This window comes from Gallinula chloropus (genome assembly GCF_964237585.1).
Source record: "Gallinula chloropus genome assembly, chromosome: 5".
Lineage (NCBI taxonomy): Eukaryota > Metazoa > Chordata > Aves > Gruiformes > Rallidae > Gallinula > Gallinula chloropus.
The window spans coordinates 30,814,942-30,933,692 of NC_140090.1; the positions used below are offsets into that span (position 1 = coordinate 30,814,942).

Sequence of the window (118,751 nt, forward strand, 5' to 3'; positions counted from 1 at the left end):
TGGAGCGTTTTGTGCGTGGGAGATGGAGAAAGTGGGAACCTTCTTGACCTTCTTACTTCTACTGGAACATGATCTGTGGAAAGAGGGCTTCATCTGTTTTAATTCAGTATCTTCACAATCAATTGGTGGGTGCACAGGCTTTTGGTGTCAGGTTCTAGGTCATGTCTAACTTTGGACATAATATAATAAAATTACCTCTCCCTGACCTCCTTGTTTCGTTGCCTCCTACCACTGTGCTCATACTCAGGATTTTTGGGGAGTGAGAGAGTTATTTTAACACATTCTCATCTACCAGTTTTATGCCTTTCTCCCATTGCCTTTTTCTCCCATCTAGAGCAGCACAGAAACACTTGTATTTAAAAAACTTCCCCACCATCCTCGGTTTCCCATGTTTCGGGATGAATTTCCTCTTTGTTTCATTGTGCTGGAGGTTGATTCCTTGCATGATGCTGTTAAGGTTTGCTTGAGGAGGGGGACATACTGTGGTGAGCCCCACTGCTCCCTTCGCTCTTGTCCTTGCAGGAAGCACCTGCCACAGGTTCGGTTCCTTGACCTGCATCTCCACACAGACCAGCACAACCACAGAGCTGTGCTGAGAGCCCTGTCTGCACCAGCAAATTGTTAGTACAAATTACTGTCCTCTCTGTTGCGTTCTTTTGAATCCAGATGAGTCTGAGGACCTGTTGTGCACCCCAGAAATGACTCTTTGGGTGGAACTTGAAGGGGAGCACAAGAGAGGGTCAGGAAGTTCTTCATTTCCAGGTTTTCTGTTATGCTTGTGGACCTGTTACAGGACACAGCTCATCGTGAAAGCTGGTGACACCTCTGTGAGGGTGTATTTAAGAAAGGGCAAAATGCTGTACATCTGAGAGCTGAGGAAAAAAAGGAGAGAAAGTCCTCTGAACCCCAAGGTCAGAGGAGGAGAGGGACAGGTTGCTTCAGGTGCTGGAGCAGGTACTCCGCGCAGCCAATGGAGGACCCCAGGCTGGAGCACAGGTGGAGGTTTCCTGAAGGAACTGCTGTCCAAGGAGAGAAGCCACACAGGAGCAGTCTTGTGCTGAAGGATTGCAGCTGGTGGAGAGGACACATGGTGGTGCAGCGGGAAATGTGAGGAGAATGGAGCAATGGAAAGAAGCTGTTTCAGACTTTCCTTGCACTGCTTTGAGCGGGGAGAATTAGAGGACTTGGGGGTGAAGCTGGGCCTGGGGAAAGAGATGCATGGGGGGAAGGTGCTGTTTTAATTGTATTTGTTTCTCACTATCTTAATTGGCAATAAATTAATTTTCCTCATGGTGAATGAAGTACTTGAATTTTGTATCTGGGCTTAAGTCAACAGTGGGAAATATTCACTGATTTCTCTTTGGTCACTGGAAGCCATTATTGACTTACATTTTTTTAAGTAGGACATGAAATGGATCAAACTTTAATTCTTAAGAAATTATTCTGCATAGAAAGGAGTGCAATCTGCTTTAATCAGGAGTTACATTTTTGGAAGTATTTTGGTTACGTCTTTCAAGTTCCATTTACTTTTTCACCTTTTCTCAACTGCAGAGTCAATTCAGGAACAGATCTGATCGGTTGCAATTGTGCTGGAGAAGAACACCAGCCATAGTTTCACAGGTCTGACCACGGGACAGTCATTCTGAGGAAAGTATGCTGTAGGGGTAGACTGTACTTCATCTGTTTAGGTAGTATGGTTCTTAACAGACAGGATGCAGCATCTTCGCAAGATTGTATCAGGCTGTGCTTCAGAAGGGGGCAGAGCCTGGGGAGAGTGGCATCTTTGGTGAAATTAACTTAATCTTGGGATAAGAAATAAGCAGGTCTTGGGAATGAGATTTGTATTCCTGAGCTTTTCAGAGATTATTTTTCAAAATGAGAAGGGTTCTTCCTTAGAAGGTAAGTTTTGTATGTGGCTTCTTACACCACCTACCAAAAATACCAGGGGCTCTGGCCTTAGGTTTATCAGTTTCAATGGTATTTTTTAAAAATAAATGAAAGTCAAAGTTTTCATAGTGAAACATGTTTTCATTCAGCCAGATCAGTCAGTCTATGGAAAAAGTGTCTCTATTCCTTTTATTTCAGACTTGTGATCTTCTTTGCAAAATGATCTGAGAGATCACTAGTGACACTGGGTAATAACTGCAAAGTGGAGCAGGTCACTGTGGACAGGAGGTAACAAAAGATACCGTAAAGTCAGCCAGCTTAATTATTGTTAGTAAGGTAAGAACTTTGAGACCTTAACCACTGTGTGCTGGGAGACAGCAGTGCTTCCTGCTTTGCCAGGACATGGGTGATCTTTCTGTTCATTACTTGGTGTCCTGCTGCTGACGTATCAGCAGGATGATACAATGAGAAGGGTCCACAACACAGGTTTTGCTGACACCCGGAAACAGAGACATCAGCTGGCATAGCTTATTTTTTTTCCATGTGTAACTGTCTTGAGATATTTGAAGAGTAATAAAACTGATTATTTTTTTCTCTATAGTACTGTCTAGCAGCAACAGGTAGTGTTTATTTGGAGGGGTTTCTTGGGCCCGGGATCAGGTAGTGCTAATAATAGTAGGGGTTGTAAATGCTGCCATTGGGCCCTTCTCAGCTCTCCAGTTGCCATAACAATGTGTTCAGGGGAGTTGTGTCCATACATTCCAGTGGCCACACTGTCTCTGGGATGTCAAGTATTGGAGCTTTATTTACTAATCTAGCCATAAAGGACTCTTTTTGCCTCTACTTAGATGCTTTCCATGAGGGCTAGTACAACTGTCTGTCTAGATAAAAACTAGCTTCCCAGAGATGGAATTATTTAAGGCTGCTGAGAAGGCAATGCTGGCTTAAGGTGGAGAGTGAGTACTGACATTTTGTGGAAGTGGGGGAGAACAATTTTTGCTGTTGTCATTGTTGAATCCTAGCACTCACCCAAGGCTGACACCTGAAGCAGAACTACTTCTGCACTAGTCAGCAGGTGTTTATCTGCCCATAGAGCAAGGAGTGAACGGGTGTTACTGGCTACTTGACCAGCAGTTACTCAGATTCCTTCTTGCTGTTCTGCAATGGATGGATGTCCTCTGGCTCCATGGGAAGTGAAATTTCCCAACCAAATATTTTTATCTTCATCTTGGTGATAATGAGCTGTGTCAGAAATTTCTAGAAGAGTATCAATGGAAAATACTGAAGAAAGATCTAACAAAGAAAATGTGCACCAAAAGTAACTGCCCACAGGACGTGTTCTTAAATGTTGGAGCATGAACCAAACCGGCATTGTGGACCTGAGCATGCTCTATCACAAATCTCCAAAACCCTCTCAGCAGCACCCACACAAGCTTGGCAAGGAGTCTCTCTGGTTAAGCCCCACACTGAGTTAAAAATTAATCTGCAGTGTTATTTTACCACATCCCAGTTTAACTGGGCTGCTTGAGAAAGCAATGTAAAGGCACTGATACAGTAAAAAATTGAAACTCTGTTTTTAAAAGTAGAAGTTGGAAAGATCTGTATTCAGATTCATAGTTCCCCTTGTGTGTTAGAAACGAGACAGAGGGGAAATACTGTTTCCTTGGCAATTGCTACTTTGTCACAGCACAGACTGCTGCTGGGAACTTGGGGGCATATATACTGGGGGGGTTTTTTGAGTGCTAATTTACTTTTTGTTATGATAAGGAAATATGTCTATGTTCTCCACCATTTTCACCTGTGTTTTCTCCCATGGAATCCCTTTCAGAAGACGTATTGAGTCTTTTTAAGATTCAAAGATACTTTCATGTTTGTATATCCATCAAAAATAGAACTAGGAACAAAACTGAATAAAAGCTCTTGTCCCTCTTCCAGTTCAGGTGATAAGTTGTGTGATGTAATTGCTATGATATTTAAATTATATTGATTGATTACAGCTGTAATAAATGCTGTAATCTTTGTAAAATTTCTGGTTTTGGGTATTTGGGAGGTTGATACTATTGAAGGGGTAATCAGCACCACAGCACTGTGTTCTGAATGTTGCCAGCGTAAGCTGATTACAGTTTTCAGTGAAACATGAAACAGACTAGACATTTCTGGCAAGGTTTTGATTAGTCTCAAGGGTTAATTTTGTCACATTGAACTTTAAGGTAAGTAATCAAAGGATGAACTCATACTTTTCTGCTGTGCTAATTTTCTTGAGAAATTTTGAGATCTACTTATACTTGCAGCAGGTTTATCCTAGAGAAATGTCAATCTGTTACCTGAGTGGTATTTCAGAGGCATAATGATCCTGTAAAAGATGATCCTATGGAAAGGAAGGTAGCTTGAAAGAGAAAAGTGGAGATTTTCCTGGTCTATGCATATGTGTAAGGTACTTGTGGAGAAGTTTTACGCATGAGGAATGTAGGACTGGAATTTTCCCGTGCTTAGATGGGACTCTGCCCATGACCTTAGCTAAGTGAGACTGGATCACTTGACCTGTGGAGACACCCTCTGGTGTAAGTGACTCCATTCAGTCAAGCTGTGATGTCAAGAGGTTATATAAAATAATCTGTGTGTAGCGTGCTACCAAGATCAACAGAGTAACTAGCTTTTGATTATTCCACATCTTTGTCCTCCTGTTAATGCAGAAGTCATTTCTTGCAAGGAATGGGCTGTATAATGCAAGGTATCTTCATGTAGCTATTAGGGGGTTCCATTTTACTTGACTTAATGTTGTGCTTGAGCGCTTAATGCAGTTCTAACTTGCTGCTGTCTGAGGAGAAAAAACTTACCCTGAGAGATGCTGAAGTCCCTTACCTAAGCATCCTGAAAGAAAAAATGAGGTGATGAACTTCAAGTGTCTGGAATGTAAACACTGACATGAGATTCTGCAAGAAATTGGGGACCTAATTGCTCACAAGCGTAAAGCATTTGTAATGTGGGTGCTTAAAGCAGAAAAAGCACCAAAGTGATCTGACCTGTTCTCCTCTGGTTTGAATTTAGCTTCTGGTGTAATAGGTGAGATAGATCATTTTCGTTCTATGGTACTTGTCCTTTACCAGAAAAATATTCTATTTACTAAGTTTTCAGAGGGTCCTGAGCATGCCTAGATACAGGGCAGCTACTGCTGCAAATCTGCCTCACACTGGTAATGCTCTAGCCGTGTGTTTGCCCCTGTGATGACAGAACCTAGTTTTACGCTGGTGCCCAGAAATAATAATGCAGGAGAACAAAAACTAGTGTTAATTGATACATCCTTCTGGAAAGTTTCACTTCTAAAGACAACTTCCTGAATTGCTTTAAAGCATGCTCATAGGGAACGTGAGGGAGGCTTTGTCGCTGCTTTTGTTCGCAGGATGATGAAGGTATACACAACAGTGTGTGCTACAAAGAAGATAATTTAACAGTTCCCCTGTTCCTTTTGAAAAGGGGACTTCCAATAAAGAAGAAAAAACAAACACATAACCAACCTGCAGTGATTTAGAGTGGAGAAAAAAATGTCTTTCTTTCCAAATACATTGTTAGTCTGTATAAAGGGCATGTCCACAAAGTAGCACTGGGATCAAACATTTAGAATGCTGATTTAGACTATCCACAGTGCTGTTACTCTATTTATGTTGAAGAGTCTAAGCCTTCAGCATTGAGACAACAAGATAACCATGAAATGATGGGGATAAAGAATCATAGGATGCTCTTTGGGAATCTAGGGAGGGTAACATGCCTTGCACTGCATCCTGAAATAATCTGGGGCTGGTAACTTTCAGTTCATGTGACTAAATGGGCCAGCGGTCTGATTCATTTACAGATTCACAGATTCACAGACTTGTAGGTCTTGGGAGAGACCTCCAGAGATCATAGAGTCCAACTCCCTGCCAAAGCAGGGTCTCTAGGACAGGTAGCACAGGTCAGCATTCAGACAGGGCTTGAATATCTCCAGAGAAGGAGACTCCACACTCCCCTGGGCATCCTGTCCCAGGGCTCTGTCACCATCACCGTGAAGAAGTTCTTCCACATAATGGTGGGGAACTTTCTGTGCTCCAACTTGAGGCCACTGCCCCTTGTCCTGTCTCCACAGACCACTGAGAAGAGGCTGGCCATTTCCCTTTGTCTCCCACACATAGCAAGAAAAATCCAGAGCAGTGAGTGGAAAAATGTTCACGTTTCTAACCAAGCTTTAGTTTGAGAATTTTCACCAGCTGTTACTGGAGACAAATACGCTTGCACGTCACAGCTCTGCTCAATTCGTGAAGCAGGCCAAGCCATGCACTCCTTTCCCCCATGCAGGTACAGAAGAGGATGGCTGTAGGTGTCTGATAGTGCAGAGGTCTCACTTCTACCCCTCTCTTAAGCAAGGCAGCTGTAGCTATTCACAGGGAAAACAAAACTGAATTGAAGGTGCCTTCCTGTGCAGGTCTCAAAAGAAGCTCAGGTGTTAATCCTGTCCACGTCAGCAGAGGAAGCCTCGGGCACGGGGCCATGTTTTTATTTAAGACCTAGTTTCTCAGAGGTAACTAAAGCCAAGGAAGAATTGTTCAGGGCTCTGACATGTTTGCCAGTTGCACATGTTTGCAGGGTAGGACTGGCAGACAAACTTGCCCAGAAGGTCCATCGGGTCAATGACATGATGTTAAGTCGCTGCTAGCCTCCCCTGTAGACTGTCTGACCTCATGTCAGAGCATCTATTACAGCTCTTGCAGAAATGTGGCAGTTTGGCAAAGCCCAGCACAAGAACCTGAATTAGAGCAACCCCAAACATTTCCAAGAAATCCTGCCACATGGAATATGATGGAAAATTATGTTGGCTATATAGAAATCACTGCTCTGGTCTTATGCAGGTGGCAGTTTTAGAAGAGAATGACAAGAGGAAGAGTAGGTGTTTTATAAAAATAATCCATCACCTACCTTTGTTGATCTGGTAAAAGCAATTTTATCAGTGCTGTGATGGGTAGAAATGGCAGCTCCAGCTGTGGGGCCATAGCCTGGCACAACGTTCACCCCACCTGGAGGGAAATCCACCTAAAACAGAGATTAGATACAGCTCTGTAGAGAAATTTTTGAGCACCCTGGAGCTGATCTGCATGAGAGTGCAGTTCAGTTCCCCAGAAGCTTGTATTAGTTGCACTATATTCCTTGTAATGAAGAACTGAGAGTTGCAGATAAGGAGCTTATACCAGATGCATCACTGTTCTCCAGACTCCCCAGCAACATGGTTGCGTGTTACCAGCTTGTGTCAGAAATGAGCGTTAATGTTCACTTAAACTACTACAATTAAAAGTACTGCTCTTTTTTAGTTCTTTTTAAAATTTTCTTTTTCACTTTCTATCTTTATATTTACTTGACTTGGTGTTTTAATATATTGTATGAAGAAAACAGGCAGGGGTGGGGGTTTTGTTTGGGGTTTTCTTTTTCACACATTGTGAGGCATCCAAACCCATTTCTGCTGGCTTTTATTAAATTTTTGTTTGGTGTGAGGTGCAGTGATAACTGACTTAATTATAAGGTCTGTAAGACCACACTCCTTCCTTGGAAGATCTATGCCCTGCTGAAAATTTGTTGTCATCTACAGGGTCAAGCAAGAGAGACAGGCTGGTGTTTGGAAAACAATAGCTACAGAGCTTTTGAGTGTTGGCAGGGGATGAAACTATCATCCCCACATCCAGCGGATGAGAGAACAAAGAAGGAAATAGAAGATGATGTGAGCCCTGTTTTTCTTCTGGTTTCAAAAGATTTCTAGGAGAATTAGTGAGCAGCACTGCAAGAGAAAGCAGAGGTAGGAGCGCAGTGATGGCAGCTACTTGAACTCCTCTAAATTATCCAGCTATTTCTGTAGCATTTGGAGTGAAAAGGTACTTTTCCAATGCTCCTTCAGGGTTTTTGGGAGGAATATGCTTTATCCCAGACTGCCTGTTCTCTAGGTGGCTTTCGGGAGGAGCCATGGCCTCTTAAGCCAACAGTTTATGAAAGGAGTTGGGTGTTGGACAAGCGCTCTCTGCTCAAGTTAGTAACTGTTTTAAATGTTGCCATTTCTTTGTGCAGCAGGTTGTTCTGCAGGCATCCAGAGAGAGCAAATTTAGGAAGTAGATAGGCTTCTGGAGGCTGCAGAAAGCTTGAAGTGTGTGTGTGTGAGTGTGTGTGTGTGTGTGTGTGTGTGTGTGTGTGTGTGTGTGTGTGTGTGTGAATAACACAGCACACACACATACAGATGTAATTATGTATATAACTGTTTTATCAGATCCAGTCATTTATTGATAATAATTTGTTATAAACAACTGCTGGCACAAAGCCATTTTCAGTCATCCTATGAAAAGCAAATAGCTTGTTTTCATGTGACAGCTGGATGAGACAAGAACTGTACAAACTGTTTATATTATGCACAGCTGCTTTACAAAGGCACTTGTTTAAAAATACCTGGTTTATGAAGTGTTAGCTGTGTACTGAAAGAACTTTAAATGCTTAGCTTGACTGTTCCCTTGTGTTGCTGTGCTGAGCAGCCAGTCATTGAAATCTACAGTATAAATTACTCACACATTCAGCAACTCAATTTCCTTTTCTTACCTTTGAGTAGAGAATACAGAATCCGCACTGTTTTCAATCTGACAGACATTATAGAAGAACTAGAGGGGTTTGTGCTAATTAAATATTTCTAAGTAAGAAATGTTAATAAAATTAGCAATGGCTGTGGTCAATGACAGTCTTACTTTTGCTTTAGTGAATGTACCCTCAGACCCTAGGAAAGGGCTCAGACCCTAGGGAAAGGTCTGAATGTTTTGTGAGTCATTAGTGACTCTGCTTTCTCCAGGCAGCATCAAAAAGGCATTTTCAGGTTGTGTCAGCTGGTACCCAGGTGTTGCTTTGTTCTGCAAACAGGTTGAGAGAGGGGGATTGCGGTGGGGTGGCCCTTGCAGTCATGGAGAGGAGATGAGGTGGCAAATGTAAGACATCAGAAAAAGTAGCAATGAAAGGAGGAGAGGCAATACGACCCTCCCAGCCAGACTTGTACTGCTTGAGGTTTAGAAGAGGCGGATTCTTTCAAAATGAAACTTTGTACTGAGTTTAATAGGGGCTGGATATTTCTGGAGCGTGGAGGAATCCTCTTCAGCTGATGGGCATGTGATGTATGTCAAGGACAAGGCTTTGCTATCAAAGACAGGACAGCAGACATTAGTGCAAAGTAGTCATTGGGAAGTGTCACAGACAACTGAGATCTGCAATTCCTGACTGGACTACAGAGTTACAGCTTTCCCCTCAACAGGGGAGAAGAAACTCCCTCTCCACTACTGAGCACTAGTATAAAAACTGGTGGTGTTTCTGCATATTGTTTTGGCCAGCAGCTATGTGTAGCTGCAGATCCATTTGACCTTGCCTCTCTTGTTAGGAATTTTGCACCGTTCTGTTGGATGCTTTTCGCTCCCTCTGTGTTTTGAGAGAATTTCTCTGCCACAGCCAGTCTGCCTGGGCCCCGCAGGGCACTGCACAAACACTGTGTCAGTAGAGCAGAGGTAGGTGGGCTTTAGCACATGTTTGTGCCTGTCACCTCCCACCTCTAAAACAGTTCCCAAATGCCACTGAAACAGATGTCAGCTATCCTTGCTTGCTTGCTTTTTGCTTTTTTTAAACATCTTTTTTTCCCTTTTTTTTTGCAATGGGCACAGTGGTCTCCCTCCATAGAAACCTTTATGGCTGGAATCATCCAGCTTACACTGTTCTCCTGTGAAAGCTGATGACTTCAGAAATTTGTGCCTATGTTTCATGGGTAAGAATGTAAAATAAGATGCTGCCTTTTCTTGTCCTGTGGGCATGTTTGCTTCATAATTCTTAGGGTGCCAGTGCTTAGCTATGACCACACAGCTAACTTCAAGGATTTCCTTTTTCTATCAAAAATGAAGGGCTGGAATTTCCTTATCTTCCTGATATTTCCTTACAAGATGTGCTCTCTGCTCCTTCAGGATGGCAAAGGTACCAACTGCATTAATCCTTTTTGATACTAGAGGGAGCTCATGGCTTGAGCAGAGTAAAACATTACCTTGGACAATTCTTGAGGAAACACAGATGGGAAGTAAAGTGGCATTGATGAGTATAATGCACCTTTTTCCATCACTGGCAAAACTAGAAGGGCTGAATTTATCTGCTAAGGAAATTACACATGGCTTTCAGAGAAACTCAGCTAATGAAATGCTGCAGCTGCAATTTTTTCTATATCTGAGCACCTCTCTGTCATGTCTGGGTTTATCTTCACAACTTCTCAGAGGAAATAAGCCCTCTCATACCCCATTAATACTGGGGAGACTGTAGCAGAAGCAACACTCCTGGTAGTGCAGCTTTCAGGCTGTACCTGCCATAGCAACTTCAGTCAAGCACCAGTTGTGTGCATGGGCAGGAGAGCGCCCTGTATGTGTTCTCTTGCGACTTCCCAATGTGCTGCATTCCTGTGCTTGGCCAGCTCCTTGAGACACAAAGTCAGACCTGTCACAATAACTTCACAACCTCCCTGGCAAGACTTCAGTTGGGTGAGGCTGCTGGGTGGACAAAGCGAAGAGACATGCCGCTTAAGCCTCCCTCTGTGGTGCCCTCTCCCCAGTTCTGGCTCAGCCAGTGGCACTTGTGGAGCTGGAGAGAGGCCACAGGGCTGAGCTGTGAATGCCCACTGTCTCAGGGTACAGGGGAGCTGACAGCAGGCATCTCATGTGTTCCCATGAGACAGCATTCAGCAAACAACTGTTCAGTGGGTTTGAGGCAGTGAAAGGCACAGCACATACATCTTGGACTTGCTAAGGTCTTTGAGACAATGAAGGCTGTGCCAGCCTGGTGGACCTAAGGCAGCTCAGAAGCACTGAACAGCCAGCAGTAAAGAAGGCTGTTTCTCACTGGCCAGGGGGTGAGAAACACCTCACCAGGTGTCCACTGGGAAAGGAAGCTGGCAGGATTGGTACCCTGCAAGAGCCCTGCTGTGGGAAAGAAGTGTAAAAGCAGCATAAACAGCATGGCAGTATTGCTGTGTGCAGGGCTTGAGTGATCAGAGAGGGTGTGCACATGCAAATAGATGTATGCAAATGCACTCTCTGTCTGTCTACATAAATGTACAAAGTAAATGTAGGAAGAAATATCCCAGGGGGAATTTTCTGAAGACTTGAAACCCCAAGGTATCAGCCTGAAGTGTGTTGGCCAGCCCTGACAACCTCATTTTTCTGTGCTAGGGCTCTGTCCTGGCAGAGGGCAGTTGAGAGCAGGCCAGCCACCAGAAACTAGGCTCCTTGGAGGCCAAAATGCAGCCACAGTTGAAATGGGCTGGTCAAATATCTTAGCGAAGATAATTCCACATAATCGGAGCAAATTTGATTTACATTACAGTGATTTAATCACTTTGAGTTCTTGACATGTGGACCTCTAATCCTAGTGAGCACTACCTGTATCCTGTTTAATTGTATTTCAACAAATCAGTGTTCCTTCGGAAGCGGCTCAGCTGTCACTGTGATGCGCAGTGAGGGCGCTGGAAGCGTAAGGGCAGCAGTAAACGGGCAGCCGTGTTCCTTCGGTGCCCGAGGCAAAGCAAAGCTGGCTGCTCTGCTGAGCTTTGCCCTAAGGGCTCCGTGTTTGTGCAGGGAGCCGGGAGAGGGCAGCGATGCTCGGCCGTGTTTGTGGTGCTCTGCCCGGGAAGGGCAGCGATGCTCGGCCGTGTTTCTGGTGCTCTGCCCGGAGGAGGGCAGCGATGCACGGGTACAGACCCGGCAGCGGGTGCTGGTGGCCCCCAGAAGCTCAGACTTTCTGTAGCCATCTCCTGCACGTGGGACTGAACCATTCCTCTCAGCTTACTGTAAATGTGAAGTGTTTAATGCAAGATGAACAAGAGTGATACCACTGCATGGAAATATGAGGCTTCTTTGACCCTTTCCAGTTCAGGGGTGAGAAGTGTACTGGGGCATCACTTTTCCATGTCAGCAAGGAGGGAGCAGTGTCCTGAGGGGCTTTTGCCTGCTCTCAGGCCAGCATGGATGTAACTGGAAGCCTTTAGCCTGCTCTTCACTGTAATGGCCATGGTGGGAAAGATACAAAGTATCACCTAGAAGGGCCATAAAGACAGGTCGATATTAGCTATGACACAGAATAATCATTCAAATGCAAGTTACAGTAGGGGGATTTCAGTGGAACATTACATGTTCCCTGTTACTGGGAAGCTGGTGAAATGGTGGACTGCAGCAAAACAGGCCAAGAAACCCAGGTGACACCAGGACAAGGAGAAAGAGGGGCCTGAAGCAGAGGCGGGCAGGGAGAATTCATAGGCAGGGAGAACAGAGCAAAGAGATGTCAGGAAATGACAGTACTGAATGTTCAGTTGCATCTGTTATGGGTTCCTGTACCCCCCTTTAACACAGGGAGGCAGAACACAGTGCTGGTGATCCCAGTCCTTGGATTATCTGAATACAGAAACCACATCAGACCGGTCAAGAGATGAGTTAATGAACTACTTAATTTATCAGCCCCTATCAGTGTAGAGTTTGAGTGTTCTCAAATGTATCCTCATAGCAGCATTCCCCTTTCAGAACAGGAAGATGGAGATGTAGAGACAGAAGCAGTTTGCCTTAGTGCACACCAGAAGCCCACATCATGCCTGAGGAGTAAAGGCAGAAAGTCACCACGTTAATCTGGTCTTCCTGCCTTCAAACCTTTCCAAATGGGGTTGCATGGAGAGGCAAGAATGTCACATAGTTGCTGCTGTCCCCCCCGTTCCTGTGGGGCCTTGGTCTACATCGCTGCTAAGTGGGTGAGTACTCTTCCCCTTTACCCCTTTTGTGGGCCAGGAGAATGGCCAATAGGAAAGAAAACCAGAGGGCAAGTGCAATAAGTGCCAGTTGAAGGCATTAGAGGGAAAGGCTTTTGATAATGTGGCAAGGCAAGGCCTGTTTTGTAGAGAAAGAAGAGCTGAAAGGATACAAAGACAAAGCAGGGAAGTTACATTGAACTAAACCAGGATGTGCTTGCAGAGATTTATAGCCGCTTCCTGTCCCATCTTTCAATGTCTTCTGCTTGCAGTCGTTTGCCAACAGGCACAAATGATTTTTCTGGAAAAGCATCATTTACTCCTCCTTACTCCTGTTTCATTCTCCTCTGGGCTTCAAGGCACAGGTACAGTTGAAAAGATGGCTCACGTCTACATTAATGAGCTCAAACCCAGTTCAGGGCACAACGCAAAACTGTACGGCCAGTGCAGAGCTGATCATTGTTTTAGTGGGATTCGGGTCAGAGCTCGGCTGGATTGTTTAATTAAAGTGTGACAGGGTGACAGCAGTGACTGAAGTAGAGCAACCTGGAAGGAATCCACTTCCACTCATTGTCTGTTAGCCTCAAATGCTAGCAGAATTAATAAAAAAAAAGGGGGGTGGGGGGGTGGGGGGAGAAAATATCCCTGTACAAAACCATAGATATTAAAGATATTAAAGAGCAGATCTCAGTAGAACTGATTTGGGGAAGTCCAGTGCAGTCATTCCCTGTTCCCTGCAGGAACTATATCTCAAGTAGAATTAACTAACCAAAGACTTGGTGATGAGGTGATGGGTCTTAGACTGAGGCTTTTGTTCCAAGACTTCACTTGCTGTGTTCCCACCTGTTTTATACTAGATGCCTCACCTTTAACTGTACTACTGTGGCTGAAGTTCGAAGAAATAGACCCACCAGCATCTCATTGCCCATCCTGTTTCTATCACTGCTGTGAGCTCTCATAATTTCTACCACAGGGACACCTAATTTCAGCCTGCCAGGTACAAGGTACTCGCTGAGTTTTCTTTCATGTGGGATCTCAAGACACCCCTTTCTCACACTGCAATTGCTTTTCCTGTGGTACCCATATCTTTTAAGCCATAGACAACCTTTTTTTTTAACCTCTCCATCTCCCCTTGCTTTGACTATCAAGAAGATCTCAATTCTCCCTTCTGAGTTGCTGTTTTGGTTTTGTTCAAGTATCCTCTTTCTGTGCAGCAAAGCTGACTTTTATCTGTTAGTGGCAAAGAAGGATGACATTTAAAGACACTTATAAAGCAAAACCCACACTAATCAGAGGCTAGATCCTGTGCTTCTAGTAACCCATTGCTTTATGTATCACTGTATTAACTCCCTCATTTAGATGGCAATATCCATCATAGGCAAAGGCAGTTCCCCTGTATGTGTTTAATGACTAGTCTTCTAAAATAGTAAATGGAGAAAATCTGAACAGAAATGGTCATTAACATGAAAAATGCTGGAAATAGGCCTGATTTTCTGTTTCAGGGGTGTGATCTTCCAGACATTTCAAAAAGGGGGAGAAATACCCCTGATCTCAGAACATCTCAGAACATCGCAGGGAAAGTCTGGAGAAAGCACTGTATCCACTTCCTAGCTCTACCATAGCAAGAATGACCTCAGGTATTGTTATTTAATTTTCCTGTGACTTAGCACTCTCTGTGTAAAGAGTGATTGCTCTCTTCTTGACTTGTAAGGTTTTTCTGAGATGTTTCCACCCTACAGAGATGAGTCAGAGAAGCACTCGCAAAAAGTTTCTTTTGTTATAAGAGGTGCAGTTGCTGGTGAAATGTTGAAAGAAAAAGGCCAGAAGTGTGAAAATTTTAAAACTATGAAGCCCTTGGGAAACACGTGTGAGATCCTTCACAGAGTCTCTTTCTTCAAACTAGAGTCTTGTGGTTTAAGCAGTAAGGAGTTTCCATCCATCTTTCTTTCTCTGCTCATGATGAACCTTTAGCACCAGGACATTTGCCTAAGTGGAGAAGTCTGCGTGCCTGTTGAGGTAAGTTTGTCATTCCATACCTCAGCTGAATAAAACAGTCTCTTGTAGCAAACGAGGCAGCACTGACATTTGGTGGCTCACCAGTGAGGTTCCTGAGACTGCTGACACACACGTGTACACAAGCGTGCGGGCACTACTCTGTAGGGGTATGTCAGTTGAAGGTGAGGTAGAATAGCAGTGTCCAGGGGTTGGCTTCAGTAGAAGACCTGCACAGACTTGAGATGTAGTTTCCTTTTATTGTTCTTTAATTTCCTCATTGGCTAAAAATCAGTCTAGCAGTCCCCAACCTTGTATCCCCAACACCTAGCACACCAGAGTTGGAAAGGCTGTATGGTTTGTTATTTGTGTGTGTGTGTGTATCATTAGAGTTCACTGTCTGTATGCTGTCTTTTGCAGAGGCCTCCTGAGACCTTTTGTCCACATTTCACTGTTTAAGTGACCAGCATGTGTCTGACCCTGTAATTTTGCAAACTGCATCAGAAGTTGGCCCCTTACAACAGGTGTTTGAAATTGAGAACTGTCTAGGAACCCTCAGAAGAATTTTAGCTGCATGCTCCTGAAAGTGGCTCTGAAGGATCTTGGGATAGAGGTTCATGCTGGCTTTTGCCTCGGTTCATCTCCTTCACCAGAAAAGCACCTACAGCTAGAAGGCAGGAGATGTTGGCCCATGCTAGATCCCAGCCTGCCTTCTCCCACGGTGTGGGGAGGGGAGGCTGGTCCAGTCTTGCCTTCCCAGTAGCATGTCACAGCTTCCAGAGAGTGGACAGCTGCCCCAGGTTTTGCTGCGTGAACTTAATCTGCACTGCCGTCCCTCATTACTGCCACTCAGTGCCGTCGTGTCCAGCCATGAAGGGTCACAAGATGACATGAGAGAGGTCGCGCAGGGGGTGTATGAAAGGGCCTGCCAAGCGCTGGGAAATACGGAAAGGCTAAAAAGAGAACAGCTACCCAAACGATGCTCCCAGCGGCTCGGTGGGGATGGGGCTGGAAGCGGCTGGGTTCACACTAAGTTTTCCCGAAGGTCACTCTGCAATATGGTAACTCCCAGCTCGGCTGTCAGTGCCCATAAAGGCAGCTCTGCTCACAGCGCGGGGGTGGGGAAGGGAAGGAGGTTTGTTTAGAAGCATTAGCGTGCCCCTCCCCCGGCCCCATTAGTGGCCCTTATTAAACCAACACAGACAAAGAGCAAAGATGCCCTCGTTAATGGAGAGTCTCCGATAATTACTCTGCTCTGCCGCTTCTTTTGGGGCCTGAATGGCCTTTGAATAATGTTTCTCTTGCTGTGGTTGCAGACAATACCCTCGCAGACTGCTTTAAGCGGTGCCAATCCCATTAGCGGAAGAATAGCAGAGGCTCTGGTTGTGCGGGTGTGTGTGCGCTCACGGGAGGACCGCGGGAGCGCAGCGGGAGCGGGGCCACGCTGCCCGCTGCTGCGCTCCCCTCTCTCTCTCGCCCTCCACGGCCCGAGAAAGCAAAGCCGGGAAGCGCTGGGCGAAACTCCATCTCAGAAACCATCTCCCTACTTAAGCAACGCCCGAGCCAGGGGGCTTGGGAGGGCCGTGTTGCCACTCGCCGCACAAGCGCGGAGACGGGCACACACGGTCTGCTCGCCAACAGGGAAAGGAAGAGCAGAAGTCCCGCTGGATGGAGGAAGAGGAGTGCCTCGTCCAGCCCTTCCTTGCGTTTGTTCCCCAGGCACAGTTCCCCTCTCGTACCCTCACAAGACACCAAAGGGGCCGGAAGCCCAAGAGTCCCCAAATCAGAATTGGGCTGTGTTGCTGCTTTTACTGTACAGAGGAAAAAGAAACCTGACAGTCATCCCTCTGCATCCGCTTGATTATAGGGCATGAAAATGGCTAAACTGCCCAGTTTTGGGAGGGTTTACTTTGTGCTGCTCACCCCAAGCAGGAAGCTAATTAGTGTGTTCAATAGGTAGATATCAACCAAACTCCAAGGAGCTGGAATAACTCTACCTGAGCCTTTCTCTTTGATCTCCCCCTCTGCGTGATAAGTGAAAATAACGTATAGCTGGGCTGGCTGCAGTGTTTAATTTAATCATCTGATGATATTTATTTTCACAAATGTGAACTCAGTGAACAATTATCAGAAAGGTTTCATCTTGTGCCGAACGTGCTAGTTAACGGCCTTTCTGCCAGGCAATCGCTTCTGTGTTGGGAGTCAGTAATTAAAATGTGTGAAAAAAAAAGCCCCTTCTTCAGAGGCAGTGGGGAAAGACAGAGGGTCTAACGCTCAGCTGGTGTGAACTGGCAAGTCTGTCAGTGGCCACGGTAAATGGGCATCGCTCCTTCCACATTATGCCAATGGAGAGTGGGCCCAAAGGGTTCTTGACAGTTTCCCAGTTTAAGAGAAAGATGTTTGGATTCTTATCAACAGGAATATGTGGTACAGTTGTCTGGCCTTTGGAAGATGATTTTGCAGCGCTCCAGGGAGATGTTCAGATCTAAAGAGGAGCACTCAGTCCTTGCTGCATGCTCTCCCACAAGGAAAGCAGCCAAGTTAAGTTTCTAGTGTTAACAGAGCCATTCTCTCCCTCTTTCAGTGTTAACTCTGACATTTGAGACATTCAGAGTAGAAGGATGATGACTTCCTTCGCATGGACATACAGGGGACAATTTATTTACTCATGCAGGTAACCACTAGCTGGCTTTATGCACTCTGTTCAGTTTTGGACCATATGTTGGTGGTTGAACAAGGGGGGCAAAGCTGGAAATCAAGCTGCATGGAAGGTTCTGTTGGATAGCCACCACCGTGTCTTTAACCAGCATATCTTGATTGAAACAGCTCATGATTTCACGGTGGAGAATGGTGATACACTTAAACAATGAAAATTGCAAAATCTAGAACTTGAGTTCTTAACATACAGTAATAAACCCAGACATTTTTCAGAGTTCCTATTTCTTCAGAATTATAGCACGTTATCCTGTAGATTTGAAAGTTAATGTTGGGCATTTATTGTTTTCCACTGTTGTGCAGACTGCAGAAAGAGAAATCTCTTCCAGAATAGTGGAATAAAATGTAGTCACCTGTTCTCAGATTCACTTGTTTTAAGCTGTAGTAGCAGACTGTGCAACCATACAAATGTCATTTAGAAGGAGGAAGGAATCTCCTCCTCCTGTCAATAAAATGGTGATGACTGCTTATAAAGTGATTCTTGGGCAGAAAGGAAAATTTGTAACTTGAACCCTAACTGTTCTCTAGCAGCCAGTGTAAGAAAGGTGCATGTTAACTGCATTTTGCCTAGGAAATAGGAAGTGTTACCCCTCCCAGTACCTTTGCAAAGGGTTTCCAGCACAGAAGAACAGAATTAGGAATATCCAGAGCTGTGAAAAATGCTCTTTAGGGGACCAAGAAGGACAAAATTAAGAGACTGATATCAGTCTCTTTCATTATGTGTTCCCCCTCTTTCTTGGGGGAACACAGTGTTTCCTACAGACCCCTGCAGCACACTAGGCAATGTTGCAAAGATGTTGGGGGGCCCTTGGTGCTGGCTGGCTCCAGGGAAGTGTTTGGCAGGGCATGGAGCCCTGGCTGGAGGTTCCTTTCCTATTCCCTGCACTGCAAAGTGCTGGGGATTGCACAGTGAAAAGCCCAGATGTGTTTGGCAAATGCAGTCCCAAGGAGTCCCATGGGATGTGCTTGGGCGGTAGGAAATGGGGGGGCAGGGGTAGTGCCTGGCTGCACCGAATGCCTCCCACTTGGCTGCTGAGACAGCTGGGATTGGTTTGGGTTCATGGCACATGGCTACTGTCCTTCCAGATTTATGGCTGCCAAGTGTCTCTGGGTTTGTGGTTTTTAGCAGAAGGGGGATTGTTCTTAAGCAAGGCCTCTCTGCTGACCTTCCCTAAAAAGAAATGGCATCTATGCCCTTCTGCAGCCTAGGATCGCTTTTCCACCACAGGTGGAAAATGGTATGTGGGATGCTTTCTGGGAAAACTGTCCAAGTATGAGTGTAGTGTTAAACACAGGCCATTTCCCTTCAACACAACAGCGATACCAGAACCAGGGGAGGGATGGATTTTTATACTTCTCTCTGAACTGCCTGCCTGCTTTCCTTCCCTGACACTCATGTCCCCACAGGTAACGGACCAGCGTGCCCTGTGCCTCCCATAAGAACATGCTGGGCCTGGAAGGGGAGCTTGTAGTTCATGGTCAGCAGAGATGGCAAGTTCTGAAGTATCGTCAGACCCAAGATACCTAGAGAGCATCTTCCCCTTGGAGGATCCTGAGATAAATGTCACAGCACCATTTGAGAAAGGGCTGGATGGCAATAAATAACATGGCAAGTGATGATACCGCCTCATCCTTTCAGGAATTGTGGCGCATACAGTTGAGTTAGAACAAAACCCATCAATCTTGTGACTGTTAGCCAGTGAAGAAGCCATTCATCTTTAGGAGTAGGACTTGAAATGTATGGTGCTCTAGTAAAGTATTATTTGTAAAGACCAAGATTAATTTATTCCAGTCAGATAAACTGGCATATTGTTGTGCCAAAGGCTCTCATTCATTCTTGCTGTCGCTGAAATGAGATAACTGATATGAACACAACGTTTGTTAATTGTGCCACTCGTGTTTTGCAGTGCATACAGAATTGTTGGGGTGTGAGGAAGAGAGGAAAAGCTACTGATGGAAGCTAACCTAACACCTGCCTTTGTTTGTGGATTGTGAATCCTCTTTATGGACTTGGTTCAGCACCACATTTTTGTGCAGTTACATTTCAGCACTACCCTCATCCCCGCTGCTCAGCTCCGCTGGCTCCCTTGGGACCCGCAGCCGGTGAAACAGCTCAGCCCTCCTGATTTTAAATGTGTACACAGCGCTACTCGGACTCAGCCTGTGCACCCTGGACACCAAAATCCAGGTACACCCCCTAAATCAGCACACGGGCATTACCTGCTGTGAGGTTATTTATAGAAGAGGTGTATTTTTGGGTGGGGTGCCATGCTCCGTACCAGTGAAATAAGAGATGTGTAATTGTCGTGTAACTTCTTGTTTTCTTTTGGTAACAGGTTGTGCCAGACATCTTTTAGCTGCCCTGTGGCTGTGTGAAGTCACAGGCCCTGCTGGTCCCTGCAGCCTTCGTGCGCTCGCACTTGGGATCGGTAGTAGTTCGCCTTTCCCATCCCTCCTGAAGCCACGTAGCAGCTCCTGGAGAAGCTCGGGCGCCTTACGCTGCAAAGGGGGCATTTTACTTCTTGTGTTTATACAGGAACACCTGAAGTTTCCTCCGTGATTTTTCTGGAGGGGCAGGAAGAAGCTGGCGGGTTACGGGGACAGGCGGTGACCGCCGAGCCGCCCTCCCGCCGTTGCTGGCGCAAGGCCGGAGCGGTACCCGCGGCTGCCGGCGCCGCCCGGGCCCTTCTGCCACGGCCCTTCTGCCCGGGCCTCCCCGAGCGCCGGGGCTCCGGCCGGGCGGGCGGCGGCGGCAGGAACCTTGGTGCCGCGGAGCCGTTTCCCGCGGCGGCCGGGACGGCTTTGCGGCAGGACGCGGCCCCGCCGCCCGGCAGCAGCGCGGCGGCGAGGAGGGGCCGCGCCGCGCCGTGCCTGCGCGCCGGCGGCTCCGCTCCGCGCCGGGCCGGGCCGGGGCGAGCGCGGGGAGCCCCTCCTCCGCGGAGCACAGGCAGAGCGCGGCCCCGGGGTGGCAGGTAAATACTCCCTTTGGTCTGTGGTCGGTGCGGGGCTAGAAGGGTCTGCGAGGTTCCCCGACTCCCGCAAGGCGGGCAGCCGGGCCGAGCTGGGCTTCCCGCAGCCTCCGCCGTGCTGCCTGCCCTCCCGCCGAGCGCGGGCGCGGGGTGTGTGCCAGGACCCGGGCGCGGCTGTGTTTGCATTTATAGCACAAACACGTCTGGAGTCATGTGCCCATCTGGAAAGACACGTTCCCGTGCGCACAGAAAGGCCCAGTGGCTTAGTTTCCCCCCTCCCGTATCGCCTCTCACGGTCTCAGCAGGTATTTGGGCTGCTCCCCGCCGGTAGAATCAAACTCCAGGACGTGTAGGCACAGGGTGCAGGCATCGCTCTCTATTTTAATAGCCCGGGGGGTGATATAATGCTGTGGTCTTCTTACATTGCAGTAAAATTGCTTCTTTTACGGAGCAAGCACCCAAAGACAGGCAGCAGAGTTATACCTTCTGGGATGGAATAGGCCCGACAGGAGAGTAGCTGCTGTGAGGGAGTAGGTGCTGGCTGGGCTATCAGCAGAAGTCACTGGCACTGCAAGGTAAGAGAACGGAAGAAACTCAAGATTAGGTTTGTGTAAGGAATCATGAGTTGCTCCTGATCTGTTTTCTGCAGAAATGCACTTACGGCCCTGATACTGCAGAGATTTATGGACAAATCTAATTTCAGGCACTGCGTAATCCCACTGAATGGCTGCAAAAAAATCACAGTGTGTAGGAATAAGAAAGCATCGGAAGCTTAGGAGGACCAATGCCCATACACCTTAAGCAATAGTAGTTTTCATCTTGCCACTTTAAAGGCTTATTTATCCAAAATTAGCGAATTAAATTTGGGATTAAAAAAATCAGAACTCTAAAATGTGAAACGCAGCACTACTACCTGGTGTAATGAAGGATCTTCTCAGTCTGCAGTAGCCAGAAACAGCGTTCTTACAGAAACTTTACCAGACTGAAGTCATGTTACATGTCAACATTTAAATTTCATCAGCTGTTTTGAGGTTTCTACTGGGCTTCTGCTAAGATCTTCTGTAGTGAAGTGATGGTTCAGTTTAGGAAACAGCAAGTGCTTGTGCTGAGTAGTCACATGGCTCAGTAGCGTGGTTACAACCAGCCCGCAGGGTTGGCTGTTGTGGCATGGTTGCCAGGACCTGAGGGTTTGGGTTGCTGTGGTAGTTTGCCAAACTTCAGCATGACTTGGATTATTGCTTCCTTTCCTTTCTCCTGCCCTTCTTCCTCTGATAATTAGTGTGCCAAACCACTGTGTATGTTTGAAAGGCAAGAGGAGGGCTTAGCTTGAGGTTCAAAATGAGTTTGTTATTAAAAACTGTATTTCCATCAGTGTCAGCATTCGACCACTAATAGCTATGGGAAATCTGGGTCTCACTGTAGAAAGGCTTGTACTGTTCCAGCTGGGCTCCTTGGGTACCCTGAATAGAGAGAGGGGTTGGCTACAGTCATAGATCTACTCAGAAGTCATAGGCTACTCAGAAAGCTGTGTGCTGGGTGGATTTAAAAGTCAAATATGTTTTCTTCTGGCTATGCTGTGATCTTGGGGAAGAAATAACTCCCATGTTCTTGTGGGAGATGCTGTACTTTTACCCTCCTTTTGGCCTCTGGGGCAGTGGCAGCTGTCTTTCCCAGCTGTGGGGTGATACTGGGCTGTGCTGGAGCCTGATCATTGCTTCCTGCTTGGTGTTCCTCAAAGAAGCTACACTGCAGGACTGAGTTAGAATTAATGGTATAGTCTGGCATAGATGGTAAAGGATTCAGTTAGAATATTGCTATTTATACCAGCTAGTCCTTCATCTGGAAAGGTCTCAAAGTGTCTTCTGAGTCCTAGTTATAAGGAGATAAATGCCTTCATCTGGCAGACCCCCCTCTGTATGTCCTTCGTTGCTTAAATGGAGCCACCTTGGGGTGCAACAGGATGTTGCTGCACACAACAGCTGAAAGCTCAGCAGCCTGATTTGCAGCTGTCTCTGTAAATGAATCCTGGAGGAGCAACGTCCTTGAGAACAAAACATGTATTTTATTTCTGTTCAGAACTCATAGAGATAAACTGAAAAAGTCTTAATTTCTGATCTGCTTTATGAAAAAAAAAAAGTTATGCTTTTCAGGGCTGTCTTTTCCTTTCACAGTAGTTCTAGAAAGCCTGGAGCAGGAAGATACTTGTAACCCTTCTGTTTGCATTAACCAGAAATGTTTATGTGAAAAAGAAGCTTTCTCTCACTTGGTATATACAAAGTTCCTGTACGTCCTGGCAGGAGACAAACTGGTACATCAAGGCAGATAGGATTAGAAATGTTAGACAGAGTCATCTTCTTTGTTGTTTCTTGGATGTCCAGTTCAATTTTGTTTCCTTGTGCACTGGAGGAAGTTTGTATCGCCCCTCTCAGATACCCTGTTCCCCAGTTGTCTCTGTACTCTGCTGATCTCAGGAGGTAACAGGCTGTTTGTGGTGTCTGTCTGCCTGGCAGAACAGGCAGGAGTTTGTGTAGCCACAAATGTAAAAATGCAAGTTAAGCCACTTTAAGCAAACCTGTACACACAAAGCAACTGAACCCAAACAGAAATCGTTTGCCCTCCCTGGGGTGGCTGTTTGGGTCTGTTGAAGGCCACATATCTGTGCCTCAGGCCAAATCACAGCTCTGCCTCATTTGGGTTGTCCACGTGGATGTTGTGACTGGAGTGTGGGTGGGTTTGAGGTGTTTGCATCCAGGTGATCCACAGGGGCGGTACCTGACATCCTTCCCTGTGAGGTCAACCAGCAAACAGGTAGAGCACACAAGTGGGTGCTCTGGATTTGACTCTGATGTGAGCTATGAAGGTGCCCATGCGCCAATTGATGGCCTTGTCTGGCCTGGGCTGCGCGTCACCATCAGCAAACTCCCCTCCGGTCGTTCTGCTTTGCTTTTCTCTTCCTTTCCTTGCCAGGGCCCCTTCATCTTTTCCGGAGTCCCAGTCCAGCTACTGAGATTTCAAATGGTTACTCATCCACGGGAAGTGATACAGCCCCTTATTGCTTGGGGGTGCTCCCCAGCCAGGAGGGATGTGTGTCAGGTGGCTGCAAGGCAAAGGAAGCAGTGATAAAGATCTCGGGAGAGCTGTACAGCTGTCAGTCTCCAGCAAAGGAAAGCTCTCTGTGGTCTGTCTTCCTCCACTGCTGGGTCCTCTTCCCCCTCTGGACCCACTTTGTTCTGGTGCAGCAGGCTGTTGCGTACTTTTCAGCTTAGTGTTTCTTGCATTTTAATTACTGTTTCCGAAGCACAGTTAAAATTAAAGATAATGTATCCAGTAAGCACTGTTTATTATTCATTTCTCTGTGCTCATCTCTGGATGAGCTGTTCTGTAGCTGTGATGTGTTAGTTCCCCATGCAGGGAGGATGCCTGGGGAGCTTCCTTGTTAAAGTCACTGGGTCAGATCAGCAGCTGCAGAAAATCTGTGCTTTCACCCTGAGACTCATGTATCCTCGTTAAGGGTCTGCTTCCCCTCACAGAATATCGCATTCTGCTGCTTCCCTAGTTTTTCACCTCTTTCTTATTTTCATCTTTTCTATGTGTTTTTTTTTTTCTTTTGTTTTTTGCAGCGTGGAAGATTAGGCACCAAGTTAATTGCAGCTGTTGCTGCTCTTTGCTTCTCCCTGGGTCTAGCAGACAGGATGTGGGAGCTCTTCGTCACTGATAAATGTTGGCAGTCAATTTTATCCTTAAGGGCAGTGAGACTACAGCAAACAGATGGTTTTGCAACACGGAAATGGTTATGCTTACGTTCAGTTATTCACTCTAGTGCCTGGCCCTAAAGCCAAGTGTTCCTGACCAGAAACCCTCCTTCTCCAGGTTTTGGTAGCTTCTCCTCAATATATCTGTGGTTTTGTGAAGGAGTATCAGTGAGAAGGTATTTATCTGAAACACTTTAAAATTGGGATTGTCCAAAAAATTTAAGCAATTAATTTTCCAGTTGTGTGTTGGGGGCAGAGGCTGTTGAAGAAGGGCTTTAAAAATGTGATCTAAAGACAATTATCCAGGCCGTGCTGAACTGACCATTGGCTGTCATATGGCAGCCTCTTTGAAACGGTGATCCCCTGTTCCTTATGAAAAGTTTCCTGTAGTTTTATCTTATTTGTGAGGCAGTGTGAATTTCATCCAGACACTTAAATGATGAATCTAATGAACTTGTGTGCTGTGTTGCTCACTTGGTGTACACAGCAGTAGATCATCTGGGGTTTTGGAGTCATGTGGGGAGAGGACTTGCCTTGTGCCAAGGGAACAAAATACAGCCAGGATACTGGAAAATGTGATGTTTTGCAGTGGGACAGTGTCCCAGCTGACGCTTGCTCCCTCCTGTATGAAATTCTGCGTTACCAGTTGCCTCTCCAGATTGAGTATGAGGGGCAAGCGGGAGTGGCAGCTTCCAGTGGCTGCTCAGAGAACTGGCCACTCACTCTATGTGTGGGATTATGACTGCCTGGACTGTGGGTGTTGTAACCAGGGCTGCTCTCTGGTTACATGTGGATGGTGCACACACAGTACAGTGGATCTGAAGGTGTGCTGAGGCTTCAACCACAGCAGCTGTGACACTGTGCTTCCCGTTCAGCTAAGGGAAAAGGGGGCTTCTGGATGTTTTTTTTCAACTTTTCCTGCAAGCATTCTTGTGCCAGTGATGTGTAGAAGTGTAGAGGTGGTGGTAAGGTGTTTGTGACAGCCATCTGTGTGTCCTCATTCTCTCTTCTGTCTGCTCAGGTGCGCCCACCTGAAAAATACAGCTCCACTTCTTAACTAAGAGGTAGCACTGAAGTCTTCAGCTTTGTGGCTTTTTTCTCCTCAGGGATTCTGGACAGCACAGCCTGGTTTCTGGGAACCACCACTGACTTCAGTGAATCCCAGTTAGATTCTGGGCAATACTTGGCAGGTGTAACCCACAGAACTAGTCAGAAATCCTTGTAGCAATAAAAACCCATAGGCTTTGATTGTTCAGGGTGCCACTGGAAGACATTCAGGTCACAGGCTGAGGCTGCTCAGACTGACAGGCAGAAAAGCTCACTAGGTGCTAGCTGCCCCAGCTGCAAAGAGGCTGTACCTCCACCTTTTCTTCAGGTGACTGGTTGTTCAGACCAGGCTTGTGTCAGCCCATAAAGATCCATTTCACTCTCACCTCTTGTGTTGTGGCTGATTTGGAGAGACCCATGTGGTGGCATGGCCTTCTAGAAAGGATAAGAGACCAAGTTTTGCCTGATTCTCCCTATTCAGGAGGTGTGAGTCTGGGTCTGTCTCCTGCAAGATAGCTTTCTACCCTTCCCTCTTCCGTGCTTTTTAATTATTGCCATACGATGCCTGGGTATTTCTCCTGGCCTGTGGGGATTGAGGAAAGCACATCAGAAAGGTACACTGGATCTCTTCTAGTGTGCATTCCTTGGCATTTGTTATCCATGATTTTTCTCTGCTGGTAAACTGTGCTGTCACCTAGTGCAAGTCCTTGTGACTTGTCTAAGAGAAGTAATCTTGACTAAACTGAGCTTCTGTGTTTCACATGGCATGGCCAGCAAGCCTTGCTCTTTACCTCAGCCATATATGGCTGTGGTTAGTGTGAAATGGATCTGAGAGTAATGTGGCCACCACAGACTTGTGATAGTAAAGACTTTACTCATGTTGTAAGTGCACGTTCATTATCTGACTGCTGCGTGTTTGTGGATGAAAGCTCTCTCTGTGCTAGACAGACATACAGAACAGCGTGTTTTCCAGCTGTTGCAGTCCCTTTGTCCAGCAGTGTTTGCTAAGTACAATGCACCATGGTCCTTCACCTTTTTTTTTTTCAGTAGGACTAGTTCCCAGGGACCTGGACCCCTCTGAGTTTTGCCTGCAGCTTTGGCAGTCTTTTAATAGTTTGGGATGATGCTTCTCTCTTCCTCTCCTATCCCTTAGGCTGAATGTCTTTGGAAAATTTCAGGTGTTTACAAGAAATAATACAAAAGATGATGCATTTTACAGTAATTTAAAGAGTTCATCCTGTCCTATTATTTGTGAAGAAAGAGTTTTCCACTGGTGTACCTCTTGACGGAGATACTGATGGTGCTGCTTACTGCCATATCAAAGTTTGCTTCCATTTGACTCCAACTCTGTGCAGAAAGAAGTCTGAATTAAAATTTTGTTGAGTGCCACTGTCAGAAAATGCCGAACTGTGTTTGTGGAGGATATGTGATTGCAGAATCCCAGCACTAGTGGGAATTACTGGCACAACTCTTTCTTTGATCTGAGGAGGTTCTTGGTGGTGTAGGAAGGAATAAACCTGCCACCACTGAGGTCACTTTTCACATGTTTATTGAGCAGGACAAACAGACTAGTTTGGAAGGCATGAGTGCTGCAGTTTGTGTCTTGTGTGATGCAGGGACCTGTCATCATCTCGTGACCTTGTGATTCAGCATCTTACTGGATATGAGGTCAGTTTGTAGTCCAGCATCACCACCTTGGCTGCATGACACTGGCTCCAGTCTCACAAGATCTGGACAAACATGCAGCCACATGAAGCCTCCAGCATTTAAAACCGAACATATTAAATGTAAGTGTAATATTTCCCCCCTTGCTTTCCACCTTTCCTAATGATTTAAAGTAAAGAACGGAGCAACATTGCATCTGCTGCCACTGAAATGCTTCAGTGGGGTGTCACAAGCCCTTCTGGAGTGATTGCTGCTCCAGTCTTGTATTTTCAGCTGTATTCACCCCTGTGAAGTGGCAGCTTTGTATGGATGGGCCAGCCCGTAGCTTTCACTGTTGGATATGGTTAGTATGGTTATGTTGGTGCTGGTTTTGTTGAAGTGAATGCTTGTTACAGTTTTTGCAACATCATAATACCATTCTTGCTGTAGAGGCGTGCCATAGGAGCATATACAGTAAGTGTCCAGGTTGCCATCATGACCCTTAGCCTGTTCCTGGAGGTCCCAAGCTCTAAGTTGCCAGGGAGCAGAGTGCTCTTCTGGGGTTGCTGGCAGGAACAAGCCTTAAGAGTGAATTCCATGCTTGATTAAGCTGACAATGCAGATGTGCCCATGATGACTTTATTTGACACTGTGGTCAACTGGCACAGTTGCACAGTGTTGCAAAGAGCCTGCTGCTGTGCTGTTGTGATTTGAAACCACTCTGGATCTGTTTTGTTCAGCCCTCTGGTTGCGGTTCTGGCTACCTTCAGTGTCTTACTCTGCATTTACTTGTTGAATCTGACCGCGGTTTTGGCTCACTGTGAGGATAGCAAAGTGGATCCTTACAAAGAAATACAGGGAGAAAGATCTCAGTGTAAAGGCTTGAAGTTTCCAGAGTTATGTATGTGATTGTTTATTGCTTTTGGAGATTATTTACTTGGACTGTGCTTGCAGACATCATGGTCTGAACTGCTGGTCTGTTAGGAGGGAGGGTGAGCGGCTGCTTTCCAACACAACTGTGTTATGGCTGGCCACAGCTGAAGCAGGCATGGGAGGAAGCCAGAGGGTGATTGTGCAGGAGGTTGGTCTGTGCTGTGGGGTTGTGTGCCCCCTTATTGGGGGGCTGGTGACCTCCTTCCTCCTTCTGGCTTGGTATAGGAAAAGGGTGCCTGTTTAAACGACTTTGCTAATATACATTAGGCAAATAGACTGTTCTGGATTAAGAAAATAGCCTTAAATAGAAATATTATCTGTGTTTGAAGCTGTTTACACTTAGCAGGAAAAAAACATCTATTAAATCTTCATGGGTCCTGGTAGCACTTCAGCATCATTCATAAGCTAATGAGCTGCTAATTATCAGCCCTGCCCAGGCTAATTAGTTTTGTTAAGAGTGTATTAATCTAGCAGAGCTCTGGGAAGCTTTGTTTCTTCTAGGACTTGAACTGATGTGGTCAAAACTGGTATACAGATCTCTGACTTTGGGCTGTTCTGCATATACAAGCTCTAGGTACTGTGATTTCTCCTGCATCCATGAGAGCTGATCTCCCAGTAGCACAAATGTCCAGTCCCCAGGTCCCAAGAACTCGAATGCATTTGACCCATTTCCAAAATTTACATGTGCCTACTGTGCGTTTCCCTCCAGCATGGTGGCATTGTGGATAGAGCTTCAGAGGGAGAGGTTATCAGGCAGCAGGCTGAGTGTGACAGAAGTCAGCAGTGAGACACCCCGTCACTGCACTGCAGGGAATAGAAGCCCCTCTGTCTTCTTCCTCACAGGCATGAGCTCAGGTGGATCAGGACAGCTCTGCAGTAGGCAAAGCCTTAAAGCCCTTTGCTATTCTTATGTTTTGCCTGAGTCAGTCAGTTGTTTGGAAATGAAGATCTGCAGATTTGTGATGATACAGGATGTGTTTTATTTTGCTCTGTGTTGGCATTGTCTTTCTGGAGCTCAGGTTGCCACATGGCTTCACTTAATTTCCCAGTGATACTGTAGAGAAACTCTACATGGGGTGTTCTGCAGCAGTCTGAGAGTGTTGATTTATTAGGCAAATATCACAGTTCTGTTTATGCAGAAGAGCAGGCAAAGTAGTTGCTGTAAAACTCGTGTTGATCTCCTAAAATTGGGAGTGCAAGCCATCTGGGAGAAAAAGGCAGTCTGTTTGAGGCTGGTTGGCCTATTTTACTTACCCTTCATTTCTCAACTTTTTTCTTACAGCCCCATGGGAATCTGTACCAGGCATTCCCTAGGTGGCTGCATTTGTGATGTTAGTTAGTACTGCCTCCCAGGGCAGCTTTCTAAAGCTTGGCTAATAAACGGTATCACTTTGGTTCCCCTTTATCTGGTGCCCCATCCTGCTCCCTGTGGGTTCCAGTCCAAGTAGTGATAATACACAGACTTTGCACTTAGTGAACAACAGAAAGCCCAGAGGGGTTCTTCGCACACGACAGCGTTGGTGCCAAATGAAGGAGAAAGTCAAATCAAGGGGACTGTGGCTGTGAAAGGACTGATGCAATTAAAGATTCTTCCCTGGGAAAAGGCCCTTCCTGACGTGGTGTTTTGCTTTGCTTTACAGGTGCGCTGCGTCGCTGTGAGCTTATTCCACGGAGGGACTGTAGCCCACTCAATCAGTGAATGTTGAGTCTCCCATCTGAAGGCGGGTGGATTTGGTTCCTGTGGTTGGTGAATGCCTGAGCCCTACCACCTCTAAGATAATGGTGTGCCCAAGGCAGGTGTGAAGCAGCTCTTTCCCTTGATATTGATGTGGTATCTCCTTAGTGCGTCGCAACGCCTCGGGCCCACTGGCAGCGCAGGGTATGGAGGCTCTTGAAGTTGATGACATTAGCCCTGCCTTGGAAGTAACTGAAGACTTTTTCAATAGTTTTGATACTAAGCTTGAAAAGATTGTGCAGCCCTCAGAGGTGTACGGTGTACAGGAGGTCCCTGAACTGGTTGGGCACGAGGTATTTGATCAGATAACAGAAAGCAGGAATCTGAGGAACGTTGCCTCCTTAGCCAAAAGTAGCCTCATCTGGGATCACTGCAAAAATGGCCTCTTGGAAACCAAAGCTCAGACAGCATTCCCTGCCAAAGACCAGCGTGTGGTGCCAAGGGGAACAGCTGCTGGTAACCTTGCTTGGGCAGGGGAAGGGGAGACCACAGCTTTCAACATCTTCAGTATCTGCCAGCGGAGAAGAGACAGGCCTCGCTCGGTGAATGACATCCTGGTGCAGAATGAGGAAGCCTCCACATTCAAGCCAGGACACAACAGGTCACGGTCCGATATCAGCCATGTAAACTGGGGAGTGGTCTTCACAGGCACCTCCCTGCAGCAGCCACCTGTGCCCGGGCAGGACAATAGCTGCGCTCTGCTTTCCTACCTGGCATTAACCAAGGGAGAGGACATCCAAGGAAACACAGGTTTGTTCTGATGCTTCTTTGTTTCTGTTGCTAGGAAGACCTTCCTATTTGTTTTTAGTATTTATTTTGAAAGAGGAGTTGTGTGTATAAAAAAAACCTCCAACAACCAACACCCCCCTCCCCAAATACAGTTGTGAGGTAGCTCTTGAAATGATACCAATCAGCATGGCTCTGTTGTCTTTGATATAGCTCTGTCTGATTGCTTGCCCTAGGATCAGTTTTTAAGCCAATCTTGACTTCGTTTCTTTTCATGGTTTGAAAAACTAAGCTTGTTTTACTTTTTTGCTTCTATTTTTCTTGGTTTGACCAGGAAAAATAATTGCTATGTATTTCTGATAATTTCCTTACCTGATTTTCCCAAAATAAAAAACTTTGAATGCTAAAGTTACTGGGAGAATGGTGCTAAAGTTACTGTGAGAATGGTGCTAAAGTTACTGTGAGAATGGCAAATCCTGACAGTTTTCTTAAAAGTTAAAGGGTGGCCATTAGGAAGAGGACATACAAAGCTTTACTGTGAGCTCTGAGGTCTTTAAGAAATGCTGGCTATTCAGACCGTAAACAATTAACAAAAGCTCAAGCGTGGAGCCTGTGCTTGTCAATATTAAGGCATCCCTGCCAGCCTTGTATGGCCACGGGAAGCCTTGTCACATTGAGGCCGGCGTCCCCAGAGAGCCATACGAAGTGGTATTTTACCAAGTGGTAGTTTCCCCTCTTGCCTTCTCAAGCACTGCACTGGAAGAGGCTGTGCTCAGGGCTTTGGAAACACTGAACCAGTGTCTCCATCTCCATGATTTATTTCGTAGATGCCAGAAGTGGACTGGGCACTTACGGAAAAGCAAAGCAGTTAGTGCCACAAAGGTTTCGTGATCTAAATAATGGTGGGACTTTACAAAGGAATTTGAAAACCAGAGAGTTACAAAATTATGCATGTGTGTATGGTGGATGGCTCCACTTATGAATAGGTAGCCTGTTGAGGGTTAAAGCAAGCCTTTAGGGTTAGGCTTCCCAGATAAGTCAGCTGTTTTGGAGCATGAAAAGCAAGTGCCTGAATGGTGGTGTGTTTGGATGTGTGCATATATAGATACACCCAGTTTGTCAGTTTATCAGGATGTGTGCATCCATACGTGCACAAACCTGTGGGTTATTGTGTTGTATTGTGACATAGTTGCTGTATCCCAGAGAAGAGTGTTCCTGGTTTACAAAGGCAAGTACACCTGCTGTTATTTTTGTTTAGGGAGGTATGGTGCTTACTGCAGAGTGTGGTCTCTGCCTGTGCCCCTCCCAGGGAAGGGGTGCAGAACAGGAATGCACCCAGAAGCCTGGAGGTAGAGCTCTTGGTTTAAGCAGCTGTATCCTGGGCACCTCTTGGGTTTAATTTAGCAAGCTACACCTTTGTCACAGAAGCACCATTAAAATCTAGCCATTAAAGGTCAATACATGTCCCTGATAGTGTTTTAAGCTTGATCTTTTTGGTCCAGTTTCCCCACACAACCCTCAGAAAAAGAAAGGGGATCTGTTAGTTATGCTATTAAAAGTAAGAAATACTGAAGGCATTCAGTATTTAAAGACTTGTTCATGTACTTAATTGGTGAGAGTGATTTCAAGCTGCTTCTGGATCCCCAGGCATCAACAAGAAAGCTGCCAATCCAGCTGGTCCTTCCATGGCCAAACAGGTCTCCCTTGTCAATCCAGGGTTTAGGCAGCTGCAGGAATATACTGGGGGATTGCACCTCTGTCTGGGGGGGAAGCAAATTTCATTCCCCTCTTCCTTACACACAGACACTGTGACACAACTGTTCATAAAAGGAAGCAAAATGAAAAGTGGAAACAGTGATGTAAGTTTTTCTTCCCCTTCTGGGAAACAAAGAAATTTCATTAGGAATTGCAGTGCTGGGACACTGCTGCTTCCAAAGCCGTATGTGTTGCTTAGAGGTGACAGACCCCAGGGAGATGCAACAACCCTCTGGAAGCCCTAAAAGGATCTTGTGGTGTCCAGAGTCTTCAAACCAGTATCTAGAGCAGCCTGATAGAAAACCTTCCGTTACATAACCATGAGAGGAAGAGACAAGAAGCACACTCAGTGTACAGCTGGATTCCTTAAGCTAGGCTGTGTCCAGGGTTCAGTGCATCACAGTGTGCACCCAAGGTGTGCTGCTGCAGTGGTACCAGTGGAGTTCAGTGGTTCGCTTCCCAGCCCCTCCGCTGGCACTTGGAATGCAATGAAGGTTTTCTCCATTGAGAATGAGTGAACAAACTGTGTTAGAGTGTGAGGTGCCCTTTAATGGTTTAATTTCGTGTTAAAAGGGTTTGTAGCTATGAGGTATAACTGTGAAGGCCTTGCATCTTTAAAGGAGTCTTGTGAAGTAGGGCAACATGAGCACTCTTGAGAACAGCAGAAATTGACAGATTTTCCTGGAGAAAACTCTTGGGTTTATACTATCCACAGTAGTGCCAGGTATCTTACAGCCCATCTGTTCCTCGATTGTCATAGCAGGAAGAAGTCCCATTGCTGTGCTCAGTGCTGCCAGAAACGTGGGTCTCTTCAGAATGGCTTTTTACAGAAGAGACTCAGTAGTCAGGTTCTGGGATCTTGGGGGTGAACCATGCAAGGGAAGGAAATGGAATGGCTGAAGAACTCCCAGTATTTACCTGCAGCCCAGCAGCAGTCAGTACCTCCAAGGTGCTCAGCCCACACTTTTTCTACTGCTTTTTCCAAAGTTGCAAGGCATCTAACAGCACTTGCTGTGTGCCCTCCAAGAACCTTTCTGCATGGGATGTTTGAAAGCAGTGGTACTTTCTTTGAGGAAGAACAACTTCTGTGCTCTGAAAATGCACTCTCTTAACCTGTTCTGTTCAGCTGCTGCACAGGGTTTAGAAGGCAGCCATGGTGTTTCTTCCCTCTCTGTTTACAAGAGAGCCTACAAACAAGAGTTTGCTGCTACTATGAGCTGAGCTGAAAAGAGAAAAGCAAAAGCAACAAAGTAGATGTTGCAGGTTTGTGTATCAGGGACTGGTAATTACTCTCCACAGGAGCCTGAAAAATGTGTTTTCAGGTTGGGTCAAAGCTGCTGCAGTAGTTGAAGCAGTCACAGCGGCCACAGCCTATGGACACATCCCCTTCCAGGACTTTTAACACAGATTAAAGGAATGCATGCAGGATACTGTGAGCAGCCTCAGCCTCTGCGGTGAAGGACTTCCCGCTGGATCCTGCAGAGGTCTCCCAGCCCTCCCAGGCTGGCTGACTCGCCGCATGGATCAGCTCTTCACATTTTTTCCCCCTTATCTTCGTAGTGTATTTATTACTATGAGTTTATCTGTTCCCACTGCTTGGTTTGGGGTTTTGGGTTGGTTTTTTTTTTGATAATACAGACGAAACCGGATCCTTTCCATGTGCTGTGACAGAAAAGGATCGGTAAGGAGGCCATGCCTTTTGGGACAGTGTCTCCCTAGGCGTGCTGGCGAAACAGCCCGTGTACTGGAGGTGAGCACGGTTTGTGCTGTGGAGCTAGAAAAGATGGAAGGTGTAAGCAAATTCAAGCCTGGCTTTTGTGTTTCTGGGCACGTGGCCTGGCCAACAGAGGGAGAATGCTGCTTCTGTGGTATCCAGCAGAAGCCTGCTCACATCAGTAAAACGCAATGCGTGAGCAGTTATCTTTGAGAGTCATGTGGCCGTTTTCATTCCAACACAGGTGCTCCCGGGATTGTGGGTGCCATAGTATTTTTCGGGGGTGGCTCCTTTGTTTGCCCACCGTGCCTGTGAGCTTAGGGAACTCCAGAGCTGTCATTGCACTGGGCGCCCACTCACTGACAAACTGTCCTTACTGCTGAAGGCTGACTCTCTGTGCCCCTCTCCAGCAAGCAGCTCTGGAGGTACTCAGCCAGCCCTGTTGGTTTTGGCAGTATGCTTTGTCAGGAAGCTGAGCCTACGGGGTCTTTGCAGCACTATGGTATGGCAAAATAGACATAACCTGGGAGAGGTGACTAACTTAAAACTGGCCAGGAGGCCTGAATGCTGCTGTGTCTGATTGAGGCCAGGATTGCACCTCCTTTCAATGGACTGTTTTTAAAAAACAAACCCAAACTTTTTTCCCCATCTTTTTATCTGGCTGGGAGCCTAGCCGTCATTTGGGACACTGAAGTGATCTTGTACTCAGAGTTGGTGCAGGCTGTATTTCAAGAGAGGTTTGGGCCCCTCTTCATACAACTGTTGTACGCATTATGTATTTTTCTAGTGTGTTTTTGTGGAAGCGAGACATCTACATCTGTATTCATGAGCAACACATCACTGAGTCACAGGTCAGGGACTGAGGTAACCCTTGAGTTCTGAGGAGTTGTTTCACAGTGCTGCTTTTTCTTATTCTGGTGACCACACAGACTTTATGTTGGGATGTTTTCTTTGTTTGCCTGATATCCTCACCTTTGGCGGCAGCAGTAGTGGTGGCTGTTTCTAGCTCTGTGCCTGTGATGTTGGCTCGTGCAGCATTTAGTAGTACATTTCAGTGTGCTGAGCAGGTCTGTGGTGGAGGGTCACAAAGCAGCAGACAGGGATGCCATTGGTTGTTGCTGTCCTCTCAGGGAGGACCTGCAAAGACAGCTAGCTGGAAAGGGTGGGGGTTGTGTCAGTTAAGGGAGCTGCTGCAGAGGTGGCCAGAGATCCTGAGGTGTGTGAGACATTGGAGGTGTGACATGCAGCCTTCCTGCTTCCCCTCCCACAATGGCCAGGTGGCTCAGCTACCAGGGAGATTTCTGAAGCCTGATTGCCACTTGTGGTTTGGCAAATCACCCTGTAGCACTGTCTTGTCTGTTACACAGCCAGGGCAGACCAAGAGGCTGATTGTCACTGGGATAGCAGGATGTTATAAATCCGTGGCACTGTGCAGAAGATAATGGTGCTGTCATCCAAGAGGCAGATGTGTGGAAATGACACTTCTGCACCTTCCTCTCTGGAGAGCAGGAAGCCTCAAACCACTTGGAAGTAATCCCAGAGGTATCAAATCAGTTGGAGAACCAATGCCCTCCCCTGCCACCAGTTTATTTTCACCATTAAAAGGTAGTCAAGAAAAGGGTAGCTTTACCTCGGAGATTTGGGGCCTTTCAAGATTATTGATAGGAAGAATTTAAGATTTAAGGAGGCAAAAATGTTATTTAAAGTCAAATGTGAGTTGGATGCCCTCCACTGTGGAGTCCATAAGTGCCAGGAACTGTCTGTGTGCCTAGCAAGAGATAGCCCCTTCTCCTCTGAGATTGCCATTTAAATACATCACGTGGTAAGGACATGGAGGGTGAGTAGGCAAAGAGAGGTGAGGCACTTTGCCCAGGATCAAATGGGAGCATAATTTGGATCACCTCACTTCAACTCCTGTGCTGGATACTTCCCCTCTAAACCCCACCCCAGCTAATTCAAGGAGCACTGCCCTTGTTCCCTGCAGGCTCGCTCCTGGTTGTTCCTTGGTCTTGGGCACCCTCTGACCTGGAAGGACCAGATAAGGGGCTGGCAGAGACAGAGCAGCAGAGGGGTCTAGGCTGGGCAGCTGCCTCAGGTTGGGGGGAATGTGACCTACTCCTCTCCCTTGCTTGGGAGGCTCTGGGATGGTGCTGGGGGATGGAGAGGGGAGTGCAGTGAGAGGGCCTCACATAAAGGGGACAAGTTCACAATGTGGGTGGGTTACAGTAAGCAGCACTGATGAGTTTCCTTGTGAAGCTGTTCTGATTGGGAGGGTTATTCTGTATGGAGATTTTTGCTCTGGAGTTACAACAATCCATAAAGCTAATGAACAGAGTTTTTGTCTCCTGGGGCAGAGTTGATTGCTTCCAGTGATGAGGTGATGACTTTCATATCTGAAATTTCAGGTTACTTGCTATTATTCCCTTAGTGGTGTCAGCTAACTCTCCTAATGTGAACTGACCCTGTTTTCATAGCTTTACAGTCCCTTTATGCCCTTTCTTCCTTCTTTCTAAAATCGAGTGAATTTATAAAAGAAAAAAAAATCAGCAAAACCACTTTTGTCTGATATTCTCACTCCTTTTGCAAGGGCTGCTGTTTTATGCATCTCCTAGCTGGTGGTAGGTAACCATCTCTTTCAACTCATTATACTTCCCTCTCTCCCAGAGTTGAGTCCTGTTCTGGGTTGGTCTTGCGTGTTGACTGAATCCAGCCTCCTTCAGCACTGCCCCCTCTGCACAGGCACTGTGTCAGTATGCACCAGGTGCTGGTGGTCTGCTCAGCACACGCTTTACAAGCATTCGACTTCCTGCAGAGGAGCAGAAAAGGGTTGGATGGAGTGGCTGAGCAGCTGTGATCCTGCAGACTTCAGCAGAGTTTCTCGAATGTTTCTCTTACAATGCCACACCTGAAAGACAGAAAGAATCATTTGTTCAGGTTCTTTATCCATCTGCTTAAGCAGTTCATTCAGCAATGAGCTTTTTTTGGTGAACAGCTAAGCCCATCTCTCTAGCAATGCATAAATCTAAAATTAAGAGTTTGAAGGTTCAACATTTTCAAAGCAGGTTTTGCTCTCCCTAGGCCTAAGAAAGATGAAAAAGAGTGAATGTCCTTCTGGTGGGGAGAGATGCTGCTTCTTTATATAAATGTATGCAACCTGCTACCTAGTTACAGGTCTCATTGCTGTAGTGGTCCCTTGAAAAGAGATGTCGTTGGGAGAAGCCGCCAGACTTGGCTCCCAGACAGCCATCAGCTGGAAATTTGTGTTCAAATACCTGTTCCATTATTTCAGGACCAAGTAGAATCAGGTATGCTTACCTGAAAGAGCCATACCTGCAGAGCCAGATGGGGAAATAGGTGGGAAGGAACGACTCTATTTTCAAGTAGGAAGAAAGTAGATATTGTGGATCTGAGTTGCACCGTCTGAGGCACAGTTTGTCACTGATCCAGAAAACCCCACCAAGCAGGGGACTAGCCCAAACTAATTTGAGAGCATCTTACATCCCAAAGGTGTCTACCAAGTTCCATGGAAGCCAGAGAGGAGGGCTCCTGAGAACAACTGTGTAACTTTTATGCGCATCTCGTAGTAAGCATGAGAGAATCCAGAAGGGAACGCTGCCTGAAGAGAAAAACCCTTCAATAACTAGGCATCTCTGCTTCAGCTCTTTTCCAAGCTACTTGGTATTACTGTTGTAAGAAATGCTTTGGTGGTGGAAAACATGGCAAGTTTTCCTGCCGTACCAACAGGGACACAAGTAGAGTTCAGGAGCGCAGGTCTTTTGGACACGTTGAGACGACGTTTCGGCTCCCTGTCCTGTGGTGCTGGCTGCACCAACTGCCCTGAACTGTGGGAGTGTGTGAGTAAGTGTGTGCTCCTTTCTGGGAGGAGTAGGCTGTTCCCAAAGGAGAGGACAGATGCCGGTGAAGATATTGCACTGTCCCCAGCTGTTGTCCCTCCTCTGCCTCCTTCCCCCTCTTCTCTTGAAATTATAACTCTGAATGGCGCAGGCATGGGCCATTTACTGTGATTATTTCCCTTTTTTGCTCTTCCTCAATTTACTCTCCCTGTCTCTGTCGGGAGGAAAAAGAGATGCAGTTTCTGTTTGGAAGGCACATGGAGAGATGGTAGTAGCATTTGCTCTCTAAGTGGGAAGGTATTATCTGGCACACTGCACACGGGGGAGGTAAAGGAGCAGAGGGTTGTAAGGTGTGTGCCCGCATGTGTGTAGCGTATGGATTCAACCTGTGTCTGCCAATGTCTGTTGCCCTGACCTAAACAATGCAAGTAATTTGAATTTTAATCAAGTTGGCTGCTGGTTCTGTCCCAGTTAGAGCGAGAGCCAGTGGAGCCAATTCACGCAGCTTGAGGGAAGGAGTGGGGCGGAGGAGGGAGAGGCGGGTGCCGCTGTGAAAGGCAGGCAGAGATAGCCTTTCTCTAACTCAACAAAAGACAAGCAAACCTGCGTGCAGATGAAGGAAGGGTGGCTGGGGGAAGGTTATGAGTTGTCTTATTATGGAGAAGCTTGAGCTGTCATCTGTACTTGATGGAAGCGAGAGAGATTGCAGTTGGAGCTGCAGAAGCGCTGCCTCCCTGATTGGATTAATAGAAAGGGAAGATGACTCTAGAATGGCTGCCCATTATCCGCACTACAAAGGGATTAGCGTGGGTTTCAGAGAAATTAATGGCTTTTGAGTTAGCACAGAAATACTAATGAATGTCAGGGCCAGGGATGTACGGTGAGCAAAATTGGTTCTCTTTTAACAGGTGCGCGCACGCACACGTCTGTCCATTTGGGCTGTGAGAGTGTGCTTTGCCTCTGCCATTTTGAGTTTTAAATTTGCTTTCAGTTGTCATATTTAGCTGAAATACTCTCGAGTAGCTTATTTGTTGCAAAGGCATAGTTGTATTGATTTCTTTTCAGCCTTTCCAGACCTAGTGCCAAAGCAGCAATTTTTTAATTGTCGTTACGATTTTAGTCCCACACGTAGAGAATCTTTGTAGGTACGGTGTAATGTGCTTTGAGTGTGGTGTTAAATGCAGGCTCCCTTCTGAGTAAATGGGCAATGTGGGGAAGCTGCGGCTGCGCTGCTGCCTCCATTTTGTTAGTGTGAATTGGAGGTAGCATCCTTCACCATTTTTTTTAACCCTCATGAGGTTTGCATACTCACATTAAGTATATCAAGCAATTGATTCTCATGTACGTTCATTAAGTTTAACTGAAATCTGTCTGCTTAATCCTTATAAATCCTTCAAGCTGGTCTTCAGGAAGAGCTAGCCAAAGGTTGTACACTGTTGCTGTCCTTAATCCTCCTCCTGACCACACACAACAGTGTCACAACCAACTAGAGCAACGCTTTCAGCGTTCTCTGTAGACTCAAGGTTACAGCCCAAGATCTGCTTTCTAACCAGTTGGTATCAGGTGCCCTCTGGACAGTAACTGTGTCCCTCAAGTACTCATCATCCCTGACTCTCCTTGTGCCCCTGGGAGGATGGAGAGACTCACCCATGAGCTGGTGGTGGTGTGAGCAGCTTAGGCAGCAGCCCTGGCTGTCTTAGTCAGGAGGCCCAGTATACATGGGGTTGCAGTAACTTCTATACAGGCTCGCCTTTGGTTCTTTGTTTCCAAGCTTCATCAAGCCCAAATGCTTAGGTTCTCTTAGCTCTGTCTTGAAGACATCTTAGATATACTGAGAGGTGATCATCTCTAAAACTTGTTAGTGTGCCCTGTTAACATGAGTGGTAACTGGTTAAGCTGAGACACTGAAAATTTTTGTACCTCCAGCTGTCTACCCTATCACTCTTTCAAAGGTTTGAAAGAGGGCAGAAACCACAAGAAACCACAGAAACCACAGCACCTGTATCGCTGCTGTTTGTGATGCTGGGTATTAAGGTCAGTTGGTCCTGATTTTGTTTTGACCTGATGGTGCTGGGCAGCAGATGAGGAGCCGTTTCCAAGTGCCTGCCTTGCTCCTGCATCAGGAGTACCAGTCTTAGAGAGAAGGCATCTGGAAACCTCATTGGTTGTGTCTGTTACTCTGATGCTGTTTGTAGGCCAAGATCCATCACAGGTACCCTTACTGGAAAGGTGAAGTAGAAGACAAATGGGAGCAAGAATTTGCTCCTCAGGGCTGGGTTGTTTTGGGGTGCCAAGTTTTAAAGTTGGTGTTAGAGTGTAAACAGTGAATGCCACTGAACTTATGCAGGGACCAACAAAAATTGCACAGAGCCACGTGTCCAGCCCAAGGAGAAAATTTGACATTTGCCGATATTAATGGTGGCTCAAGTGATGCAGATACCATTGGAAGAAATTTTGCACAGAAACCTTTTTTAGAACTGAGAAATTCTGTAGATAATTCCTTTTAAATTCATGTAACTTTGGTGCCTGGACTGACTCGTGTACGGGCTGGTTTTCTCAGTGTGAAGAAAGTTCCCTTTGCCTTAGGCCGCAGCTTATGAAGGGGTCTGCCCCTGAAGTGCTGGGACACTTAGTTACCTGTGTTTGAGTCTGGGCAGGCTCTTACTTCATTTTTGTTTGTTTCTGTTGGTCCTGAGCCTGGTTCTCATAAATCAGCAAGCTCCTCTCTAGTAAGTGGTGCTGTGCAGAGTGTTCTGTTGTTGTTGGGCACAGCTGTGTCCTTGGTGAGTCCAGGTACAGTGCTCAGGTGCTGGTGGTGGGGTGGTTCTGGTGGGTTCTGGCAGGTTCCAGGAGCACAACTGTGCCTGTCAACCACAGGTGCAGACTCTCTGGCACAGTGCCTTTCAGAAGGAAAAAAGGACGGCCAGGTGGGGTGAGGAGCAGCCTAGGGTCAGAGGAGAAGGTGCTGCTAGGGTAGGGATTCATTCCCCTGTAGCCTCTAGGACGCCGTGGTGGAGCAGGAATCTCCCTGCAGCCTGTGTGGGACCCTGTTCTGGAGAAGGTGGAAGTTTCCTGAAGGAACTGTAGCTATGGTGTTCTCATGCAGGAGCAGGTTTATCATGAAGGACTGCAGCCCCTGGAGAGGACCTGTGCTGGAGCAGGGGAAAGGTGCAAGGAAGAAGGAGCAATAGAGATTAACTGACTGTGAACCCCCATTTTCCTTCCCCCTGTGCTGCTTGGGGCAGGGCAGGTAGAAGGGTTGTGGGTGAAAGCATGAAGTTAAGCCTGGGAAAGAGGTGGGCAGGCAGGAAAGGTGGTGGTGTAATTTGGATGTGTTTCTCACTGTTGAAATGTATTTTAATTGGCAATAGATTACTTGATAATATTGTACTTTTCTGGGAGACTTACAGGGTTGTTTTGCTCTGTCACTATTCTCCTGGATAATCTCAGGAAAATTGCTTTGTTTCTCTGTCTCTCTGCTCTTTGTCCCCTTTTTGTGAAGTGTTTTGGCACCTCTGAGTAAAAAAGTGCTGCATTCTTATTGGCTGAAGTGTTGAGTCAGCGCTTGGTTTGATAACTGTAACCTGTTGGGTAAAGGCTACTTCTGTGATCCCTTCTTCCAGATATCTCATGTATCTGGAGAGATGTATAAGCCAGAATGATGTAGCAATTAGGATTATTTAAAAGGAATTGATTGTAATGTTTTCATTTTGTTTCCTCCAGAGCACAAGCCAGTGTTCCCAAATATTCTGAAGAAGGGGTACTTAGAAACTCGAAGAGACAATGACAGCTACTGGCAAACCTGCTACGCCGAGCTCTCCCCGTACAAACTGTACCTGTATTGCTTGGACAGTAGTGGCAACCAGACCCTTCCCACCGTGTATCCACTCATGCATTTTCAAAGGGTCACTGTTACAGGATGCATTCAAACCAAGGTCGTGGACACTGTCCTGTCAGACAACTCACAGCTACAGCTGAAGGCGGAATCCTCGTGGGAGGCTTTGGACTGGGGGCAGAAACTCTGGGAAGCAGTGCGTGCTTCTGTGCCTGCTTTCGTGAGACAGCCAGAGAAACTGGAGAATGTGCCAAAGCCTGAAAGCAATGGTGACCTTTCTCAAACCAATGGATTGTTAGAGAAGCCCATGGAGCTCTTCCTATCCATGAATTTGACTGAAAACACTAAAGAGTACCAAAATATTCTCAAATCAGGGACTCTTTATAGGTTAACCATCCAGAATAACTGGAAGGCATTTACGTTTGTCTTGAACAGGTCTTATCTCATGGCATTCCAACCGGGTAGGCTTGATGAAGATCCTCTGCTGAGCTACAATGTCGATGTGTGCCTGTCAGTCCAGACAGATACTCAGGATGGCTGTGACTCTTGCTTTCAGGTAATTTTTCCTCAAGATGTCCTCCGCCTGCGTGCAGAGACCCGTCAGAGGGCCCAGGAGTGGATGGAAGCACTGAGAGCAGCAGCCAATGCTACTAGAAGTTTAACTCAGAACCCACAGGTCACACTTAGGAACAAACCTGGAGATAGGCCCTTTGGAAATGATCTTAGAAAGAGCAAGCGCCAGTCCGTGACCACCAGCTTCCTGAGCATCCTGACCACGCTGTCTCTAGAGAGAGGGCTCACTGTTCAGAGCTTCAAGTGTGCAGGTAAGCAGCCAGACTGCAGCATTTGCAGGAACAGAAAATCGCTTGGAAGACCATGTATACATGGTTTAGCAGCACACAGCCGTTCCTTGCTCCTCACTGTGGCTGTAAACACCTTGGTATTTTAGCCCTGCTTTGCTCTCTGTAGGATGTGGAGACAAGCCACTGGGATATTTAGGGATTCACCTGCATTTCAGAAGCTGGGCTGAAACATTAGATCCCACACATGTATCATACAGTACTACCTGGACCCTTTGCCATCTGTCTGGGACCCGTAGAGTTGGTCTTTGGGAGTCTGCTGGAACTTGTAGCTATTACCATGGTGCAAAGAAATGAATAATTGCAATTAGAAATAGGAGAAACTGGGGCAGTTTGTCTGGCTCCGAAAAATTTATGCTGAGGAGGCTTTGGAGACACAGCAGCAAGCTGAGGCTCTCCCTGGTACCTCGCTCCCCGCAGGCAGTTTGTGCTGTTCCCCGGTGAGGGCTGCTGTTTAACCTAAGGGGCCTGCTGTCGGTAATTACAGCTTGCAGGCGTTGAGAGCGGTTTTCCCCAGGGCTGCTGGGAGGGGTGAGCTTGGAAAAGGATGAGGAGGGGGGAGGAAGAAAAGTTTTGCTGTGAATTCTTCAGCCATTTAGTGCAAATTCCTGTAATTACCGTCTTTGTGTCCTGTCCCAATGGCACATAATACAGCAGAAGCCTTTCCTAATTGAGACCTTACAGGAGGTACAAATCCCTCCTTTGTTCGGCCTGACAAATTAGTGCCAGAAAGTGGCAAGGTCCGAGTGGGAATCAAAGGCAAGCAACACAAAGATGGAACTTAAGGCTACAGTAATAACCCTCTCTAGTCCTGCAGGGGTGGGAGGGAAGGAAAAGTAATGACCAATGAAAAATGAAGGGGTTTTTTGTTATAAATTCCCTTGACATGACAGCACCTCAGGGCTGCTTTATTTATTTAGGAAAAGTGATTAAATAGTAATACAACAGGGCAGACCATTGTCTCTGGAGCTACCCCCCTTCCTGCAGACCCCTGCTGCCTTGGCTAATTGATTGACAATGAACCTCTGATAAAGAAGGTTGTTGGGAGGACCTGATGGGGACAGGGTTTTTTTTAAATTTTATTTTATTTTCCCCTTGCTGTCTTTGTGTGGTTCCCTTCCCTGATTTTTCTTCTGTTTGAAATGCCCTCTGCATCCCCCTTTCCTTTTCTCCCTCAGTAAAAGCTTTTCAAGGGACTGCTCCCAGACAAACAGCTGACACTCACAAGCAGGTAGGGAAAGAATGTGAATGTCTGTGCCTCGCTATTGACGAGTTTATCTTGGAGTCTGACTCGCACTTTTCAACTCCTGATACAAGCCAAGGTGGTGGTGTCAGATACAGTCATGGGGCAAGGGGGACAAGCTGTTGATATACTGGAATCAGAAGGGCAGCTTGAAACGAGTTTTCATTTGCTTGATCAGCAGATACAAAAGCTTTTTCCCACATTTCTAACTTTTTGTCTTACTGCAGAAGGCAAAACGTGATTTCCCATAATTTCCAAAAAATGGGCCACTAATTAGCAGTGGAAGGCTGTATTTTTATAGACCCTTTTACCTTTGCTGCCATTATTTATATTTTTGACTTGGAACAGCAATACATTCTGAAGCATGGGGTTAACTAGAAATTGCTGGCACTGGGCTAGCAGCCTCCTCTGGCCTTTGCATGCTCATATAACCACAGGCTTGATCTTGCCCTGTTGCTGGGGTACAGCAATGTTCCCATGGGAAGCGTTTGGGGTTCTGAGCATGAGTGGCGTTTGGAGCGTTGATCTGCTCAGGTGAGACTTTGGAGGGGCCTGTCCCTTGTCTTCAGCTGGATATGAAGTGATGGTTGGTTGCAAGTCCGAACTGGAAAATAACAGATTTTATGATTTGTTCTTTAATATGTAGGAAAATAGAGACATGCATCATCTTAGGATCAGTTGGCAGGGATGTGGGGGTGGTGTTATTTTTTTAATTTTTTTTTTTCTCCTGAATTCGAGAGAAATCCCCAAACTGTTCATGTTACAAATTTGGAATGAGGTGACTTGCATCAAAAAATGTGTTTGGGAAATGTAGCACCTTGCAGCGAGCTGCAGACAGTTGTGAATACTCCAGCATCTATCCTGTCTCCCTGTTGGGCTTTCTACAGGCTCCTGGGGAAAGGCAGGCGTTTCTCCTGGAGGTCTGCAAGGAGCAAATGTCCCCAGCTGCCCTTCACCATTGCTGTTCCCTTGGCGTGTGCCTTCATGTTTCCATAGATGGGGAAGACAAACGGCCTCTGCCCTCGCCTCCTGGTTTTGCATAGCTCCTGATCTTTTGATGTCTCTTCCTGTTCACCTTTTTTTCTCTCCCTGTCCTTTATCAAAATGAACTTTTTTTTTTCAGAGAAGTCAGTTGTGTCTGCCAGGAGCTCTTGTTGCTTAGACAGCAAGTCCTAATGGATGTGGGAGTTTCTGCCTTCTGCAGAATGTGCTCCCTGCCCTTTTGTTTGTCTGAGTGGCTTTCCTTGCCTCTCTTCTGGAGTACCTTCTGTCTTTTCCTCCTTGCTATTTCCATGCCTCCTCACTTGCCAAAAGGATAAATACTGCAGCTATTAGGGCTCCACTGGCTTGGCTGAGCCAACACTAGGTACAAAGAAGCCAAGGTTAGTAAATGGACTACTTCCTGAGCTTGCAGCCCTGTCAAATTGAGCAGCAGGTGGAAAGCTGTTGGCTTTCAACGAGTCATTCTGCCTCTAATGCTGCGATCAGGCGTGTAGATGGGGTTCAGTCCAGTGCAACCTGCCCAGCTCCTGCAGCCTCTAGCTCACCCCACAGGTCTGAAACCAATCCTTACTGCAGTAGAATTAAAATTCCGCCCCCCACCCCATTTGGTTTACCCCTCAATGTAAAGGAAATATTTTCCTAACACCTTGCAAGCCAGAACGTGTGATTTAAAAAGGAAAAAAAAAAAAAGCCAGGTGTGATGTTGACTGTTCAACTTCTCAAAAAGCCACAGAGTTGAGATTTCTTAAATCCAGACAGTTGGAAAGCATGGGTGCTCCTTCTGTGAATTTAGCAAATACTTTGTGAACTGTCACCATGCTCAGCACCTGTTTGTAGCATGTCACTGACCTAAAAATACTAGGGGACAAATCTTAGCAAATGTAGCACAATAATAAAATACCAGAAGGTCATTTGGAAAGTTGTCAGCACTCTTTTCATATTTGTAGTCCCAAATAACAATTGTTCTCACCCGTCCAGAGCTTTTAGGATTGCGCTGTATGCATTTTGTGCTTGGTTTAATTCTAATTGATCTCTTTGTTCCAACATTTCAGCAGCTTTTTGCCTTTTCTGTATTTGAGACTCTGTAAAAACCCCTGAGAATGTGTTTTGCACTCTATAGGTTTTATTGTTTAAATGTCTTCACCTTAGACCATAGTCTTACAGTCTTGGGTGGGACTTTAAGGCCCTGTTTCTACTGATTCAAAAGTAAAACTTCCACTGTTGACAGTGGTATTCTAAACTCTTTATTCTTTTTTAGCCAAAACCCGATGAGATAAAAACCCATGCATGACTAAATTAGTATTTGGAAAGTACACCATGTCGAAGCAAGGGTGGCTTGAATTTGTGTAGCAAGGAGCACTTAAATTACAGTGGACCTGTGGTTTTCAAAACACAAGGTTGCTGGTCCACAGTGCCTTGCCATGTGACAGCTCTTGTTTGGGGAAAGATCCTAAGATACCTCATGATATCTCTTTTACTTACTTAAGTTGATTAAATCTATTATCAGTGATCTGTTACGATCACAGAGCTGTTTAATCTTCAGTGGTAAGTTGAGCGGGCTCTTCCATCAAGTTTTAAGATGTCTTGACATAGGGGAAATGGCAGTGAAAACTATTAGCTTTGCCTGAACTTGTAGAAGATAGGTCCTTCTCCTTCCTGGTATCTGGTTGGCACCTTCACAGAGTGGGATTTTTCCCCTTTGTAGAATTTGGTTTGGAGCTGGCCTGCTGCTGCCCAGAAGGGCAGTTTGGCTGAGTACTTGGCCAGTTCTGTGACTATCCTGCACCCTGATGTGCACTTTGCAACCCTCAGCTGGTGTTATACTGGCTGCTTTGCTTCAGCCCTCCAGGCAGAGCAGCTGGTACAGATGTCTTGGCTGATAAATCTCCATATTCCTCCTGGCAGGTTTAAAAGATGCTGCCATTCTGGGGATAGGTAACCCTAGTGCTCTAACCTGCCTCTGAACAATTCTCAGGGTTTTGATAGGTTCTTTTTTTCCCATCACAAATAAAATATTTCTTCTTTTTTTTTTTTTTTCTGTTATGACTCAGTTCTGCTGTGTCAATATGAATACTGCATATGATTATTTCTAAGGTATGCCAATAGTTGTGGTGCCAAATAAGTGAAACTTAGCAAACCAGGTAGCCTTCAGTGCGAGTAGATGAGTGAGCAGTGCAGGAGTAAGTGGTCTTCAAACTACACTGTGGAGCAGAAATAAAAACTGTGTTAGGCAGACACTCTTTTTATTAAATGACCTGGCCACAACTGAGGACACTGGCACCAGTGTTTGCCCTGATCACACAGATGGCTGGCCTTCTCCTGTCTACCTTCTCAGTATATAAACCCAAGCATGAGTGTAATCAGCTGTAGGAATGGGAATACCGTTATTAATTATGCTCAAATCATCTACTTAGTCCTAGTTGGCAGACTTCAAGAGCTGGCCCAGAGTGTGTTTAGTTCCCATCCCTGCTTAAAGAGCTGGTGAATTACTGAATCCTGCTAATAAGTCATGGATCTGCCATTCCCTTCTGTCAGGCAGTGCCTCAGAGACTCAGCAGAGCACCAGTATTGCAGAGAATAATCCTGTAAGGGATGGGGGCAAGAGGTGAGCAGTGTTCTCAGCGTTCTTCTGGGAATGGAAGTTGGAAGGGTCTGCTAGGAGAACACAAACGGGCCGCGTGTTACAGGAGTCACAAACTGTAACTGTGTGTGAGGCAGGTCTTTGTAGCTGTTTATACTTCCCTTGGAGCACGTTCCCTGGGAAGAATGGCATCTTGGCTCTTCTCAGCATTTGACACCAAAGGAAAAATTAATTTCTATTCTGAGGAAATCCAAGCAGATAGATTTGTTGCAGTTGCTTGACACAAAGCTATTATTTTTTGGTCCTGATTTATTGATGAAATGTTGTTCTTGACATATATGCAAAGTGCAAACTTGCCCTTTGACACCTGGCATTTTCAGTTACATTTGCAGGCAACTGCTGTTAGTTTTATTGGGAAGGCAGAATTTAGCTTTGTAACTTGCATAATGCTTGTGTGGTATCTTTTACAGAGGATGATAGACACAACATTGTCTATGTGTATATGTGCTATCACCAGTGTTGTTTCCACAGTGATGATTTCTTCTTTTCTTCATCCTCTAGGGAGAGGGTCACAGCTCTGTGTTCAGCATGAGTGATGTAAAAAGTGTTGTTTACTTCACCTACCCCTAGCAGTCTAAATACTGGGTATCTATGGTAATCCAGTCTTCACTGATTGGAAGAAAATCTAGGTGTCTAGAGGATGATTCACCTCATCTGCTCTGGGGAGATGCTCTGCAGTTGTGTGGCTGTGAGACATCACTAGTAAGATGGGATGGGTCACTCAGGCCTATTTGAGAAAACTTGTCTCCTCAGACCAGGCTAGAGCCTGTAGCCAGGAAGCCTAGACTGGGTGAGCTAAGTTAGCTGAGCTGGGCTCTGCAGCCAGGAAAGACAGGACTATGCATTGTATCTTCATATTACACTAATGAGCATGGGAAGGCTTTTAATTAGGGCTGAGTCCTGAGCTCCAGCTAATAGTCAACGTTTCCACTGACTTAGAATGGTTGGTCCATCCTTTGGAGTCTTTTTTTTTAAAATGAGCTTGGGACTTGGGGACTAGTCAACTATTCCTTATTTCTGGAGAAGGTGATCTAGATTATAATTAAAGTGGGGTTTGTACATTGCTGACATCAATAATGTGAGATTTATATGTTGCTTAGGTAATTATAATTGGGTAGGGGCTTCAACAGGGAAAAATGACTGCCTTTAATCTGTTAAAGTTTTGTTGTGAGGTTTGTTGGGTTTTTTAAAGTCTGTAAGAAGCTCACAAAAAAGTAGGCAAGGTGATTAAGGTGTGAGCCTTTGCTTGGAGGTTTATGAATTTTGATTACTTCTTTAGAAAGAGAATTGCTTTGGGAAAAAAAAACAATGCTAGGAACGGGACAAAGTGTAACAAATTCAAACCTGGATAGGATGAGGAAGAACTGAGCTGGGTTGTTAATGTGTCTTCCTGGTGAGTTTGAGTTTCCCCATGGTGGAGCGAACTGGAATAAAAGCACAGAAGCACACAGCCAGCAACTGCAGTAATTCTCACCTCCTCTTTCTGTCTGTGCTGAGCAGCCAGAGCCATGTTGTGTGACTGATCCAGCGCTCCGAAAATTTGTTGCTCTGCTCTGTCTTCCTAGTCTGTTGTACAGCTTTATCAAGCTGAAAGCCTTTTGAAGTCTGTGGGTCATTTTCTTTTCTTCATATTGTCTGTTGTTTCTAAATGAATTAGCTTCTAAGCTAATCTGTCACAGATTTAATTATAGTACACAATCACAAGGGAGCTGCTTTTTCCTGATACTGAGCAAGGAATGTTATTGAATAAGGAAAACAGTTGTGTACTTAATTCTAGTTTGGGTTTTGTCTGGGATAGTGTTAATTTTCTTCCTGGCAGCTGGTATAGTGCTATTTTGGATTTAGGGTGAGAATACTGTTGATAACACACTGATATTTCAGTTGTTCCCAAGCAGTCAAGGACTTTTCAGCTTCTCCTACTGCTCATGAAGCTGGGAGAGGACACAGCCAGACAGCTGACCAAGCTGGCCAGAGGGATGTTCCATACCATATGATGTCTTATTCTGTACACAACAGGGGGTTGGTTAGGGAGTGGCACAGTTCAAAAGCTAGCTGAACATCAGCTTTCTGTCTTTATCTCAACCCATGAATTTAATATTTTTTCTTATTTTTTTCTTTTTTTTAATTGTCTCCCCCATCCCACTGCGGAGGGAGCACGTGAACTCTCTGTGGTTGTTTTAGCTGCTGGATAGTTTAAACCACTACAGGCTTCCACTTTCTGTGTTTCACTATGGAGCTACACCTCTGTTCTTGCTAAAAGATTAAATAAAAGGTATCTGGATAAAAAGAATAGTTATGTGTGTCTGTCTTGACCGTAAGAGTATGCAGCACCCCAAAAGTCGTAGAAGTGGTGTTTTCAGTGCTTTGCAGTGGAAGAGTTATATTCACCTGTCTTGAATTCTTTCTCCATACTGTCCTTACCACCACCTTAAGTCAAGGAGAGAGACTTGTTATAACCTTATAACCTCATCTTCCTGTACTTCTTTCCTCCCAAAGTTTTGGCACTTGGAGATGAGCCTCTTGATGTTTATACTCCTGCTCTGCTCACAGACATGTTGTTGAGAGAGGTTCATCTGTGCCCAGCAGCACTTTCTTGCTGCTATTTTTTCTAACCCCTCTTTTCTTTGCTTGATTCCAAGGCTGTTTTGTTATATTTTCTGTGATGAAAGGTTTGGGATTATTCCTTCCCTCACTTTGCTAACAGTATACCTACATGTACACTTCTTCCCTCTGTAGCTTGCTCTATAACATCCTTTAGGTAGGGATGATTTAGGGTAGTAGTAGATATTGCAGTATTCTCCTTGCTCCCAGCTCAGGGTTTGCCAGACCTTTGTACAAATGTTTTATAGATAATATTTTGTGTGGGCATTAGGAATAGGTGAGATGGGCTTGGTGAAGGTTGTGCAGCTTTTTCCCCCATCCTGTAGAATAGGCAAGTAAGTGTTTTCTCTGCAAACGTGAAATGGTCCCTTCCCTCATCCCAAACTATTTGTTGTGTTATCAATCTCTGAAGTGGTCAGCTACATCTGACTGTCTTCTGGGGGATGGGGGGAGAGTACTCAAGAGTTTAAAGCCAGAAATCAGTACTGTCTTTGCTTCTGGTAAGCATGATGACAAGTTTATGTACCTAAATGTCCCAGTGCAGGATTTCCAAGGGCTTTAAACCACAAGCTATTCTTTCCTCCTCTTCTTTCTCTCTCATGCTTGCTCTTTTTTTTTTTAATCTTAAAAAAAACAAAGTAGCATAAGTGATCTATGCCACAGAAATATGTTTGTCACACTACATCACTTTGAACTGCATAACATCAAAGAAAATCAGTGCTTTGATAACTTGATTTGAAAGGATTGTAGAAATAGCCATCATTATGAACCACACAGGTAGGAATGGAAAGGATGGTGATTTTCAAACAGCAAAGCTTGTAAGGTAAAGGAAAATGTAAGGTAGGTGCCAGTGCCACATTCTCATCTAAAATACTTCAAACCGTACAGCTGTTACGTGGCTTTGCAGAATTGGGTTTTCTTGAGAATATGAAGAGGAATGAGGAATACTCTGTGTAAAAATGTGTTTCTGAGGAGCAAGGAAACAAACATGGGCTCAGAAAAGCCTAGAATAAGGGAAAAAACAATGCATGCTGGTTGGGTAGGAACTTTTTCCACTTCCTTCTCTTTATAAAACCACTCTTTCTGAAGGGAAGAACATACAGCATTGTTTGCTGAGACTCTCCTCACCCCAGAGACCTTCAATTCTTCAGGCTGGATTTCTATGCTTTGTCAGTTCTCTCCTGAGGAAACCCTCTGTGGACTGGAATGAGTTCTGGCTCTAGGATGCTGCAAGAAATTAGGTCTTAAAATGATGGCTTTCCATCTGCAAAGGTTTCAGTTTAGGATGGTGGCAATTCAAATTGGAATTTAGCTTATTCTTGCCTTCAGACCAGCAGATAGGAGTTAGGGTGCTAAGGCAAACTAGCAGCCTGTGGAGTGCAGGAGTGCTCAGTGGCACTTAGGTGAAATCAGCATGTCCTGTCCAATCCCCACCATCACTCCCAGGTGGAAAGTGTTGGCTAATGGGGAATAATTAGCCAGGTTTCAGTGGCATTGAACTAGGAGATTTCGGTCTCATTCAGACACAGCTTTACCACTAGTACTTCATCAGCCGCTCCCAACGCACTGAGCTAGGAAATAGGTGTTGTTTAGCAGTGCCTGTTTCATCTGGAGGCAGCTAGTGAGGGGAGAGGTTCAGAGCCCTCACTTCTTTTAGTGAGGCTGCCACAGAAGAATGTGCTGTACAGAAGTATCCTAACGCAATCATCCTTCCTGAGGACTTGTTCCCATTTAGCTTGGGAAAGGGGAATATTCTTTCATGGACTCCTTCATCTTGCTCCATGAGGAGAGGAGTGGGTATATTTCTTTGTTCCCTTTATGGAGGAGCAAGATTTACCTCTGTTATGCTCTTAAAAACATGGGCTCCATAGCAACAGGGTGAGTACCGTCTGCAAGCATCTCCCAGAGCTACTAGTCAGATGAACATCATGTCAGATGAGCAGGACTAGTATTCCATGTCTTGTCAGCTGTTCAGAATCTTCACCTTTAGGAATGCATTTTAAAAATGGTAATACTAGTTCTCTGTGTACTACAGAGCACTGATACTGAGCTTACTGCCAGGTGTGCTTGCTGACTTCATCCGTAATAGCGTGGTGGAGCAGGACCGCACGGAAACTCTTTTAACTGACTGGTCAGGAAGCTGCTTTTTACAAAAAGGAAGGGAAAGGTGGGAAAACATGTGCTTTGCACTGAGGCAAGTATAAAGGTGTTGTCTCCAAAGGTCTCATTCCAAGCCACAGTCATACATCATCTTTTTTTTGTAGCACACTGCTGAATTACTTGAGTTGACTTTACCTTTACAAAAGGTGTCCCTGATTCTGTCTGCCCTAAAAATACCATTTTGCAAAATATTCTGCTGACATTTACTGTACAAAAATATTTCTACAGTGATAAAAGTTTGCAGTCATAGTGGTTTGGTTTTGTCTTTATTAGCTGAGAACACATTTTTGCATTAGGTATGCTGAGTTTATATGTTTATACATAGAGATAGCTAAGTATCTCTATCATCAACCGACCTGTTTGTATATTTGCCTTTTTCAAGAAATTGTTTCAAAATAAAAGGGAGAGAGAGGAGACAGAACATGTTCCACACAGCTTCATTTGATAAGGGTGTGTTGCAGAGAATCAGTGGCCAAATGAACAGGAGGAAGTGAACTCATTGTGTTGGTCAAATTATTCTGATTATTTGGATTGGGGTTGGGGGGACATGGTAGCATCAGCTAATGGGGAGATGGAGGAGTTTCGTTTATGCCTCGACTAGTTGAACTGCAATCTCTCCTCTAATCAGGGTAACTTATACTGGAGAAAAAAATCACTTCAGTGAAATAAGTTACAAAATTGCACTCAGCAAAATCAGTTATACTGACAAAAGCAGTCAGTTGGTTGACTTCTGCCTGAAAAGCTCTGTTTAACCAATATTTTTTGCCATAGAAGGATTCTGCTAACCAGCATTACTAATCGGCTCCAGCAGAGACCGTCTGAGCATAAAGCATACGCTGGAGTGGGGCTCTGGCACTAATTGTGTCTGTAGCTGTAAATGTCATATGGGGACACGAGCATTTGAAGGAAAAGCAGAAATACTGTCATGTGTGCTGTGTCAAAAAGGTGTTAATAACAACCGCAGACATCTCATTATATCTTACCCAAACATTTTTAGCCTCACTTCCTGAGCAGGTTGTTTAACAGGACTGTGCTGTCTGTCTTTAACCCTCTGCTCTAATGTTATTGAACCTGTTGGCTCACTTTAGCCACAGTTGAGAGCAAGACAGAGGTGCCATGTACATTGAGTTTCTGGGTTTTTTTGTGAAAGCGGGTGATCAGGTGAAGGAGAGCTCTGTGTTAGTTCTTTCCAGCTGAAGCAACAGCAGACTACATTGTTTTACCCCAGGGATGCACAAACAAGAGGGCATGGGAAGAGGCAAGGGATCCAGCTGTGAAAAAAGTATCAGGCAGACCTCAGACCTTCTAAGACACAGGGTAATCCAGTCATAAGAGGTAAAAACCTGCAGGAAACATAACTGTCTCACTGCTGCTAGTCATGGACTACTCAATTTCAGTGTGACCGTTGCTCACAGTTATTATTCATGGTCTGACTGTGGTTTGCCCTGGTTGTGCTAATTCTGAGGCCAAATCCTACCTGCCAAGTCAGCGTGCTGTCTGGCTGTCAGCAGGAGCGAGCTTGTGCTCCCCTGGGCAGCCAGGGCTGGCCCATTCCACATGGGGAAAAAGGAAGCTGTCTGGGGTGAGCACATAGAACTTCTCTGGGCTGGTGTCTTCCTAGGCTTCAGGTCATGATTTTCAGATGGCAGTGGCTTTTAAATTCTCAGTGTCTCAAAGTTGGTCTTCTGCCTTTGTTTCTTGAGGAATAATAAATATCTTTTGACTGTGCTCTGAACTCTTTGTCATAGATGCTCAACTTAATATATCCTTGGTTAGCGCTACTCCAAGAACTTATTCTTCTATTTTTAGGGAAGGAGAAATGGCTCATTGGTAGAATAATAAATAAATAAAATAAATAAAAGGATTTCAGATGGAGGAATAATTACTTTTCTTACTGCATCCTTACTGTACAAACCCAGACTTTTCCCCTCTCTCTTTTCCAGGCTGTCAGCGCTCCATAGGTTTGTCCAATGGGAAAGCCAAGGTATGCAGCTACAGTGGATGGTATTACTGCAGCACCTGCCATGTGGATGACAGCTTCCTCATCCCTGCACGGCTGGTTCATAACTGGGACACTTCCAAACACAAGGTAATCTCCCTGAAGGTTGGCTGGCTAGCAAATGAACTGAATCACCCTTTAGATAGAAACACAGACATTGCAACAGGATGAAGATTGCAGGCATTGGCTGCTAATACTGTCATCTATGTCCCTCTTGCCAGAATGAGCCACAGTCTCTTGACAAGACATCTCCATGACAGTTTCCTTAGCCAGAACTAAGGCATTCTGCCACTGGAGCAGCTGTGCTCCTCTTTCTTAATAGCATCTTTTCCATCATTGCTTGTCTGCTTGTTCAGGAGACAGGGAGGGACAGGGCACGAGTACCTGTTTCATGAGCACGAGAGACTATGGATTGGCACTGCTTGGTGATGGATACTAAAATTATGGGAATCCTGTGGCAAAATGGCATATCCAAAGGTGGTGTTTGCAAGACACAGGCGTGTTCTGTCTCTTGGCACAAACATTTCGAGGACACTGAAAGGACATCACTATAGCACTTGTTTGGACCACACAGCTGAAAGTAACATAAAGGGAAAACTTTACGGTTGTTCACTTGCCATGCAAGCAGCTTCTCTAAAACTTTACTAATCTGCTATTTGTTGCTGTCTCAGTGGCTGGTTGCTAGATAGGGGCAGCTGATTGTGTGCCTCTAAGCATTATGCCAGCAAACATGGTAGCAGTGTTGTTTTGCCATCTTGGGGAGTGTGTGCTGAAACAATAACAAACTCATAAGGAATCCAGAGCATGCTAGAGCTTCAGACCTAGCAGCCACTGTTAGGAGAGGCTGTTTGATGTTTTGTGTCTGAGAATATTATTATTATGGGCTATTTGAAAAGGGAAAAAATAACCAGTAAATGAGTCCTATTAGAGGAAAAGTAGCTCTCTCGAAGGAGAAAATTTGTCAGATGGGGAGATTATTAAAAGGTAGCCAGAGCCTGCCATCAGGAAAATGATAGTCTTGCGCCATGAAATGCAAGATTCTTCAGAGTTACAAAGCTCCTACGTGTGGAGACAACCCCCCTCCCTTTCCTAGAAGCTAGGAATAAATATTTAAGATTTCTTTCTTTGGATGCTTTTGCCAAGGACTAGAATTTCTAGTCCACAGTAGTTTCAGGTGCCACTGATATGGGGCAAGTAGATGGGAAGGCAAAGCCCTCATATCAAGCTGTCAGTTATACTGCCAAGAAAAGAAACCTTTTTGTTTTCTAAACCTGCAGGGTAAAATCTATGCTCTGGGCTCTTGGGATAGGCAGCTGAGGCACGGAAAGAAATGGGAATTTTAAGCCAAAACATTAATTGGAAACTTAATCTAATGCAGTATTGCTATGATAGTGAGAAGTTTCCAATTTGTACTTTTCAGAGACAGACAGAACTGCTATAATGTGGCTTGGGAACATAAGCAAGTTCTGTGTAGGTATTTCCCGAGTCTCTGTGCCAAAGTGCAGAGAGGTGGATTTAAGAAAGGAACACCATCCCTTAGGTAGAAAAACAGTACAGCATTCCCAGCTATTAGAGCAGAAACTAAGACAGGGAATGAGGGTGAAGAGGACATCATGTGCCACAGTGGCAGTGTGACAGCTGAACAGACATCACTAGTTAAATCTCCTCAACTCCGTCCTATCCGTGTATAGCATTAAAATAACAAGTAGTTCTTGTTACTTCTGTGAATTCTTTGGTGTTTTCTCCTTTCTGTTCAATTCTGCATGGTGTTTAGCTGTCAGCCGGGGTAAAACCATGACAGATGGCTAGAAGTGAAGCAAGGCTTCAGTCTTCAAAAGCTTTCCTGTCTGAAATATGCCTGTCAGTCCACCAAGTGGGGGGAAAGAGTGTGAAGAGTTTGAAAACCCACACTCCTTCCCACTGCTACCTTTTCCCCACCTCTGCAGGGGTTTCATGGAGTCTGCCCTACCTGTCCCTGGCAAAGCAAGCACCAAAGCTACTCTAAGACAGGAGCTTTTATGATAATACAGTGTAATTGTGCATGTTTCTCTTCTGTATGTACCTGCTAAGTAAACTCTTGTGTCAAGTTTCGCAAGCAGAGAGGTTCTTGTCTGCTTTTGGCACAACAGTTCATGAAAAAACAGAAACAGTAGAAACCTGTAGAGTTGTGTCTTGCCATACCTAGGATTCTGAAAAACAACAATGCACTTAACACCTGAAAACACATGGGTAGGAAAAGATAAATCCCTTTGACAGCAATAAAAGCTCTTTGGCAGTAAGGCAAGTTTCTTCTGTCGTAACCAAAGCAGCAGTTTGGGCCCCAGGTTCACTTTCCTCAACTCTGATTCCATTTTCATGTTTTTCATGTGTTTGTGCAAAGGGAAGAGAGAAGAGGCAATCTTGTGAGCATCCTTTCTTCCTTTTATGTAGGCCAACTGTTTTCCCTGTTTGCACACAAAAACCCGTAAGTATTGTGGTTTGGTGCAGGTGACTTCCAGCCTGTGCAGAATGCCAGGCAAACACTGCAGGAAATGAACTCCCTGTGCCAGAAGGCTTCAAGAGAGACTGACTTCTGGTAAATGGAATTCTGAACTGTAAGATCGTAGCCTCTAGAAAAGAAAGGTCTGGAAATGTTAGCATCCATCCTTGTATGACGTTTAAAGCTAAAACCCTGTTGCACTTTGCATCTTTTCACTCCTGTCAGGCTTATTTGATAGGACTGTCTAGTCTGCCCAGTAAAATTGGGGTATTGTGAGTATGCTACTACGTCAAGTAGAATACTGGCAGGCAGCAAGCTGAATTACTATGACTGCCTAACCCTTCCCATTGTAAGACTGCATTTCAGGCTCTTGTCACTTCCTTATGGTTGGAAGTGTTAAATGACCTGGGTGCGTGTGTCAGGCATGAGGAGTAAGTGACACCTCCCTGTCAGCCAGTGATGCTGGGCAAAACTACTTTTCCCTGCAACCAGCCTTCTGCAGGTACGTTGTCTTGGCAAGGAGAGAGAGGTTTGCTGTGTGCCTCTGCCCTCACAGGCTGCCTTCAGACCACGCAGCACCAGGGCTGTGCAGTAGTGCTTTGTCATCACAGCGCACACGCACTGCAGAGTCACTCGGGTGACCTCAGTTCTGATGGGTTTTTGTTTCTGTGCTCCTAACGTTGCAGCCTGGGGCAGGTTGCCCCATACAGGTACAGGTGTGCACAGGTGTGGGAGCAGCACTCGGGCAGTAATTTCCCTCTGGGTCCTGAGGCAGCAGGGCAAGTGGATTAGGTGCTTGTTGCTTCAGCAGGGCTTTAAAGCAAAGGAGTAAAACTACAAGCAGTACGGGGCACTGGGTCCTCCTAGTCAGAGGTGTTAGTTGCTGTACCAAGCATTCATGTCCCTCACTGAATATGTGACTTAATCTGCTCGCTGGTGGACAGGAAAAAATATTTGCTGTAGATGCAACAGTCATTGGGGATTGCTGAGATATTACAGCCACATAGTGTAACGATTGTAAAAGCTTGTTTAACTGCAGTCTCTTTTGTGCAGTGCAGGTAGCATGTCTCATAAAACATCAACATTGCTAGTGTTAGAAAACTTGACGTATTTGGGGTTTGTAGAGTTTTGTTCTACAAAATCCAAATTACCTGTGCTGTCCCTTACACAGCATGTTGCTTGTGCTTCTGTTCAGACAGCACAATTCCTTGTATGTGCACTATTTTTAAAAGTGTTAAAGAAGAAAAGCATGAGTGGGATGTTTAGCACAAATATGTGAGATACTGAATACAGCTTCAAGACCTGGGAAACCTGTGGAGTTATGGTCTGCAGTATTTAAAATTACACACTATATTATCTGTATAGTTGTTGGAGGGAAGGCTGTCCTTGGTATTATTTCTTATATTTTTATTCTGCATTGGGAAAAGGTTACATCTGGGGCTGGCTTTCCCTGTAAGTAGCTAGTGACTCCTGTAGCTACTAATCTGTACTGGCTTTGGAATTCACACTATTTCTAAAGATGTAGATTGCTTTTACCTACTTCCTACCTTAAAAGACCAGAAGGGAAATAATATCCTAAATCTCAAGAGGCTATGATGTGCCCTTTCTCCTTTTGTTAGCCTAATTCATCCCTCCCTTGACTCCGTGTAAACACTGATTTAGGACTAATTGAATTATGGAGTGAACAGTATTTCTATAGCACAGTTTCAAGTGATTTGCAGCTCATTTCAGATAATCCCATCTTCTCATTTCCAGCTGTGATAAAATGCAGAAATAAGGAATGAGAGGGAATTTGGCCTTCTCACCTCAGAGACAGGAGTATCTTTTCTAGCCGGAACAAAAGTCCTGTTAATTTATCAAGATTACAGTAGCTCTTTGCAGGTGGAGATAGAACAGAATGCTATCATGGAAAAGGCATAAGAAAAATTTCTTGTAGATGAAACATCTCTCTTGGGAGTGAGTAATACCAGTAAAATTCAACTTTGTTTATCTGCATTGGAAAGAGCACAACTTGATAAATCTGGTTCTGATTATTTTATTTTTACGTAATTTTAACCATTCTGGCTGAGCACAAAGCAAATGCTGGTAGTACTTTACAGGAGAGCTCTGCACCCTGGGATAATACAGTGTGATTGGATTTGTGGTGTGTGTGTTCCCTTTTGTAATGGTGGGCTTTGGCACTTACCTAATCACTTGCTTCTTGCCAAAATGAAACAAAAACAGTGAACAAACAGAAAAATATTAACGGGGAATAAACTTAGTAATCAGTTTTTAGACTTGAAAAACATCTGATATGCTGTGTTAACCTGTAGTGGAAAAATGTGTGGCTGCAAATGTCGCTGTACTTTGGTTAAGTTAGCAATTATCTCATACACTCAACACTGATGGGCTTGATGAAGTTTGACTTGGCTATAAGCAGAGACAGTTGGATTGCTTTCAGCTCTGTCTTCATCTGTAATTGGTAACAGAGGAAGTTTTCAGATGCAGAAATAGCTGACAGATCACAGAGGGGAAGGTCTGCTTTAAAAGAGTTGAGAGGAAAGCCTAGCTAAACTGGTTGCTTTATTTTTCAGGTATCAAAGCAAGCCAAAGAATTCCTGGAATATGTTTATGAGGAGCCATTGATTGATATCCAGCAGGAAAATCCCATGTTGTACAAGCATGTTGAACCTCTGGCAACTGTTGTTCGCCTTCGACAGCAGCTAAAATCTCTCCGGGCCTATTTGTTCAGCTGCAGAGCAGCAGTGGCTGAAGATCTGCGTAGAAGGTAAGAATGACACACAGCATAAAGTGCAAGGATGTAGTTTCCTTGTCATGTTGCTTTTCTTCTCCCCCTCCCACCCCCCCGCCTTTTTTTAAAACTCAATCTAATTCTGAAGGTGTTACTCACTTGGAAAGATGTTGTGCTTGTATCTGACTTTGCTGGGCAGCTGTGTTATCTACTGCCAGAGAAATTGTTTTTAAAAGGTCTGAATATCTGAAGTTGCTCTTGACAACTGGCAGCCCAGGGGTCACACAGTGTGGTGAGCATCTTTTACTCCTCCTCAGGCTTCCTGGCTGGGCATGAGTATTTTCAGCCAGGTGTGATACCTCATGCTCCCTGCCATAGCATCACAGTGTGGTAGCCACTGTTTGGGACCTTTGAAACACCTCACAGTGTGGCAAAGCATGAGAGAGGCCAGCGGCAGCCACCTGCCCGACGCTTGTGCCCTCTTCTGTGATACAGTCTCACACAAAGGCAGAGGCCAGATGTGGAGCCCAACATGTGACCTAGCGTATGATTTATGTGACACCAGAGAAGTTGCGCTCTTGCTCAGCCACTGTCTTTTCCATCCACGACATGGCTGTGATGAGTGTTTTGTTTATTGGAAGACACACAGTCACAGCACAGCAGATGTTTCACGTCGAGTTTTCCGTGGTGGAAACAGTAGTTTTATAAATGTGAACTTCATTGTAGAAGTGCTGTATGTTAGTCCGTTCAGCTCCTGCTGCATTTTTGTATCAAGCCGAAGATGAACAATCTGCTTAAAACTATCAAGTCACTTGTGACCTTAAAAGAGCCAAGTCACTTTTGCCATGGATCTCTGAAAGAGATGGGGAGATGTCTGTGCCCCTGCCAGACTGTGAGATGAGTGGCTCCAGGCATCTGCAGTTCACCTGATGGCAAATGCATCTGTAAGTATTTGTATACTCAAAGTTTGCAAGTCAGATAAGACTGCAAATAGGAAAGACGCCACTTGAACATTATGGGCTGCCAAAGGGCAAGAAAGCAGATGACATCAGTGACTGTACTTTGAGCATGGTGTTTTAGGGATGGGGGACCTCAGTGTTCTGGGAGGGAGGAGAGGCTGTACCTCCCAGGCAAGGAGTGAGGTGGTGTGCTGTATTTGGTACATAATCTGTATGTCATTGCTTTGATGAGCTACCTAGAACAACTGCGAGAAAGTTATAGTAACAGGTCTGTGGAGAGTACTACTGAGTTGTTGTGTCAGACCCGCTATGTGTTAACATGTGTGTGTGTGTCTTACTGCTCAATTCCTATTATTTGGTAGGGCAGCTTACAGCATTTTAAAAATTAGGTGATTTTTCTTTTATTCTGGAGGATAGTATTATCTTGCAGAGCTGTTTTGCTATTCAGCTATAATAACTTTCCTATGCCATCCTCTTCAACTGCAATAAAACTAAAAGGAGAATAAGATTTGTGAAGGCTCCTGTTCAGAAAAGAAGTGGCAGAAAAGAAATTATGCTTTCTGATTAATGCTGAAGAAAAGAGTGCCCTGATTAAAATAGACAGGAGGAGGGATGAGACTGAATGGACTTGGGTAAGAGAGTGAAAGAAGAGAGAGATCAAAGGAGGCCTAAGCAGAGAAATGTATGGACTAGAGACAAAGGGATGAGGGAAAGCCAGGAGAAGGAGATGATTCAAAGAGGGCAGGGATCTCAGGAAATTAAGAGTTAATGAAGACACCAGGACAAAGAGGGAGCCCAAAAACATACCTCCCAAAAGGAGAGGTGACAAAAGCTGAGGAAGTGGAGAGAGAATGGACAAAAATTGGCACACAAATGTGTGCGAGGACTTTAGTTGGGGTAGAGGGGAGAGAGAAGAAACTCCCTGTATCAAAATGAAACACCCAGAAGGGAAAGCTGGGCAGAATAATGAACGATCCCTTATCTAAGGGTTCCTTCACACTAAATGCAGTATGGTGGAGCAGAGGACCGCAGCCCAAGAAGGGTTTGTTTTTGCACCAGGGAAGAAGCATCTCCAGTTTGCTAGGACTTGTTAAACGTGCTGTAAAAGCCACTGAATGAATGTACAAAACACACCGTTAAGAGTCCATCTCCTTCTTGATCTGTGAAGTCTGTGTTGGGGTGGGCTTAGAGATCAGTTGGTCCCTCAGAACTCCTGTAAGAGATCTGCAGAGATGGAAAGGAAGAAAAGTTCTTTTCCCAGGAGTTTCTTGCTCAAAACTAGTCCCAGGAACTTTGCTTTCCACATGTAGTATCACAGTGTGCAGACATTCACTATCAAAGTGATGGCTTTATAGAGCAAAGCTGAAAAGTAAGCAGAGAAAATACGTGATTTAAATTTCCCTTTGGCTCATCACATGGGCAAGTTGCAAGAAAAGGAGTGTAAACAATATGGTGAGACAGCATTCCTAAATTTAGTACTGTTTCCTAGTTAGAAATGAAAGGCTGGGGAGAGAATCCAGTTATCTGTCCTACTCTAAAACATTCTTTTTCTGCTTGGTCTTCACCTTAGTATGTGAATGACTATTAATCACAAGAAAGTGAACACAGCATCTTGAAGACCTGTCAGACCCATATAAACACACTGAAACAAACTGTTAATATTGCTGTCTAGGGAGGACTAAAAACAGACTGATTAATTGTATTGGCACCTTGCTGCCTTTGGGACACTGATAGAGCCTGCCTTATTAGGGAAAAGCAGATCACTCTGAGGTTTCTTTTATTAATACTATTTGCATTATCATCTTCTTTAAATCTATACCTTGCTCTTGAACCCAGATCACAAAATGAAGATGGCAGTGAAGTTGGAAACTCTTGGTGTCCTCTGGGAAGACAAAACTGTTTACAGTGCTTACAAGTCACTTTTTCTGAAGAATTCCAGATGGCTGTAAACCAGGTTAGCTCAGGATCCAGTTGGCTTAAATGTGGAAATGTTATTTATGACGGTGTGCATAGATAGGTACTTTGGGAACTTTGAAACTTGGCATCTAGCAGGGAACTCGGGGCTGAACCCACATTGTGAGCTTTGAGAAAGCAAGTGACTAAGTAGGAAGAAAGGAAGAGAAGAAGGAAGAAATAAAGCATATGAAATCATAGAAGTAGCTAGAAGGCTCACAGTAAAAGTCATCTTCATCCGTTATAATGCTTTGTTCTCACTTGTTGCTCCACTGGATTCTGAGATCTTTATATTTGCAAGGGAAGAAAATAAAGGAACTCGCACATGGCTGGGAGGAGAAATAAGGCCCTCCACCAGTGCCTATCAGCAGTGTTCCTCTGAGGTTAGAGAGCTGAGACTCCAAGCATGTTGCTGAGCTCCCTGTTTTACAAGGTGCATTGTTATGCCTGGTTGGCTGTGGCTGTCACTTCAGTATTGCAAAAGATGTAAGTTGCCTCAAATGCCTTTACTCAGCAAGTCTGTGCTTGTTTTGGTTGCCTTGCTTGTGTGGATGCTGTTCGGGCAGAAACCTGCAAGAGCAAAGCCCAGAGCCAACAGGCAATTTGTACAGATCCCACTACCACCTGCAGATTGTGGCATGATGAATGCTGGATGAATGACACAGGCAAACAAGATGGAGTCAAGGAAAGTGATAGCGGGGGAAGAGTGAGAAACTCTGAGTACAGTAAATAACTAGGTTATTCTGTGAAGCCACGCTGAATGACGCAAGTTTTATTCTGGTTTTCCTTTCTTTTATCTCTAAACATAAGATACACTAGGAGTGTGTCTGTATGCCTCAGCTTCTTCTGGTTTTGTTGTGGTTGAAGGCTCTTCAGGTCAAGTAACTGCCAGAATGACTTTCTGGGAAGTCTTTGGGCACCTCCATGTGAGCAGTAGGATAAGCTAACCCAGGCCAAGCTTGGCGCACTCTATTGGCTCTCTGCTCTCTTAGCTATAACTTGCAGTTCAGGTGTTGCTTGCCCAGATATTTTAGACAGATGGTGATTACACAAGGCAGGTGTTCTGCACCACGTTCCCCTATACGTTGGGGCTTGTTGCAGCACCCTCACTTTGTAAGTAAACCTTCTGACTGGAGGTGAGAACTATATAGAAAATTTCCCCTCTTGTTACTCCTCTCTGTCTGTCAGCTCTAGAACAGCAACACCTCAGTTTTACACTAGGAAAAGTCCCGTGCTGGAGATGTTACTTAGCATCTTACAGGAAGGCCAAGTTAGAGCTTGCTGGTGCAGCAGGAGGTTAAAGGCACACCTCCCGCGCTGCGGACGTGTGGTCCGGGCCGAGCCTGCCGGTCTGTCAGCACGATGCGAAACAAGCCCAAATTCAGTTATGCTGAACAATAGAGTCCTGTCACTTCCTACAGTGAGGCCTTAGACATATCACTTTTGACACAGGAGTAGGTTACTTTCAAAATATTTGTGTGGCAATTGGGGAACCTGTCTAAACACATCACAGGAATCCTGATTGATCTTACGCAATCACTATACCACCAAATACCTCACGTATGTGAAGCTGGGGCTATGTCATCTTTCAGACCAAAGACAACAGAAGGTCACTAAGTCATGTCCAGGTTGTCAAAGAAGAGAGTTTTCTCCATTTTCTTTGGAACACAAATAGGCCATTTGAAGAGTAGAAAATCCCAGAGCAGAACAAAGACACAACTTGTACAAGCAGTAGACTGCAAAAAGAAAGTTTGAGCAGAAAAGGAACAGAAGGATGTGGTTTCGTAGCACTCAGGGCTCTGATTTAATGGCAGGACCAACAGAAGCAGAAAATTTGTTGCACTGGTCGTTGGAAAGAGGGCAAGAAACTCATTTGAAGAGGGTATCTGGATATCCTGAGAGGATCCAGTGTTAAGACCAACACCTCAACACCCCACATAACACACCACAACAACACCCCACCAAAACAACACCCCAAAGACAGGAAAGGTGAGAAGAAAAATGCAGAGAAGCATGCATGAGCCTTTTTTTTTTTAAATATGGGTCCCATGTGCATGTAGTCACTGCACAAGCTGAAATAAAGTGTGCCTGGTGTTGGAGCTCTTACAAACAGACCACCTCTTTGCTTCAACTCTTGTGTCTTTTTGAAGAAATAACTGCATGTGAGGTCCTTGCAAGTTAACATCTTAAAACCCATTTGGCTAAAACTGTTGGGCATTGGAGTTAAGGTGTTCTTTGAGCTTTTGTTTCAATTGGGAGGACAAACAGAGCTGCAGCAACAAGATGTGTGCCAGAGTGGAAGCAGAACTGCCGTCTCTTCAAGCCAAGAGAAAGTTAAAAGCACAAGCCAGTGCTTTAGCATGGTAAGTGTCCAGCTGAGGAGCGTGCCAGGGTATATATAATAAGTTTTCCAGGGGACAGGTGGGTCTTTCAGTTCCTGTTAGCATTTTCCAGTCTTGGGGCACACCTGTATCTCCTTGCCAAATAGGTTAGTAGTATTAGACATTTTCTAAAATGGTAATTTCCATTCACCTTCTGAGACTAGATTGCTTTAAAAACCCACAATGATTTAAAAAGAAGTTCCCATTTGATGTGGACAGCATGTTAAATAAGACTTGTGCCTTTTTTATCCCTGTGTTTTTCTATCAAAACTTCCAGCAGTAAACTGCAAAAGCCTTCAGAAATGCCTGACAAAACCAGAGAGCATTTTCTTATTCTTCAGTTCAAGTTAATTGGGGGATCTAAGCTATTCTGATTTCAAAATGAATCTGTGTGCCTCTAGTTCTCTGCATTCCACTTTTCATCACTGCAGTACTTTATTCCTGAGTTTGATCTGTAGTAATTCTTGTCTTTCACAATGCTACCCTAACCTTGCTCAAGTAAGCGCAGAAGGGAGAGAACGTACTGCATTTTAGTTGGAAGTTTATATACTGGTTTGGGTCTGTTGATGGATGATAAGAGTAACTGTTTAACACAGGGATGCTTGTGGGGAATTTCGTAACAACATGGAACAATACCTTACCTGGCCATGCTTGTGAAGAGATCTGGCACTTGGTGTGAGATAAAGATATTTAGGAATAGCTGCTCCCAGAACATAATCAGAAGAGCATTCATACCTCACAAATATGAAGTGGTTCACAAATGGTCATTCAGCCAAACCTATAGAATAAGAAAATTAATCACTATTCTGGTATAATACCACATGAATTCAACAAGTAGCGTTTTGTTTTAAACTAATGAACTTATTAATACCTTTCGACTTTCAAATTACTGGACTTCCCAGGACCCCACTTTCCTGAGTAACTCTTTTGGCTTGAAAGTTGGGATTCTCCTCTCCCAACTTACTTCCAGGAGTTGGGATTTCCAAGGAAATACAAAATCAAAAGCCTGAATAAAACTATAATTAGCACCACTGGCAAAAAAAACCCCATGAAATCCACCTTTTCCCCTCACCTCTGATGCTGCTTTCTGCCTGACGTTAACAGATGTCGTGTCTTACGAATTGCAAGAGGAAACCTAGCAAGAGATGTTCCTTACCCTGCCACATGTATTTGGGATAACTGGCAATTCACTGATTCCCTCTGTACTTTTAAAATCAAACAGTAACTCTGCAAATTTCAGGGTCCTGTCAGTGGGCCATGCACTCAGCCACAGGGGTTGGCGGTGCACGCTGCTGGGACTTCCGAGGGCCCCCTCTTGCCCCTGGTGTAGGGGGCACACAGAGTGAATTACGGGGTGGGCAGTAATGGGCATGCGCCTGCCTGTCAGCTGCTTTGGTCTGCAGTGTGGTGCGGTAGCGTAGAAGCAAATAGGTGGTGTTGGTGTGAGCTGCAGAGCTGGGCTATGAACTGTGCCGGTTGAGGAAGCGGACTTGGTACCCGCAGTGCTGTGCCAGCTGTGGGTGTAGCAGCTTCCTGCAGTGGGGTGGAGGAGAGGACGTCTGAACGTGGCTGTGTGCTAGACTGGTGCATCTGCGCCTCCCATGAGTCAGAGCTCAGTCATACAATTCCCAGCCTGGTCAAACAAGACGCTCCTGGCTGACACATGAAATCATGGTGCCAGCTCCCCCTCCCCTCTCCCATCCTAGGTTTCAGCAGGCTTTCTGGTACAAAAGAGACTCAGTTGTGCCCACCTGCCAGCTAACTTGATTTCTTTTGATTGCACTGTGGAAAGAAGAGTTCGCGCTGCTTATCACGTTCGTACTTTGGTTATAGTGTCAGGCTTGGACAGATGAATTGCTTGTAGCTTTAGCAGAGCTGTCAGGGTATTTAACCCATTGGAGAAAAATTACCTAAGCTGATGATAAACAGGCTTTAAATGCAGAGCAATTACTTAGTGCTAACAAAGCACCATGACTACACACTTTGTCCATATGCAAAAAGCCAAGTCTTATCAGTGGTTCTGCTTGCAGGAGGACACTAAAAGATAACCTTTGTTTGTGCAAATACTTACCTGATAAGATAATCCGAAAGGGAACGGATGAAATTTCTGGTTCTATCTCGCCTGAAGGTTATGCTTCAGATTACAAAGTATCAAACAATAAAGAACAATAATTGCAAACTGAGAATCAGTCCAACTAAAGGAGAGAATCGAGCAAAGTCTGCGATGGTGGGTTCCTTTCCTGCTTGCATTGATTGCTTTTATTTCTAGCACATAACAATAAAGTAATTTAGAGACCTTTAACCAGTAGGACTTTGGATTTCATTGTTAACAGGAAACTGGCAAAGCTAGAGGGCTGGTTAGCATTGAACTTGGTTTGTTCATTGCAGACTTAACCCTGACTGGTAGCCAGGGCTTTATAGCACAGCAATCCTGTGACTCACAACTGTTCTGTTTTGCCTGGATGGTGAAACTGGTCCGGGAGTTTCCAAACTGTGAAAGCTTGGGAGGTGCTTTTAGTGGGACGTGCAGTCGATACCATTTGCCTCTCAAGGGTCACAGGTCACATTCTGAAGCAGCAGAGGTTTGAGTTTTTATTGTGATGAGTCTTAACATCTTGCATTTGACCTTTGTCTAGCTCACTTCAGTTTTTTTTCTGTGTTAAGATTTGACTGAAAGGACGTGTTTATTGAATGCTTTTAATTGACCAACTTTAAAAGAAAAAAAATCCAGTTCATTATAGCGCATTGATCAAAAGATTTACAAAACTGACATCTTTTATTTTGCTTTCAAATAACTTGTCAGAGATTTCCCATTTGGTGTTTGTAAAGGACCTTTATACAGGGAAAAATAAAATGTAAGCACATGTTTTGGTCTTCATGGATCAAGGCCTTAAGTTAACCCAAACATGCTCAAAGCTCTGTCTCATGCAGAAGCTGAGTATGTATTTTCTAGCTAAATGCTTGTAAGTGTAGTTATCTTAGCCTGCTCTGTGGTTTGTGTCAGATTTTTAGACATGAATGTGATTTTTAGGTTGATTTGGATGCCATGTAGTAATTTGCCTGGATGCTAATGTGTTTGCGTGGGTCTCAGCTCACCTGCTGGACTTTATCTTAGTTTCACCAGTTTCAGTTGCAGTGGACATAAGGATGGAGATGGCAAAAACATGTTCCTGAATTACTGGAGAGGAATTGTCTGGGTTGAGAAGCAAGAGGCTCTGAATTAGTCCTGTGTGCCCCCTACTGAAAAAGACTTTTTATAAGCTATCACCTCATTAGACTCAGAGAATGTGCACAGACAAGCGAGCCGTTGGAAACCTGACGTCATTCATTTTATTGCTCACTGGACTACTCGGTCTGCGTGGTTTTCCTGCCCCACTTCATGATGAGGTTTTTTGAAAATGTGGTTGAGTTTGATATTGAGAGAGAGCCTCTTACACTCTTGTTCCTCACCCCCTAAAAGCTGACAAAACTGGCAATAAACAGACACCTTTTTGGGAGGTGGCTTCATAAGTGAAGTGGTTGTGCTTTGTTTATTTCTTTCCACATGGTGCTAAGGGAAGGTTTGTGGAGGACGACTTAATTGCGGATGTGCAGCAGAGCAAGATGTGTTTTTAAACAGCAGCTCTGCTCACCTCAGGTGTGGTGAGGGCACATCATTTGTTATTCTGAATGACCACAGTCTGAGCTGCCTACTTTTAGGCCATTTCAGTGGTTTCACACTCATGGAGCTGCATGCTCTTCACCGTTGGTGGTGAGTGCGTTGAGAACTGGTCTGGTTGCTTCATAAGAAATTCTCTAAGTGCTCTTGTACGTGTGAGTTCTGGCTGCCCAGCTGGTTTTCTGTGGCCCACCACAGCCAAAGTTTTTGATTTTTCGAGTCAATAGGAGGACTGTGCAACTGTGAAGCTGGACCAGCCTCTCTTCCTGAGGGTGTTCTCATGCCTTAGTTTACATAGCAATGGAAATAAGCACCCCTCTCACTTGAGTGCTGGGTATGTGCGTGGGTCTATGTGTCTTGCATAAGACTGGGAGGGCACTGCCTACTCCTTTTCCTGGAAACAGATTTGTAAGGGAGGAGGAGTGTCGTGTGCTGGCTCGGCAGAGCTCCTGCTGCAAGCTGACATATCTCAGGGAGGTGGACAGGTACAGAGAGATGATGACTGTCACCAGGGCCTGTGCTCTGGAGACACACCCACTCCCACCCACCCCCTCTTCCCTTCCCCCCCACCCCCATCCTGACAAAGGGAGTCCTTCGATCATGAGTTTGCTTTTCATCTGCACCTTCTTTATTAGGGGTTAGAACTTGCAGGAAATAAAATGCAGTCCTTGAAGGCAGGGGAACGTGATGTTAGTCATTGATATTAGTTGTTGACAGTTTCTGCCTTATGGGCTATTCAGGTTATTTCCTGGAAGAGGAAATCTTTCATTAGTTAATTATTTTCCTCAGCCGTGCTGTAAGGGCACCAGCAAATAATACAGTTCCTGGCAAAGCTACCATGCTGTTCAGTGCCTGGCTGTGTCATCAGGAGAGAATGATGGGGTAATTTTAATGAAAGAAATCCTATCATAACTGAAAAATACTGATGGCTTCAAAATGCTGTTCAGAGTTGACTCTGTAGCAATCAATTTTATTAAATCATCTGCGTGCAAATGAGGAATCCCATTGTTATTTGTTGTCTGATAGCTGGATTTTGACTGGTTTGTAGTGGTCTCTGACATTGTGCGAAATGTCTTATGAAGGTGTGATGCAGCAGAGCCACTGAAACACATTGTAATAGGAGCAATGGTATAGCCGGTATAGCCTGCAGAACTGAAAGGGGAACACACAGTATTGCAGAGGTTGTGAGAGGAGACATGCTTGGTGACTCAGAGCAAGGACAGTCCTGCTCTAGAGTGCCATAAGAGTGGCTGTGCCCAATTGTCAGCCCCTTGCTTTCAGGACTCTTCCCCTCCCACCCCAATAAAACTTATGGTTTGGTGTTTTTTTTCCTAAAAGTACAAAAGGAGTGTGAGTCTTTGTACCACACCCCTTAACAGCACTGAAAAGTCCTAGTTCCTCCAGGAGAGCTTGGAGAGCTCAGTCTAAGATACTTAATGGAATAGGATGAACCCAGGTGCTTCCATTATTTCTTAGGTTCAGCGTTCTGTTAAAGATTGTAGTTGGTGCTGTTATCCCTCCTGATCTGTCTTCTAGCTAATGGTGGTGTTGCAGCTTCTAAAATCTCTTGAGTTCCTGTTTCCTGTTTCTCATTCGTGTTATGTCATAATCGTTCATATCGGCTGTTCCGTATCCCTGTGTTTCTGAACGTGTCCAGTGGTCTTTCTGTTCGCTGCCATTCACTTCTACCATAACAAAGCAGTGTTTGCCAGAGCTTTCTTCATGCATTTAATGATATCATGGGACCTTAGTGTGGTGTTATATTTGTTCTGTGCAGATGGGAAATAAAACTGGTTGGCTGTTAGTTTCTGTGTGCACACACCAAGACAGATAGTTCAATTAGATGCACTTTTTCTCTTCTTGATGACTTTATGGCAGATACGTAGGTTTTCATAAACTTTCCTGCTACCTGCCACTTACCTTTACAAAGTCCGTTACCTTAGCCCAGTTTTCCATTTTCCTGTGAGTCACTCTAATTGGGACACCTCTGTTCAGGTTCCTGTAATTTAACTTTACTTCACTGGTCCGTCAGTGGATAATCAGTGGTCTTCCCTGAAAGCTTGGCTTATGTAAGGAAAATGTGCCTTTCTCAAATAAGTCATTATAAGGTCTATAGCAATAAATATATTTCTGCATGCAAAAGGGGATCGACACCAATCAAATTTATGTTGGAAGACCAGTATCTATACATCATTTTCCCCAATATGGTTATTTCTGTCATGAAACCAGAAACTACATCTGAAATTAACTCTTACAGCTTTTTAGCAGACCAGGAATCTTGTATTAAAAAACAGTAAGAAATACTTTTTATGTATAGTTTGAATTATATGCTTTTTTTACTGGTTTAGTTGTTTAAAGAAACACATTCTGTGCTCAGGATAAGCTTTCAACTGCTGTAAATATCATGGTACATTCTTACCTGACAGCTGGAGAATGACACTAGCACAACATTTTATTCTTGGTGTGGAATTGTGCCCATGAGGAATGCTGTCAAAGTTCAGCTGATGCTGAACAGGGTGACATAATTCCCATTTGTGACAAATTCTTTCTAGCATCATGGCCCCTGCAGTCTTTTGGTGAAGAGAGGAAATAGTTGAGTTTCACAGTCAACAAGGCATGACATGCATCCATTTTTCTTTTTTCCAGGATCTTTCCCAGAGAATACCTTCTCCAGCAAATCCATCTTTATTCTCTTGCAGACCTTCAGCAGGTAAGCTTTTTTCAACCAATTCTACCTGTTACACATCAAGCCTGTTCTCATCTTTGGTGCTAATTGTATATTTCCCCTTCTAGCAATTGATAGCATCAATAGTTTTACTTCCAAGCCATCCTCTGTGGTTTATAATTTAGTACAAAAATGGATTAAGAGGGGACGTTGGTGAGGTGTGAAAGAGAAACCCTAGAGTGCCCCTGTTGAAATGGGGCTGGAAAGGGACCGTGAAGGAAAACTGCAGTCTGCAGAGAGAACTTTGCTGTGAGAAGTTTTTCATCTGGTCACTGAAGGCTCACCTGAGGCTCAGCTGACAGGTGACGAATAGTATTTCATTTCTTTGCTTGAAAGAACACTTACTCTGAAATTCATGAGTTTCTAGTCCCTGGTGCAACTCCCCTGTTTCCAAGCTCTGCTACCCCGAGATGGGGTGTTCTGGGTTTTTTTTACACCACACAAAAGCCTCAGCAAGCCTGGTGCACAGAGTTAAGCCATGCGGTGTTCCTGGAACAGGCCTGACCACAGAGGAGGTAATGTGCCAGCAGGACTTGTCTGTGCATTGGTAGCATTGAACTAAGCAAGCACTTTGCAATACATCTGCCTGAACAGAAGATTTTTATTATGTAGTGGGTTGAACAAGAAGAATTTGCCAAAAAAAGAGCTGAAAAGAGACAATGGGTAATCTGAGGTGAACCTAGTGTGCTGCAGTGCTCAGATGCACAGCACAGAAAGCAATGATGTAAGATGCACTAGCTGACCTGGGCACACCTGTGTTCACTTCTAATGCTGTTGCCAGTCATACATAAACCATGTTATTTTAAGCTCATGTTTTCCCTGTCTAGTTGTGCCTCTTCTGCAGGATAAAGGGTAGGAGCATCAGTTCTGGGTGTTTAGTTGACACATTTCAGTTGAGGTAGTTCAGATGCCCCTCAGGGGAATGGAGACATGGCTTTTGTTGGCTGATGAAGTCATGGAGTAGAAATGATTCCATATATAAAATAAAAAAGCCAGGCATCTGCGATCTAAAACCATTTCCACATCTTTTCAGCATGTTCTGCTATCTCATCTTTAATAATCAAGCAATGAAAAAGCAAGCTACTTAACTCCAGAGATGCAGTCTCCCTGGTGGGCCTGTCTATTAGCCCCCAGTGCTTTGTAAGCTGCTTAATCAGTTCCTAACATTGGTAGTAGATGTTTTAGAAGCAATCAGCAGCTTATCAAGCACCCTGTGGGAGGAGGGGGGGTGGAAGTCACAATTCATCCATTGATTTAGCAGTTCCCTTTAGCATGTTTCTTTGTGTTTGTGTTTGCAAGACACCTTCACTTCCCCTGAGGGCCCCAGCCCCAAACTTATCATATTTAGAGGCAACGTAATTTGATTACCACTTCTGCTGGGGTGGGTTAAATTGCATTTACCTTTTAAACTAGCTGTATCCTTGTCAGCCTGGAGAGGGTTTGCCACATTTCAGAGGCTCCAAGTTTGAAATCAGATTGCCTGGTTTTGTTAAAGTGGAACCAGAGTGGAAAGGGGAGGAGGGCCCCATTGAGAAGATGAATCTAGCAGCTGGAGAAACACCCATACCCTGTTATAGTCCCTGCCTCCTCCCTAGTTTCTCCCTTACCACTGCTTTCTCCCCATTGCTCATAATTTTCTACCCACCTACAATTTGGGTGGGTTTTTTAATCCTAAAAGTTTGCCCGCCTTTTGATTCCTCTGCTGCCTGTTTCCTCATATCCATGGGCTGCTTTTGCACTGTATCCTGCTGTCATGTAGATTGCGTGTGTTTGGGGAATTAACTAAAAGGTTTATTAAAGATTAATGGAAAGATAAGGCATGGTGAGTGAATTAGAAAAGCAGAGAGGGGTAATCTGCAGATATAAGCAACCTTTACCCTGGTTAGTCCCTGCTCAATTCTGATTTGTTTCCTAGCAAGTTCTCTTTAAAGATCCTAGAAAACATGGGCTGTTTCCTACCAAGCAGCTGAGTTTCACAAATGTGGTATGAGTTTATGGTTTTTGGTGGAAAAAAGTTGAAATGCCTGAAGCAGTGTATAAAACTATTCTAAAATGAAATCCAGTATAAATCTCATTCCAAGTTTAACAGAGCTCCATGCCCAGGTTTTATGGATATGGCGGAGTACATACTTGAGCTATCTCACCACTGGGGATGCTTGTCACTTGGATCCAGTTGGACAGGGCTCTGTGGGGGAAGACCTTAACTGTGAGATTAGAAGCAGAGTGGAAAAAAAATTTGAGACAAAATGTCCTTAATTTTGAAAGCTCAACAAATTTTGTGTTTGCTAGTACTTATTAACTAATGCCTGTCGTGCAGATATGAGCAGGCCTGACCTTTAACGGAAGAGGCAGCAAGTGTTGGTCTTTATTTGCATGTTTATATTTATTGAAAATAAGCACAAACACACACATGTACCCTTGCAAGGTTCCACTGCAGTGCAGGGTGCCAGGGGCAACATTACAGTTTACAGCAAGGCTGACTGACCATGGTCTTAGAATCCTCTTGTATTGTTACTGGAGGTGTTAGCAGGCAACAGGACTAATTAGGTGCATGCAGATTTAACAAGCAGAAACAGAAAGTGTGACAGCCTGCCTATTCTGCCCTGTTGGCTACACTTGCTTTCCTTTCCAGCCCTTCCTGGCATCTTCAGCCCAGAGAGTGATCTGCCCTGTATCACCCATAGCACCACCACATCTGTTAGCCAGTTTATCAATGGCTATTCCAATCAATTAAAGGTGTAAAGAGGAACGCTTCCAGTTGTTAGGAAGCAAGTATTCACTCCTGAAATTGCTGGCTTTAGCAGACATAGTACGATGGAAAGCTGGATTACTTGTATTTATGTGCAGTATAGTCCCTGATGGTGCAGTCACAGTCCTTGGTAGTTTCTTCTCTGCTGACATTACTAAATGAATGTGGACACAGTTTTGGTTTTGTGGACACAGTTCATGTAAGCTGGAGTTAAAAACTGTCCATTCATTTTGTGTGACTGTGGAGCTGCTTTTGGTGAGACTAACAGTTTTTACACTGTTAAACATTGATTTGGGCAGAAGCTGACTCAGACGAGTCTTCATGTCTTAGGAAAAGTAATTCTTGCTACATATGTGAGATTCCATCCTGAGGGGAGCTATTAAAGTGAAAGACTTGAGGGTGCCTCTTGGGACAAGTTCAAAATTCAGGTGTTTAATCCACACAGAGATTTAGCTAATGTCTTGCTTTTTTTTATGTGAGATAGCAAGATACACAAGCGTACAAAGATTGTTGCAGTGATGGTCTTTACTGCGGAAGCACTCTTAATGGTGACAGTTATTTCATCCTGGCTATACTACCCCCAAAAGAGTAAAGCCAAAAGGGTCCATTAATGGCAAAAATGACTGGATGTCAAGGATGGAAATTGTGAGATCGGCGATTTAAAAAGATGGTGATTTGAGCACTTGTTTACATGGGAACACTCAGGGAAAAAATTGAAGTGTCAAAATATGGGAATTTAAAATGATGAGTTGAATTACATCAGATCGCTGTACAAATACTGTTATTCAACATATAAGTGGCTTTCATTTGGTTTATCTCCACTTACTTGGGAAGCAAAGTGAGCTAAATTGTATTAAGGCCATTTTTATTCTGAATGTGTATGTCTATACAGGGATTTAGTGTTGTATAATTTATCCATTTCAACACTGTAGATAAACTAATCCATTAAAATTTAATTAAAACTTCCATTTACTTCAGATCAACTTTCCTGACTACCTTACCTGTAGGTGAACCTATAATGTCAAGAACAGTGGAGAGAAAGGATGGACGGGAGAGCCCTGTTCTCACAACGATGTAGCACAGGTCACACAGGGAATGAGAGACAGGCGTAAAAATCCTTAATGGAAACGCCTCTCTACAGAACACACAGTGAGCATGAGGAACTTAATGCCACAGGAATATTACTGAGGCCAGAAGTTTATCATCTTTGAGAGGATTAAGTGTCCATAATGAGAATGTCCACAGTTACACTACGTAAGATAAAGAGATTATAAGGTTTCAGAATAGACATATTATTTACTTGAAGGGATTAGGAAAATGTCTTCCCTATTGACAGACAAACCAATGATTTCATCTTCCTCTGACGTGTGTAGCACTGATTACAGCGTCTGACAGGGTTTGGGACTAGGTAAATAATTGGCCTAACAAGCATTCCCTCTATGAAATTCTTAATGTTTCTGTTCAGGATTTTGTGCATGTAAGGTTCCCTGACAAAAATATGGGGAAGCTCTACCTAATTTGAGCCTAGTGTGCTGTTAGATCAGAATTAGGAAGCCTTACAAGAGCAAAGAAATTGTTAGTCTCGTTCTGTTTTCCAGGCTTTTAACCCATGCTGTAGTTTCATCACACCTCTTCCAATGGCAAATTTGGGTCCTCCCTGTATTTTTCTAAACTGAGATGGAGGAGGAGATTGGAGATGCTCTTTCTAATGTTTTTGCAGGTTGATTTAGACAAGTTGTTTCATGAGTCCCAACAATATCAAAGACTAAATGGAAATGTGGGTTCTTTTTCCTCTTTATTTGCTGTTTTTTTTGAAGCAAAGCTTATTTTCTGCTCACTCAGTCCTCACACAGTTACTTAATGCTCGGCTTAAGATTTATAACATACAGCTTGACAACTTCGAAGCCCACAAGAGGTGGTGTCCTTGCCCAGCGTTTTCTTTTTATCCACACATAAAAAGAATGGGAGGTGACATCTGACCCATGTGCCTGTGCTGGTGAAGGGCCAGGCGCATGCATGTGACACGTGACTATATTGATTGACAAAACTAGGATTTGGCTAATGTACTTCGGACTTGCTGTAGTTTTGGCAGTGTTACTGGGATAGGTGCATGACGAACACCCCCTATTCCACCTTCCACTCTTAATAGATACAGCCATACCTGTAAAAACATCAGTGTAAACTCAGTTGTATCCACGAGAAAGTCTTTTGCTGTCACTTGTTTCATTCAGTGATTCAATATGAGCTGTATCAGCTTAAACTTTTCTTTACCAAAGAGTTTCACCCATGTAGCTATACCAGCAGATCCTTTTCAGTTTGGGCAAGACCTTTTTTTTGCTTGAGGGGCAGGAAGTGGCAAATGAGAAGGCGAATTAGGTTTCTGGCAGGCCTGGCTATGCTGAAGATGCTGAAGGTTTGTCTGTCAGTTCTCTGCAGGAGCTTGCTGTGCTCAAGAAGGGCAGCAAAAAGCTGGGGACATCTGTGCCATAGCTGCCACGGATCAGAGTTCAGCACGGGAGTGAAAGCGTTGATTTACATCCCCAGCGTCCCAAGCAAGGGCTGACACAGAGTGTGTGACAGAGGTGCAAGTCCTGCAGTGCCTTGCGACCAGTACTCAGCTAACCACAGCTTGGAAGATGCTGCTCAGAGTAGAGCTGTTTTAAAACAATGGTGGGTTTGAATTGACATGTAGGTACTGCCACTGCCCTTAGCTATTTGGTAGGAGGCAGACAGAAACATATGGTTGTGTGGGGAGACCAGAGGTGTACACATTGTTCATTTGTACAGAGGTCCAGTTTGTATCCTGATGCATGAGATGTGGGCTCTTTTCCCAGCTCTGCTGCAGACTTTCTCTGAGACACCAGACAAGTAATTTCTAATGGGATTAAGGTAAAATGGGTCCCGCTTTACTGTGTGTATGCTTGAAGTAGACATCCTAAGCACAATTAAGTTCAAAAGAGGAAGACCAGGACTTTGGAGGGATAGTACCTGACCTGTTTTAAATATGTTGTGCAATTCAAATACATTAAAATGTTGAGACACTTAAATATTTCTGTGATTGAACTATGTAAACATGCATCTTGGACTATAATGACATAATGCTAATAGCCATCGTTATGTCCTTCCTTTACAACCTGTTGTCTGTATGACTGTATCAGCAGAAGAATATGAAAATAGTGCTAAGACATATACATCTCAATAAGTTTGTATGCTTTCCTGTGGCTGTGGCTCCTTTGTCACTCCTTTCTGTCACTCCATAGTTTGCTAGCACTGAGCTGCATTTCAGCAGAACAGGAAACTTCAGGTTAGCTGATATTCCAGGTGCATGTGTGTGTAATGCCACAAAGTGCTGACAGCTCTGCTTACAATTAGTCGCAGTGGCAGTGATCTTACTGGCAGTACCTTTTCTGCAGCCCTTCTGTGGAAGGGAGTTGCTGTCATTCAGGGTGACTCCTGGTCAGGCAGAGAACATGGCAGAACCGGCCAGGCTCGTGGGGGAAGAGCTGACCAGGAGCATTTTGGCAAGTGCCAACAAGGAAGACAAGTTTATCTGAGTTAGGTGTGTTAAAGTCCTGGAGGCAAAATGTGGAGATACAGCAAGATTGTTAATGGATATTTTTAATAGCAGAACTGGTCTTTGCACCGTTTGAAACCAGAGTTTTCAACAGGGCTTATTAAATACATGTGGTGCTTTTCCATGTGAATATGTAATCTAGACTGCTTGGGGTAAGCATGGCTTTTCAGAATGCAACTCTCTTTAAAACAACCCAGCAGTGGTGTCAGTGGTTCACAGGAGCTTCTGAGTTGAGATCTCCAGAGATATTTTAATTTCTTCGGCCCCTAGAAGAGACAGTAGCAATGTAAGCTACCCCTTTTCTAGTGCTTTGTGCTAACCAGGTTTCTTCTGTTCTTTTTTTGCTGTGCAGAATGAAAGGCTCAGTGCTGGAGATCAGGGTTAGCAGTGTGAAAGACTGGGCTCTAACCTCATTGCTGTGTACTTCATATAAAATGTCTATTCAGGAGAGGCAGCTGGACATACCTCAAGGAATAACATCCCAAGAAACCAAATTCCCTGAGGAAACAAAATAGTGTCTCAGGGCTACCTGCTTGGATGAGAGAAGAAAAAAAAATTTTGGGTTTTTTTTTTTTTTTAAATATACTTTGTACTCACAGCATTTCTTTCAGATAAAACCCTAGCCATTTTCTTGGTATGTTGCTTGCTTGTTCTAAAATCCTTCAGAGGACTCCTCCTTAAAATGCCCTGATCCAGTCTTGTGCAAGGCAGGAAAGTTTTCTAATTTTGTGATATCATTAATGAAATAATGTCTTACTCAGTGGGCATGTAGAGTCAGTTAATATCTCTGCATGCAATTGCCTGCTTAATCTTAAAAAAAAACCCCAAACCAGCACATACATACACTCTGCCTGAATGCATATTTGCTTGTGAGTGTGTATTTAGAGTCATGTATGTTTTTAAGCTAAGGAAAGTGCTTTCTGTCCTCTACCAGCTGAATTCCTGGTACTCTTTCAACTTTGTTTGATTAAAATAGCCTTTAACCTTTGCTTGAATATCTGTTTCTCAAAACAGCCTATAATTAATCCCTGCAACAAGATTAGGAGAGCTTGGGGTGTGACAAAATTGACATGTAGCTGCCTAGAATCCTAAGGGAAAGGTGAAAGGAGGAAAGACAATTGAACCACAGCCAGTTTGAAGGCAGAAACTGTGGGGCTGGAGTCTCGCTGCAGGGCTGTGTGAGGAGCTGCCACAGGTGATTTCCAGGCCTGTTGTTCATACTGAGACAATTCCATCTCTCACTTGTGTCAAGTGGCACCCAGAGACCTGCTGAAATTTCAGGCTTTTCTTCCAATGAGAGGAGTGGGGGAGGACTTGGGAGGACCTTGTCACCCTCTCTGCCTCCTGCTATAAATTTACTTGGTCTGTCACCAGTTTGTTCCTCTCCCCCAACCACTGTCTTCACCTTGTCCCCTGTCTGTGTATACTTGTCATAGTTTAGCAGCATTTGCTCTTGACCTTGTTCTGTTTCTCCTTCCCTTCCCAGTGCTTATTATAGTGAGTGGCTCATTTGTGGAATATCACTTTAATACCAAATTGAAGTGCCACATGTTGAGTGGGCCGGTTTGGAAGGACCACAAACAGCAAATGGCTCAGCCGTCAGTGGGGACTGCCTGGTACAAAGATGTCAGAGGGAGCTTGTTATGTCTCTTTATTCAAATTCTCACTCATTCCTGCTTTAGTGTGAGTTTTGGTGGTTGGTTTGGTGGGGGTTTTTTTCATTCTTCACAGTGTTTATCACCAGGTTTCCTCTCGGGATGTTCTCAGCCCTGTGTGGGTGATGACTTAGCACGACACAATGTGTGGCTGCGTGGTCTGTGTCAGGGCCGGTGATGGCAAAATGATGTCATGTGTGTCAGAGCCAGCACCTTGTGCTGGTGTCAGCAGTGGATGAACAGAGTCCCTGGCCTTACCCGCTCCCATCTACCCTGCTGCCACCTGTACCACAGGCTGAACAGGCCTTGGGGACAGCCCAGGGACCTGCAAAGGCTGTGAAGGAAAGAGGAGAGGGTGGGGTGGCATCACCCTTACTGTCAGGAGCTGGGATTGTGGCCCACAGCATGGCTGTAGCAAGAAAAGATGGGGGGCTCCTGAAGTTACTGTTGTGATCCTTTTTTAATTTGTTTTACAGCAGCACATGATTCTAGTGTGCTTGCACACAAACGTTAACAAATCATTCTTCCTTTAAGTCACTTGCAATTTAAATAAACAAGGCAGGCAATCTGGAAGAGATGACTGGGAGTCAAAATGGAGCAAGGAAAGCTGACCAGACCAGTATATTGCACAAATGATGGGGCAAAGTTGAGATCTGCTATCTGCCTCCCTGGGGCTTTTACCTCATGATCATCCTTCCTACTTCCATTTCCCTTTCCTCTGAACTAAAGATTAATGGTGCTTTGAAATCATACCAAGAATTCATGGTATTAAGAATCTGGCAAACGGAAGGGAAAAATTCCTCAAGGAAATTACCAGTCTGCAAGCATTGTCTGTTCCCTGGATATAAATGACTAGGAACTTCCCAGCCAGGGAATATGTTTTCCCTTTATTTTCTCTGCAACCTGCATTATTCTTAGCTCAGCATATTGTAGCATGCTTGCCTCCAAGTCCATGTTTTCATCGCAGAAATCCAGGCTGCGTTGAAATCTGTTGCAAGGCAGAGATTCCATGTTACCCTTTAATGGCCAATCTCCATGCTTCACAAATGCTGAAAATACCTTCTTGTTCTGCAGTTAGCCAGTGGATAAGGTAACACTTGTGGCTTTCCTGTACCCCAGTCTGCTCTTGCTCTTCCCGGCTTGTGACAGATCTCTCACCTGGGACAGAGAACGTGTCAGAAAAGGGTTTCTGAAACAGATTGCGCAAAGTAAGGATAGGAGGTAGAGCGTGAAACAGAGACAGTAGTGCACAGCAAGAGATCTGAGGCAGGTATTAGGAAAAAACTTTCAGATGCTTTGAGCATGGGAGAGTTGTGGGATCTCTGTGGTGAGAAGTTTTTAAGCAAGTCAGTCATCTGTCAGTTGTGTTGCAGGGTGAGGAATAAACTGGAAGTTTCTGGAGGTGTTTTTTCTAGCCCTATTATATCACTGGTGCTTCTTTCAAAAGCATATTTCTCATCTGTCCTGGAGATGAAGAAAGATTATTGGGTATTTAGTCCTCTACAAATCTCCCACCAGTGGAATTTGGAGGGTAGTGAGCACAGTGGAGAAACGAAGCCAGTCTGTTCAGAAGGAGATTATATTTTCCTGTTCATTTAGTCCAGGAAGCCCATTCTCTGTGGTACTCTGAAGTCCAGGCAAAGCTGGAGCTTACCTCTGAGCTTATTAGCAAAAGGCTTGACTGGAGAGGTTTCTGGAGGGGTGGAAAGAAAACTATCAGGAAAAGGCAGGAACCTTGATTTTAGAGGATGGTAGAAAGCTATGCACGATTGTTGGTGGCTCCTTCAGATAATTTCCTTCTGTCAGGCATACTTGTGACACTAATCCAAATAATTAATGGACTTTCTAGCCCTTCAGTGTATGTAATTGAGGATGGTGAATGAGCTTCATGTCTACCGCCCCTTCTATTTTCTCAGTGCCTCTTGGCCTTTTAATGTCTCTTCTGCATTGCATCAGTGCCTCCTGGCAAATGCTGTCTGTCTCCGATAGAGCTGAGTGTGTGCATGGCCTTGAGAAATAATCATAAATTTAGTGCTGTCAGGAGGAGAGGCTGGGACAATACGGCTGAGATTTGAACCTGTAGTTCAAGGTGTTTTAGGGATTCCATATCACTTAACCCATCCGCTCCAGACATGGCTTGTGTCTGACATGTAAATGGGAATGGAGGAAGAAGTGGAACAGATTGCTCGGTGCTCCAGCAGGTTACAGGGCAAACCTGTGTCTTTAAAGAGAGTGCCTTCTCATAAATGTTATCTGCAGAGAAATACACCAGCCCCTGCATAACTAGTTAATGTTACTGCTTCAGTGTTGGCTTATAAAACAACTTTATCGCCTCTATGACGATAATGATTAACAAGCTGATTTACAAGGTTGGGGTCACAAAGCCATGTGGCAAATTCAGCTTGTCTCGCAGTGGCACTTAGACAATACCTGAGTTTTACAGTATTTTCACCACTTTACCTGGAATACTAAATCCTGGTGGCAGGGCTCTTAAGCAGAGCAGTAGCAACAGTAGCAGTAGCAACCGTATCCTCCTCTGTGAGGATAATAGCCAGGGTTTTCTTCTGTGCTTCTTGTATGTGAGGAAAGGAAATTACAGGATGGGGTCTGAGAGTTCGGGACATTGCTACCTCTCTCCTCAGTGTTTATTCCCTGATCACGTAGCCACGGTGAAGTGACAGTGTTCCTAGACACACTGTTACACGATGCCTGTGATGGCTGGATGTCAGACTGGCAGATTATATAGATGTGGGTAGATTTCCTTGCTCACAGATTCTGGATAGCTTCTGTTAAAAGAATTTTAATGGATTTTTTTTAACCATGACAGTTCCTCACCTTGAGCAGAACAGTGTGTTGGAAAGCTTGGCAAGCTATGTCTGCTTTACTGCCTGTCTTGACAGTCCTCATGTAGGTGATCAAAAGTTCTGTGTAAACATCTACCGTTCTTTTGGAAGCTGGTAAAAATGCACAGAGAGGGTAGGAGATTTGATGACATTCAAATTCACAATATAGGCTTTTGCAGGGTCAGGTGTCTTACTCCTTACCTTTTCTACTTCTTTGCTGGCATTGCTGACGGGAGCCCTGCCCACAAAATAAATGCTCACTGTCCTGAGAAATGTCTGGAAACTGTACTGTTTTTCCTCTTCTGTCCAGAAAGTTCATCACATCTGATAGATTTCAGTGTTGATTTATGTGGTCATGATGCAAAGGTTGGGTATTTCTGTGGGCCAGGTCTAATAGATGGGCAGGAGGCCGTGGAGACATTACTTGAAGCAATCATGGATTACGTCTGACTCATTTTTCCTTCTCCTCCTGCACACCCCCTCCCTCTAGTTCCCCCTAAAGCCCTTTTAATATTGTTTTTTCAGGAATGACACAGCCTGAGTTTGGAGGGGACTTCCATGCTTACCTTGTTTAGTCAGTATTTGATCACATTTGAGTGACGTCCAGTCAGAGGCTACAATTACATCTTTTCTAATTTGAACAATTTTCAGGGACTGGAACAAACTTTCATTTTGTATTGGGGGAGGGTTGTGATTTCACTTTTTTATGTCGTCGTCTTTTTTCCAAATAGTTATTAGAAGCTGTGAGTTTAGGTTACAGTCTCTCTGGCTTAGTTACCTCGACCAATCTAGTTTGATTTTTATTATGAAAACATATATATTGCAGCACTGTTGTCACTGCAGTGCTTTCCTGTGGGACTAGTTTGTGCAGCCCTCCTTCCTGCTGGTAAGTATGTTCTCCCACAACGAGCCTTTGTTGACTGAAAAGGGAAGACAAAGTGACTTGGCTTCTCTCTGCTGTGAGTAATGGCCTAGAGTTTTGGACCCCCTGTACTCCGTGTGCTGCTTGGGAGGAGGAGGTTTAGGGGCAAGGCTAGGGCTGGGGAGTGGGGGGCCTTCAGAGCTGGACTTCTGCCAGCATTGTGCTCGGCTCTGAGAGCTTGAATACTGGATGGGGTCAGGAAAGAGCTGTAGCTTCACATGTCAGTGGTGAGGGGACTGCTTCTCCTCCGGTGCAGCGCAGTGTTGTGGGCTCAGAAATGTGTCGTGAAGGCAGCACACAGGGACCAGAGAGAATCCCCAGGTAAGGTGTGCTGCTCATGGGAGTTGTCTGTGGGCAGCAGCCCTGCTGTGCATGTAGCATGTCACTGAGGAGGTCTTTTCTACCTGTGGAGGATGCTGTGCTCTGTGGCCTTTCCAGTTCCTAGTCTCTGTAGACAGCTGGCTGCCTCCTTGTTTCTGAAATAATTACCTTGATACAGCAAGAGAACTACTAGTAACTTCCAGTCTTTGGGTAGAAGGTTCAGGAATCCTCTGGGGGCCACCAGTCCCCAACAAGTAGTTAAACTTTGACTGATCACATGTTGCCCTCGTGATCGTATATATTAATGTGATGTATCCAAAGTGATTTCAACTTGTACCATAGCCCCTGCTGCCTCTCATCTTCTCTGTCTTCCTGCTGAATCAGGAAAAACATAACCCAGTGCATGTGTGTCATGTCTTCCCACTGCCCAAGGCTTCTACAGCTGTTGCCAACATTGGCTTGTTGGCTAGCATTTGTCAGTCCCCAAATTCCACCCCCACTTCGCTCATACAGAGTATAATTGTTTATTTGGGTTTATACTGCTGCCCAACTGGACAGTAGCATGAAGATACACAAAGTTTGATTTACCTTTATTCATAACATTGATTTGTATGAAAAGCCTCTGTGCTAGAAATAATTAAAACCAATTGTCCCAGCGCCCCGTGGGCACGTGTTCAGATGCTCTGTACTCCTTGAGTTTCTCCCACTGCTGCAGACCAGTCTCTGTCTGCCCACTTGCTTACTCAAACCATCCTCAGCTTTCCTGAGCCGGGGGCAGGAGGCTGGGCAGAGAGGCGGGTTGCTGCTCCTGGCTCCCCTGGCTTGTCCTCTCCCATCCCCAGCAGTCCTGGCACCTGCAGCTGTGCTCTGGCCAGAGAGGTGGTCTCTGCAGTGTGGGCAGGAAGCCTGCATGGGAGGTTCCTCCAAACACAGTTTGTCCCATTTAGAGTGGAAGATACATGGTGGTTATTGTAGAGAGCAGTTTTGGCTTTGTTGGTTTAAATTCTAAGTGCTTTGAGGGCAGGGCCTGCCTCTTATGTGTGCGTGTGTGTGTATTTTTACACCATTTCTGATGTGAGACATGCAGTTAGGAGCTATAGTGTGCAAGGCCATGGCTTTCTGTCCTGTGCTAGCTCCAGAAGTGTTTCTCCAGGTCCGCAGACGTGGACGATGATTCCGATCTGGACACCGGAGCTATATAGTGCTTTGGGCTTCTGAACAGGAGTATATTCCTCCCAAGGTCACCAAGCAGCATCCCCCGGTATATCCCAGGTGCAGCAGTGGTAAGCTAGCTGTAAGAGCATGGCCCCATGTCCGAAATATGTTTGGCATGAGTTCCTTGATGAGGTTTGGAAAAGAAAGCTTCATTGTACCTCCCAGCAACTGATGACCAGGAGGCCATCATCAGTCACCTCTCACCCTTGATTTTGGACAATGAAGCAATTGCTTGCACCACAAGAATTTGGATTAGAAAACAGACCTTGCTTTTCATGTATGCTGTAGGTAGAAGAGAATCTGAATTCAGCAACATTTTGTTTTAAGCTTGATGCTTTCACTTATGTTTTTAAGCAGGAATATATTTTTAAGCCTTTGCAGGTACACATTGTGTATTATATTACAGTGAATTTTCTGTTTCTGTTCATTGGCATAGTCTTAATTTAGTTTTGTGCTAAATTTCCACATTTCTTACGAAATGTGAGTGTGAGGGACTGTTCTGCAGCTTACAGGGTGTGATTTCACAGTTTCTCTATTTTGTAAACTTATTTTGTAAGTTTCTTTTGTAAACTGAAATGTCCTTAGGAAAGGTTTAGGGCAAAGCTTAGGAGTGATTCCAACAGTGAGAAAAGATGTGTGGTGGGGTAGACTGTGTGGGGACTGTGGAGTCTCCATCACTGGAAGGCTTTAGTAGCAGATACAGCGGTGAAGAATGACATATATGTTGCTGGCTCTGCCAAAATGACCTCTTGAGGGGGTTTTTTGGTGGGTTTGGGTTTTTTTTCCCATAATTTTCCTGATATCTAGATAATGCACTACATTTGTTTAACACAATTCTTTAATAATTTCTGTTTCCTTGAAACTCAGGATCATATTCCAGCATCAACTGGGAGAGTGTTCTGGGACTCTGCCATCATGGTTCTGGGGTGTCTAAATTGACAGACCCTGGACCTACAGCTGTCACGAGAGTGTGCTTAGTCATACAAGTGTCAACACCCTTGATTGCATGTCCTATGCTCCTTTTCTCAAGCTTTAAAACACTCACTGGGGAAGCGTTCCCACAAAACTTGGGGGCAGCAAGTTGAAACCATCCTTTTTGCTTGCCAGGGTAAACGGAGATGAGGATTTTATCTGTATTAGCTACAAACACGAATGAGAGAAGGCTGCAAGGAAAAGTCATATGTGCAGAGCCCTGAGATCTCTGATGAAACAAAATAACACAAAATTTATAGATGCTAAAAATAGCAATAATATCAGTTTGATGTTGCATTTTGTTTTCCTGCTATAATACAGTAAAATGGCCTGTAATTCACATTGCAAAATTGGCATGCATGGTTCTTTGAAGATAACATCTTCATTGTATGTCTGCAGTGGCCAGAGTTCCAAGCCAACCCGCTACAGTGCTACCACGAGCCACACAATTGAATAAATGGTGACAAATAGCACCAGCTTCTCTGGGGCCACTGCCCACTCGCGAGCTGTCTTGCTTAGGTTGCAAGCTCTCCAGCATAGAAAACCTTCTGTATAGATTTAAATTCACCACTGGTGCTTAGGAAGGTAATAGATTATGTTAATTTTGTTTATTACATTATATAAAATGTGATTTTAATTCAGAGATTTAACTTCTAAGTCCTTGCTGCCAGTGACAGTAGTACAGACTTAGAGTTTGTAGCTATGTCTTCAGCCTGGCATTGTTAGCTGAGCTCTTGTGGCATGTCACATGTTGTAGCCCTAGCGTGAAAATGCTTTGGGCATTATGTATGTATTGTGGTTTATTTATTTGCTTTATATGCATATTCCACCCATCAGTGTAAATGGCTTTTGTGAGGGTGATTATAGCCATGCAGTAGCTGGGTGGCTTCACTGTTTCTTTTCTCTTGTTTATTGAATGTTGTCAGCCTTCAAGTCTTCCTCCTACTCCCAAGTTGTTTGGGTTGCAGACCCAGGTCTGCAAGCAAATAATTTCTTCCTTTAAAATGAAAAACAAAAGCCAGCCTAGGGGAACTAGAGTGACTTCTGACCATCTGCTAGAATGTTAGTGATACTGGTACCTTGAACTATGGCTTTATTTTTCGATTCATGCAGCAGCTTCTCGGCATTGTTTATGTTCTTGTTGAAGGGGATCTTCCTATACCAGGATGCAATAGGAACGTCATTTTTCCTCCAACATGAGCAGACGTCCTATCTGCAGTACTAGCAATAACATTGCCACTTCCTGTTGTTGCAGATGTTGCGAACATGCTAGAGCTGAAAGCAAGGAGGGGGCACATTTCAGCCCCTGCCATTCAGTGCCATCAACTTCAACGCTACCTGTGCACCTCATTTTCCACATTTTTCCACTTTTTAAAAGTGACTATCTTGGCTAGTGGGCAGGAAGTTACCCTGGAACATGAATTTGTTAAATTTGTTTCCTTTCTACTTTACATAGGCAAGGATTCCAAAATCTCTGGTGTTCCTTGCCTTGGCCTTTACTTTCTCTAGGTTCGTTTACCCTAAACCCAAATTACATTTGATGTGTTACCATATTTAGGGAAGTGGTGCCTGAACTGGATCTGGACCAGATTTAAATGTAAATCTCACCACTCAGGTTTCAGGGCACAGCCCTGTGCAAGCCTCCAATCAGCAATTATTGTATTATTTTTCTTTTTTATAGGAAGTTACTATCAAATTATGTGACACATTTCTGTCACAAATCTGGCAGGCTGCCATTCAGACCACAGAAAGACAGAAGAATATACACTTAGGGCCCTATTCCATCTTCATTATCGCCTACACCAGCAGAATTCCTTAAAGTTTGATCTGAATGGAAAGTATTTTGCCTGAATAGCACCTCTTATTGAGGCATTGTCACTGAGTCACAAATTTAGATGAATGTTGTGGCTAGCAGTCTAATCTATAAGTCATGGCCTTTTTTCACACCAAGGCAGGGAGTGCTAATCACTTCTAATGGTCTGGCAGGATTGTCTGGCAGTGAGAGACTTCTTGATTTGGGAGCTGGACACTAAAGGAAAAAAAACATGGTTCCTATTCAAGAGTTTATCTGCGAATTTATTCATTTTGGCAGTGAGTGGAATATTGTGTTTTAATGGTTTTCAATGGGAAACACAGCATTACTGAAGGAGGAAAGCCAGGGTTCCATTCACAAAAAATATGCAAAAAAAAGTTACACTTTGGAGGAAAAGGGAAAAAAAAAAGAAAACCACAATTCATGCTCAAAAATTAAAAAGAAATGAAAGTTGTGAATTTAAGGCAGCATCATAGCTGTCAGATGATAATATGAAAGCCCTAACCTCTTTTCCTATTTACTTCTTTGCGCCTTAGTATATGAAGGCATTGCTGTACTTAAAACGATTACTAATCCTGTGTGTTATTGCCATATGGAAACTTATGGAGAGGTGGTTACTTAGGTTTTACTTCTGGGTTGTTGCCAGTTCGCTGACTGTTATTACCACCTGTGATTTCATGAAGCTGTAATTGTTAGGAAGTAACTTTACTGTTGTTTTAATCAGCAGCACTTAGCTGCGTTTCTGCATTGATAAATATCATCTCTGTCCTTCAGGGAGATCTAGTAAATTTTTTTGGACTTCATTTGATACTGTCTTCTCCTCTTTTCAGGTTATTGAAGGAAAGCTGGCTCCCTTCTTGGGGAAAGTGATCAAGTTTGCCACCTCTCATGTGTACAGCTGCAGCCTTTGTAGTCAGAAAGGTTTCATCTGTGAGATTTGCAACAATGGAGAAATCCTTTACCCCTTCGAGGACATTGCTACCAGCAGGTACTGTGATGTCAGTCATACACTTGACTGACACATGATATCCTTGCGGATTCTTGGCCTCATCATCTCTTATTTAAATAAGTAGGGACTGAATCCCACTAACGTACGTTTCTGAGCAGCTACACTAGATTGCTGATCCAGGGAGGCTGCCACGAGCAGGCTGGGAAATAGGTGGGAAAAGCTACTTCCCAAAGCCCTGTAAGTCTTCAGAACAGCTGTTCAAAAAGGGAAAAGTCCCCAGTAGCATCACACAGTGTGATTTATCCAAAGCTCTTCTGAGTTTGTGAAGTGTCCTGAAAAGCCAAATGGATTCTCTAGACTGATCACAGACATCTTTCTGGTATGCCCCTGTGCCCATGATGAACTGGGATTGTCCATTATAAAGCAATAACCATCTATTCTGAAGTATTTCCCCCGTGAAATATTATGGCCAATTGTGTTTGCTGTGTGCATACTCCTCTGTGTCTGTGTATGCAAGATTTTTTTTTTTTTAAAATGACACTGCTATTCTCAAGTGGTTACAAAATAAATACAAGCATATGCTAGTCCTAAGCTAAACAAAAGAACCTTTCTTTCATATTATACGGTGTACTGGATGCCAGATCAGGGACAGGAGTTGCATGGAAAACCTAGAAGCAAAATGGAGGAAACCAGAGCAGACTTGGCAACACAGCAGTGTTACTACTCTTTTTCAAAAATGTCTTGGATTTTGAATAAAGGATATTTTCATTATTTTATTTAACTCAACAGAAAGACAGTATATCTCACAGCACAGCATTCCTCCATAGATAAGTACTTTTCTGACTGTTTCAAATACAGTCATTTTAATTTGTTCTCCAAAGTGTTCTATTGAAGGGAGGGAAAAAAAAGTGCCACCTCTGGAAACAATCAGGACCAGCCTGTTAAAAGGGCTTCATTAAGAATCTGATTCCCCTGCGTGCACAAAGATGTTAAATTACAAGTAACCAAGGACTACTCTTCAGGGATTTTCAGCCTGACCTGAGTTTCAAAGACTGTTTGCACATTCTTTTTCCAGTCTCTCGTTCTCAAAAATGCACTGACAAAACAGTGGACATAAGCTAAACAAGGTGTGCAGCTGAGCTCTATAAACGGTTTTCAATAAAGAATGTATCTAGGGTGCATGGTGAGATAGGCTGAGTTAAAAAGAGACTAAGATGACATAAAACGTAAGATGTCTATTGAGACTGTACAAAAGGCGATTGAAGACATTCCCAAAAGATTGATGAGAATGTGTAAGAGCATTTGGGAAGACAGGTTTACTTGAAATGTCTGTGCATTTCATTTGTCTGGGGGATTTTTGATCACAAAAACATTGTTGAATGTATACTGTTCCCCCGCCCTTCAGCTGGGACCAGACGTACCCTGCAATTACAGAGTTTAAAACCTTCTGGAATCAAATGGTATTTGTCAGCAGTTCGGTAAAAGCCAACAGAAACTGCTCTAGCTACTGGTTTTATGTGAATTAGAAGCCAGAAAGGACTTTTGTTCATGTTTCACAAATGTGAAATTATGGTTGGTGTCATGCCAAAGACAGTGGTCTTTGTTAGTGATTTTAATTAAAACACAATCAGCATGAAAGGTTCTCCAATACTTCTCTTTCTTATTGTGTCAGAGGTCATTCTGCTTACTCCTTTTGTACTCCTTATCACTAAACCTTGCTTTTATCCCCAGCATTTTTCATTTCCCTTCCTAGTTAATTTTCTCGTCTCATTACTGCTCGTGTGTGTGCATGCACTTCTGTGAACCTGACCAGATTATTTCAGTGCCATATTTTTGCTCTTTTCCACCATCAGGCTGGAGGTAAGTCCTGCCAACAGAGGAGCTTGCATGTTTTACTGCGCAGCTCCATCAGCTCCAAAGCAGTGAGGGAGAAGGCCAGGTAGAGAGGGGGGTTTTGTGTTTGCTTCTGTCTCTCGCAGATGAGAGAGGTTTCTAAGGGTAGTGTGCTGACCACTGCAGTGACCAGTGTGAGATGAGTCAGTAGACATAGGCAGATGTACAGACAGAAAGGCAAGTCACAAAAGGTCTGTGTGGACATTTGCAATTACACCTGAAATTTCTGGTGATGTGTTCAGCTTGCTTTGTTAGTTGTGTCATACAGAGCTCTGACTAAACAGTTATCTTAGATTTGTGATTCATTTGTCCTGATCCAAGTCCACAGCATGTGGTGAGAATTGACTTCTCCATCCCAGTTTCTGGAATCACTGTCTACAGCATAGTATTCACCTTTTGCACTCAATACTAGACTGCACAGTACCCTGGCTATAGCTGATCAATTAAGGAGGGAAGAGCAGCCAAAGACAATACTTTTCCTTCTTGCTTTTGAATATTGCTCATTCATTCTTGAGGATGCTACTAATTCTACCAGCAAGCTGGGCTGTTAGGGTAGAAATATTTGAAGGTGGGTGCACGATGTCTTTTGCGAACTTCTCCTCTCTATTGAATGTTTGAAAAGTGAAGTCTGGTTGGGGGATGGGGGGTGTGTCTGTGTTGACCTGGCATTTGCTTTTCTGGCTACCTCCCTGACCTTTCTCACTCTTCAGAGAGAAGAGTGACAGCTGTCAGAGAGGCCAGAGGTCTTTAAAAAGGGCAAGAACGAGGATCCGAGCAACTATAGGCCAGTCAGCCTCACTTCTGTCCCTGGAAAGGTGATGGAACAGCTTGTTCTGGATGCAATCTCCAAGCAGTTGGAAGAGAAGAAGGTCATGAGGAGTAGTCAGCATGGATTCACCAATGGGAGATCATGCTCGACCAATCTCATAGCCTTCCATGGTCTCACCACCGGCTGGGTAGATGCTGGGTAGATGGAGGGAGAGCAGTGGATGTCATCTACCTTGACTTCAGCAAGGCCTTTGATACTGTCTCCCATGACATCCTGATAACAAAGCTGAGAGAGCATGGGATAGATGAGTGGACAATGAGGTGGGTTGAGAATTGACTGTCGGACCGAGCTCAGAGAGTGGTGATCAGTGGAGCAGAGTCTGACTGGAGACCTGTGACTAGAGGTGCTCCCCAGGGCTCAGTGTTGGGTCCAGTCCTGTTTAATATCTTCATTGACGACCTTGATGAGGGAATAGCATCCACCCCCAGCAAGTACCCGATGATACAAAGCTGGGAGGAGTGGCTGACACGCAGGACACTGCGCTGCCATCCAGCGAGACCTGGACAGGCTGGAAAGCTGGGCAGGGAGAAACCAGATGAGATTCAACAAAAGCAAGTGTAGAGTCTTGCACCTGGGAATGAATAACCACTTGTATCAGTACAGGCCGGGGGATGACTTGCTGGAGAAGAGCTCTGTGGAGACGGACCTGGGGGTCCTGGTTGATGACAGGTTGGCCATGAGCCAGCAGTGTGCCCTGGTGTCTAAGAGAGCCACTGGGATCCTGGGGTGCATAAGGAGGAGTGTGGCCAGCAGGTCTAAGGAGGTGATCCTCCCCCTCTACTCTGCCCTGGTCAGGCCCCACCTGGAGTATTGTATCCAGTTCTGGGCTCCCTGGTATAAAAAAGACGGGGATCTCCTGGAGAGGGTCCTGAGAAGGGCTACGAAGATGATTAAGGGCCTGGAGCATCTCCCCTGTGAGGAAAGGCTGAGTGAGCTGGGACTGTTCAGCCTAGAGAAAAGAAGACTAAGGGGGGACTTTATTAATGTTTATAAATATCTTAAGTATGGGATGCAGGGGGAATTGGCCAGCCCCTTGTCAGTGGTGTGTGGAGACAGGACAAGGGGCAATGGCTGCAAATTGGAGCACAGAAAGTTCCACACCAACATGCGGAAGAACTTTTACCCAGTGAGGGTGAGGGAGCCCTGGGACAGGCTGCCCAGGGAGGTGGTGGATTCTCTTTCTCTGGAGACCTGTCTGGACACCTATCTGTGCAATATGAGCTAGGGATCTGCTTTGGCAGGGGAGTTGGACCTGATGATCTCTTGAGGTCCCTTCCAACCCCTATGATTCTATGATTCTTTAGATAGATACAGCTGAGAGAAAAGGAGGGCCCCTCTTAAGGGCTGGAGTTTCTCTTTGGTCAGGTTATTTGCTTGAGAGTCATTTTTGTCAGTCCTTGAGCAAACAGAGTGAATACCTGGGTTATGCACTCCTCAGGGTTTGAATACACATATATTACATACCCTTCTCTCACTAATCAGCATGACACATTCCTTTGTTGGCAAACGGTTCCAAAACAAACACAATCAGTTCACTTAATTAGCGGATCTGTGGGCTGTGCTTGGCAGGCTCTTTACATCCTGCTCAACAATACAGCACAACAGTTTGCTGCCTTGAATGTAAGGGTGGGCTCACAAAGTCATAGGCTTTCTAATGATATTTCCTTTCTGTGGCTTTTCCTGGGAGGTGGCCATTCTGCACAGAGCATAAGGAAAGCTGTGATTCAGTAGTTAAACAATTTCTGAAAAATTGTCCCATCTCTTTGGATACCCCTTCCAGTCAGTTTGATTCCTCTGTCCTCCATTTTCCTCTTTTCTGTCTTACCCATATTTATATAACAGGTCATCGGGGTTCTTTTTAAATTTCACAATTTTGACATCTTTCTGAAGGCCTTTAAATTATGAGAACTATATTTAAAGCCTCCTGAGTTAATAGCACATTTCATACAGCAAATTGCCAGCTAATGTAAACTCTGACAGCTCTGCTTTTGCTGAAGCTCTTGCAACTTAACTTGAACATCTACCTCCTGTTTTGCCCTGGGCTTAAATTTAGCAAAGAAACATAAAATTATCCTATTAATTACTCATTTTATTTATACAAGTGTCATGAAATGATTTTAAATATCCTTGATTATAAATTGGCTTGTTAGAGCTATCCTTGCCCATTTGTTAGCAGCCAGGCATTGCCCCTCAAGTTGTTCTGATATTGCTTGTTCTTTACTAAAATGGTAGAAAGTTTTTGTTTGCTGCATCTAAAATAAATAAAAACCCAAACAAAAATGAAGAACAAAAAAGAAAAGTAAGAGCAAAAATAAAATGCATGTGGAGTGATATTGTTGTCTATACTATGTGGCCTTATTTGTTTTATAAGCTAGAACAATTTTTAACAAATTTTAGATCCTAAGGAATACTGAGAAAAATACCACTGGAATGAGAATAGGATTATTCATCGCAAAGGGTCTTCTGTCCAGTTAGATAATTAAGTGATTATAGCCATGTTTTGGTCTTGCCTGTGTTTTGGCATGCTAGTGACTACTTTCAGCAGCAATTTGTTGTATTTTGCTTGGATAATGACTATTTCATCAATTCCTTGCCTTTTTTTTTTTGTGGTGACTATATATGTGTGTGAATATTGGAGAGTTACTCTTTCATATTCATATTCATTTATCAAGGCTAAACTATTTTCACTTTGCAAAGTTAATTTGTTCTGCAGATCAGTTAAGACATGTAGACCTTTTGAGATACAAACCAGAAGACCCAAGTTTAAAATAGATGTGCTACAGAACAGGCTTGACTGTATCAGCCAGCTTGGATGCCTCTACAATCTTTGGCCACCATCCTGATAAGACCTATGAATGTACTTAACTTTACACGTAGCAAGAAGTCCTACTAAAGACGCTGAGGCTGTGCTTAGCTTTATGTGCATGCCAGAGTCTTTGCAAGATTATAGCTGACTGTGTTATGGATGCCATGTCACTGGACAAAACCAGCTTTGAGTGTTTTGGGAGAACGTTAAAGATAGATATTAGATGGAGAGACTGAAATATGCAATAGAACATTTCCAGGAAATACTTTGGCACAGGTCAAAAGCATCATTCAGAGAACATAATTTTCCCTCTTGCTTTGCTTAGTTTGGTTGGTGCTAGACAGCCTTTCCCCAAGCCCAGTTCCCCTGAGCTGTGCTGTATTTTAGTACCTAATTTTTGGAAGAGCTTATTGGATGTTGATAGTTGGTTCTGAGCACCCTGAAAGTGATCTGCTCAGCACTTTCTTTAAGGAAACTTGGCTCCTAAGTAAATGCTAAGTCCTCTTGGTAATTTAATTTCACCTGAATCTGTCAAAAGTAGTCAATATCTTCTGGCCCAGATCATCTGATTTTTGCCTGTGCAGAGTAACATAGTAATGTTACCTAGAATACACAAATAGATAAAATATACTGGCTTTTTCATCAAGCATTGTACTTTGGAACCAAGTTAGCTTTACAGGTTGCTTTCACCTGCCTTGTGTGGGAGTGGTGTTAACCAGAAGGTTCAGTGTAAAGGGCGATAGTTGTTTCAAGGTGGAAGGCCTCTGCAGTGCTGCCTGGTGTTTCTCCCTGCTGGCTGAACGTGGCGGCCATCTTGCTTCCAGTTTCTGTTTTGCACCTTCCCTGTTGTGTCTTCCTCACTCTAGATATTTCCAACTTGCCAGTCAAGACCTGTCTTCCTCACACAAATTTCCCTTTTAAGATAAACTTCTTCATCTCCCAAATATGGTTCCTTGTAGACCAGGTAACAGCTTTTCAGTTGCTTTCTAGCCCATGAAATTGCCAACTGTTAGCACTCAGAAATTCTTAATAATTTTGTTGTTCACATACTTACTTTTAAAAAAAATGTTAACTTTTTCCATCTTGGGTCCAGCTAAGCATGTCTTCAGCATTACGGCAGAGCTGTGAAGTCTGAGTGTCTTTGCCTTTCCCTTTTATTAAAAGCGTAAATCCTGGCTTAATCGCAGGATTTCCAGACTTGAGAAAAACGCAAACTAGTAGAATCATGCAGTCAAATTATAACGGGTGAGGGAATTATGTCAGTATTACTGTTAATAGTATTGCTTGACTCTCTGCTTTTACATCTTCAGCCACCACTTTGTGAATACAGTTCATTAACAGTAGGAGGGGTAGAGGGGCAAAGTCCAGTTCATAGCACAGCAGCTGCAGAGGCTGTGTGCCTGAGCAATGGAAATGCCTGAATCTCCGTGACATCTCAAGGCTGATTCCAGTGGTTTGATGGTAGTGGATCTACCATGGGTGGGACCTTTCTGCTTTCCAAAGTAACGTAGCTCCACTGACCAAAGTGTAATCACGTGAGTTTCAGATTAAATATTTCAATACCAATTTTAATGTCCCTTTACTGATTCCTTATGAACTGCTATGTACAGGCCACATTACTTGTCTTGGGATTGCTGAATTTAGTACTGCATTTTGTGAGTTGTCTGAGGTCAACAGTAACTCCATAGTTCTCTTGCTGGATACAAGCATGGAAGTACACATTAGTAGTGTAGCATAAATCCCTGCAGCCACAGCTGGGAGGAAACTGAGGACACACTTCTCTCATTAATCAGGAGCAACAGAGCTCTGCGAAGAGGAGTCTGGGAGTTCCTGCTTGGCCCTGTTGGTGTGCTCAGGTGCAGTAACTCAGCCTGTGTACACAACTGTTGCAGGCAGAGGGCATGTGGTTAAATCAAGCTGCTCTTGTTCAGGCTCAGCCTGTAATGAATTGTTTTGTGATCCCCCAGAATGAAGGCCTGCTCTGTGGTTTCTCTGGGTCTAGCGCTGGAGGAGTTGACAGGGTTCCACTGGTGGAGCACTAGTGTTTTTTCTCCCCTCCAGTGAGCTGTCTGCTTTTCCCCAAATTTATGAGGCTTTAATATCACTGACTGCTTTGCATATCTGTTGGACGCAGCTGACCTTGGCAGTGGGTGCTGGCATGACATGATGAGGGGCAAGAGATGGTACAGATGAGGAGGCACCCAGTGGCAAACCCTGGGTGGCTGAGCCAGGACAGGGGCTTACTCATCCATCCTCCCCATCCGCATGGGTCACTCCTCCAGCAACTCACTCTAGCCTGTGCTGGGTGAAAGGGAGTGGACCCTGGTCTGGCACCTGGTAGCACATCATTCTCATTCAGCCATCCTGGTGTTGCTTTACTAGAGCAACAGTGACAGTGTTGGTCACAGGCACCATGTCAGGCTGTGTTTGAACAGGTCCATACAGCTGTTCAGGGGTGCAAACCATGGGTGCTCTACTTGGTGAGACTCATCAGTGCAGGCTGGTGGTTGCTGTAGACCCTTTGCTAGATGCCACCTGTAACCAGCTCACCCCTCTGCATTAGTTCCCCCCCACACAGGCTGGGCTGATGGTTGGCAGTTGCAGTTACTTCTGCTGTTTCTGTGCATTCCCAGGCCAGCCCAGGACGCAACTTTGCCATTATAAATGAAGGGTGTCTTCAAGCTCTGCTGGGATATCAAGGGTAATCCCTGTCTGATGAGCAGGTGTATGGAAAGGAAAACTGTGATTATGTTTTGAATCACTTCTAGCTCGCTAAACACTGAATTAGTCATTTAGAATGAATTTCGGACATGTAACAGTTGGAGATGCTGGGTAGTGGGCTCTGTTCTGATTTTGTTTGGCCTCTTTCCTCTTCGGAGACAAATTTTCAAAAGCAAGTCTGAAGTATGGCATTTAATAGAAAACCCTGTGTCTAATAAAGACCATAAGAGTGTCATACAAGGTATTATCCTAACAAGCCCCTTATAGGGACAAATCAATGTCATATTAGCGCCAACTTTCTTCCATTCATTTACTACATGGGTGTACCTCCCTAGGCAGGCTCCTTGCATTGGTTCCTAGGCAACTGTAATAATATTGCTGCACGTGTGTGTCAGGCATTGATTGCCTTTGGGGCTAATTTTTGTGCTATAAGTGAACACAGGCTAGCCAGTTTGCTTTTTCTTTGTGTTCTGGTAAAGTCTCTGAGAGTTTTGAAGGGCACGTCTGCAATATTCACAGCTGAGCAGCTCAGAAATGCTGGCAGCCAGGCACACGTGCATAGCGTGGGACAGCGATCGTGGTGGAATCCCTAGGTAAGGCTTACTACAGCTACGCTGGTTTGCTCTTTGGGGCTTTTTTAATAGCCAAGTTACAGGCAACTTAGTATTTTGGATGCTTGTTGAATGTATAGCAACAACTGAAGAAAACACAGTGAACAACTCTGTTTTTCCTCAGGTTTGTTTTGCATTGGCAGAAAGAAGTAAAAAAACCTGAAGAGTTTTTAGGCAGCCAGGAGTGTTCAGCCTTAAATCAAATCCTTACTGACATTCCTTTCAAGGGATTACTCACTTGAGCAAATGTGTGCAAGGTTTGGCACAGAAGTGGATTTTTTTCAAATGAAAAAATGGAAGTTAATGTATAAAACTACAGAAGAAGGGATAGTGGGTGACTGGCCCTGCAGTGAGACAGGGGAGAGCACTTTGACCTTCTCAGCTCTTCAGAGAGCTCCTGGCTGACCTTGAGCAAGTCAGTTCACCTTGTGTGTCCCATTTGTGAAGTGGGTAAGATGGTGTATCTGTCATCCACTGTTTGTTCACTTCAGGGACGAACAGCATAGCCGTGAGCTTCCTTGATTCCCTGTTTGGCATTTGGCAGCCTAACAGGTACAGCCCATGTGCATTGTACTGAAGCTGTCCTAATTAACTGTGCTAGTCCCAGCAGCTTCCTCCCATCGTGGCCATGCTGATCAGCCTGTCAACCTGTATGATTCCTTGGAGACAAATAAAACTGTCTCTCAGATGACATTCTGGACCATCAGTTGATCATCCCTGGTTTTGTTTGTCTGCTTAAGGTGGAAAGTCTTTGAGGCCTCTTTGGGTTGTACACCCCTCTTTAGGCACCTAAATCGTGGTGCAGTACTGAGGGGAAGTCAATTGGTTGTGCAGAATCTAGGCTTACTTGAGCCATAACCCCGTGAAATACATGTGGGAAGCATGAAAACAGCTTACCAGAATTCACAGTTTGTCAAATAATGATATGTATATATTTCAGATGTGCAGACATAATGGGAGATGCCTAACACTGGCATTTCCTCAGCATACAAGGAATGATTTTGTGCTTTTAATGTAGAAGGGTTTTGCATTATAATTAGTAATGATAGTAGTAAGAGTATTATAATGCCTGTCTGGCTGTGGCGAGTTTCAGCCTTTCTCCCTCACACTCTTCAATGCAATAGAAATTATTTAGACAATGGAATGATTCTCTGCATTTCTGTTACTCTGGCATTCAAACAAGTAAAACATCCTTAAAACCTGGAACACCCCATATAGTCTGAAGAGAAATTGGGTTGTTCTGGGCGGTGGGGAGGAGAAGTGAGAGAAAATACCCAAACCGAGAGGAAGGTATTTAAGATGTCTTCTTAGAAGGCTGAAAGTTAGTATGAAAACAACATGCAGTGTTCACCAATTCTGCAAATAGTATTTGAAAAATAGCAAGATGCTGTTAATGTGCAGCATCATAATATCATTCCTTAAAGAAGGAAACATGAAAGGCCTGAGTAGTTATGGGCTCAAAAGCGGTGTATAGAAGTCTCACAAAAGATACAGGGACTTTTTGGTCTCTAGCCAAAGAAGTCGGGACTCAGAAATAGTACCTGTGACAACAGTGAGGGTTAATGGAAGATGATTAAGTGTAGTGAACTGTTGAGTGAACCTTTTAGAGACAGCAAAGTGTGGGTTTTCTCCAAACAAATAAAAGTATTGTAGAATACTGAGGCTTGAAAACAACACTAAGGAAAAACTGTGAGACTCACATGTGGAGATAAAACTAGATGTCAGGATTAAATAAGAAGCAATCTATTTGTAATATTCTAAGGAGTGTAATTTTGGTTGGGGTTTTGGTATCACTTTAAAATTTTTCTTGGTTAAATTAGGAATGGCCAACCAGCTGACATTTCCAGGGTCAGCTAAGACTGCCTCTATTTGATACAATAAAAAGTAAAGCTGTAGATGGCTTGGAGTAGTATAGTTCTGTTACTTTAAAGGGAGTAACTTACTATTTGCCCAAAGGCAGAGCAAGATCAGCATTGCTCCCCCAGCCTAGACTGAGTTTCTTTAGCAATGAGGGGATAACAGCATGCGGTGAAAGCTGACCTGGGTACCCTCTCTACCTATCCCTGTGGAGAGCAAGAGGCAGGTTTGTCCTCCAACTAGGGGCATTGTTCTTCCAGGCTGCTGTTTTTGTTGTCATCTGCACCTTATGGTTGGAGCTGGGAGTACATCAGCCTTCACCGGAGAAAGCAGAAAATAGGTGTTCACAGCGACAGCCAGAGGTGGGGGCACCGGAATGGGCTGATGATGGTTGTGATGGCTGCTGGTGCAGTGGTGAGGTGCAGGGCTGGCTGTTGGCACTGTCTCTGGCTAGTACCTGACAGTGTGGGGACCTGTCAGAGCTTCAGATGTTGCACCAAGTCTAATAAATAACAGTGTGGACTTGTCTTTCTTTTGGTTCCAAGTGATGTGAGAGAATTTTGTTAATTTTTTCCACTGAGCTTATTTTTGAAAAATGAATACATGTTAATTTAAACACCATCTTTGTTTTCTCTGCTGGTTTTCTTTCTTCCCTGGGGAGAGCAGGTGTGCTGGCTCCTCTCTCATCCTGCATCATCCATTTCAGCAGCAATTCCTGATAAGTTTTGTCACCTCCATGCATACTGTGAAGAAATATTGAGCGAGCACAGGGAGTGGCAGTGTGAGAGTACAAAATTACACTCCTCATCAATCATTACCCTCTAGCAACTTCCAGGGCACTGTAAATTGCTGACTAACAAGGGAGAATTAGCTTGATAAAATCACCATTAGTGTCATTTCAGAATGATTTAAAGTTTTAAAGGCACTGCTGTCCTCTCTGTCTCTCCTTCATCCATTAGTGTGTCTGTTGGTGGAGGTCCCAGTCCAGCAAAGCACGTAAGCACATACTTAATTGTAGGCAGATCAGTAATCCCAAGGAAATCACTGGGATGAGAGTCCTAAGCATGTGTTTATGTGCTTCACTGGATCAGGGCCATAACACACACACGCTGAGCACAGAAATGATAAATATATCTGTGTGAGCCAGTTTCTTGATTCAAAACCAGATTTAGACTCACTAGCTGAATGTGGAAATACAACAGTGAAGCTTTGCTGCAAGAGGGCATAATAGTTAGTAGATACAGAGCGTTATACTTAGTCTCTAACCTTCCTTTTCTTGTTACCTGAGTTCTGTTGATTCACATTTGTAGAAATGTGCCTCTCAATGTCTCCAAAGGCTTCTCCAAGCTCTGCAGTTACTAACATTTAGCCAGCATTTGGACCCATGCATAAAACTTCAAGTGCAGCCAGATCAGGAGCAGTTTTTTAAAAGTTACAGGTGAGATGCAGCTCATGTAATTAACAGGTTGTATCAGCTTATGGACTTCTCTCATTTTTGCCAGGCTGCATGCCAAATACTGCAAATGGAATTATGGCTTCTCAGCATTCAGGGTTTGTTTCTTCATGTTTTCAGTTTTTCTTCACAGTCTTGAAGACAAGAACCTTATTTCTAAGAGGGGGAAAAAAACCCACAACAAAAACGCTCAAAGCAAACAACCAAAAAAGCCACTAAAGTGGTGGATGCTTGGATCTCTCATAGTCATTTGACTACAATCACTGCAAAAAAGGAAAAGTGTGGGGCATTTTGAGACTTCCCACAGAATCACAAGGGTGACCAGCACCCCTCATTTGTATTTCCAAATTGCTTTAAAGTTTGATGGTTTATTACTTTTGAATTTGATTATCCAACCAAAATCTAAGACTTTGTGCCACTGACATTGCCATCCTTTGTTTTTTTTCATTTGGTTACAAAATGGTAGTAACCTCACCAGTCATTACCCTCTACGTCACTACAGATAGTTACTGCATTCAAAGGCTGAGAACATCCTACTGTTCAGTTGTAGCCCAGTCCATGATCATCAGATGTTTCACTGCATCACAGCCATCTGGAACAGGGGCTTGATCTGTTGTGACATTACATCCATTGCCTCAGAGTTCCCCAAAAGTAATCCAGTCATCTTGTTTGACAGTTGGTTTGTTTTAAGTCATAATTGAGAACAGAATAGCACGTCTTTGAATGCCAGAAGCTATAACTGTGTTGATCTAGTCCAATCTTCCAGAGGACACAGAGCAGAAAATATTACCTACCTCTGTTTCATTTTTACTTTGTGGAATCACTACTTCTCCTGCTGTTGCAGTGGACTGTACTTTGCTCTTTCCAGAGCAGCTGGCCGCTGAAGCTTCAGTGAGGAAAGTGTCATATCTTGACTATTGCAAATGCTGAAATATATCTTATGGAAATGAATAGTTAATCTTCATTTACATGCCAAAGAAGGAAACTTGTCTTTCATAAACAAAATTGATGTCTGTTTTGTGATAGACCTGAATGCTAGTTAATAAGAAGATAAGTATTAGTCCTTCTAAAAATTTCTGTAGGTGAAGCAGAACTGCAAATCGATGAAATCAACTTATTTTAGTGATCCTGAGTAGCTTTACATCAGCAGAAGTGTGGGCAAGACAGTCAGTTGTACAACTCCAGCCTTTTGAAACATTCTACTCTTTGAGCTACCAGCACTGTTTGAAGGAATGTCTACTGCCTGCAATCCATGTGAAGTCCATTGCATGCTCTGGTCCTATGTTGTCATTCAATTTTGACGCTAATTTGTGTTTGCAGGTGTGAAAGCTGTGGTGCTGTCTTCCACTCTGAGTGCAAAGTGAAGGCTGTGCCATGCCCCAGGTGTGTGCGTAAGGAACTGCAGAAGAAGCAGAAATCGTTCTGGAGGCGACTGAATATGGATGAAAACTTTGAAGAGTCTTGCAACATGTTTGAGTTGTCATATCAGAACACATGAGTTCCTTAAGGCAGTGGCCAGCCCAAAGAGAATCCTTTTCCCAGCTGCCAGCTCAAGCAACTTCTCAGCTTAGCCAGGCAGAAATATTTTTGCAAAATAATATCTGACCTTCTTCATCTGTGAATAGCAGCTGCCAAAGTGGCCATGAAGCCTTTTTGGCTTTGAAATACCAATGGCTAAACTGCATTTTGCATTGAAGTCCAGCCACTAGCTCTTGTACAAAATGTGGTTTACTTGAAATGCTTTAGGTCTTAGCTAATTAAGCACCCAACTCTTTCTTTTCCACCTCTGGAGAAGACTTTTCCTCAAGGCAGAACATATTTGCTGCCATGACAACATTATTTTTTATGTTGTTTATTTAGAATTGATGAATCATCTAGGTACGTGTATTATTTATTTATTATTAGCCTTGGCAGACACTCTGGTGAGGTGTTTCATAGAACCCAACAGGGCAGGAATGATTTTAAACCCACCTTCTTCCCTCTCACATGGACACATGGTTCCATTTCCTCATGTTTCCAGAGAGCTATTTTAAAAGATCAGCGCATTGATGTGTCACTCCTCCCTGAGGGAAGAAAAGTATCCCACATCAAACCTTATTCAGGGCACTTGCAAACGTAAGGCGCAAAATAATCCCTTCAGCTAGGTCTGTGTATTTATAACCACTCCAGTGAACTGCTCTGCACACAGAGAAACAGGGGACTTGCTACTGGTTTTGTTCAGGCTGAGTATATCAGTTGAGCTGTGTCACTGAAGCCCATTGAGTTTAACACTGGTTGGTTTTGATCTATGTGAGGCTGCACCCTCACCTCTAGTAACATGATGTTGTTTCTGACCTCTGCTAGTCTCATGTTTTAAGACTTTTGAAGTGTCCACATTGGTTTGGTTTTTATTTTGTACTTCTGTACTACTTCCGTGGTGGAGAGAGAAGTTCCTTCAGGTTCTGCTCCATACACCTGGAACACAGGGAAGTATTAAACATGGTAAACTACATATGTTGTGAAAGGGGAGCGTGGGATGGATTTAACTGGGGAGATGTGTCTCGTCACTGTCAGTATGTTTCATTCACTGCAAGTTGACCTCCAATGAGCACGCAGAAATCCTCCTCCCTCCAATCCACATCCTTAACTCTTTCTCCAGACCCTGCAGTAATGAGTATTACATACATATGAAAGCATTCACATATATAGTCACATGCATGTGTATTTTTCCTCCCCTCTCATATAGGTGTGTGAAAATACAGAATACTGATCTTTGCTTCCTATATAATCTGTAGGCAGTTGCATTCAAGGCAGAAAGCTGTCTTGATCATTGAAGCACCTCACTAATTGCTGAAATACTTTACATAAAAGAACAGGGTACATCATGCTTGACATTAAAAGGTAGAATTGCTGCAATGGATTGCCTCATACTGGAGTATAAGTGGTTACTTTTTCCAGCCTCCAGTCAAAGAAAGTAGCTGAATCTGAGCTTACTCAAATTTGAGTGCAACTACTATATACATAGAAGCATGTTTATATCTGTATACATTAGACAACCAGTGCCTTTCTCTTCCAGAAGCCCTTCTCACAGTGAGATTCTTTGGAAGGAAGTGAGGGTTTTTCCATGTAGTTGGCAAGGTAGTATAGGGATTCCCATATTTAATAAACCTGGTGAATCATGCACCTTTGTCACTGAAATTATTACTACCCTACACAGGGATATCTCTCTTTCAGCTCACTATTCCTCGTGTGAAATGAGTTCCTTTTGTCTATTTTCCTTAAATATATAATGTTCCTTGCAAGTCCATTCCCATGTGAAAAATTCCCTGCATGTTCACAAATGCAAACACTGAGCAAGTATTGTGGAATTAGTCATGCAAACAGGAACTGCAGTGGTACTGGCTGAGCAAACAGTACGCTCCCATGTTTTTCAGCACGTGTCACTGCAGCTAGTCCTGTGGTAAAGCCAGGAGCTCTGAAGCTGTCAGAGTCTGGCAGGTACTACTTTGAATTAGCTTTAGACATTTTAGTGAGTCATTAGAGAAAAAAGGTGGTGTTTTTCATATCACTGTGCTCTGGTATTTAAGATACTTTACAGCACTGTTTTGTGTCCAGCTCGATTTAGAGAAGTCTGCTTATGTGCACTGTCAGAACCCCTATGGAAACAAGGAATTGGGGTTCAAGCATTGCACACTGTGAGCTACTTTGACAGATGTCCAAAGTGCGGTTGTGTGGGTAGTTAAATATTCTAGTTGGATTCTGGAATAACAGCATAGACAGCATTGGAGTTACTCTGAGTTTGTACAGGTATTACAGAACAGTTTCTTTCCTAATGGAGATTTACAGCAGAGTATGAGGCCATCAGAACCACTGGAATTAGTCACAAGTCGGGAAGCACTGCCATTACTAATGGCAGAGAACAAAAGCGTGTCGTTAGGGTATGCTGGCAGCGCCCGAAGCTTTATGTGAAAGGAGACGGTACAATACTGATCAGGGTCTTTGCTTTAAAATCCAGTGGTGGTGTAAACAAGCCAGTTTCTAAAATGGGTACGTGCTCATTTCTATTTTGCAAAAGTAATACAATTTCTCACAGTAGCTACAGGAGCAGACTATAATGTGGAAGATGCTTTCCTCTCAGGGATGCCTGGCTCCTATCCCAAAAAAGTTATTCTTTATGAAAGAGTAGGAAGAAGTCTTGTGTCACTACCATAAGCATAAGAAAGACTAGATCCCACCCTCAGAAGGTGCCAGTGCAGTAGGAACAAGCCCTGTTCATTTTTCAGGACAGCAAGGCAAAAGAATAAACTGAAACTACCATTCACGTTAACCCTTAAAAGACCCAGCTCTAAGAGGAGAGTTTTCCAGCAGGAGCTATGTACTCCAGGAGACTCAGCCTGGAGTTCTGGAGGTGGATTGGCTTTCAGGCAATGCTGTGCCCTTGCGTGGATGCCTCTGCTGTACTAAAAGTGCTGCATGCTGGTCCCTGCTGCTACTCTTTTCCCATTTTGCAGCCCATAGTCTGGCTCTGCTGACTTCAGGGTGGACATCAGCTAGAAAAGTATCTGGTGTCTTTCCAGATTGCACAGCTCTTTCCCCCTGACACACATAGGTGAAATGATGTATTAGCGCTTGTAGTTTCATCCTACCCAGGCATTAAGTAAATTTGAACAATAGTATTTCATTGTGAATCCAGAATAAAATGTGTGGTTTGTCTCCTTCACAGAGAAGCTGCTTTCATAGCTGATGGAGGAGGAAGAATTGATTTGTACATCCAGTTACTGGTGTTGCTTGTACAGAACCTGTACAACAGTGTAGAAATAGGTTGCTTCACTGCAGTGGACTATAGCCTGACCCTCTACAACTACTTAGAAACTTCTCATGTCAGTTTAGTTAGACAAAGATTATTTTAATCTGGGATGCTGTAGACATCTTTAATAAAGTCTCTCGCTCTTTACTCTGACCCTGTAGCTTTCCTTTAATGGGAAGAAGGACCTATCTAGGGTTAGCAGCTATTTTTTAATATTATCAACCTATGAAAAGATAAATTTGGATCTCTTATGTAGAGATTTTTCTATTATTTTTCTGTCTTATGTGATGAAAAATAATGGTTTTGTGGTATGACACAATATCCTAGCTGGTACATACCAGTATGAGCTCATTGCTGGGATGATAGGAATTGGCAATTGTGAAGGTTGTCTAGATAAGTGAGAGAAGGTACTTTGTGATGAGAACCTTGAGTTTTTCATGATCCTTCATAGGCTCTGCTGGCCCTTGTAGGAGTGAATCATCAGGGTGTCTCTAGAGCTCGTATTGTCAAAGCTTGTCTTAATATCAGGATACTGTGTGTGTTCTAATGGATCAATGGTATTGTCCTGAAAGACTTTAAAAAAGGAAAAGCAGAGGACATCTGTTTACAATGAAATGCAGAAGCCACACAGTTGTATTTTAGTATTTCCTTGTAGCAACAGAAGCCACCAAGTTTCCTGGGCTGCTCAAGGTCACAGCCTGGATTGTAGTCGACTGTTACCTGTATAAAAGAAATGTAATTGAATAATCATCATAATCTTCTCTCTATTTTTCTGCTGCTCAGCTGCAAGCCAGTCCGTCCCCCCCTCTCTCACTGTCTCTGTCCCTGTCTTTGCCACGGTGCTGAGCCTACAGCTAGACTTTGAGCTCCATAGCTTATTGTGGTGGTTTTGAACCAGTTCAGTCTGATCATTCTCTCCTTTGTAATTTGCCTTCCCATTTTCCCTTCCCAGTAGGAGTGCCTTACAGGACTGTATATTAGTGTCTATCTTCCTGTTTTGGATTTCCTGATTGACTCTGCTATTCGATTAACTTGTAGGCTTAAACTGAAACTCTCCCATGGCTGCTTACGCTCTTTTGCAGGGGCAGCTAAGTAAATCAGTTTGTATGCTCTGCCCTCATGAAGTGAGCTCTGCAGGCTGCATATACCAGCTCTAAAGATACCAAGCTGCATGGAAACCCCTTACTTTTGCTCAATTTGGTGCCTTAAATTTTCAAAAGTGAAGAATTTTGTCATGAATGCACTGCCGTGATGCATGTTTGACATTGGAGCTCGAAACCCTTGCTCATGGCAGTTTCCATCTTGCTAGGAGTGGTGACCATAAAATTTGTTTACTATCTATGCTTTGAGAGTGAAGTATGAGAAAAGATAGCGTGGAAAATATGTTGGGTTTTATTACCTGTACTCTGGGGACTAGCTGGGCTTCTCTGCAGCCAGAAATGTGGTTACGCTTACGCGAGACCATCAAGGTCTGTGCATGCATAGCAGCAGGAAGCACTGGGCATTAAAACAGCGTCAGGCCACATGCAGTTTTGCTCCTCCTGGACCCGCTGCCCAGCCCATGCTACATGGTAAGGGACTCCGTAAAGTGCTCCTCACCCACCTGGCATTGCCGGGTCTGGTGCTGTGGGAGAGAAGGTGTTTCCTCAAAAGTTCAAGTCGATTGCAACCCCTGGCTGTCTGAAGGCTAACCAAGTGAGGGTTTGGTCAGCATTCCCAAGAGAGAGGTTTAACCTGCTCAAATTTTAGCATTATTTGCTAAAGTGTGTTGATAACTCTTCCAGCACGTGTCAGCCCTGGTTACTTGTCCATACTGACTGTCCACATTTGACATCAGCACTGGCGTTGCTGCATTTTAGCAGTGTGGTGAGGAGGTGGCCTGGGTGATAACGTGCAAAGTCCTTCTTTACTTGAAAATCCTGGTGTGCACACACTGGCTTGGGTCATATCGTAAAATGCCAATTCCAGCCAAATTCCTTAGAGTGGCTGTTAATCCAAATCGCAAAGTTGCCACTGATGGGCATTATTAGAGAAATCCAGGCCTGGAAAGCTGTCAACTGTCTAGGACCAAAGTGTATTAGGCCTTGTTTATGTGCACAAGTGTCAGTGGCTCAATTGTGCATTTATTTGTGTCTAAATCACGCATTAAACCAATAGAGATCCTTGAATACACAGCAATGTTTTGGTGGAGAAAGGATTTCTTTCGGTTTTGCTTATGCACTTGTCTACATTGTCAATCTTGCTTAAACTAAAGCAACTAAAACTAAACTAAACAACCAAACTGGCTTTCAATGGCCTTGGTACCTGTGATACCAGGTTAGCTTATACCAGTCCCTTCTATACTCAAGCTAAGTAAAAGTAAGAATTCATGAGCGAAACGTTTGCTTTGCAGAGTTTTAAGCATTAAAGGCAGCTTCCAAATCAACTTCAGTTTGGTTCAGGCAGTGAGAGGCTGGGGGAAGGTGGGCACGAGCAGCGGAGTGCAGTGGCTGGTTCTGTCCCTGGCAACCTGGGCTTGCTGTCCCACTGGAGCTGCTGATCTGCAGCACTTGCAATGGATTTTAGCATCACTGGCAGCGCACCCCGAGATTTTTGAAAACTGTTACATGTGTGTGCTACTCTGTTAACTTATTAGCAACATCATTATGTGTGTTTTGTTGGTTTTGTGTTTGTATTATTTTGGGTTTTTTTTTTACTTTTGACAAGGATTTTAAATTATCTGCAACTACTAGGCAGTAGTCTTAATTTATTATTGATGTGTAATAATGTTATAATTTAAATTCAGTGAGTTGAATTGCTTGTTGACACTTGAGCAGGGTCTATTTGGGTTCACTTGCAACTGCATCAGAGCACCAGTCCCTCATGTATAAAGGCAACTCTCAATAAAGAGTAAAAAAATGTACCTCGTCCTTTTTAATTTGCCTTCTGGTGGGTACTGCACCATGGGTAGGACAAGCTTTGAAAAAGTGCTAGTTTCCTTAAAAATCTGCTGGTGAAAGTCTTCCAAATTTAATCACATTATGATATTTAGTGTTCCTGGGTCTGAGCCAGGAGGTCTCTAGAAATACTGTCAAGGACTGCCTCAGGCTTTGTGGGTTTGGATTCACAGTTAAATCTCTTAAGTGTTTCCTGAAAGCCACAAATGCTTGGATTTTTAATGGTGCTGACTCCCAACAGCTCCCAGGGTGGGTTATTGGAAGCTGTTGTTGTCAGACCTCTTTAGATATGGAGCTCCTAGGAGGCACTCGGGAGGCACAGGGAGGCAGCTCCCCTCTGCATGGCTGTCACATGCGACTCTGCCAGAAGGGCCCAGGCTGAGAGCCTTGAACCTTATGAAAGGGAGGCATCTCTCAGCTGGGCTGAAGGGGGACCACTGAAGGGCTGGGAGGGCAGGATTTCACCTGCATTGTAACCACACTGTAACTGTATTGGATGTAGGAGCAGGCATGATTCCTGCTCTTCTGGGATGCTTCTTTCAGTGTACCAGCTGAGGACCCTCTCCTGAGGGTCCTCAGAGAAATTCACACCTAGCCCTATGCTCTCATGGCCTTCAAAGAGAAAGATATAGCTGCTCCCTCACTGTCCTCCTGCCCTTCTTCAGAAAGACCAGAAGTCTACCAGGAATGTTAATCCTCTCTCCCACAGGAACCTTTGGACTTGTGATGAAATTTGCTACAAACAAGAAGTTAATGTTTGGGACCACATAAACTGCACAAGTAAACCACATGCAAGCCCTCTTCCTCACTGTTTGTTTTACAAGGTGAGCAAATTCCGATATGACATCTCCTTCTCCTTTCACTGCCACCTTCCCTCCTCACTTCACCCTGTAAGAGATGTGGGAAAAAGCATCAACACAGAGCAGACCATGGCGTCTTGGGAGCACTTGGAGGAGCACTTTGATTTTGGAGGCGGGGGGGGGTGAGGTGTTTCTGTTCCCCTTTAGCTGTATTTACATAGCTTCTTTCTCCTCCTTGCCTCTTACTTGGTTTAATACAAGAAGCTGACTGGCTTTCTAAAAGGTGGCAGGACTGGAACACAGCCCTTCTTCTGGTGATAAGTGACAGTGTCCACAGAGTTACGAAGTCATGAGGACACTGCCTAAAATGAATGAAATGGTACAGGCTCCTTACACCAGTGGTACTCAGGGCTCTAGGAAACAACTTTTTTTTCTTTGAACTCTTCCACAATGTGTATGATACGATCCAGATTACAGTGTGGTAACAGATTAACCCAAACAGAATGAGCCCCCTCCTTTCCTTAGGGATAGAGAGGGACCTTCCAAGTCTGAGGCTTACCATGTGCTTGCAGTGAAAGGCACGCTGAGGGCAAATTAAGATATTTTGGGAGTGTGCGTACATAGCTCTGGATTGTCTTTTTAAAATAGTTCTTGTTTAACTAAATACTCTCCAAAATAGTGGTCCCATCTAGAGGCCTGAGTATTACCACTATGAGAAGGTGGTGAAAAGCATCTCAGATAATCAGGTGTCACTAGTAAAACCAGACAAAGTCTCCAAGGCAAGCAGGAGTAAATTCCAACCATTTTAAGTGTAGACAAATATAAAACTTTGTATTGAGGCTGTTTACAGTAAGTGACTTTTGATTTACTATAGTTCAGTTTGAGGCATTAGCCTCAGATATTGAAAATGAAGCATGAGGCTCATCTGGAAAGCAAGAGAAGTTGGATAAGAGCTTGTGCTAAGGGCTGAACTTTCAGAGACTTGAAAGTTTCCATGTGTTTATCATGTAGGTAGGATATGATGTGTGTACAAGTGAATGAGCAGGAATTGTTGTTAAGTATTGTTCAAAAATAAGAATGTGCAAGTTACTCATTCTGTGTAAGAAAGTCGGAGGTGTAATCGGTGTCCATGAAGCAGTTCAGTCCAAAACACTCTCATAGCACTAAAGTTTAGAAGTCAATTGCATTGTGACTAACACTGCAGGCAAGTACCTATAGTAGAGCGACTTGGTGATGAAACACAAGTGTCTCTCCACTGACTTGTGCCTTGCCTTGCAAGTACCCCACTGATTTCAGAGAGCAGGAGGTACAGGCTCCTGTGGGAGCAGGGTTATGGTGGAAGAACTGAGACCCCAGCACCATTCTGGCATCACCAACATGCAATTGCTTGTGATACTGGTGGATGTTGTTTGTTGTGTTCATATTGCAAAATGTCCTGTTACGGCTTGGAGGCTGCACTTCTGAAGAGCACTTGTGTCTGTCTGATTTAGCAGACAGCATGAGCAGTCCTTTAAGCAGGTACAGTGCTGACTCCAATGAAACTGCAATTTGTGAAGGAACCAGAGCTGGGCTCTCGGTGTTTGGAGACATGAGGTGTATCAGTGTATAAAACTGGCATGTTCCTTGTAACGTGCATCGGCATCTAGCACAGAGTTAACCCTGGGTGATAGCAGGTAAATGAGGGCAAAAGTATAATAGAATATGGGTCTCTACGGTAGGTATTTACACAGTATTGACATTGTTGGCTGTGCTTAGAGATTTATGTTAAGTGTTCCTGTGCTGTCATAAAACAATAAAGTACTTCTGTGAAGGGCTTAGGGCAAAGGGGATGCAGAGAAGTCTCACTATATAAGGCCCTCCTCCAGCACTCGTGGTAATCCATGGGAATGTTGCCATAGCTGTCGGCAGAAACTGTGTGGAGGCCTGCTAGGGGAGGGTGAGCAGAAGCAGCACATTTGCTATGTTTAGAGCAGGTAACTAGTGATTTTATCTCAGAAAGGATATTGTGACCGTCAAATTTTAGGAGCCCAACACAACTGATGAGTCCACCTTACAATCAGTGGGGAGAGGTGAAGGTTCCTTCCGAGAACAGGGATGTATCTGAACTGTCCTCTGGTGTTTCATAGAAATGCTGACAATGATCCATAAAAGCTGAAATAGTATTTTAAGAAAAAATACTGTTCTCAGGGTGGCCGTGAGGTGAAAAGGCATCCAGCATTCCAGGATTTCCATATGGTGTACTCTGGACTCAGAACACTTTCAGCTCTAGGCTGCTGGAGCTCTGCTTCTCACATTGGGCTCACAGTAGACTTACTCTCAACATTTTGGCTACAGGACTAGACTTTGCAGCTGGCATCAGGTTTTTTTTGTAGCAGACCAAACTGAAATGCCAGTCCAAATCAGTCAGAGCACCAGGGAGTTTAGATCCCGGCACAATACCTGCCTGTCCATGGGTCTGCGGCTCCAGTTTCTCCTCCCTGCTCATCATCTCTGCTCTTCATGAGGTTATAGCAGGATTCCTTTCCCAAGCCATGCCAATTCATGGGACCTGTTAGTCTTGCTGCAGGAAAGTATTTCTCTTCCACTAGTGGTTCCTATATAGTTGTTCCCTGGTTAGATGCCACTGCGTGGGAAAGTGTTTTCCTGCTTCTTTCTGGATGAAGGACCTAATTCTTTTCCATGAAAGAATTTAGCAGAAATGTCCCCTGCTGTAGCAGTCCCACAGCTGCCCTTGGAGGGATGGGAGACTTACCTGCTTCCTGACCCTGTTCTGGGTATTGCTTCTCCACAATGAGTCAGCTTCAAAAAAGAGTCACATCTCTGTCAAAAAGGGGCATTTCAAAGCCCTTCATAAACCTGAGTGTTGCTGACAGCCTGGCTTGCCTTGTTTTCCCTGCCAAGAACCAGAGTGCTCCACACCCACTGGTCTTCACTGTTCTCTGTTGGAGCTGATGTGGGCTGTTTGGAAGACAGGTTGGTAGGTGTTGAGCACATCTGACTCCACGTTTCTGTCTGAATTAATTTTGAGCTGAGGCAACTGGATGCACCTTACATTCTTCTTTCTCAGAAGCATGGCCCATACTGTTTCCTGCCCCAGATTTTACCTTAAAAGCTAATGAATAGGGTTGAAATCTATCTGCCAGTTACCACATACATCCAAACTCCAGGGCTGTCTTCACACTGGGGCAGCTCTCAGAATCCATGGGTTCACTCCAGCCAAATCTGTGTGAGACTGGGTTGGTGTGAGTCCTGGGAGGTGTCACAGTGGGAATGAACAGCCTCAGTCCCATGGCACCTGGTGTCGCTGTCATTCCTCCCGGCCTCACCTCCACTGGTGCTGAAAATGTGGCCCAGGTTTGTTCCCCTACTCCCAGCAGCAGTGCAGGCTTCTGTCCTACCCAAGCAGAGCACCATAGGACAACCTGTCCTTGTATCCCACTGTCCTTGTGCAAAAAAGGGGATGTTAAGCCCCTTTCAGGCAGAGGTGAGAGCTCCCTCTCACACATGTACCCAAAGCAGAGTGCTGCAGCACCAGCATCTCTTTGGCTTTGTGTGTGATCTTTTCCCATGAATATCTCAGTGGTGTCCTCATCACATGAGCTCTTCAGCCTCTGGGACAGTGAGACAGCATAGGAGATTGGGACGACCCTTTTAGTTTGCACATCTCTTGCTCTGCGTAGCCACCCATTAAAATTATTTGCTTTACCCTTCTCCATAGAGCACCTTGGAGCAAACTGCTTGGGCCTGTCAGGGAGCATGCGGGAGGGACGGGGAGCAGAGCATGTCTCTCGCTCCTCACACTCCTTCTCTTCTTTTTATTGACCCGCCTCACTGATTGGAAAAGACCCATGTCCCCCCCACGGCCCCCTCTTCCTCCCCAGCCGCACAATTGTCACCGCCAATTAGTGCATTGTTAGGGCACACAATGGCGCTGTGGCCGCTGGAATGGGCCGCTTTTGTGCATCTCCAGTCGGCCGTAGGGGCAGTCAAGATTCATTTAGGGTCTTACACAACATGGACAGAAAATACTATCAGAAAAGCAAAAGGGGGAAAGAAAAAGGGAGAGAGAGAGGTAGCACGGGGGGGGGCGAGGGGTGGGGGTGGGGGGGCAAGTCTGCTATTCAGGGGTTAGCCCAGCCGTATGAAAGGCCCAAGAAGCAGTGCCACATTGAAGACGCCCCTTGGAACACAAAAAGGAACCAGGGCTTAATAGTAATTAGTGGGCAAACTGCAAAGAGCGCCGTGGCTCTCCAGTGAATTGTTTCTGTGCTTACTGCCACTGCTGCCCCTTCCCCCTTCCCTCCAGATCCGGCCGGGAGGGGAGCAGCTCGGGGATGGGAATTGGCAGCCCTCCTTTACCCACCACGCTCTGGGGAGGCCCCATCCAGCTCTTCTTTGTGGCAGGTAAATTGGATTTCATTTTCTAAAGCTCATAGCCGATTACAGGAGGTGCTTTGCAGCCAGAGCAAGGCACAGGATTATGATTTTGGGATCAGCGCTGTGCCCATGTCAAGGACCTTTAAAGCGGCCTCGTTCCTTTTTGCAGCCTGGCACCACACACCTTGCAGCTGGGCTGTCTGTCCATGGCCTGTCCCTCTATCCCCAGTGGACCCTTGGAGGTCACTGCTTCTGTTGGTTCCCTCTTTGGTCCTAAAATAATCACCTGGACAGGTTTTTATGATCCATTTAGGGAAAGGCCTGATAGCAACTCTGTCAGCTTAGTACTGGTGAGGAATCTGCTCAGGCCAAAGACCAACCCTTGCCCTCCCCTCTTCTCAAAAGTCTGCACAATGCAAACTGCACCCATATCCATCCCTCTCCTCTCATTTCTGTGCCAGCTCTCAGTCATGCTAAGGCCTTCATTGATGCATACAGAATTTCTTAAGCACATTTTGGCTTGGCACGCCTTGGGCCTATCTTGGGTAGCTGCGTTAGTGTGCAGCTAAATGTTTAATCTCTGCTTCTGTAGAGATCAGCTTGTTGCTGTTACCAGTCTCGGCTCATCTCCTGAACTGCTCATACTGGGGTTAGTCAGGAGCCAACAATTAGCTGTGCCTCAGGAATATGCCAAGTTAAAAGATCCGTCAGGCAGGTTTGACCTCACATAATTATGCTTAAGTATTGAGGAGAAGTTCAGGGCGTCTTAACCCAAATGGAAAATACTCAGAGACACAAAATTATGAATTATCATAATAGGTCAGGGAATCTAAATACAATCTATAGAAGAAAGTTGCAGGGCCCAGTGCTTTGTTGACTCTTCTCAGCTAATGGATGTCCGTTTCAACTATCCTTGGATACAGGGGTGCTGGAGCAGGTGCTGATCTCAAGTACAACACCACACAACGCCCCAAACTTCAACTGGGCTCTTGGGGATTCAGCTCAGTATAAACGAGACCAGACATCAGCCAACCAAATATAGTAGTCTCTGCTGGAAACATTTCCTAACAGCAGCATGTGGAAGTGCTACGTGTACACACACACACACACAGTTCTGGACTGCTATCTGGTTTTGAGAGAGACTGAAAATACCTCCTCATTCCCGCTGTTAGCTGCAGATACATCACTGTCCTTTCTCTAAGAAACTAGAGTAAGCTTAGGAAATGCAGTTGTTGCTCCAGTACCAGTCTTTTTCCATGACCTGGACCCACAGACATTCTGTATGTGGTATACAAAACAGGTTTGATTGTATTACAACAGTGAAGATAGGATTCACAACCATGACTTTTAGTCCACCCGAAATCCCATCATGGGTTTCACAGAAGGCTGAGGGCAGCACAGTGGGCATCAAGGACTCGGCTGGTATTGCTGGGATGGCTCCTGCAATGCAAACACGATCAAGAAGCTTACAGCATACGTGTCTCGCAGATAGAGCTGGTTTAAGGCACTGTCTTGCAACGCAAAACACATCTGTCTGTCACCAGCCACAACACGTTCTCTCTCTGCTAATTAGCAACAACCCTGGCAGAGTCTCAGCTGAAAGGATTACACTCTTTTCTCACCTTGCCCTCTCTTGTCTTCCCCCAAAGGGGGATGTTTAGTCCTGTCGGGATGCAGCCTGGCCAGCCCAGGTAAGGAATCAGCCTCATTCCCCTCCAGACTGCCCCTCTATCTGAAAGGGACTTTGTCTCCAGGACAATCAGTCTGGCCCTGACTGAACGGACGCGCAGCCTCACATCCCTGCAGCGTAGCTCTGGAGGTTGTCAGCCTAATGTGCCCTAGTGGAACGGAAACAGAGAGCAGCATCTCTGTAGCAGGAGCCAGAATGGTCTTTTTCCAGCTCAGGACTGAAGGGTTCTGGCTCTGTGTAAGGGCAAATCACAGAATATATCTATCTGCAAAAGCGGGAGATTTTTATGTTATTTCTCCCATTTTTTGTGTTCCTTGACTGCTGAGCCTAAGAGCTGTTGGTACTGCAGGTACATTCAGCACCTAGCACAGTGAGGGGCACATAATGTTGGAAGCTTGCACAGTAATTTCTCCAAGTGCACCCAGTGGGGTCCTGTCTGCCTCACGATGGTGCTACAGCTGGGGGTCTGGCAGTACCAGCTTGTAGGAGGCATGGAGAAGGGTCCAGCTGCTCCCTTGTCCCAAATAGTGGAATAGGTAATTTCAGCAGCATAAGGGAACTACACACAGAGAATGAATTCTGCTGTAGCTACACAGACTTCCCTGAGCAAAAACCTGAACCAAGCTACTGCACTGATTTCGTGCCATTAAGGAAGGTGCTGGCCTGTGTGAACCCCATCTTTGCAGAGGCTGTGCCATCTTTTTTGCCAGCTTGTTGCCTATATAAAATCAGTTTGATTGTACCAGTTTGGTAAAAAGAGCCTGTAAAAGAACTACACAACCTGGTCATCAAAGATTTTTGGCAACCCTCTGCTAGCACTTGTGGAAGGATTGGAAATATTTTGGAGCACATTCTTGTATCAACAAGACATAGCCCAAGCAGGTAACATCATTGGGTGCTTGATGGTGCTGCACATTGCAGTGAGGTACAGGATTTAGAGGATGGATTCCTTCTTTTGCCTAGCAAAACTCTTGATGCCTTCCAATTCTCTAACTGGTCCCTGCTAAAGCTGTTGCTGTTTAAGATTGAGCTCTGTGTAGCACAAGCATGTATTCATCTAACTAATGCCTGAATGAGAAGGTTGGTAGCAACATCCTTTCCAAAATCACTTTGACCTGTGTATTGCATTATCCCATGAATGACTTGCAGAAGGAAGTAATCAAAACACGTATAGTTCCAGCTAGTGCTAATGGCCTTTTCATCTGTTTCTGTCTCTTTTTACTTGTGCACAATAAATGTTGATTATGCAGGGATTTAAATCTGTATTTCAACATAATTTGGTTCATTTCATGTGAATGACATGACTTACTAAGCCTTAGATTCAAATATCCCCCAGCCCCGTGTCAAGCACTTCAAGGACGTCAAAAGCAGATACGGAGAATCTGAAGTGCCTGGTCTTAGCAAGAATGCCTGAAAGGTCAGGGAGAGGACATTGTCTCAGGAGGTCTCTCACCTTGATACTTGCTGGTTCATGAAAACCTGAAAACACAGCACGTGTGTATTGCACATGAACTTTCTCCTTCTAGGGCACAATAGATGGGTGTGCATACAGGATACAGCTTTCAAGTGCTGTGTGATTTTTGATTGCCTCTGATCTTGAGTGGGCAATATGGTGTGTTGTAAAGGAGTCCAGTTCCCAGAGGACGGACAGGTCTGTAGCAATTTCTGGAAACAAACTTTAATCCTTTAGGTTGCCTGAAGAGCATCCAGCATCACTGCATCTGGAAAAATTTTGGTCACGGCATCTTGAGTGGTTAGTGCAGAAACGCCGTCAGAGCCGCTCATGTGTTTGAAACCTATTTTGATTGTATGAAACTTCATATTTTTGGGAAGGGACAGAATGAACTTGAACTATTCTGAACACAGGCTGAAGTTGCTTGTAACAGTGACAGTTGTTATCATATGTTTTTCACCAAGTCATAGAATTTTAAGGCCAGGAGAGACCACCCGTAACCACAGATGTTCCTAGCAGTGTCTTTGTAAAGGGCCAGTTCGGCAGAGACAGAAAGTTTCTTGGAAACATTTCTATTTTGACTGACTGACTTTCCCTGAAAGCCAGGCAGGGCCTAAGGGACAAGTGCTCACGGGGCTGATTCTTGGCTGAAGTCTGCCCGGTTTCCCAGCAAGCTCCTGGCACCCCACGATTTCCATGTCCCTGACTCAGGGACCTCCCCTGTCCTTTGCTCCCAAGGCCTCCCTGGGCAGGGGGCTTCTAGGACTTCTCCATGTTGTGACAGGAAATCTCTGAGCTTTTCCTGATGCTGCAGGATTTCTCAGAAGTATGGGCAGCTTGCCCTGTTTGGCACAAATTGGTGTGTTTTACATTGTTTTTTAATGTTGGAATTTTCCAGAAAACAGAAATTGCAAGTTTTAGCCAGCTTCACTACAGGCTGCTCGAGTGTTTTCTCCAGAGGATTTTCTGCATTGGCCATTACAAACTTGCTTCTCAACTCCGAAGTATTTGCTGCAACATTTTCAGCCAGAGGTCCCTTTAATCTGCATCTCTCTTTGCTGGATTAGAAAACTGCTGAGTACTTTTGTCCCTGGAATGAAGCACTGCAACAGGTATTATTTCCATTTCAGTGTAAAGCAAGAAGATAGAAACAATTTTACAAAAGTTGTAGCCTGAAAGGGGGCAGAGAAAACACTGTGCCAAAGCTGAAGAGCTGAACTGCTGTGAGCAGGTTCACCCCAAAGGTCTCTCACGGCAAAGGAGGGGGCAGAAAAAGGCAACAGCTATTTAGAGATAGCACTGGTCAAAGCAGCATTGGTCTGAAGATAGAGCAAGCTGTAATTGGTCTGTATTATTATAATTATTATTTCATAGTGGCATTTTTGATAGTTCCCATATATGAGCTGGGGCTTTGTTTTACTCAGGTGGTCAGAGTCAAAGCTGGTGTAAGCCAGCACCCATCTTTGCTGCGTGGTGAAGCCATGCTCCTTCACGCCTCCCGAGGAGCCTGGCCAGAGGATAGGCTTCTCAAATCCACACCAGTGGCCAGAAGCCAACACTTGTATTTTTGCATGCCAGTCCCCAGTAAGTTACAGGGGAGTGGTGATGGTCCCACTTCCCATGCACATAGAGGATTAGATATGCCATGATGGAAGCCACAGCTTTGTGGCTCTTCAGGTCACCTTTGCTGGGCATTCAGATCAGACAGGGCAAAACTCAAGTGATTTGTGGGAAGTAGCCTGCTCTCTCAGCTGGGAAACGACCTGAGCTGCTCAGACCACTAGAGAGGTGAGCACCGGCCCCTTGGTCAAGAAAAAAATCTCAGATTTCATGCTCCAAGGTTGCTCATTTGGCAGCTTTTCAGAGAGCTCAATTCACTTACAGCTGTAAGCATACAAACCTATGTGTGGTACAATAACCCTGCTTGGAAATCCCGGTGGAGCGAAGTATTTAACTCTGAAAAATACTTGGAGTAACTTCTTTGCAATGTATAGAGCAGCAAGTATTTCAGAAACAATCTAGCTGTGTATTTAAACAGTCATTACTGCCTTCTGGGTAAATAACACATGTTTTTAAAATGGTCTCTATACACAATAGACGCTAACACAATAAATCCTAATTGCTCTGAAGGACCCATTAGGCTCTATCAGGTCAATACGTGGTGGAGGTTTTCTGAAAGTCACTCACCCTGTTGTTACATAAGCCACAATTTGAAAGTCCATAAATAAGTATTTGCCCAATGAAGAATGAGGGCTTTGCCAGGGCCACACTAATTTATCATGTCAACTTCACTATGGGGACTATTTTCTTTTCAAGGGCCAATGTTGTTATTTTAAAAAAAGGCGAAAAAGGGCACAGCACACCACGGTGAGTTTCAAAAACTGCATATCTGAAAAGTTTTGTGCTGCAATATGCCCCCTGAGAAAATCAAATGTAAAGTTTGCTACCTGAGCATTGTGTGAATCACAGCAAGGATTCGGAGCTCAGCCATGTCTGTGGTGCTGGTGTCTGGGCTGTGGCATGGCAGGGACCCTTCCCTGCCCCCACCAACACTCCTGTGCCTTTGGGCCAGGGCCCCGAATTGCCCCTGCCTTCTGCATGCTGTGGTGGTGGCACTTTGGGATGGGGATAGCCCTTTGGTGTACCAACCATACCTTGCAGAAAGGAGTCCCAGTTCCTGGGGAGACCAATGGGAACTAATTATGTGCATTTTATGTGTAATTATATGCACAAATATTCTTATGGAGTAATTGATGAGTCCCACAAAATGAGCTT

At 44.6% G+C, this 118,751-nt stretch overlaps 1 protein-coding gene across 1 annotated transcript; it reads left to right on the plus strand.

Moving 5' to 3' along the window:
• The first annotated feature begins 29,606 nt into the window (after positions 1-29,606).
• On the plus strand, positions 29,607-101,568 carry PLEKHM3 (pleckstrin homology domain containing M3). The gene is made up of 7 exons (XM_084265619.1): positions 29,607-30,225; positions 41,248-42,183; positions 53,810-53,955; positions 58,918-59,111; positions 70,673-70,736; positions 87,646-87,803; positions 101,255-101,568. Exons 1-7 carry the CDS (start codon positions 29,622-29,624, stop codon positions 101,430-101,432), a joined length of 2,280 nt encoding a protein of 759 aa, XP_084121745.1. The 5' UTR covers positions 29,607-29,621; the 3' UTR covers positions 101,433-101,568.
• Positions 101,569-118,751: the final 17,183 nt, after the last annotated feature.

What these genes read in the sequence shown, in the direction of transcription:
- PLEKHM3 (XM_084265619.1), top strand. Translation starts at nt 29,622, where the DNA reads ATGGAGGCTCTTGAAGTTGATGACATTAGCCCTGCCTTGGAAGTAACT. An exon ending in GGGACACTTCCAAACACAAG is followed by an intron (nt 53,956 to 58,917) that starts GTAATCTCCCTG and finishes TTTATTTTTCAG; the next exon opens with GTATCAAAGCAAGCCAAAGA. An exon ending in CTCTTGCAGACCTTCAGCAG is followed by an intron (nt 70,737 to 87,645) that starts GTAAGCTTTTTT and finishes TCCTCTTTTCAG; the next exon opens with GTTATTGAAGGAAAGCTGGC.